General features: G+C 42.3%; 3 protein-coding genes and 1 non-coding gene across 5 annotated transcripts; 2 read left to right on the forward strand and 2 right to left on the reverse strand.

Moving 5' to 3' along the window:
* Positions 1–399: 399 nt before the first annotated feature.
* Positions 400–11,037, reverse strand: TMEM80 (transmembrane protein 80). The gene is made up of 5 exons (XM_072118199.1): positions 10,630–11,037; positions 8,559–8,575; positions 6,209–6,302; positions 4,630–4,722; positions 400–1,531 (listed from the first exon to the last, which is right to left on the reverse strand). Exons 1-5 carry the CDS (start codon positions 10,646–10,648, stop codon positions 1,326–1,328), a joined length of 429 nt encoding a protein of 142 aa, XP_071974300.1. The 5' UTR covers positions 10,649–11,037; the 3' UTR covers positions 400–1,325.
* DEAF1 (DEAF1 transcription factor) lies at positions 10,979–35,376 on the forward strand. Its single transcript, XM_072118196.1, has 12 exons — positions 10,979–11,377; positions 13,098–13,186; positions 14,565–14,694; positions 17,285–17,431; positions 18,637–18,776; positions 19,843–19,908; positions 22,102–22,228; positions 23,757–23,885; positions 28,276–28,490; positions 30,720–30,782; positions 31,768–31,857; positions 33,633–35,376. The coding sequence occupies exons 1-12, from the start codon at positions 11,224–11,226 to the stop codon at positions 33,723–33,725; spliced, it is 1,443 nt and encodes a 480-aa protein (XP_071974297.1). The 5' UTR covers positions 10,979–11,223; the 3' UTR covers positions 33,726–35,376.
* LOC140071474 (small Cajal body-specific RNA 11) lies at positions 14,816–14,950 on the forward strand. The gene has a single exon (XR_011849169.1). It is a non-coding gene; the product is annotated as a small Cajal body-specific RNA 11 (non-coding RNA).
* On the reverse strand, positions 30,699–77,836 carry DRD4 (dopamine receptor D4). Of its 2 annotated transcripts, none has more exons than XM_072118198.1 (4): positions 77,034–77,836; positions 75,441–75,553; positions 70,987–71,561; positions 30,699–31,336 (listed from the first exon to the last, which is right to left on the reverse strand). In XM_072118198.1, the coding sequence occupies exons 1-4, from the start codon at positions 77,271–77,273 to the stop codon at positions 31,227–31,229; spliced, it is 1,038 nt and encodes a 345-aa protein (XP_071974299.1). In that variant the 5' UTR covers positions 77,274–77,836; the 3' UTR covers positions 30,699–31,226. The 2 variants fall into 2 exon arrangements, with proteins under 2 accessions (XP_071974299.1, XP_071974298.1); XM_072118197.1 differs by lacking the exon at positions 30,699–31,336 and adding an exon at positions 41,036–41,994.
* Positions 77,837–144,179: the final 66,343 nt, after the last annotated feature.

A 144,179-nucleotide genomic window follows, 5' to 3' on the forward strand; every position in this document is an offset into this window, starting at 1 on the left:
AAGGGTCACATGATTGTGTTATCTAGCAACTAATCTCTAAATACAGATTACATGCGACATGAGGCATCTATATTGTTTACATTCCTGTAGACTTCTATGGGAAGGCCCGAGCCACAAACACAGCCAGGGATAGGACTTTACTACAACCTTCTCACAGATCCATGAAAAACACGTTCATGCACATTAGTCCGTTGAAGTGAATATCAGTCTGCACAGTATGTATAAAATAGTATATGGACAAAACCAGACGCCGTGTGCAGGAGACCTTACTGTTGGAATTGTTGTGGCTCCTTTACTTAAAGAAAATCTTCCATCAAAACCCATCATGATAAACCAGGGACACTTACTCATAGATCAAGGCACCGTGACTGTGCTAATCTTCTTATATTTGTTATCCACTGTCCCCTTCCTTCTAATATCAATGTTTAAAATTATGCTAATATGCCAGAAGGGATCGGAGAGAATTTCTGCTGTAGCTATGTGCTATTACTGATGTAGCTGTAGCACCGTGCTTTAGCTTCAAATTGTGCAAGAGCATGACTTACTCTACCCCTTTTCCGTTGACACTTACCCCCTCCCTCTGCCTGCTGTAATTTCACACACTGGGAGGGAGAGACATGCTCTTGCACAGTGTCACAGCCTGTAAAGCCAGAGTACGATTCAGTCATGGTACCTAGATCTATGAATAAGTGCTCCTAGTTAATCATGCTTAATGGGAACCTGTCACCAGAGGGCTCTTTTTCCCTGGGTACAAGTTCCCATAGACACTGTAAAGTATTATGTAGACATGCTTTTATCATAGCAGAACCCCTCTGTGCTGTAGATTCACAGCCTGTTATGCTGTGCAAGGAGTACTTCCACCCTCAACCTATGTGAGATTACATCAGGGAAATGCTGAGGGTGCGGGGGGGGGGGGGGGGGGGGCTGGACAGTATAACAGCCTGCAACATAGAGGGGCTTTTGTAACACCACCCAGAGCCCTTCTGGCTCATTAGCATACATTTAAAGGTTGATTGTAGAAGGAATGAGGCCATGGATAACAAATATAAGAAGATTACCACAGTCACGGTGCCTGGATCTATGAGTAAGTGTCCCTGGTTTATCATGATGGATTTTGATGGTAGATTTTCTTTAAATTAGTTGTAATATCACAGTAATCTTTGGTCACATGACAGAATCAATGTGTAGCTGCAGCTTTATTGCTGCTCAGCTTTCCAGTCTTATCCATCATTAGATTCCCAGTAAAGGCAATTTACGGATTTTGCAGGTTACATTTGACACGTCAGTTCTGTATAATATTATTCTTCCATAAAGAGTGTTTCATGTTATCGGAAGAATGCTGCAATGGTGAAGAGCTCCAGGATCACTTCCAGCCCATAGAGGGCCAATAGGATGCCATTGATAATAACATCTGCCCTGAGTATATACGTCTCCCATACAAGGAAATATACAGACAGCATGACATTGCCAGCAGTGAAGAACAGACTGAATCCTAAGGGGAGCTCCTCTTCTGTCAAGTTTCCCTTTGTTCCTGTAAGTGACACATCATCAGTATATAGAAACGTTATCATACAACTCCTGTACTGGATTGTTTTATATTCCAGTATTCATTAGCAATGCAATATTAAATATCCCTTCCCAAGCATTTTCATCTTCATTATCATCATTATTATTTTCTGCATTTCCATTTTTTACTTTGTTAAAATTTCCTTTCAAAGAGTGGTAAGGGGGCTTATTTTTTGCAGGATGAATTGTAATTTTTAATGGCAATGTACTGATACAATGTATGATCACAGCAATTCCACATTCCTGTTCACATTGTGGTTTTCTGGTGGAAAATCTGGATCAAAACCCATTGTTGGGCATTCTGTTATGGATATACACATCCCCAACATTCTGAGAAGCAGATTACACATAGCTCATTAACACTCCCCTCCATCCCCATAGATTGTAAGTTCTTGCAAGCAGGACCCTCACTCCGATTGCTCCATCTGATTATGTTATGACTATGTATGGTCTTATTTTTTAATGTATTCGTCCCCCATGATCTTCAGAATATAATGGCACTTTATAAATCAAGATTTATCATTTATTAAAGGGATCTTCCCATTTTTGTAAATAAATATTATTGTTTGTATGATGCAAAGATATACAATATTCCAATATACTTTCTGTATCAATTCCTCAGGCTTTTCTAGATCAATGCTTGCTGCTTTCATAGTTTACTTCCTGTGGATAAAGCGGTCCATGGTCAGGTGATGTCACACAGGTGCGCGGCTCATTCCATCCCTGGTCATGTGATGTCACACAGGTGCACACCTCATTATATTCCTTTTCATGTGAGGTCACACAGTGCATGGCTCACTACATCCCTGGTCATGTGAGGTCACACAGTGCATGGCTCATTACATCCCTGGTCATGTGAGGTCACACAGTGCATGGCTCATTACATCCCTGGTCATGTGAGGTCACAGAGTGCATGGCTCATTACATCCCTGGTCATGTGATGTCACACAGGAGCATGGCTCCTTATATCCCTGGTCATGTGATGTAACACAGGTGCATGGCTCATTACATCCCTGGTTATGTGATGTCACACAGGAGCATGGCTCCTTATATCCCTGGTCATGTGATGTAACACAGGTGCATGGCTCCTTATATCCCTGGTCATGTGATGTCACACAGGTGCACGGCTCCTTATATCCCTGGTCATGTGATGTAACACAGGTGCACGGCTCCTTATATCCCTGGTCATGTGATGTAACACAGGTGCACGGCTCCTTATATCCCTGGTCATGTGATGTCACACAGGTGCACGGCTCCTTATATCCCTGGTCATGTGATGTCACACAGGTGCACAGCTCGTTATATCCCTGGTCATGTGATGTCACACAGGTGTATATATCCAAATGGTAGTAAAAGGTATAGAGAGAAGATAACAAATTACTTCAGCCCTAGTCTTGTACTTATGAAGCACAAGTAATTTGTTGTCTTTTCTGTATATGTTATGGATTGTTGGTTTAGTATCACCCTGTAACATCTTTGTGCGCAATCGCTATAAAAATATTTTAAAAATTATGTTTATACTAAAAAATGATGCATCTGGCTCATCTGTGGTGTTCCCTATGTCTGCAAGATGCATCAAAGAAGCAAGGCCCATACCCGTACTTACGGCACATGCACAGTGAAGCCGGGGAATATGAAACTGGGGTGTACAATGCCGGCTTCACTAAAAGACTGAACCACTGAACCGTAACATATATATATATATATATATATATATATATATATATATATATATATATACATACACTCACCGGCCACTTTATTAGGTACACCTGTCCAACTGCTCGTTAACACTTAATTTCTAATCAGCCAATCACATGGCGGCAACATGCATTTAGGCATGTAGACATGGTCAAGACAATCTCCTGCAGTTCAAACCGAGCATCAGTATGGGGAAGAAAGGTGATTTGAGTGCCTTTGAACGTGGCATGGTTGTTGGTGCCAGAAGGGCTGGTCTGAGTATTTCAGAAACTGCTGATCTACTGGGATTCTCACGCACAACCATCTCTAGGGTTTACAGAGAATGGTCTGAAAAAGAAAAAACATCCAGTGAGCGGCAGTTCTGTGGGCGGAAATGCCTTGTTGATGCCAGAGGTCAGAGGAGAATGGGCAGACTGGTCGAGCTGATAGAAAGGCAACAGTGACTCAAATCGCCACCCGTTACAACCAAGGTAGGCAGAAGAGCATCTCTGAACGCACAGTACGTCGAACTTTGAGGCAGATGGGCTACAGCAGCAGAAGACCACACCGGATGCCACTCCTTTCAGCTAAGAACAGGAAACTGAGGCTACAATTTGCACAAGCTCATCAAAATTGGACAGTAGAAGATTGGAAAAACGTTGCCTGGTCTGATGCGTCTCGATTTCTGCTGCGACATTCGGATGGTAGGGTCAGAATTTGAAAAGCATTGGATCCGTCCTGCCTTGTATCAACGGTTCAGGCTGGTGGTGGTGGTGTCATGGTGTGGGGAATATTTTCTTGGTACTCTTTGGGCCCCTTGGTACCAATTGAGCATCGTTGCAACGCCACAGCCTACCTGATTATTGTTGCTGACCATGTCCATCCCTTTATGACCACAATGTACCCAACATCTGATGGCTACTTTCAGCAGGATAATGCGCCATGTCATAAAGCTGGAATCATCTCAGACTGGTTTCTTGAACATGACAATGAGGTCACTGTACTCAAATGGCCTCCACAGTCACCAGATCTCAATCCAATAGAGCATCTTTGGGATGTGGTGGAACGGGAGATTCGCATCATGGATGTGCAGCCGACAAATCTGCAGCAACTGTGTGAAGCCATCATGTCAATATGGACCAAAATCTCTGAGGAGCTTCCAGCACCTTGTTGAATCTATGCCACGAAGAATTGAGGCAGTTCTGAAGGCAAAAGGGGGTCCAACCCGTTACTAGCATGGTGTACCTAATGAAGTGGCCGGTGAGTGTATATTTTGGTGTCCTTAAACTCAATAAACCGCACTGAAAAGAGACACATGCCTTATTCCATAAATGAGATAGATAGATAGATGCACTATACAGTGTACAGTATGTTGCTCCTTACCAAAGTACAGTCTCGCAAATTCCACAATCGCCATTAAGAAGAGCAGACCAAGGTCTAATGCCAAGTTGGAATCTGGATAGCTGAAGACCTGACCTGTAAGGGAGATGAAATATAACAAGTAAAATAGTAAAATATGATGGATCACAAAATTGTGAAAACCAAATAAGAAAATATGTGATATCCTTGAAACTTCTCCTGTACTAAGAAAGTCAAATCTGTACTTGGTCTTTAACAATGGCTGAGCTCTAGATTTATAAAAGGGAAGAGACATCCTACAGCAGTCACTTTATTCACATCAGCACTGATCAGCCCTTCTCTATAGTGTCCTCCATGCTGCTATGGAGAGAATTTCCTGTTTTCACCATGTGCTGTCCATGGGAGACATCACAGCATATAGTCTCTATCAGATTGTTTACCAACCATGCCCCTATGTATCCTTTAATGGGCGTCACTAAACTAATTTCAGAAAAGGTTTTTCTCTAGGTTTTTCAGAGTTCCTGAGCTATCAGTATGCTGATTCGGCTTTTTACTGTCACATGGGCAGTCTTGGAGCAAACAGCATTCGACCGGCCAACAGCATAAAGCCCAATTGGCATACTGAGTGCAGAAAGTAATAGAAATGACTGATTAGGAATGGCAGGGATTGGAATCTGTGGAAAAAACATATTAAAAGCTGTAAATAGTTGGTGGACGTGGTAAATGGTTCTCTTTAAGTCTAAGGCCCCTTGCACGCGTACGTATGCTCTCCCTGGCCGCAGCCCAGGCAAGCGTACGGCCAGGTACAGGATGGGTGAATTCTCCTCACCCCTCCCCTCTCTACAGAAAGACTAGCGTCCAGTCACCATGTGGTAAACCAAAGATGTGTATGGGGGCCACAATGTGGTCACAAATTGCGTGGCTATAGCAACAGACCCCATACGTTCATGTGCAAGGGGTCTACATGTGTGCTTTTTACAGGCCGCAAACAACGGACCCGAGGCCAGTGTGTCATCGACATGTGTGGTCCGCTCACAAACTGATGACAATAAAAAGAGACTGCCCAACCCACCAACAAGGGAATGAACAGGACCTGTTCAATCATTTGCTGCTCATACACAGGACTGTAGAAGCTATGACCATGTGTATGAGCCCAAAGAAAGATCTGGGGGATGTGAGCTGTTCCCACACGTCCAAAATGCATGTTTGTGTGCATGAAGCCTAAGACATAGGGGCTAATTTACATACTCAGCCACTGGAGTTCACTGAAAGTGCATTGTTCCGACTATAATGCCCTGTGCCGCGATTCACTAAGATTGTGCGCCCAATATCCTGCATGTGTCACTTCCTCACTCAGGTCCGCCGGAGTTCACCATCTTCTTCCCGGTGCATGTAAGTGCATTGTCTTGCGACACAATTTGAATCTTAAATCCCGCGCTCAGTCCGAATCAGTCGGATCGTCCAACAGCACCCCCCCATGTTTTCTGTCACATGAAAGCCAGCGCAGCAGCGCCAAAATTCTATCGCATTTGACACAATCCCAGCACAGACACCTGTTAAATACCTGTCAAAGATGAGCAAATCCCATTGCTCTGTTACTTACTTTTATAAATGATCATTAGCAGTGTTGCTAAAAAATAAAACCCATAATACAGAATGTTGGCGTAGAGCAGGATCTGCAGCGGAACCGATGATCGCTGTTATTGAGCTGTTAAGCAAAACGGAATGGTATGAAATTTGTAAGTTTATTAAAAATAAAACACAATAGCGTAAAACAATCTGGAATTGCCTACTCCATCAGCTAAGAAGATTATAGGTGAGAAGTTGTCTGTAGTTATAAGGTACTATAATGTCACTATTTGAAGTATTACTGGTCTCATTATGGGGATTTGAATAATTTCAAGGTGTCAGTCATAAAGGGGATTATATATATTTTTTTCGTTTCCTACATTGAATCTGCAGCCATTTGTTGGAAACAGGGTCAGCTCCAGTTTTCAGTAGGCCCCTTTGCCGTGAACTCACATGACGGCATAAAAAACAGTCTCCTGTTCACTAGTTTACCATTCCAAACAGCCCCCACATGCTTATTTTATATAAGCCCCCTGACCCCCATGGATTCCTTATGTACAGCCTTATGTGGGCCCTCCCCCTCAGCAGCTCTGGGCCCCAGGTATCCACAATGCTGTTGCCACGCCTGATTGGAAACCATACATGTCAATGGTACTAGATCTCCCACGCTTAAGATTTGGTCAGGTCTGGGAGACCAGGGTTTTTTTTTGTCATAAATCAACCATATATACCATGAACACTATTTCTAAGCATTCTTTTCGACCTCTATGGTAAAATAGCTAAACAATACATAAGGACTGGCGATACTTACTCTTCATTATTGGCCGCCGTGGTGTAAGATGGGGCAATTTTTTAAAAAAAATTAGCCGTTTTGACACGCATATTCCTCCTATATTTATTGATTTTCACCAATTCCCATCAAATCTAGAGGCCTCCTTACACACCTTCAATTTTCGCTGGATTAACCCCACTAAGCCCCAATGTGTACAGGTGCTCTTGATCATATACAGGCAAGTGACAGGGCCCAGAGCCGCTAGGGCCCACATAAGGCTGTACATAATGAATCCATTGGGGGGGCATCCGAAAGAGGGGCAACCTTCCTGCTGAGAGGGCAGCACAATGCCCTTGTCTGCAGGTAACACTCCTGCTGAGAGCGTTGTGTGAATGGCGGCCATCTTTACTTTCATTAGAGAAGGTGGTGAAGCCGGAGCTCCCACCTGTACTAAATGCATTACACCCAAACAGCTGGGAACACTAGGACTGTGCCCATGGTGTGTTTGCTCCTTACACCTAGGACATATATATAGCAGCTACCAAAATCTCACCCTGCTCTCAGTACCCACCACAGTTACCGATGGGGAAGAGAACATTTTGTTATTAGACCTACAAATGTCAGAAATTTATGGATCTTTTAAGAAATAACCCACTATCCAAGCAATGCCATGTGTAATCTCTGTGTAGTCTCTGCTCCCACTCACAATAACTGCTGCAAATCCTGATGAAATAATTGAGACGTGAACTGGCCTTTATACTTAAAGGGGTTTGCCCATGAAAAAAATTCTTGGATTTCATTCCCCTAGTGTTGTTCACACAATAAAGATAATTTTTAACCCCTTACTTTACAATTTTACTCAGATTTAGCTCCTATCAGTGATGGCCAATGTAAGATTCCAGAGATGGGGTGACTTGCTAAGCACTTCAGTGCTGTGAATTGCTGTGTGCTGACAATGTGCTTAGATTATCAGGGTACAGGGTTATATTAACTTTCATGTAGCTTCTGAACATTCTACTGGTATCTGACACATAGAAACAGATAGATGAGACAGATCAGAGATGATGAGATCCATGAGATAAATATTACACATGACATTCTCAGCCCTACTACATCTCAGCCATAACATACACTGTCAGCCCTGCTGTGCCTCCCTTCCCCTCCCCTGAATAAAGACCTTATCTGTCGGTGGCTTGTAGATTTACTCTCCTCACGCTGCTGTTTGCCGGCAGGAAGTCTCAGTGTGAGCTCGTCCTAGGGGGCCACTGCAAAGAGGAGCTCAGTGCAGCGTCAGACAGGAGAATAATATATCTACCCGACCCTAACGTTAGAAGATAAATGGTCAGATCCCGGGAGACGAAATTGTGTGCAGCAGGACTGATTGAGACAGGTTGGTATTATATCTGTGAAATGTTGTATTTTTGTTAATTACAGTTTATTAGATATAGTTAGAGCAGAGTAATTAGAGTGTATTTAAGAAACTTGTTTTTGTGGGAATGTTAAGAATTTCTTCTCTCCCTACAATATAGTTCAAAGGGTTCATGGGTTTTACATATAGCTCCCTATTCATATTAGGCTTTAGTATATGCATTGTATTTCATCCAAAGGATACAACCAGCGAGCTCTTTCCTGTAAAAAAAAACAACAAAAAAAAAACACAAAAGTGATTAATCATATTCCAGATTTCATCATTTTCAATTTAGGTAATTACTTCAGGGGATGATCTTCACAGGGCGGCACAGAGCCTGAATAGCAGCCCCCATCTCTGCAGAGACACTCTGAGTGGTTTCACTTGAGTGTATTATGGGTCCCTATAGCACAACTCAGCTTCCTGGCTGGACCACACGACTATTGAGCTAAAGTGAAAGCATTAATAAGTCTACTATAGGCCCACACCGAGAAAAGAGATGACTTTCAGGATCCTGTTCTGCATTGGGGCACCCTCTGGTCGGACTCCATGCCATCCTATAGCTAGAGAGAGTGGGGGAGATCTATCAAAAGTGTCTGAGGTGAAACTGTTCTAGTTGCCCATGGAAAGCAATCATAGCTCAGGTTTAATTTTATAAACCGCTGTGGGAGAATGAAAGCTGAGTTCTGATTGGTTGTCCTGGGCAACTAGGACAGTTCTGCTCTCACACAGTTCTAAAAAAAAATCTCACCCAAAGGTCTGTATTATATGGTACAACACCTTTTATGTTAACTCCCTTCTTGAAATATCGAGTTTCATTCTATACTCTCTACTGAATTTTATCTTGCTAAGAAGATAGACAAAAACTCAGATTACAATGCGGTTTATGGAGAGGAGTGAGTAGCAAGTCGCAACCAACCAGCTTCAGTGACAATTATTAGAAATAATGCAGCCATATATACGCCCCCCCCCTACGGCCTTGTGAATGTGGCCTAAAACTGCGTTGTGTTTCAATTATGTTGCTAAATGCAACAGGGGTGGTCAACAGAAAACTGGGGGTAAGCCTTGGATTTCGGCCCTAGCTTTCCTGCAAATATACTAAGATCTATCTGACAATAATTTTTTTAAGATGTGCGCACACACTTAAAGAAAACTCACAATCAAAATCCATCATGATCAACCAGGGACACTATGGCGTTTTTAGGCCGTTTTTAGTTAGTGCGTTTTCAGATCGTAAAAACGCATGTCCGGTTTTCCGAATTTGCGCAATTAAAAAACTACAAAAATGCATGCAATCTGAAAACGCACTAACTAAAAACGGCCCCAAAACGGCCTAAAAACGCCATGTGTGACATCACCCTTACTCATAGAGCCAGGCCCTGTGACTGTGGTAATCTTCTTATATTTGTCATCCATGGACTCCTTCCTTCTAAAATCAACTTTTACTTTTATCCTAATGAGCCTGAATACCTCTGGGGGCGTTACCAGAACCCCTTAGTGCTGCAGCTTCACAGGCTGTTACACTCTGCAGGTAACTTAGGATGCGTTCACATGTGGCAGTAATACATACGTTTTGAAACGCATCAGAACAGCTGAGAAGAGATTGGCCTTATTGCATTGACGTTAACAAAACACATGCGTTAACACATGCGTTTAGTAAACGCAATGCTAACAGCAATGTAATCAGGCATATCTCCTCTGTTCAGCAGTTGTGATGTGTTTGAAAACACATGTGATACTGACACGTTCCCATTACGTTCTTTGCATCTCTGCCACTCTGAGGTAACATCAGGGAGAGGGAGGGAGGAGGGGAGTGCTGGGAGAGCAGGGGAAGACTGTGTATCAGCCTGTGAAGCTGGAGAACGGTGGTGCTATGGTAACACCCCCAGACATAATTATAAAACTTGATTTTAGAAGGAACGAGGCCATGGATAGTAAATATAAGAGGATTTCCACAGTCACGGTGCCTGGATCTATGAGTAAGTGTCTCTGGTTTATCATGATGGATTTTGATGGTAGATTTCCTTTAGAGGGGTTGTCCATGTGATGTAGAAACTCAACTGGAGGGAGAGGGGGTAAAGTTTCCTAATGACATGTGCATGGAGCTCCTCCACCTGCATAATCTGTGACTATAACATGACGCAAAGTCCTATTATCACAGCTAAAACACCAGAATCATAACATAACGCCCGGGAACACCATGAATAAAGGGGGCTCCTGGGCTAATTTGAGGGGGAAACCAACATGTTACTATGGCAACGCGTCTCTGGCTTACCTCTTCTGGTCAGCGCCATATTTCTCAGACCTTCGGGAGATCTCGGCTTTCTCCGCCAGAGCTACAAAGCCACAGATTCGGAAACAATGCCGCCATATTTGTTAAGGGCAAACCTATTTTGTTATAATACTATTAAAACGGCTTTTTACATTTACAGCAGTATAAGTTTTCAAAATTAATACATTTCTGTACAGGTCTTTGTAAGTAAATTGACACCAGAAGAGGGTTTAGATGTGTTTAGAACCCTCCGAAGAGCGCAGTCTAAAGTGCCACTTCCAAAATGGCGTCCTCATATACAGTGTCTTGATGGGAACGCCCTGTGACGGCGCGGATCGTATTGTTTCTGACATGCGCAGTAGAGGTCACGCTCGGGCGCCTTTCTTCGGCGCAGTAGCCATTTTCGGCGTGAATCGGATCTACTCGGTGGTTTCCGTGAGCGGAGCTAAATCGCATCTGGAAGTCGTGGAGTGCTCGGGAATTTCCGGAGACCCTCGGCTGTATTAATCTTCCTTCGCGTTCCGGAAAGGGTGTTCGGGTGTTGTCGAAGTCCACTTTCGTCTCTTTCCGGAATTGGGTTCGGTTGTTTCCGGATGCATGGATGAAACTCAAGCCTCCAGACTCGGCTTATCAGAAGCAGCTGCAGCAGTGGCGGCCGTAGCGGCGGCTGTCCGGGATGGACCGGAGGTCACTTCTGTCACTGTCATGACCGGGCCTGATGGGAGAAGTGCAACGGGAAACGGGTATACAGGTAAGTTCTGCTGCAGTACTGCGGAGTGACCACCAGAGGGAGCTGTGAAAATTACAGATCTTCCTTGTAATATATTATACGCCACTAGGTGGCAGTGTGGTAGTTCAGTTCATATGAGCAAAGTTTACAGCCAGCTGTTTTGAAACTACATCTCCCAGCATGCCTAGAGCCAGGACTCCAGCTGCCCAATAAATCTGAGGGGTGCTACCTTATTAAAGGGGATTTTTGCCCACAATTTATTAAGGATCTAGTCATAAAATAGTATATTGGTGATAAATATACCCTCCCATCACTTTTGCAGTTCCTTACTATCTTCAGTAGGTGATGTGTAGTATTATGTGTCACTATATAGTAGATCATGGCTCTGGTATAGGTGACAGAAGGAATGTATATTGCTATTTCTGTGTTATATATACTTGGAGGACAATCCTGGAGCTGTAACCTCTGTATATTATAGTCATCTTGTACGTTCAGGGTGGAACCTTTTCCCTTCCATAAGTTTTCTGTAAACTCCAAACAGATGTAGTCAAATATAATAGCCAAAACGGCTCTAACCGGCGCTGACAGTATATGTCTTTGCAGGGAGACGCCCTTATGTCACTAAAGGACATCTACCATCATCTTGGTACAATTGCAGAAATATAGAGGTATAAAAGTTATGATAATTACCCTGGGGCGCTCAGGCTACCTCACCCGAGCGCCTCTTTTTGGGCTCATTGGGGTATTAGCACCTTTTTCCAGCAGTTTTCCGTGTAGCAGTGATCCTGGTTTGTGCCTAATTTGTGCCTTTTTATTTCTCCTGCTTCCAGATAATATAAATAATATAATATAATACAAATAATATAAATGACCCCCTATATTTCCACCATCTTTAATAAAAGAAGTCCTGAGGAACTTTAGGACACATCTATATAAACTGATGATAGATGCCCTTTAAAGGGAACCTGTCATCAGCAATCGGCCTAATAAACCACTACCTGTATATCATCAAGCAATGTAACACCTTCTAGTTTTTGTTTCTTTCATGGCCCATGGTGGTGGCATCATCCAGAAAATATACTTTGAAGTGAGCTGTAAATTGGTTGTATAAAGTCAAGGGGGCGGAGAGTTTAACAATGATGTCAAGGTGGGGAGCTCTGAACACCTCTTCCTCTCTTATTGGATTTCAGGAGGTCTGGTTAGTGATGTCTCTGCATGAAGGACCATCAATTACAGTGAAGGGGGCTTTCTGAGGAAGAGAGAGCTTGACTTTAGTGAATAGTAACCAATTCCCCTGGCCGGGTTGTGGAGTGGTCCGAAATCATGTGTGGACACCCTGTACAATTCCGCGACAAGCCGTATGATAAACTTACTTACTTTGCTCTGTCTGCTGGTTACAGCGTTGTGCAGTTTCCCTGCCTGCAAGCTCAACCCGTATTGTCAGGGATCTCGGACCTGGGGCCACCAATCGTCGCTTCAGCGGGCCCCTGTTATGTCTCTTGTTCTTGGTGAGGCCATTGGGTCCTGTGACTACTGACACTTGTAATTTGGCTGGGAGTTCCAGGGAACAGACAATCGCCGCATGACAGAAATCAGAAGCCATCAGAGTACAATGCCCCAACTCCAATGGGGTTAACCTGAATTTTTGGAAAACCCCTTTAAATGTCATGTAGATAACCTCAGTGTCCTTTTTTCCCTTTTCTTAATCAAATTGACTTTCATTGCCTTTTTTACCTTACAGAAGTCACGGTGTCCAGCGTTGGCGCTCCTGGGGAGAATGTCTTTACCACTTCTGTGGCCAGTACGGCCTCCCTATCTGATCATGTACTTGTGAGTAATTTATAATAAAAATACTGTAATAATAGATTTTTCTATTGAGCCTTGATATTCTGCAGCGTTTTACAGATCACGGGGGACATATAAAAATAAAAGACATTACAGAGATGTCAGTAAGGCCAGCCATCCCCTTCTGGCCAGACAGGGGTTTTTCAGTGTAACATAAAAACCTCTTTAAAGGGGTTGTCCATGGGTAGGAAAACATGGCTGCTTTTTTTTTTCAGGAACAGACGCGGCTCGTGCTGGTATTACAGCTTAGCTGTATAGAAATGAATGGGGCTGAGTTGCAGTAACACACACTACCCATGGTCTGGAGAAGCGCTGATTTGGCAGAAAACAGTCATGTTTTTCAATCTCAGGACAACCCCTTTAACCTATAAATAAATGTAAAGATAGAAATCCTAAATCGTTGTTATAAGTTTGTAAACCAGTGGTGCCATGTAATGTAGAATTGTCACCTCTCCAATTCTTCTAATCTGTGTTGTTTTTCTGTCACACTTTTTGCAGACATTTCTGAATAAATTGACAATATGGAGTGACCAGTAGGGGTTGTCTGTACATAGTTGGACAACATCCAGTCACTTGTGACTGTTTTCAATCTGTGTATGGACACACCCAGTTGTCCATTCAGGAGAAATAATTCACAAAGGGAACAACTCAGAGTTAGGCCTCACACACCCCACTGTAAACAAAGGCCTTGAGGTGGCAACAAAAGCGGCAGCTACCTCACGTCCGTCATAGCGGTCCATTGGGCACGGTCATGGTGAAGTATTGCACCACGACCTGTACCTATTGAGATGGGGGGGTGTGAGTAGTGTCCCACCTCTACCCACGCGAAACACTCTTTGTGTGCATGAGGCCTTATAAGTAGAGGTGCTATAGAATTATTCCCATTGATAAAACACAGTAGTGATGGGTCGTTTGCGAACGAGCCGGCACAAAGAGCATGAACGACGTGAGTCGGCTCACCTCAGTGAACCGATGGCTCACTAAACCCCGCCCTAAACGGCTCGCCACGCCCCCTTTAACTTGATAAAATCCATTTAAAAGTGGAGTGGTGTGACTGACTGGCCTGCGGCTCCCTATTATATATTTAATAGGGAGCCGTTGAGGAACCAGAAGAGCTGGATTTCTCATCACTAAAACACAGTCACACGTGGCTTATCAGAGAGGACTTTGGGTCGAGCTGTGACCTTGGTCACAAACAGATGCTCCGATTTAGTGTCACAGACACTACGCAGTATCCACAGGGTTAATATAGTGTGTCCTTTCATGGATGTCACCAATGACGACTTGTATCTTCAGTCTGATGTTACTTTAGATGAACATTGACCTTCTGGCTGTATGACTATTATCTTTCCCTGTATTGCAGGCGGAGAGGGCTTCTCTTCAGATCGGAGATAGTCTGAGCACAGAGAAAGCCACGCTGATAGTGGTGCACACCGATGGCAGCATCATGGACACCCAGAATATTAAAGTGCCGGCAGCCGCCATGACACCAGGTGAGGGGAATGATGTTCTCCTCGTGAAGCTGAACGAATAACATTCTATACATAATAATAATCTTCTAAATTCACCAGTTGTCATCAAAAACCAGACCACTAGTTCAGAATTCAGAAATAATCGTCTGGCCTCATATCAAACGCCTCATGTCATATCTGTGATATGGGGACCCCTGGCTGGACGTACATTAACCCTGTCTGTTTAGGAGGGCTGCACACAGAAAGGCGCACTCCCTTAAAGGCTCGACAGGACAGTTAAAAAAAAAAAAGGCAAACATTTTTTTTGAGAAATTATAAGTTAAAGAGGACCTGTCACCCAAAAAAAAAGGACTAGGAGCTGCTTACTAAAGTAGCGCTACCCCATTTTTAGCAGTGATAAACTGCTAGCTTTATCAAAACCCTCCTATAAAGCTAGCAGACACTGCCGCATAGTACCTTCAGAATGCTAGACCGCCATCATAGCGGTCCGGCGTATTCATAAAGGGGGCGGTCCGAGGCGCTACTTCTTCCCATTGACCGCCCCTCCCACTCCATAGGCCGGCGCTGACTGCCAGGCTTCATGCAGCAGTCATCACCTCCTAGTCCTGCCCCCTCATGAATACGCCCGATCAATTTGAGCTCGGTCCGGCGTTCTGAAGGTACAGCGCTACAGTGTCTGCTAGAGGGTTCTGATAAAACTAGGTAGCGCTAGCAGCTGCTTACTTTAATATTCCAGTTATAGTCCAAAAATTTTCACACAGCAGTCGTTTTAAAATCATTCTCCCTTACTAGTGGCTTGCAAGTTGCACCGAATTTTATCCTATCACAAACATGGAAAATAGTTTGTGTATAGAGTACTGCTGCATTTGTATTTCTGTATTGTGAACCAAACCTTGAGAATGCTTTAGTGACACTGATGTAGAAACATATCTTGTTTAATCCCTGAACTGAGTGGTTTTGCTTAAAAAACTATTCTAAAATTATGTTTATGAGACTGTCGCTTTTGTGCCTGGCTCCAGCGTTTCTCCTCTTACCTTAACTATGCACTGCTCCAGAGAGTAATGTAATCACTATGTTGGGTCTGACAAGCAGAAGTAATCAATCGCTGCAGCTGCTGTGTATGAGTCATCCAGCTCAGGTTGATTAGTCCTGTTTGGACGATTCAGGAAGGTCTGTGTAATGTGTTTACCAGTCTGCATCCAGCTTTGCCAAGGTCCTGAATTTTATAATTGTTTTTTGAGTTCAGGGAATAAACCAGATATATTTCTGCAACAGTGTAGCTAGAGCATTCACAAGGTATGTTTGTTTCACAATGCATAAAAACAAATGGTAGATTTTCTTTAATAAGTTAGATATTGCTTATACTTTTACATTTGTGTTTTATTTCCACCAGGGGGCGCTCTAGTACTATAATATAGTTGCTCACAGCTCTGATGTTCAGTTGCGGTATTGACTTGCCACAGTTATTGGGTATTTCGATCTGGCGCATGAGGTGTTGATATATGGAGTGTATTCCTGACTTCCAACAAAAGTAACGTGTAGTTCCTAAGTTTTTCATGAACAACTGAGGAAGTAGAGCAAGAGAGGGCAAATCCATGGCAAATTTGACACGTGGACTGAAAGAGAACTTTTCATGACCACAATCTGCGAAATTCAACATTGCTTGCAAAATTAACTTTGACCACTGCAATTAAATGACCTAAGGAATCAGTGGGATGTAGAAAAGTTACAGCATGCACCCTCCTGGCTTTAATAATATTTCAGGCTTGTATATCATCATAGGCTGCCTTTAGCATCTACCATTATTCATGGAAATCTACCATTTGATTTCATGCATTATGAACCAAAAATACCTTGGGAATGCTGTAGCAACACTGATGCAGAAACATATCTTGTTTAATCCCTGAGCTGAGTGGATTTACTGAAAAAAAACTAAATTATGATAATGAGGCTCTGTTGCTCCTGTGGCTCCAGCACTTCTCCTCTTACCTTAATTATGCACTGCTCCAGAGAATGATGTAATCACTGTGTTGTGCCTGACAGGCAATCAATCGCTGCACCATCCCCCAGCTGCTGTGTATCCAGATCAGGTTGATTAGTCCTGTCTGGACAGTTCAGGAATCTTTGTGTAATGTATTTATGGATGGCAGGCTGAATGCAATCCAGCTTTCCCAAGGTCCTCAATGTTATAATTGTTTTTTCAGCTGAACTATTCACCTCAGGGATTAAACAAGATGTATTTCTGCATCAGTGTAGCTACAGCATTCTCAAGGTATGTTTGGTGCATAATGTATGAAATCAAATGGTAGATTTACCTTAAAGTCTGGAGGCGAAATACTACCTTGACCCTTCTCCGTCCCCCTGACTACTCAGGTCATTTGTCTACCACATTTAAAGCTCTTTACTCTTGTAATATTCAGAATATAGAAGGACATCATTGTGATCCTCACACTGTCCTGGATGACAGGTGAGTTGTGTGTTTGTGGCCCTAAATCCTCATTTAACTCTTCAAGTGACCACTGTCCGAAAAGGATTTGAAAATCCCAGCTTTCACTTTGTTGGTTACTTTGTTCTCTATTTTTTACTAAGAATTGTGTTTTTTTTTCTGTAGGATCAGATAGATCATCTGCTTCACCATCACCAGGTCCTGAGAAAGATGGCACTAAATACAACTGGGATCCATCAGCGTATGATAATGAATTACCTGTGAGGTGTCGTAATATCAGTGGCATACTGTACAAGAACCGTCTAGGATCAGGTACCTGTGCTATTCTCCTGGGTGATCGGAAGGGGGAGCTGTATATTAGAAGGTCAGCATGTTGCTCTTCTAATTACAATAATAATTCTTCATATAGCGCACAGAGCTGCACAGAGCTTGCCAAATTGGTCCCTGTCACCAATGGGGCTCACAATCTAATCAACCTACCAGTATGTTTTGGAGAGTGGGAGGAAACCGGAGCACCTGGAAGAAACCCACGCAAACACAGAGAGAACATACAAACTCTTTGCAGATGTTGACCTATTATGTCCATGACATTCTATATAAATCTCCACATGCGTACAAGGCGGCTGATTTCATGCATTATGAAGCAAACATACCTTGAGAATGCTGTAGCTACACTGATGCAGATTCATATCTTTTGTTAATCCTTGAGCTGAGCGTTTTTTCTATAAAAATTCAGGATAATGAGTCTCTGTTGCTCTTTTGCCTGGCTCAGCACTTCTCCTCTTGCACTGCTAAGGAGAATGATGTAATCACTGACAGGCAGAAGTAATCAATCGCTGCAACATCCCCCAGCTGCTGTGTATGAGTCATCCAGCTCAGGTTGATTAGTCCTATCTGGAACGGAGCAGGCAGCTCGTTTAATGTGTTTATGGACGGCAGGCTGAATGCAATCCAGCTTTCTCAAGGTCCTGAATGTCATAATTGTTTTTTTCAGCAACACCACTCAACTCAGGGATTAAACAAGATATGTTTATGCATCAGTAGCTACAGCCTTCTCAATGTTTGTTTGGTTCATTATGCATGAAATCAAATGGTAGATTTCCTTTAATAAGTCTCATTAAGGAGAGCACTCAACGACCCTAATCAAAGCCTATGGCTCAGCTAAACCAGTTCCCTACACTGTACTGAAGAGACACAACTATTTTGAAACAGCGCTCTCTACAGTTGGGAGTCTGTTCTTTCTGGAATAGATATACTAGTTGGACTTTAATCTCACATCATGTTATTAGGCTTTTTGAAAGTCATGCTTGATGTTAAGGGGCTGCTTTACAAGGTGGTCTAGGAAGAGTCCCCTAGTGGAGCATCAATGGCTGTAAGTCTCCACACACCTGAAAGGCAGCCTTAATTGGCAAAGTCTCCATAAGGGGAACTCATACTTCCCGATCCTCTAGAGACATAATTGTGTATAGACCTGTGATACCTAGAATGATGCTGATGTAGCCTGTATAATCCAATAGGGGGCAGAGGACGCTGTGTGAAGCATTCAGAAGGGTGGTACACTCCTACTGAGTTTGAAGCTATTGCAGGCCGAGCCAGTAGCAAAGATTGGAAGAGAAGTATTCGCTTTGCAGGAAGACCCCTGCAATGTCTCATACAGGTAAAACAATCAGACTCTTTAACCCAACTCTCCCAAGTTATTAAATGGTAGAACTGCACCAGCTTGGCAGATATACACCAGGTCCACGCCAGACACAACCACTAGGTTCTGTTTCTTTATAGAAGGAAGAGCAGCTCTGGAGCTCAAGGTTCTTCTTTAAATGATGTTATATTTCTGTTTATAGACAAATGAAATGTGTTTTTTTCTGAATTAAATTTTACTAATAAGAACCAAAATTGTATAAACCTGTACCAAAATATGAACATAGTTGCCCTTCCCTAAATTCAGCTATAGAAGCAGCGGGTTCCTGCACTTCTGTAAACTGTCAGCTCCCTCTCCCTGCAGCTCCCTCCCCTTCTTCCTCCTCCATTCTTCCTTCAGCTGACAGGCTGTAGGGGAGGTTACAAACATCCATAACCTCTGTACCACGACACCTAGAAATAAAGTTTTGGTGTCCTTTTAAAGACGAAAATATCCCCTTTAATGACACCAGGATTGTTTTTCTATCTGCCACATAATCAGAGTTATTCACATTCTCCTGGACTTGTCAACATCAAAGTAAAATGTAATGCATGGAGTCTCGTTCTTAGCTGTGTTTGGTCCATGAAATTCGTCCACTGCAGGTTGCTGGATTTATGGACTGCAGAAACCATGGTTGTGTGTCTCTGTCCTTATGGTAAGAGAAACTGTAAGGCTCTTCCGACAATGGTGCCGTGTGGTGGTGTGGGCATCTGCAGCGTGTTAAGGTAAATTGGGTCCGCCTCCAGTGCACTTACATGATGATTGGCAGATCCAATTACAGGGGGATTAGCTCTGCCTTAGTTCAGTTTAGACCATAAGGTTTAGTTCTGCTCCTATTCTAGGCTCCGCATGGCACCGGTGTTGGTTTTTGAGGCTTTCTGGGCCTGATAGACTCCATTTTAAAGTGATTTATATATATAATATTCACTGTTGGTTATGCCTGCTCTGCATTGCCTCGCATTGTATGTCTTCTAGAGGATTTTGTACAAATGGGCTTTATTTTGCTGTAAAGTAGTCTAAATCACGTGGCCTCTTGTATCTCCAGGATGGACTGCTGACCCCTCATGCTGCCTCCTGTACCTGTGCGGCCTGCTGTGATGACCTCAGTCTGGTAAGGGTTAACCATTTAGAAAATATTTATTAATTTTTATTGAGAACGAGTTAACATGTCCTTATATTTGGGTGTTTTAGTCTATAGGGCAGCAACATACAATGAGCAAATGGAGAATTAAAGGGGTTTTCTGGGAGTGATGCGATTTAGGTAGCAGCCCTGGTGATCAATGTAACCTTTGTGTGTGTGTGTGTGTAGCAGCAGGACAAAGTGAAAATGTGTTTATATTCCAGGATTGTAGCTGAACTTGGATCACTGATGTGCACTGGTGTGTCAAAACAGTACAGCTTCTCCCCCCTAAATAACTGCTGTAGTTTATGCAGAAGGGCCGAATCCAGCTACAATTCAGGAATACAAATGCATGTTTTTCACAGTCCTTCTGCTACTAACAGCAAAGGTATGATTACACAGGGCTGCTACTATACTCTTTTTGGTCAAACCTGCTCAGAAATTCCGTTTAAAGGGAATGTCTGAACAAGTTTAGGAAAGGGACTAGCTTGCTGATCAGACACTGCCTGTCTGCAAGTTTGTATGGTCAAAACTGCTGACAGGTTCCCTTTTAACAATTTCCAAAATTGCACCTACGTTTTTAAAGTATCAATCAAATAAGTTTTCCAATGGAAGTTTTCCATATCCGTCAGACCCCGTTCTTCAAGGACAAACTTGTGTACATGCCATGAGCATCTCGGACCTGAATACCCCTTTAAGAAGGTTTGTCTCCGCTGTAGAATAACCTAGGATAATCGCAACGTGTTATTTTCACAGTTAAAAAGATGTGAAGTGTCTGAACTTTTCGGTTCTCTCGTGGGATAGTGTTTTGCTGATTTGTCAAGTTTTATTTCCTTACCTTTGCGGAGCAATGTCACATCTCTGAGGCTTCTGTAGGGATTGCTGATGCTGGCACCTCGGCTTGTCATCTCCCGCACATAATTAAGGATGCAAGTGTGTGAAGGAGAACTCTATCCACAATGTCCTCTGGCAGTTTTAATTTTATGGGGGTTTTTTTGCTGTCACCTGCTGACACTCAAAATATCTTTGGCATAAAGCGATGGTGGGATAAGCCGGCACGACCTTCTAGTCACCATGGACACAGGGAAGCAGGCGCTCATACTCGCTGCTGGAATCGATGATTTTGATTTTAATCTTGCTAAAAGCAGAGCTGCTAATTCCTTAAACTTTTGACATGTCTGAAGCTTCATGTGGTAAAAGTGCAGTTGTTGAGGCTTAGACCTCAGCTGTACGGCATAGCCCCTTTTCCTCCCGGATTGATGGAAGAACACGGTGCATGCACCATCCGTGCTGGGAAGAGGTTAAAAAACTAAATGCAGCCATACTTTAATTTTATTTAAATTGGTAAGCGGTAGAGATTAGTGGGATTTCTTTTTTTTAGTTTGGGCCTGAGGTACGAGTGGGTCCTGCGCAACCTGGACATATTACAAGATGGTCATGGCGGCCAATAACAGCAATGGCTAGTAGGTGTCGTTTTGCCATATTGGCTGCACGACCACCACACCGGCACTGTGTCCGGGTCTTGTGGGGTGCACCTGAACCCTGGATCTCAACTTAAAATTTGAGTGCGCTAATTTCTGGTTATCTGTTATATAAGTGTAATTGAGGCTGAAGTGCCCCTTTGGGCTCTGGCATCGTACCCCAGTAGCACTTCTACCACACCATCTATCCCCTTTGGCTGCAGATATGACTGCATGTAGGTCACTGGCGATGCTCTGCAGAGGTTAAAGGGGTTTGTCCAGGCTTTAAAAAAAACTATATATCTGGCCAGGGACAGAGGGGGGTGTAAAACAAAAACCCCTACCCCACCTCCCTCATTGTCCGATGCTGCCACCCATCAGTGCAGTGCACCTGTCTTTTTTACAGAGGCAAGTGCTCCTGTCTGACTACTTCCACTTGCCTGATACAGCCCCCTAGGCCAGAAGTAGTGTTTTTTTTTTAAAGCCTGGACTGCCCCTTTACATTTAGCAGTAGATTTTCATTAAGCTCCCTCTAGTGGTGCCTCTGAACAAGCAATTTGAACAAATTTAACTTCTGGTCTTTGGAGGTCATGTCGAGCTCTGAGCTCCGTAAACTTACAGCATGTAAAGGAATTAAACGGCTCAGAATTTAGACTTTAAAAAGAACAAAGCTTTTACAGTAAATCCTAAAATAACATTTTTTGTATAACTATTATACCAACAGAGTGGCCCTGTCCGTCTCTTCATTCCTTACAAGCGCCGGAAAAAGGAAGGAGAGTTGTCGTCCATCTCGGTCAAAAAGGACGAAACTAAAAACATCAGTCTTCTTCCCGCCACAGCAGAAACTACGTGTGAGAACAAGAGAGGATTGGATTATGGGTGCGGGAGGGGAGCGTCATCCTAATGTAAAATTGCTAGTAGAGGCTAATCTTTTTGTTCATTTCAGTGTAGTTTTTTATTCTCCTGGAATACTATACATTATGGCTCCCTCTGTCTCACTGCAGGGCTTTTCTACTCCTCTGGGATCTGTGTGACAGCCGCTGCTATACATCTTTCTATTAAAATCCAGAAAAATTTAATTTGAAAAAGGACACACCAGCAGTAGTCTGGAAAGTGGCAAAAGTCATTGAAGGGAACCTGTCACCAGGGGCCTGTTTTTGATCTCCCCCATAGCCAATGCTTAGCATATTCCTAAACTGTTTTTAAAATTAATCAGAGTTTTTGAGATAAAGGAAAGTTATATTAACGTTTACTTGCATCTAGGAGATGTAAGTTGTTGTGCCCTAGAGGGTAGGGAATACCCTAGGGGGTAGGAGGGATGATGGAGATTGGTGTATTTTATTTTTTTTTATTGGGCTGAGGATGGAGAGGTTTCCCCAGGGTGTGTGTGTCTCAAAAACCCTGATTATTTTTAAAAACTGTTTAGGAATGTGTTAAGCATTGGCTATGGGGACATAGGGGAGACTAAAAACACCCTCCTGGTGACAGATTCCCTTTAAAATGAATACCAGCCCTCATGATCAACCATGGGAAAGATTGTGCTTTTTAGTAGATATATTGGTGCTCATTTACTAAGGGTCCAAACATCGCACTTTCGTCTGGTTTTCCGAATATTTCCGTTTTGCGCCGAATTTCCCCGGGGTTTTGGCGCACGCGATTGGATTGGGGCGCATCGGTGTCGGCTTGCACGCAACAGAAATCGGGGGGCGTGGCCGTCGGACAACCCGATGGATTCAGAAAAACCACGGAATTTTAAAAACTAATTGTGTCGCAAGATCAAGCACTCACATACACCAGGAAGAAGAAGGTGAACTCTGGAACTCGACACAGCAGCGACACATGCAGGAACTCGGGCGCACGATCTTGGTGAATCCCGGCAGACCCGAATCCTCGTCGGACAACGCACCGCGGGATTGCGACGGGACTGGGTAAGTAAATGTGCCCCATTATGTATATATGTGCATACTATTTATCTTAATTAAAGGGATAGTCCATCAAATGTCAAGGCCACACACAGGTGATTAAAAACAGATTGGGAGTGTCTGACATCCAACAGATCCGCTGTTAGATGAGGCTGCATTGTTTGGATGAGACATGTGGCTTCTTCAGTATAGATATACTAATTATATATGGATGTAATAAATACAGTATAGCAGATATAATATATCATTTAAACCAGAATGTATGTCAAAATCTAGGTGAAATGTTATGTGGCTGCTGGTACTGCTCTTATAGGATGAAACCCGGATTTTCCAGATATCATGAATATCCTATTACTTTGGATTATTGATATTGTCCTATTCTTTGCACACCGACACCCTATATCCACACACAGTTTTATGCCTTCTTATTACAGGGCGTGTCTGTTCTTTCTTGCAGTCACCGTGTCATCCTCCGGACAGATCACAGCCACAGATTCGCTGAGTTTTGAGAGAGAGACCACTGCTGAGGGGACTACCATTCTCACAGATAGTCCTACACAGGGAGATGTGTACACCGGAGCAGCAGGTGAGGGGCACATTAATTTCTGTCCATCTATTGGGCAGATGTGTAGGCAGTATATTATAGAGCAGGAGGAGCTCTACCATTTAAACAGATTGTAAATGGTATTCTATCTGCAGGCAGTATGTTGTATAACAGCAAGGGCTGAGCAGATTGTACATAGTGCCCTATCAGCAGGCAGCATATTGTAGAGCAGAAGGAGCTGAGTGGATTCTACATAGTGTATTATCTGCAGGCAGTATGTTGTATAGCAGGAAGAGCAGAACAGATTGTACATAGTGTCCTATCTGCAGGCAGCTTGTTATAGAGCAGGAGGAGCTGAGATTGTACATGTGTACTATCGGCATGGAGAATGTTATAGAGCAGAACCAAGAAAACTCGAAAAAGAGCATTTTACCAATAAAATGTGTTACAGAGTATCATATATTTTCACTATAAATACAGGCAGTCCCCGGGTTACATACAAGATAGGGTCTGGAGGTTTGTTCTTAAGTTGAATTTGTATGTAAGTCGAAACTGTATATTTTATAATGGAAGTTCTAGACAATTTTTTTTCTTTTGCCCCAGTGACAATTGGAGTTTCAAAATTTTTGGTGTAATTGGACCAAGAATTATCAATAAAGCTTCATTACAGACATCTTACAGCTGATCATTGCAGTCTGGGACTATAGTAAAGCATCCAGAGAGCTTCACCAGAGGTCACAGTGGGCAGAGGGGTCCGTCTGTAACTATGGGTTGTCTGTAAGTCGGGTGTCCTTAAGTAGGGGACCGCCTGTATTTGCAAATGTTTTCTTAGGTGTTAGTGACTACATGTATGGCAATCTAATGATCAGGCTTAGTGTGTGTGTAGTCTGATGATTTTGTACCTGCTACTGTGTCGCTTTCCCTTGTCTAGCCTCCTTTGCTGGGATAAATGTTAGCCACTGTCTTTTGTGTCAAATCTGATTTTAAAAGTGTAAATATTGGGAGGTATAAAAGAACTAGGACATGGTGTCTTCATTATTATTCCTCGGTGCAGAACAGACCTAAGGTGGTTCATACAAAAAAAATTTGAACAGCACTTATGAAGGTTGGGTTTAATACAGAGCTGAGATAGGGGCACTTGCTGAGTGATTCATGCACTGGCTCAGTGGTGACTAGATGAAAGCTTAGTATCTGCCGTGAAAATCGGGCAAGGATGTGACATCTTAAAATCACAGATGCCGCCACAATGGCCTAGACCTCCTATCGGTAAGGGAAAAATAGCAGCCATCAAATTTTGCTCCTGAGTGTCTCTCGTTGCGTACTGTCTGCTTTCTGTACATGACAAGCCTGTGGCAGCACATAACTTCGTATGGGAAACATCACTGTGCTAAATATATATACTGTATATATACTCTGTGCTTGAAGCTGTACAACCCACAGGTGCAAATTGGCATCAAATACATCAGCAAGACACAACTATAAAAAGTTTTTCTCTCCATTTCCTCAACTGCTCTCATACACAAAAACTAGAAAACGTCATTCTTATTGGGTGGCTGTCGGTAAATATTTACTTACCCCTTATTTAAGGGGGTTGTGCAGTCACAATATGTGGATATCCCCTCTCCACAGATTAGAGGATAACATGCTGATTGGTTCGGGTCCCAGTGGACCATAAATCTTTTGACTATGGTTGGATTCTTCTCATGAATAGCTTCTCTTGTCTGCACACTGCAGTGCTCTCTACCTCCTGCCCTACCCACCCCCACCCCACATTAGAAGACCGGCTCTGACACAGACACTTCCTGCCAGCAAGCAGCATCATTCAGATACTTAATCTACTGGCTACAGACAGATAGGGTCTTTGTTGCAGAGCTGACTGTGTGTTTTTTTTATTAATTAGGTGAATTTGCAGAGCTGAGCGTTTTTATTGTGTTTCTATCCATCTCGTGGATCTCATCATCTCTCTTTTTCTATGTGTCAGATACTATTGAATATCCTGAAGCTAAATAAAAGTGTAGATAAACCCTGAACTTTGATAATATAAGCACAATCTAATCTAACACGCTATCTGACACATAGAGAGATGAGACAGATCAGAGATGACGAGAGACATGAAATCGATATAAAACACAATGACACACTCTACATCTCATTTAAGCTATAACACACAGTCAGCTCTGCTATACCTCCTTCCACTGCTATAAAGATCTTATCTGTAGTTTTTAGAGTAAATCTACTTATGCTGCTGCTTGCCAACAGGAAGTGCCTGTGTCCGAGCTGGTCTTGTAATGCAGGGGGGAGGGGCAGAGGAGCACTGCAGTGTGCAGACTGGAGAAGCTTATGTGCAGACTGGAGAAGCTTATCATAGGAAAAAACTGCTCTGCCCGATCATTTGGTCGGATTCCGGGGCAACCAAAACACCAGGACTGATAGAGACAGATTGGAATTATATCTGTGAAATGCTGTATTTTTGTTAATAACAGTGAATTAGAGAATGTGTTATTTTGTTATCCTGAGTATATTTAAGAATCTTGTCTTCTTGGGAATATCCGTTTAAAGTCTGGAGTGAGATCTGTATATAAAAAGCATGTTTCTGAATGCAACTTTAACAGTGGATATCTATCGGTTCTGTGGCAGATAAAAAGCACAATATTTAAAATGACACAAGAACTGTGTTTCTAGGTGCCACTGTTCAGGAGGTATAACCTCTTGATGTAAGACACTGTCATGACGTCTATACAAGTGCTATTTGCATGTGCAAATAGGACATTTATGGCAGTAGTGAAATGGTTAAAGGGAACCTGTCACCAGTAAACTACTCAATAAACCCTAAGTAGTACAAGTATGTAATGACGTTTAAATGGGGGGTTTTTTTGCGGGTCGTCTGCGTTGCTGCATTTGTCCAAAATAGACTTTTATTATTTTGGTTTTCTAAATTTCCAGTCAAGGAGACGGGAGAGCTTTTGGATCCAGGCAAGCTCCTCCCCCTCCTCACGCAGGCTGGATCTTGACTGGAAATCTAGAAGAAAGCCATGGACTCACAGAAAACCATTTTAGACACCATTGTAGACTTATACAAGGTACTTTTTAGGGTTTATTGAGTAAGTTATAGGTGACTGTTCCTTTACTCTCTCCCTGCTGGTCTCAAATGCAGAAGAAAATGACTAAAATAATTCCAGAAAGGGATTGCTGGAGTGTTTTGGAACAAAAGGTGAGCAACAAATTATACAAGATAATACATATGCATCTCCCACCTTCTATTACAGGCTGCTTTTGTCCTTTGGGTTTTCATTGTTCAATAATTTTTTGCTCCTACTTTCTTTTACTGCTCGCCCCTTTAATATCTGACCTAAACCGAGAATGTCAAGTGGTCTTTTTATCTGTCCATGGAAGTCCTGTACTCAAAGCAGCCTTGGTTCAGTCCAGTATGAAGTCCTGTACTCACAGCAGCCCTGGCTCAGTGCAGTATGAAGTCCTGTACTCACAGCAGCCCTGACTCAGTCCAGTATGAAGTCCTGTACTCACAGCAGCCCTGGCTCAGTCCAGTATGAAGTCCTGTACTCACAGCAGCCCTGGCTCAGTCCAGTATGAAGTCCTGTACTCACAGCAGCCCTGGCTCAGTCCAGTATGAAGTCCTGTACTCACAGCAGCCCTGGCTCAGTCCAGTATGAAGTCCTGTACTCACAGCAGCCCTGGCTCAGTCCAGTATGAAGTCCTGTACTCACAGCAGCCCTGGCTCAGTCCAGTATGAAGTCCTGTACTCACAGCAGCCCTGGCTCAGTCCAGTATGAAGTCCTGTACTCACAGCAGCCCTGGCTCAGTCCAGTATGAAGTCCTGTACTCACAGCAGCCCTGGCTCAGTCCAGTAGTCCCTGCTGTGTATTACAGCTATGATCACAGGTGACCACTAATAGGGGTTGTGAAGGATAATGTGAGGGTGCAGCCTGGGGGACACAGCTTCAGCTTTTCTATACAGGCAGTCCCCGGGTTACATACAAGATGGGGTCTGTAGCTTTGTTCTTAAGTTGAGTTTGTATGTAAGTTGGAACTGTATATTTTATCATTGTAATCCCAGCCAGAACTTTTTTGGTCTCTGTGACAATTGGATTTTAAAAATGTTGGGTTGTCATAAGAATCAGGATTAACACTAAAGCTTCATTACAGACACCAGTGATAACTGTTATAGCTGTTTATTGTTGCCTAGGACTGAAATACAATAAATTACCAATATCCAGAGGTCCGTTTGTAACTAGGGGTCGTATGTAAGTCAAGTGTTCTTAAGTAGGGGACCGCCTGTACTTGAAATCTGATAACAACATATTCCTGGAATTAGTAGGAAGTAGAGGTCTACAACAAGAAACTTTGATGGAATGATTGTTGGGGTTGATGGTACCATGATGCTCACAATTTGCCATTTCCCTTTTGCATGCAGTGCTGTCCTCACTTCCAGCTTTGGCACTAGCGCCCAGCACTCCCACTAAGGAGGCTTCATCCGGAGTGGTGAATGGTTTGGAGGTATCGGAACAACAGAGACCTTGGCTGTATCTGGAAGAGATGGTGAACTCTTTGCTCAGTACTGCGCAGCAGCTGAAAGCCTATGTGGAGCAGGCCAAGAATGAGGCCGTGGCTGCTGCGGAGAGGAAGGAGGTAGGACAATATTTGGGTTTTTTTTCAAGTGAACAACAACAACCCCGGTCACAGTTGATTTTTTTCTGTCAACTTAAAAGAAATCTGCCACTGGTTTATAGCTGTACTCGCCCTAATCTGCTGGGCAGCTGCCCCTGGAGCACTTCTCTCACCTATTTGCTGCTCCCTCTGTACTCTTCCCCCCTCCCTCTGCCTGCTGTCATCTAGAAGCAGCACATACTGCCAGGAGATTGGGTGGAAGAACACAGAGTGTGCAGGGAGGAGGGAGAGATAGCCAGAGCCTTGTAGACCGGAGGGGCTCTGGTGACGCCCCCCCCAAGCCCCTCCTCTTAATTTACATAAAGATTATACTTAATTTTTAACCAAACTACAGTAGCAAAGCTAAACTTATAGTTGTATTCACTCCGCTGGGAGCTACCGAGGGTTAATACAGCTATGAACCAGTGGTAGATTTCCTTTAAGGGGCTACTGAGAATTCTGGGTATTCTTCTTACTCGCCCCATAAAATTATTCCCTCCCTCTCCTGCTGCTACATAAAAGGAATCGCATCTAAACTAAGACGTTTTGAGGTCATTGGGTTTCAGACACCCCCCTCCCCCCCCCATCCATCTGATTTTGACCTGTCCTAAGGGGTAAGTCATTGAACTTCAAAACCTGAAAGATCCTTATAATAATCAGATACATTTATTCACCCTTAACCCCCTATCTATGGGGAACATCCCTTTAACAAGGAGAATTAATGATTATCTAGGAAGAGGAATGGCACAATGTTACAAGATAATATACTCCATTATTTTAGACATGTTAGAAAAGGTCCTCCCAAAATGTGAAGATGGTATCATCTTCAGGACTAAACTCCAAATGAAAGTAAATTATATTAATTAGAAAGAGAGAATCGCATACAAGGCACATGCTGTAAATTTTAGCTTTTCCCTCTCCCGCCTCGTAATATTCTATATTTATTATTATTATTGTCTGTCTGGGTCAGAGGTTGTAGCACCTTATCCAGCGCGATGTTCACTGTGACATTACTGCCGGGCCGGCGCCATGACTATGACACAGGTCAGCGAGATGATCTGTAATTAAATCCGTAATCTTCTTATGGGACAGACAGGTCCCATTGCGGCTGAAACCTGCTCTAAATCCTTTGTGGTTGAAGAGATTGTTTCCCATACACTGTCGTCTTTCAGTGCCTGAGCTTTCCTCATTTAGCCAGTATTAGATCTTTAGTATTACGAAGTTTGTTGGCTTCGAGTCCAGTAACAATACCCATCAATACTACCCATCAATAAAGCCAAGTCCGGTTGGACATTGTACACAGTAGTAGCCAAATTCTTGCTATTAGATCAGTGCACAAGTAGAAGAAGCAACAGCATTGTCAGAGGATAGGTCAACCATATGATAAATGTATAAAGGGACAAACTACCCCTTTAATAAAGATCAGTAAAAGGTATTGGATTGATCAAAAAATATAAAAATTCTGTCTACTTTTTGCTGTTTATTTGAAGAGAAGAACTTTTGTTATCTAGTATATGGGAGATGAGATGGTTGGTGGCTCACAGAGAGATCACATTACGTGCTCCCCATATATGTTAATGAAGGGGAAAGGAGGCAGTGTAGCTATAAGCAGAAACATACAAGCATGGATGTACTACTGCAGCTAACAATGGTTTCTTTAATTTTTTAATGTTTTCTATATAAATTGCTTGTTCATAGGTTTACTTCCCATTTACTAAATTGGAGCCTGCACTGCAGATACACAATGGGAAAAGCTATCTCTGTCTCCATCCATTGTGTCTGGATGTCCTCTATATGTGTTTTACTGTTCAGCATTGCTGCATTAAGTCCCCCATGTTGCTTTTGAGTGAGGAAAAGGGAGTTAGGGAGCATGTCCAAGTGTTACCTGCGGGAGGTATAATACCAGCTATTAGTTCATTCGTAACTGAGAATTACAGAAATGGATCTTAGAATATAAAAATGCTAAAAACTGCAAAATTCAAGGCAAACAGGGATCAGAAATTGTGTAAAATCTCATTTTCACCTATAGAGCAGCTTTTTCATAAAAAAAAAAAGTGTCCTGAAATAACAAGTAGCTGTATAATTTATGGTAAACCTTGTATTATGTATATTAACATAAGGCGTAACACCTTGCAAGGTAACTGGGGCAACTATGAATGGACCATATACCCCTTTAATATTTTATTTACCCTTTGTTTTATTTCCCTGCAGTTCCCCAATCATCTCTTCCATCAAACCGAGGACATGGATGGCAAACACGAGATCTTGCTTCGGGTACGTCCAGCACTCCACCCTGATATTTCTCTGTGCCGTCCCTTTAAATCTTCTGGGTGACATGCTATTTTTCAGCAGTGCCCCTGGGTTCTCCGCTGACATATGTGCCTGATCTATATGTGAGATAATTGTGCCGTTCCTGAAGAATTTGGCACGTTTCTGAATATTAATGCAAGGTTCTATCTTTAGAGTCTGTGTGTCCTATATTTCTCATGTATGTTGGAGCAACACAAAGCATTGGAAGTGTGACAGATCTATGAATGTAACGTCACCGCGGAGTCGCACCTCCCTCCTCTCTCGCTCTGCATCTCATTACCTCTCACTATTTTAAGGAGTTTGATTTCCTCTCCTTCGCACCCTCTCCTCCTCCCTGATGTTCGTCCCTTTCAGTCCTTGAACGTCTTCACGCTCCGGCTTTCTTTGGAATAAGCAATTTGTGTTTCTTCAGACTCGTTTTATATCTGGGAAGCAGAGGTGTTGGTCTCCTCTTTCTGGGATAATTATCGTCTTCCTGGATTTCTTTTGAGTAGTTTTATTTTCACATGGATAAATATCTGTAAATAATAACATCAGTATAAAAGGGCCATCAGATATCAGAAGTCTATACTATGTGAGCCTAGAACGGGAATAGCCACCTTCCTGATCTGACTTTTCTTGGTCACTTGCTCCAACAAATATATGTTGGAACAAGTTTCAACATATATCATTTTTTCAATGTTTTAGAATATGTAAATGAAGAGTAAACGTGTACATGTGTGTAGTTTTGTTTGTTTGCTTTCTATATTGGTTGTGGGGGTGGTTCAGTGTAAGTCCTAGTCTTGTTCCTGTAGTAGAATCTCCCAGGGGGGTAGTAATGCATGGACTCCGTGACCTGAATGACACTTGTAGTCCATTAATGTCTATGTGGTTCTCGCACAATGCTGCCTAATGTTCTGTCCTGACGTGATGGCATTGTGTCTCTAACACTGCTCTGCTCTGTCCCCAGCAATCCTGTGTAAATTGCGGTAGAGAAGCTCTTAACGAATGCACCGGCTGCCACAAAGTCAATTACTGCTCCATCTTCTGCCAGCGGAAGGTAGGAAACTTCTCAAGTGCGACTCTAAGAGACTTATTACCCGACCAGACACGTTCACGTAGTATATAATGTGCTAATGATGTACTCCCAAATCAAGAACCAGCTGCCATTATGCCCCCGTCACACAGTCCTTTGTATAAAAAAGCAGATAACACATAGGCAAGCTATTGATTCTTAAAGGGGTTGTCCATTCCCATGATTTTTCTAATAAGTGCTGCTCATTATAAGTAAAAGGAGGTTCTTTACTTTGCTTACAACCCCTACAATGGTCCAAGGATGAATTGTTGACTTGATAGGACCACTGCCGCAGTGTTATATGCTAAAGTAAGTGATGTCATGTCAACATTTAAAGGGACACTTATTACCAGATTTTACCCCATTCAACTACCAGCCCCCAGAGGTCGGGTATGAAAAGTACTTTCTAGAATTCCCTCTTTTATGTGAAATCTCGCCCATTTACCTATTAAAAATCTGCACCAAAGTGATGTGACAATGAGCAGAGAAGAGTCATATTTCACCTGCGGTTAGTCACTTCAGTCACCCCTATCTCTGGTTTTATACTACCTAGTATTTTTGTGTCACATTGAAGATAAGAATCTCATCCTTCAGATAACATCAGGCTTGTGGTTCTGTGAGTTACAGAACCAGAGATATAGACTTAGTTGGAAATGGAAGCTGCAGACACAAATCCAGTTCCTGTATGTTTTCTGGTTCCATATTTAAATCACAGAACCAAAAGCATATGACAACAAAGCACATTTCTAGGCACTATAGAACCTTTAGAATACTCCAGCTGTAGCATCTAAACTTGACTCCTCTCAGGCAAAATATGACTTTTCTCTGGTCACATGACTTTGGAGGAGATTTTTTTTTTAAAGGTACACAGGTAAGATTTTGTATAAAAGAGGGAATTCTAGAAAAGGCATTTCATAGTCTACCTAAGGTAGGTAGCGTAGTAGTTACCCCACAGGGAATCGCAGTCCCCCCAGGGGATCAGGAAAACATTCACACCATAGAAACAAGGGGTTTGGCAAGATGGGCATTACTACTTGTGTTATTTTACACCATTGTCAGCCATTTATAAAAAAAAAAAAAATCATGATTTGTATAATCCCTTTAACAATCAAGATAAGGCCATGTCCTGCACGGAACTACAGATACCTGTATTCTCCATCAATACTTCTGAAACTTCTTTTCCGTATGAGGCTGGGTGATTATATTAAGTCATTCATTCAAGTCACCATTTAAAGGGGTTTTCCAGGGATCCTGGGGGCTGGGTCAGGAGTAAATAATTTTTTTTTAAAAAAGTGTCTATCCTCTGCTTTTGGCTCCTTGGTCCAGTGTTGCCAGGGTGTCCCATTCTTCTTCGCTGCTAGTTGGGCCTGCTTCTCTGGGGAGTCACGTGAGCTCAGCCAATCGGTGGCCTCAGTGGCTTCCAGGACACTCGTAAGGTCACTTATTTACAGAAGCAGGTCCCGTGACCCCCAGCGCTTGTGGCCTAGTCGGCAGTATGGAAGAACCAGAGACCGATGGGATATTGTCACCTGGAGCCAGAGCAGGGAATGTGTATACATTGTTTCTATTCCCCAGGATTTCTATTATTTCCCAGGATTGTTAGAAAACATCTCTAACACCCTCTGTGTTGCCACTTATTCATGTCCGCATACACTAGTGCCATATTTACCACCCATAGATCTGTAGTATTCCCGCCATGACATGGCTGGTGACCTTGTGCCTGCCATTTCCATTCACGTGACTCATTTTCTCTTGGACAGGACTGGAAGGACCACCAGCACCTCTGCGGCCAGGCTTCCACCATAGCAGTCCACGCCGAGGACGTCCACGTCACGGAGAAGGAGTCAGTCTGATCCTGCTTTCGTCTTCTTTTTCCTGCCCAAACCCAGGGAAATGGGAATGCTGTACAGTACATGACCCTTGTTTTTAATAATAGAGGAGGGATGAAACCTATAGGATGATCTATAGGAGAACCTGATTGTATTGGTTTGGGTTATTTATATTATGATGTGTAATTTATATAGTATTTTATAGACTCTTTAACTTAATGGTAACAAATTACCATCTTCATTGCAACGGCCGGGGTTCTCATCCCACCGCTCATCTAGTCTGAGGTCACATTGCGCTACGTCTCTGTGTCCTGCATATACATCTAACTTGATGTATAAGAGTTTATTACTTTATTTTAATATAATGTAAGTCAATGATTGATGTAAACACTCAATGTACAGGCTGCATAAATGTTGTTGTATGCCAAAGACCTCATGGGAGGCACCATGGACTAGAACGACTTCTACCCACCTCCAGGAAGAAGATTTTGACTCTTTTTAGCTAAAGACTTGCTGGGTCTTTCTATTAAAAGCCTTTTGCATCTACATTTCTTCCCATTGAGTACAACTAGGTTTGTGGTTAGATGAAAACTAACGCCGTGGACCTGGAACCTGATGATGACATTTTAATTCCCTTCACTCACTAAATACCCACTTTAAAGGGGTATTCTGCCAAAGATTCATCTTCTTTTTACCTAATGAGGGCATTTTGAGCAGGAAAGTTAGAGCGCCTACACCTCTACTACCTAGATATGAAAAGCCTGGTATGGTAGGATTACTGTTTCAGGGAACCACGAGGATAAATGTCCTATATTGTACTTCAGCTTTATTAAAGGGGTTTTCCATCAATATGGAAACGCCCCACATACCTACTCTGCTCCTTCACATGGCTGAAGTTCCAGGAAGTCACAGGACCCATTTCATCCAATCCATGGCCGCCTCATACTAGGAGAAGACACAGGAAGTGACACCCTGTGTCCAAGAAGGCCACTCATTGGCTGAAGCGGGTCTAGTGCTGCCCTTCCCCCAACACTTAGCCTAACCATGACATCCCCCTTTCCTCTTTCAAATGCAGAAATACAGGAACCAAAACCTGAAAGTACTGTAGCGGGGCAAGTATTTCTTGTGTCAGCCCCATTGGGGATGAGGGTTTTTATATATTTACAAAAAAACCCCATGGAGGATAATGAGGCTGAGCTGTAATACAACAAACAGCCTGAGGACATGTGTGGTTCAAAGAAAGCGGCCATATTTATTAGCCCCTTTAATCGGACAATATGTAATCCACCACTATAGGATAAATAAGCACTTACATTGCAGAACCACCCATCTATGGTTGATCTCGGGGTCTTCCAGCAGCGACCTTTCCTGTGACCTTTTACATTGTCTTGATATTACAGTGGATACACAATTGATATATATGTGTGTATGTATATGTATAGATCCCCCAACTTCTTACTTGCATTGGGGGTCACCGTCATATGTGGATCATATGACCCTAAGGCAATTTTATATTGCAACACTCCTTGACCTCATTAATATGGATACGTTTGTGAATCCTTCAGCTTGTATGGATGATTTATGAGAGTGTGTCAATAATTATTACATTTCCTAAAATATTAAATTGCAGAAAGCAGTTGTTTTATACCGAACGTCAATAAACTGTTGTACTGCATCACGTCCGCAGCGTGTGATTTATCTTGTGTTTGATTAATACTATTAATGTATAGAAGGCAGGAAAATGAAACCATCACCGGACTGATTATCACGGCCGTCACTTCTCACTTTACCTCCTCTTCCAGGTATTTTCCATCGTGTTAGGAAAGAACGGAGATGCTGACAGGTCAATACAGGAAAGGCCCTTGATACTGTTTTCTAGAACCCCTTCCCTTCTCAAACCTCCAGATATTCCAGAGGACAATTCTTTTGGTCACTCTAAGACCCCCTACACGTGATCCTGCGTCGAGCACACATTTTTTTACCACTTTGTGAACAAGCTGGGTGTCTGCACTGCAGAAATAATCAAAAATGTTTAATTTTCCGGAAGCGGACTACTTAAGTTTAGATGTCAGACCAGGCTTCTGCAAATCAGCACCCATTTCTTTAAATGGGGGCTAAGCTGCAGTGACTCTGTTCAGCCAGTGATCTGATGGTGGAGCTGCTCTGTGGGGTCCTGGCTTTTGGACCCCCATTAATTTGTAAATGGTCTTAATAGGCCATCAATCTGATATTGTTCTTAATAGGTCATTAATCCTTTTTTTCCTGTAAAACTCCTCGAACAAAAGACGTTATATTTTTTAAAATCGCATCCATCACCTGATTACTGGTGACAGAGTGTCCTAACTAGACTGCTCGTTCAGTCCAGGGGATGGGGGGCTGTTATTTTTTTTTTTTTAGACGCCCAAGCGCCTCTCAATTTCCCTGGGCTTTAATTTATGCATGCCTGTTGGAATAATAATACTGTATGCAACAACTACTTTTGTATGTATTACATGTATGAGCCTTTGTCTAGGGATATTGTAAATGTTAATAAAGTTAGGCTGTCAAAGAAAAAAAAAAAACCCTCTGAGACAGGAAGAGACAGCACAGACATCTTTCCATGCTTGCTGCAGATGGACTGATAGCAGTACAGACATGTTATCTTGTATGCTGAGAAATTCTGGGAGTTCTGTTCATAAATAAAGTTCCTTTTTACTATTCCACTACTGGAGAGTGATCTGAATAATCTGCTGCTAACAGGTTCTGGGCCCAGTATCCAAGTATTCCAGTATCACAGTACAATAGTAAAGTGTGAACAGTAAGAAGATAAAAGAAAGATAAGATGGCAGCCAGCAGCAATCCTGTGAAGTTCTCAGTACCAAGCCTGACAAACCAGAACTACCAATCCTGGAAATTCAAGGTGAAGATGCTTCTAATAAGAGAAGGTACGTGGAAATATACACAGGAGCCCAAGCCTTATCCTCCATCAGATGAATGGATAGAGAAGGATCAGAAAGCACAGAGCACTATCTCCCTCAGTATAGATGATGACCAGATTGTACACATATGCAAATGTAACACTGCAAAGGACATGTGGGAGGAGCTACAGAAAGTGCATGAAAGAACAAATCTCAGCAATAAGCTTTATCTAATGAGGAAACTGTATCAGTCTAAGTTAAGCAAGGGCCAGAATATGCAGGACTACATCCGTGACACCCTAGAAATAGTGGAGCGCCTGCGCGGTATAGGAGAAGACATAAAAGACTTCCATGTTGCTGCACTGTTACTCAGCGGTCTTCCTGAAAGCTATGACACGCTTGTCACCGCACTGGATGCACGGCCAGATGATGAGCTCACATTAGAGTATGTTAAAGGCAAACTTGTGGATGAGTACAAGAGAAAAACAGAGAGTGCAAGCGGCAGAGATGTGTCCAGCGCAGAATCTGCATTACAGACGCAGGACTATACAACACATAAGAGTCATATAAAGGAAACACGTGAATGTTTTGTATGCAAGAAACCCGGTCACTTAAAGGCAAACTGCAGAGTCTGGAAAGCAAAAATGAATCAGCTTAAAGGAAAAGGGAATAATCAGAAGGCCAGAAGTGTTATTAAAGAAGAAAAGGACGCTGTGTGTGTTGAATCAGCATTTAATACAAGTACAGGCAGATCAGCAAGGCATGTATGGTGTATAGACTCTGGTGCTACAAGTCATATGACAAATAACAGAAGTTTCTTTTCTAAGCTAGACCAAAGCAGATCAGAAAAAGTAATCTTAGCCAATGGTCAGTATATAACTTCAGAAGGAATAGGAGATGGCTACCTCCACTGCCAAGTCTCTCCAACAGAAACCAGAAAGATCCAAGTAAAGGATGTTCTTTATGTTCCAAGTCTTGAAAGCAACTTGTTATCAGTGAAGAAACTCACAAGAGAAGGGAATGTAGTTACTTTTAAGGATGACAACTGCATCATCACAAGAGAGGGTCATACTCTTGCAGAAGGAAAAATCAAAGATGAACTGTACCAGTTACAACACCAAGAGGCTGTTTATACTGTCAAACAAGAACAACATGAGAATTGCATCCATGTGTGGCATAGGCGTCTTGGGCACAGAGACCCAGAAGCAATAAGAAAGCTAGTTCAGGAAGAGCTTGCTAAGGGCGTTACAATTGACCAATGCAGTCAAAAGATGAAATGTACTAGCTGTCTTAAAGGTAAAATGACAAGGAAATCATTTCCTAAACACAGCACCATTACATCAGCACAGCCACTGGACTTGATTCATACAGATGTGTGTGGCCCAATGAGTACTAAAACACCTGGAAAGAAGAGATATTTTCTGACATTTATTGATGATTATTCAAGATATACAATTGTCTATTTGCTTCACAGCAAAGATGAAGTTTCAGAGAAGCTAGAAGAGTACATAGCTGAAGTATCCAACAAATTTGGAAGAATGCCAAAGATACTACGAGCTGACAATGGAACTGAATACACAAGTGGTAAGACACAAGCTATATTAAAAAGAAATGGAATCGTATTCCAGACCACCATACCATACCACCCAGAACAGAATGGTATAGCAGAGAGAAAGAACCGAACTCTTTGTGAAAGTGGAAGAAGTATGCTGTTTGATGCTGAGCTACCAACAACATATTGGGGAGAAGCAATAATGACCGCTTGCTATCTTCAAAACAGATTACCAGGGAAAGCTACAAAGAAAACTCCATATGAGCTATGGAATAATAGGAAGCCAGAACTAAAGCACATAAGAATATTTGGAAGTAAAGCATTTGTGCATGTTCCTAAGGAAAAGCGTACAAAGTGGGAAGCTCATGCAAAGGAAGGAATCCTGGTAGGCTACAGTGAAACTCAAAAAGGATACAGAATCCTGCACCCAGAGACTAACAAAGTGACAATCAGCAGAGATATAGTGATAGATGAGAACTCTGTATCACTCAAATTTCATGAAGTTACTCCAATCATTCCACTTAAGCAACAGTCACAAATTGAAGAAAACAATGAAGAAGACACTGAAGTGTGGATCGGCTCTCAAGCTACTGAAGAAGAGACTGTAATACCAGCTGAACCCTCAGTCAGGAGATCCAACAGATCAAACAAAGGTATTCCAGCTAAACGACTGTCCTACATAGTGAAGACACTTTGTGAGTCAGAGCCTCAGTCATGGGATGAGATGCAACAACTGCCACTCCATGAAAAGCAGAAATGGATAAAAGCTGCAGAAGAAGAGATGGAATCCCTTCAACAGCTTCAGACATGGAAGATTACCAAGCTACCACAGGGTAAGAAAGCAATCGGATGTAAGTGGGTTTTCAAAACCAAGTATGACTCTGATGGTAAAGTGCATAGATTTAAGGCAAGATTAGTTGCAAAAGGGTACTTACAAAAGTATGGAGAAGATTATGATGCTACATTTTCTCCAGTTGCAAAACAAACAACATTTAGAGTGTTAATGTCTGTAGCAGCTGTGCAAAACATGAAAGTAAGACATTTGGACATTAAGACGGCTTTTCTAAATGGTGACATAGAAGAAGAGGTTTATATGTCTCAACCAGAAGGTTATATTAAGAAAGGAGAAGAACACCTTGTGTGTAAACTGCAAAAATCTCTTTATGGCCTAAAACAATCGGCAAGAGCGTGGAACACTAAACTGAATGATGTTCTACTGAAAGAGGGGTTTACAAAAAGTCAAGCTGATCCGTGTTTATACACAAAATGTATAGCAGATAAGTGGATGTATGTTCTTCTGTATGTTGATGATGTTATCATAGCTCATCAAGAAGAAGCTGAAATTACAAAGGTAGGAACAATTTTGAACCAACATTTTGAAACAAAGGATCTTGGAAATGTGTCACATTATCTAGGAATCCAGATTCAGAGAGAAGATGACGGAAGTTTCCTTCTCAACCAGAAATCCAAAATTGTCTCAGTTCTCAACCAGTTTGGGATGTCAGAAGCCAAAGGCGCTTCAACACCAATGGATCCATCTTACCTGAAGTTGGAAGGAGAAGATGATTTACTACCTAGTAATGAGAGCTACAGAAAAGTAGTGGGGGCACTACTCTACATAGCCACTACTACTCGTCCTGATATCACAGCGACAATGGGCATTTTGTGCAGACGTGTAAGTAAGCCACGTCAAAGAGACTGGAATGCTGTTAAAAGAGTCCTCCAATATCTAAAGCAGACTCAAGACATGAATCTAAGGATATCTGCAAACGGTGATCTAAAGCTCACAGCCTACGTGGACGCAGACTGGGCTGGAGATTTAAGTGATCGAAAGTCAACAAGTGGTTACTTGTTCAAATTGGGAGAAAGTCCAATTTCTTGGTCAAGCAGAAAGCAGGTGTCGGTTGCTTTATCATCTACAGAGGCAGAATACATTTCGGCGGCTCATGCCAGTCAAGAAGTAATTTGGTTGAACCAACTATTAGAGGATCTCGGTGAAACTCCAACTCAACCTGTTACGATTTATGAAGACAACCAAGGATGTATTAAACTTGCCAGCAGTGAAAGGATCAATGCCAGGACCAAGCACATTGATGTAAGACATCACCACCTGCGTGATTTAGTGGAACGAGGTATCATTGACTTTGTCTACTGCGAAACAGACAAGATGATAGCGGATGCCATGACAAAGCCATTGCCAAGAACCAAGTTTGAAGATTTCAGGAACATGATGGGACTGACTGGATAAGTAATTGTTGAGTGGGGGTGTTGGAATAATAATACTGTATGCAACAACTACTTTTGTATGTATTACATGTATGAGCCTTTGTCTAGGGATATTGTAAATGTTAATAAAGTTAGGCTGTCAAAGAAAAAAAAAAACCCTCTGAGACAGGAAGAGACAGCACAGACATCTTTCCATGCTTGCTGCAGATGGACTGATAGCAGTACAGACATGTTATCTTGTATGCTGAGAAATTCTGGGAGTTCTGTTCATAAATAAAGTTCCTTTTTACTATTCCACTACTGGAGAGTGATCTGAATAATCTGCTGCTAACAATGCCCCCTCGCTACAAGCCTCCTCCTGCTCCCACCCGGTGACGTCAGAGCCGAATTGTGGGGGGTTGGCCTACATTAAAGTCCAGAGAAGCTGAGAGGGGCTCAGGCGCCGTCAGCCTAGCCACCTCCGGCACTTTTTCAAAGTTCATATTTTGTTAATAAAAAGGCCATACAAGCAGTCTAAATAGGACACTTTATCACTAGTGATCTGGTGAAAGATGTCTTTTAAGGATCGGACAGGCGCAAAAGATAAAAATGTAACCATAAGCCCCTAGAATACAATTTTGTTATATGCCCTCATAAAGAAACACACTGAAAACAGACTCTTCTTATCAAACAATCCTTTTATTGATCTATATAAAATCTTTCTTCTCCTGTGTTATAGGTTAATATTGGTTTACAACTAGAGATGAGCAGATTCCAACTTTATGTTCGTTGTCCTCCATTCTGGAGCTTCGTCTAACCAGGACATGTGGCTTGATGGGCTGCAAGGCAGCTAAACGGGCAGGCTAAGCTAGGTGGACATCTGGGGACCACACTTGTCCTAAAGTTTGGGTCTGCTCATCTCTATTTACAACCTTACATTCCTCAAGAATTGGTATGGTCCATCACAAAGCAAAGCTATTGTCCAGGCCTCCCTTGGAAATCGAATGGATTAAGTGGGTCTCCTTGGTTCTGCACAGCAGAAAGGGATGTGTCTGTAGAGAAAGCAACTTGGTACATACTTCCACTTACGGAAAGCTAATTGGAATGTGCGCATTGTTAAACCCATCAAAGATCTCCATATTGATGACATCATGGTCAACTCTTTGTAACCTCCAGAATGTGTCGATTCTTATGGCTTGACTACCCCCCTTATGTTGTTTATCTGCTGCATTCACTGATTTTAGTTGCTCTACATGTAAAATTTCCTTAATAGCTGAAGTAGTGAGATGATCTCCATTCCCTGCTAGAGCCTCCTAAGATTTATCGTGTCCGCTGCCTTGGCCCAACACAAGAACCAAGGCATATGGTCCGCATGCGATCGTTCAGAGCATCCGATTCCTCCAGTAGCAGGACACTTTCCCCTCCATCTCCATGGATCAGCAGCACATTCGAAGCACTTTACGGAAATAGTTCCTAAACTCTGTATTGAATATTGTGTAGATGACGGGGTTCAGGGCACTATTGACATATCCTAGCCACGTGACGGTGCTGAAGAGGGGTGGAGGCATGTAACAGGACTCGCACAGAGCTCGGGTGATGTGGACCACAAAGAACGGTGTCCAGCAGAAGAGGAATGCACCTAAAAAAGAGGAAATAATTACATCTAACTAAATAAAGACCTATTCACACATTCATGCCAAAAAACCCCCAATAACTGCATTTATTTCTGTTTAAATCATGGCATAATATAATAAGGGGCATCCTTCGGGGTGAATTGGCTACTGACTCTATCAGTGAAAACCGGGGTTGGGGTAAGTCTTGAGGTTACGATTGACACTATAGTATTTAGTGACCTAATTACCAATGTACTAATTCTGCTGTCCCAGTGACCAGAACTTACAGAAGACATCAGCAGGTAGAGACAACAGGCCCCACACATGACCCAAACCAAATCAGATGGGACCATGGGATGCATTGGTGTGACCCGATAAGACTTTGCATACAACATATAAAAAGACACACATGATGATTTTCTCACTCTCTGACCTGTATTCAGAATAAAACGTTCCCATTTTAGATCTATTAGAATTACCAAAGATTTTTATATTTGCCCAATACCAGAATAATGAGAGAGAGAAAAAAATTGAAAGCATTTTTATTACTTTCTCCAAAGTCAAATGTTTACACTTCATTAGTATTTGGTACCACCCACCACAGGAAGACAGATAAGTAAGACAGGTAAGTACTCTTTCCCTATCCTGCTGTAATGCCATGCAATGGGTCTACCGTCAGAAATGGCTTACTTACTTCGACCTGCAGAAGAATTGTAGGTGAGTTTCGAAAAATCTCATTTACCGTAATTGCTTTGACTATTACCCTTTATTACAGTTTTTTGCCCGTTGTTTTTCCGGTCTCCAGAGGAATATGCTCCACAATTGCGTGGTTGAAGTTCTGTGGCTTGTTTTTTTTTTACCTCTATGTGGCCATACAGTAGAGTTTTTGCAGACAGCTGCTTGGATTTTCTATGTTCCAATGTTGCAGACAACCTATACGTAAATGACCATTACCTATTTATAAAATAGGCTTAACTAAACCGGGATCCTGGGATTGAATGGAGCGATTTAGAAGCTGAATGATGTCAGCAGCTCTCACTAATCATCAGCAGAAGGCAAGGGAAGCCGAAGGCCTTACTACAGACGCCGATCCGCCAGCCATCGCCTTTCACAACGAGCTAATGTTCTACCTCGGCTTTCACACTTGTCTGCTATCTCCGCTTAGATAATGATAGACTTAATGAAAGGATTTTTACAATATTTAAAGGGCCCGTTAGCCTAACGTGCCGATTGACTTAGAAATGTGTTTCAAAAACAACAAAAATCATGTTAATAGCACAATATCATATATTCTTAGCCAATAGATCTCCTGCCGTTCCAGCACAAGCACCGTGGAGGGAGCACCAGAAGAGCTCCTGTGCTGAACCGGCAGTGCATAGAATAGGTACATGCTTTATATTATTATTTCCCAAACTTTTTTTCCTGTTTTTCATTGATTCTAGATAACCTTTCATTACTATTGATTCTAGACACCTGTTCAGTGACAAAAAGATTGTACTTTCATTATACAAAATTGACATATAGGGGGAGATTTAACATTAGTTCTATGTAGCTTCTTGGCTTGTTGCAAATTTTTGCGCAAATATAGTTTTTGCGGGGTTTTTTTGCGAGAAAAAAACGAAACTAAAGTCACGCAATGGCGGAAAAAATACACCAACACGAACGCAAATTTAATCGCAAAACTACACCACATAGGAGATGGTGTATGTGAGTCCATTGCTACTACAGGGGGGAGATTAATCTCAAACTTGCTCAATTTTGAAGTTTTTGCTCAATTTATATTTGAGGTATCTGAGAATTTCCTGTGCAAAAACATTGCAAAAAAGACAGAAATTGAACAGATGTTAAACATTTGTGCGATTGGTGCAGTCTGTTCACATAGAGCACACACAGCTGACAGTCACATCAGAAGGCATTTAACACTGCACATACACCGCACTATAAATCCGAATGCTGGAAACCTGCTAGTCTAAGGCCCCTTCCACACTTGCGTTGCAGATCACGTCAGAGTTTGATCAGGTTGCGATCAGGATTTGGTCAGTGAAAAACGCACATTTTGCATCAGAGTTCAATCAGTTTTCAGTCAGAGTTTGTTCAGTGTCTCAGTTTTTCATGCGCGTTTTTGATGCAATTTCAATGCGTTTTTCACGCATGGACTCAGGACTCAGGACTGAGCTCTATCTTTTCTATGGCAATTGATGCGTGAAAAACGCATTGCACTTGCATTGCACTTGCAAGTGTCTCAGAGTGCAATGCGTTTTTTATGCGTATCCATAGACTTGTATGGTGCGTTTTTCACGCGCGTGACTTGCAAAAGTAGAGCATGTCGAGATTTAAACGCGCTAAAAAAAAACGTGCGTGTGTCCGTGAAAAAAAATGCAAGTCTGAAAAGACCCATTGGTTACAATGGGTCAGAGTGCAATGCAAGTTCTGCGCGTGAAAAACGCAAGTGTGAAAGGGGCCTTACACACAACTGCTCAAAATCCTGCCTAATGATAAATCTCCCCCATAGGATTGATGTTTTAATATGTTAAGTTTTCTACTTCCGTATTTATGATCCGTTTTTTAATCTATCACAGAAAAGGGTCACAACTAACATTCAGATGTTTTACTCTGCAGATGCTATAAGTAGCATGCAGGGTGTACTGTGAGGAAGGGTTATGTTCCTCAACCCCCGTAGAAGAACTAAGAAAAAAAGTTTGCCCATTTTTAGAAAACCAGAGAAAGAGCAAGACTCTATTAGGTTTTTTGGTCACTTGACACTCCACAACAGAAGTATTTTGGACTTCCAGGAGGATGGAGTGTAGTCATTACTGTATGGACGTCCTACTGTGATCACCAGACTCATAACAGTGATTGTAAAGGGGCACCAAGGAAATCTGCATACCCCTCCAACCACTGATATGGGAATGGTTATGAAGAAGGCAGCTCTGGAGACAGTAACAAATGCACAGTCGCCTCTGTCTGCCGGAATCGAGCAGGACAAAGAAATTCAAAATTCAAAGTCCAGAGTCCACCACAAAATATTAATCAGAAAAATAACATTTTGTTTTAAATTTCTTAGAGAGTAACTCTAAAGTCCCCCCTTCCCCCACAAATCATTAGCTCTTGGGATGTAAAACAATTTAGCCTATTATATTTGTTACCTATATCCAGCAGTTTCTTTGCTACTCCTCATATTATCTCATTGATGCAGGAGCTGCTTCCTCTGCCTGTGCTTACAAGCCCTGAGAATCCGTATTTTGTTTTTCTGACTGCAGCTCCCTTCTCACAGAGGTCATGTGACAGAACTCTCTCTGTGTATGTAGCAGAGCTGGATGTGTCCATGACTGTGGATACAGATGTCTCCTGCACACAATAATGACAGACAGCTACATGGTGACATAATCTCTCAACACTTTGGTGCAATCCAAACTGGTTGGAGACTCTGCAGAGGTTAAAACTCCAAACCTCTAATAAGGACTAAACTGTAGACTCTTAAACATCTGTGGCTTACTCCAGAGATCCAGTTGCACCTTTAACACTGAATGTTTATATTCCGATTTTAAAGGGGTTGGCCACTTTTCCTCGCTTATTGTGTAATATGTATGTTTGGGGGGGGGGGGGGGCAGGATATTAGGTAATTTACCAATATACATTAATTAAAATTTCTGCACTGCATTTTTCATATGTAAAGTAAAGACTCCTGTCTTTTACCTTAACAGCCAGAAATGGCCACAACTGGAGGATCACCTGATCTGTCCATGAACAGTTGCCCTGCCAGGGCCTTATGAATTCATGAATATAAGATGAAGCTCCTGGCAGGATGATTGCTCACGGACAATGGACGGGAATGTCTGGCTGATGAGGTAAAAGACCGGAGGCTCCACTTTACATATCAAGAAAGCGGAACAGAACAAGCTGGCGCAACCCGGGTCTTGGTGCATGGAGAGGGCTTGCGGCAAAGACTTACTGGTAACACCCACAATCACCGGCGGCTTCAAAAGGATGGCTGTCTCATTCTAACCCATTCATTACAATGTGCATATTGTAATGAATGAGGAGGAAAACCCCCATATACTGCCATACTCTAGTATGGCAGTATATGATAGGATCGATCAGACAACCTAGGGTTAAAGTACCCTAGGGAGTCTGAAAAATAGTAAAAGTAAAAATAAAAAAAAGTTTAAAAGAAAATTATAATAAAAAAACCTAGAAATTTCAAATCACCCCCTTTCCCTAGAACTGATATAAATATTAACAAACAGTAAAAATCATAAACACATTAGATATCGCCGTGTCTGAAAATGCCAGATATATCAAAACATAATAACATTTTTTCACTGTGTTTGACCCCGTAACGGAAAATCGCGCCCAAAGTCGAAAATGGCACTTTTTTTTGCCATTTTGAAAAACATAAAAAAATCTATAAAAAGTGATCAAAAGGTCGCAGAGTCCTAAAAATGATAGCAATGAAAACTAAGTTAAAAGTCTCAAAAAATGACACAACCCACAGCTCTGTACACCAAAGTATGAAAAAGTTATTGGTGCTTTTAGAGATTTTAATTTTTGTAAATGTATGAAAACATTATAAAACCTATACAAATTTGTTATCCCTGTGATCGCACCAACCCAAAGAATAAGGTAGACCTGTCATTTGTGGCGCACAGTGAAAGCTGTAAAATCCAAGCCCACAACAAAATGGTACAAGCGGTTTTTCCCCATTTTCACTGCATTTGGAATTTTTTTCCCGCTTCCCAGCACATGGAATATTCAATACCATCACTATGAAGTGCAATTTGTTACGCAGGAAACAAGCCACCACAGAGCTCTTTATGTGGAAAAATAAAAAAAGTTATAGATTTTTGAAAAATGGAAGTGAAAAAACTAAAATGGGCCAAGTCGTTAAGGGGTTTTATCCAAAAATTAAAAGATATGCTCAACTTTTGATGGATATGGGCTCCTTTCAATTCTATAATATGGGGGCAGCCATGCGTCCAAAGCTGCTGTTACCGGTATATAGGGACACTCTTTCCTTCAGCACCATGGACATGGATCATAGACAGTGATACTCAAGAGATATTCATTGATGTGTGTGGGAAAAATGTATAGACATGATCTGTGACCTCTTCTGGGGTCATGATGCAGGGAGGGGGACTAAAGCTGTGACCATTCCCTATTGTAAGTGATGGATCCTATTATAGAGGTGTTATCCTTTGTTGTAATCCCTAAGAAAACAGATGAGTGTACGGTGTGCAGAAAACATCAGACCGTTACTAAGCTTACTAAAGACATTTAGGATTTTTTTTTTAAATTAAATGAATCATCAAAAAATCTTCAAAATATGCTTAACATACAAACCAAATCGAAACAATAGTTATCATATTTACACAGTGATTCATATTGATTTACATAAAAGAAGAAAACCCTTTAAATGTGAGTAGATCAAGTAGCCGAATTTTTAGTTATTAAAATATTTTATTCTGTTCCCTTATAAAGAATGGCTGGACCATTATACAAGCTCTTATACCTTTTGTGTCACCCCCTCATCCTCATAGACTGTAAGCTCTTGTGTCACCCCCTCATCCTCATAGACTGTAAGCTCTTGTGTCACCCCCTCATCCTCATAGACTGTAAGCTCTTCTGTCAGCCCTCATCCTCATAGACTGTAAGCTCTTGTGTCACCCACTCATCCTCATAGACTGTAAGCTCTTGTGTCACCCCTTCATCCTCATAGACTGTAAGCTCTTGTGTCACCCCCTCATCCTCATAAACTGTAAGCTCTTGTGTCACCCCTTCATCCTCATAGACTGTAAGCTCTTGTGTCACCCACTCATCCTCATAGACTATAAGCTCTTGTGTCACCCACTCATCCTCATAGACTGTAAGCTCTTGTGTCACCCCTTCATCCTCATAGACTGTAAGCACTTGTGTCACCCCCTCATCCTCATAGACTGTAAGCTCGTGTGTCACCCACTCATCCTCATAGACTGTAAGCTCTTGTGTCACCCCCTCATCCTCATAGACTGTAAGCTCTTGTGTCACCCCCTCATCCTCATAGACTGTAAGCTCTTGTGTCACCCCCTCATCCTCATAAACTGTAAGCTCTTGTGTCACACCCTCATCCTTATAGACTGTAAGCTCTTGTGTCACCCCCTCATCCTCATAAACTGTAAGGTCTTGTGTCACCCCTTCATCCTCATAGACTGTAAGCTCTTGTGTCACCCCTTCATCCTCATAGACTGTAAGCTCTTGTGTCACCCCTTCATCCTCATAGACTGTAAGCTTGTGTGTCACCCACTCATCCTCATAGACTGTAAGCTCTTGTGTCACCCCCTCATCCTCATAGACTGTAAGCTCTTGTGTCACCCCCTCATCCTCATAGACTGTAAACTCTTGTGTCATCCCCTCATCCTCATAGACTGTAAGCTCTTGTGTCACCCCCTCATCCTCATAGACTGTAAGCTCTTGTGTCATCCCTCATCCTTATAGACTGTAAGCTCTTGTGTCACCCCCTCATCCTCATAGACTGTAAGCTCTTGTGTCACCCCCTCATCCTCATAGACTGTAAGCTCTTGTGTCATCCCTCATCCTTATAGACTGTAAGCTCTTGTGTCACCCCTTCATCCTCATAGACTGTAAGCTCTTGTGTCACCCCTCATCCTCATAGACTATAAGCTCTTGTGTCACCCCTTCATCCTCATAGACTGTAAGCTCTTGTGTCACCCCTTCATCCTCATAGACTGTAAGCTCTTGTGTCACCCACTCATCCTCATAGACTGTAAGCTCTTGTGTCACCCCTTCATCCTCATAGACTGTAAGCTCTTGTGTCACCCCTTCATCCTCATAGACTGTAAGCTTGTGTCACCCACTCATCCTCATAGACTGTAAGCTCTTGTGTCACCCCCTCATCCTCATAGACTGTAAGCTCTTGTGTCACCCCCTCATCCTCATAGACTGTAAGCTCTTGTGTCATCCCTCATCCTCATAGACTGTAAGCTCTAGTGTCACTCCCTCATCCTCATAGACTGTAAGCTCTTGTGTCACCCCCTAATCCTCATAGACTGTAAGCTTTTGTGTCATCCCTCATCCTTATAGACTGTAAGCTCTTGTGTCACCCCTTCATCCTCATAGACTGTAAGCTCTTGTGTCACCCCCTCATCCTCATAAACTGTAAGCTCTTGTGTCACCCCCTCATCTTAATAGACTGTAAGCTCTTGTGTCACCCCCTCATCCTCATAGACTGTAAGCTCTTGTGTCACCCCCTCATCCTCATAGACTTTAAGCTCTTGTGTCATCCCTCATCCTTATAGACTGTAAGCTCTTGTGTCACCCCTTCATCCTCATAGACTGTAAGCTCTTGTGTCACCCCCTCATCCTCATAAACTGTAAGCTCTTGTGTCACCCCCTCATCCCCATAGACTGTAAGCTCTTGTGTCACACCCTCATCCTCATAGACTGTAATCTCTTGTGTCACCCCTTCATCCTCATAGACTGTAAGCTCTTGTGTCACCCACTCATCCTCATAGACTGTAAGCTCTTGTGTCACACCCTCATCCTCATAGACTGTAAGCTCTTGTGTCATCCCTCATCCTTATAGACTGTAAGCTCTTGTGTCACACCCTCATAGACTGTAAGCTCTTGTGTCACTCCCTCATCCTCATAGACTGTAAGCTCTTGTGTCACCCCCTCATCCTCATAGACTGTAAGCTCTTGTGTCATCCCTCATCCTTATAGACTGTAAGCTTTTGTGTCACCCCTTCATCCTCATAGACTGTAAGCTCTTGTGTCACCCCCTCATCCTCATAAACTGTAAGCTCTTGTGTCACCCCCTCATCCTAATAGACTGTAAGCTCTTGTGTCACCCTCTCATCCTCATAGACTGTAAGCTCTTGTGTCACCCCCTCATCCTCATAAACTGTAAGCTCTTGTGTCACCCCCTCATCCTCATAGACTGTAAGCTCTTGTGTCACCCTCTCATCCTCATAGACTGTAAGCTCTTGTGTCATCCCTCATCCTTATAGACTGTAAGCTCTTGTGTCACCCCTTCATCCTCATAGACTGTAAGCTCTTGTGTCACCCCCTCATCCTCATAAACTGTAAGCTCTTGTGTTACCCCCTCATCCTCATAGACTGTAAGCTCTTGTGTCACCCACTCATCCTCATAGACTGTAAGCTCTTGTGTCACCCCCTCATCCTCATAGACTGTAAGCTCTTGTGTCACCCCCTTATCCTCATAAACTGTAAGCTCTTGTGTCACCCCCTCATCCTCATAGACTGTAAGCTCTTGTGTCACCCACTCATCCTCATAGACTGTAAGCTCTTGTGTCACCCCCTCATCCTCATAGACTGTAAGCTATTGTGTCACCCACTCATCCTCATAGACTGTAAGCTCTTGTGAGCAGGGCCCTCACTCCTATTGTTCCATATGACTGTTTGGACTCTGTAATATAATTTTATATTTGTACATGTCTCCTATGATTTGTAAAGCGCTACGAAATATGATGACGCTGTATAAATAAAGATTATAACAATAATATGTAAAAAATGTAAGAGGGACAACAAGCATCTATGTGACAGTGACGTTTAATGACCCATTTCTTCACACTATTCTGACCTACGTAAGAGATGACAATATTGTTCTGTATAATAGGACCCAGATCTTCTATTTTACACGGCGTCCCAGCACAGGACATTCTCTACACTTTCAGACAGAATCTGTTTAACCACATTGTTGCTATGAAGACAATGAGAACCATTCATAAAAGTTTGACAAATTTTTTAATTATCTTCAATTTAAATCTCATGATAATGCAGGCAAAATCTCTGAGAAACGTACAAGATAGGTTCCATAGGTTTGTTCTTAAGTTGAATTTGTATGTAAGTCGAAACAAGTATATTTTGTAATTAAAACTACAAAGTATTTATTTTTCATTCCTGTGACAATAGGATTTTCATAATTTTGAGATGTCATTAGAACAAAGATTAACAATAATGCTTTATTGCAGGCACCTTTCATAACTCATGACCACTGCATCCAGAGGCTAAGATGAGTAAATTACCAGCATCTTCAGAGTTTTACCAAATGTTTCTATCTAGGGGTTGACTGTAAGATGGAAGTTCTTAAGTCTGGGACTGACTGTAACTAGTGTCGTCACAAGACAGCAGTGGGTCCGATGCAAACTTTGGATTAGGTCCCCAAATACCTAGACTCTCACTGCCACCCCGTCACACACATTACATTTAAGAATATACATACAGTATATGCTACACAGACAGACAGTGGGTATGTATCATTGCAGCCAATTGATAAGCTCAAAAAAGTTATTGTTTTGCTCATTAATGTATACTCTGAACCCCATCTTGACAAAAATGGCTAAAATATAGATATTTTTGCTAATTTATTAAACATGAAAAACTGAAATATCACATGGTCGTGAGTATTCACATTCTGTCCATTTCCTTCTGATCCTCCTAGAGATGGTTCTACTCCTTTATTTGAGTCCAGGTGTGTTTAATTAAACTGAGTAGACTTGATTAGGAAAGGCACACACCTGCCTATATAAGACCTCACACCTCATAGTGCACCTGAGAGCACATGAGAATCACGAGGTCTAAGGAACTGCCCAAGGAGCTCAGAGACAGAATTGTGGCAAGGTTTCAAAATAATTTCTACAGCACTCAAGGCCCCTAAAAGCACAGTGGCCTCCATAATCAAAATGTAAGAAATTTGTGACAACCCCAACTCTTCCTTGACCTGGCCGCCCATCCAAACTATTGTGGTAGAAAAGCCTTGGAGAGAGGTAAAGAAGAAGCCCAATATCACTGTGGCTGAGCTCCAGAGATGCAGTAGGGAGATGGGAGAAAGTTCCATAAGTCTCCTATCACTGCAGCCTCCACCAGTCTGGGTTTATGGCAGAGTCTGCTGATGGAAGCCTCTCCTTAGTGCAAGACATATGAAAGCCATATACTCCCAGACTACGTGAAATAAATGTCGATGGTCTGATGAGAAGAAGATTCTAAGCTGTGTGTGTAGATAAAACCAGGCGCTGCTCATCATCTGCCAAATAAAATCCCAACAGTGACACATGATGGTGGCAGCATCAGGCTATGGGGACAGGGACAGGACCAAGTCAGGGCTGAGAATATGACCTACCTAACTCCAACTAGCTGAAATAAGCACAAATACAACTTTTTGCAACACAGCTTTTATTTCTTTGAAAATCTGTAAGATATAAACTCTTTATTAACATACAACAGCATAAAATAAAACATTACAATCTTTACATGCAACCGTCTCTAAACCTCCTGGCAAGTGGCGAGAGCAGATGTGACAATACCAAACCATAACCAACCAACCCAGGACCTCCAAGCTCACTGCTTCCAGAGGCCTGTATATTATCTTTCATTATAAAAATACCAGACTTGACCAAACCACTTAACACCAACTTACCTAGCTTAAGAATATCTGTTGCCAAGCACCCGCTCACTGTATGATCAAACAACCTGCATCTTCCTCCTTCTAACCCCACCAGAAGAACAGAAGAGTAAACCACTTGTATTCCACCTTCCCAAAAACACACATAAGTTCACCTAATGCAAAGACCACCCATAGGGGAGGGTGGGCGATATAGTTTTGATTGGGCCACCAAAGACGGTGGACCCTTCCTACAACCTAATAATTCCCCTTTTATCTCCACCCCCTCTATCAAAACCCCTTATCACTTTTCTCTAACACTCCACCCCCAAGCAAGTTCACCATTTTCTTATCCCTCGCAGCCCAACCTGTCATGGCCACATTCCACTCAATTACAGTAGGCTCAATGCTCATAGGACAAATGGCTGCAATTGTAGAAAAAATGAAAGTAGCAATGTACAGATATCCTGGATGAAGACCTTCCAGAGTGCTCTGGACATCAGACTGGACTAAAGCTTCACCTTCCAACAAGACAATGACCATAAGCACACAGCTAAAAGGCAAAGGCTTCAGAACATCTCTGTGACCATTCCTGACTGGTGCCCATACCTAAACCCAATTGAGCTTCTCTGGAGAGACATAAAATTAGCTTCCACCAACATTCACCATCCAACCTGAGGGAACTGGAGAGGATCTGCAAGGAAGAGGCAGAGGATCCCCAAATCCAGGGGTGAAAAACTTGACTCAAGGTTGTACAAGCTCAAAAGCTGCTTTTACTCAATACTGAGCAAAGGGTCTGAATACTTAGGACTATGTGATATTTCAGTTTTTATTATTTAATAAATTATCAAAAATATCTACATTTCTTTTTTTGATGGAGTGCAGAGTGTACAATAGTTAATTTTTTGGTCTTACCAACTAGCTGCAATGAAACAAAAAACTGAAAAATTTAAAGTGGTCTCAATACTTTCCATAACCACTGTATACGGACAGCACAATATAAATATATATATATATATATATATATATATATATATATATATATATATATATATATATATATATATATATATATATATATATATATATATATATATATATATATATATATATATATATATAAACACTGTCCAGCAGCCCGCAGTGGCCTTCCCTCACACATAAAATGTCCAGCAGCCTCACCTAATTCATGAAATGTCCAGCAACCTCTGCTTATCTCCTCATTCATGAAATGTCTAGCAGCCTCCCCTCACTAATTAATAAGAGGAGGCTGCTGGACATTTATTTATTGAGGGGATGAGGGTAGGTTTCTGTACATTTCATGAATGAGGGGAGGCTGTTGAGCATTTAAAGGGAACCTACCACCACGATTCTAACTATATAGGTAGATCGGGTGGTAGGTGAATGTAAGGGACTTGAGGATAGCTCTTTTTAGAGCTAATCCTCACGTCCCCGCTAACATTTTTTGGTACACTTTATTGAACTAATATGTAAATTTCGTTATGCGGCTACTGGGGCGCGGAGTAGCCGGGCACGAAGCTACACAGCACGGCTACTCCATGCCCCAGTAGCCACATTACTCCTCCTACCCTGTTGCGTGCGGCGCGCAGCTCCTCGTAGCTGCGCGCCCTCGTCCATCATGATGGCATTAGCTCTTTTTAGAGCTAATCCTCACGTCCCCGCTAACATTTTTTGGTACACTTTATTGAACTAATATGTAAATTACGTTATGTGGCTACTGGGACGCGGCGTAGCCGGGCACGAAGCTACACAGCACGGCTACTCCATGCCCCAGTAGCCACATTACTCCTCCTACCCTGTTGCGTGCGGCGCGCAGCTCCTCGTAGCTGCGCGCCCTCGTCCATCATGATGGCATTCTGCACATGCGCAGAACACAGACCGGCGGCTGAGCAGCCCCAGCTCCGAGGCCGGAGCTACTGCGCATGCGCAGTAGCCGGCTTGTCGGACGAGGGCGAGCAGCTACGAGGGCGCGCAGCTACGAGGAGCTGTGCGCCGCACGCAACAGGGTAGGAGGAGTAACGTGGCTACTGGGGCATGGAGTAGCCGCGCTGTGTAGCCTTGTGCCCAGCTACTCCACGCCCCAGTAGCTGCATAACGAAATTTACATATTAGTTCAATAAAGTGTACTAAAAGTTAGCGGGGACGTGAGGATTAGCTCTAAAAAGAGCTATCCTCACGTCCCTCACATCCACCTACCACCCGATCTACCTTTGTAGGTAGAATCGTGGTGGTAGGTTCCCTTTAAGTAAATACCCAGCAGCCTCCTGTAACCAATTAAATGTCTAGCAGCAGATACATGGCCCCTCGTCATATTGAAAAAAAAATAAAACTCGGTAATCCTCACGGCTTGCTCTTCTCCCTCAGCTTCCAATGCAACAGCATGGGCAGATATGGGTCTGTGAGCTCTACCTAAGCACACTGCATGATGAGGCGGTGACGCCACATGATGACATCATATTGTGTGTGCAGGCAGAACTCTGTGCACATTCCTAATCAATTGTATGCATGTCCTACACACATATAAATGATTCTCTTTTTCCTTTGCCAGACATTAGACTGCGGGTCACCTTCATCCCCGGCCTGGGTCGCAGTCACTCTGAAGTTACCTCACCAAAAATAGTTTTAGCCCAGTTTTAGCTCAGCCTTTGACAACAATTCCAATAATACCTATTGTATATCATGCTGCGGACCTGAGATCCATTCTGGTATATCAGCCTTATTTATAATATAGCCCTGGGCAATAGTGGTAACAGTCTGGGTCAGACTGTGCCTCCAAAGTACAAGAGAATCCTCTGGTGGGAGGATCTAACATTTTATAATGAGCCCCAAGGATATAGTAGAAGACAACCCCATCTGAAAGTAAATAAAGTGAGATATCCTTTATGGAGATGGACCACCACCTCTGGTGGGACCATCATACCTTAGCCCAGTGGTGGCGAACCTATGGCACGGGTGCCAGAGGTGGCACTCAGTGCAATCTCTGTGGGCACCCAGGCCATCACCCCTGCACAGAGTTTCCAGACAGAACTCAAAGCCTCCTCCTGCAGTCCCTGGCCACCCAGGATGTGCTGTGATCAGTGCTATTTTAAAACTACACATGTTTAGCTGCCCAGGACTACAGGAGGAGCAAGGAGGTGTAGACAAGGCTGCTTTATTATCGGAGCTCCTGCTATGGGCACTGCAATTCTCGCTCTTCAGGGTACCATGGAAGGAAGCTACAACGATAATCTGAATTTCTCGTCTTTCTTTCAACTACATTGGTGTCCTCAGGTCGCCAATACGATTAAAAACCGTGATAAAACAGGTAGTAACATGTTACTGCTTAAATTGCCATGTTGGCACTTTAAATAAGTAGGTTTGGTTGTAGTTTGGGCACTCGTTCTCAAAAAGGTTCGCCATCACTGCCTTAGCCCAACACTGGGAAAAGGGCTTTAAGGACTTTGAGAGAAGAATGAATTATAGTGTTCTGTATATGATTATAATAGTTTATATTTAATAGTGAAGCCCATTTATTGATACATTCATAGAACATATGTAAATACATTGCATATATTACCTGATTATACAGTTATATGTAATATTTCACTATAATAAAGTATGTATTGCACTCAGAAATTCTTCAGACTTCTTCTATATTTGCATTTGCATATTTATTAAAGAAAGCTATTTTTATGGACATATTTAATCAGACTCTTGGTCTGAAATTTAGCTCTAGGGCAAATTACAGACAGACGGATGCGATATCCCCGTTATGAAGCATGGTGATGGCAGAATCATGCTGTGGGCTACTATTATTGGCCGAAAAAGGCGATCAGTCAGGGTAGAGGGAAAGTTGATCTATAGTTCTCTGGGCCAGGCAGAACATTCACTTTTCAATATGACAAAGATGTTATTTATGATATATCACTAGAACTGGGTGTATTAATCAGTATGTGACTACAGGGCTGTGTATGTACAAGCTCAACATATCTTACTGCAGTTTGTACACAAAGTACATATCTCTATAAGGCTAAGATGGTTTACAAAAAGATGCCAGCTGCCACATGATATATGTAACAGCATCATTACATCACTACTGACAATCGATGATGTCACAGCTTATCTCCTCCCCCTCCCTGTACAATGACCTCTATATAGATAACATTGACCCATCATTACATCACTACTGACAATAGATGATGTCACAGCTTATCTCCTCCCCCTCCCTGTACAATGACCTCTATATAGATAACACTGACCCATCATTACATCATTACTGACAATATATGATGTCACAGCTTATCTCCTCCACCTCCCTGTACAATGACCTTTATATAGATAATACTGACCCATCATTACATCATTACTGACAATATATGATGTCACAGCTTATCTCCTCCCCCTCCCTGTACAATGACCTCTATATAGATAACACTGACCCATCATTACATCACTACTGACAATAGATGATGTCACAGCTTATCTTCTCCCCCTCCCTGTACAATGACCTCTATATAGATAACACTGACCCATCATTACATCACTACTGACAATAGATAATGTCACAGCTTATATCCTCCCCCTCCCTGTACAATGACCTCTATAAAGATAACACTGACCCATCATTACATAATTACTGACAATATATGATGTCACAGCTTATCTCCTCCTCCTTCCTGTACAATGACCTCTATATAGATAACACTGACCCATCATTACATCACTACTGACAATAGATGATGTCACAGCTTATCTCCTCCCCCTCCCTGTACAATGACCTCTATATAGATAACACTGACCCATCATTACATCACTACTGACAATAGATAATGTCACAGCTTATATCCTCCCCCTCCCTGTACAATGACCTCTATATAGATAACACTGACCCATCATTACATAATTACTGACAATATATGATGTCACAGCTTATCTCCTCCACCTCCCTGTACAATGACCTCTATATAGATAATACTGACCCATCATTACATCATTACTGACAATATATGATGTCACAGCTTATCTCCTCCCCCTCCCTGTACAATGACCTCTATATAGATAACACTGACCCAACATTACATCACTACTGACAATAGATGATGCCTCTTATCTATCTATGCTTATCTATGCCTCTAATGCACAAATCATGCCTAGAAAACTCTCATAAAGACGTCAAATTGTCAGCTCCTGACCATGGCTGCCTAAGGCCATGAGGCTGTGAATTACCATATATACTTGAGTATAAGCATAAGTATAAGTATAATTTTTGTTCTGTAAAAGCCCCTCTTGGCTTACACTCGGATATATAAACAACCCCCGCAGGTCCTTTTCTTGATTTCTGTGCACCCGCTAGCAAAGGGTCCGCGGGTGCTGGCCCTACCCACACTATGATGTCAGCAAGAGGCTGATGACATAGTCTGTGCACCTCCAGTGTGCACGGGCTGTTTGCTGGCGGATGCACAGGAATGAAGAAGAAGACCTGCTGGGAATGTCAGAAAGGTGAGTTTTAAGTTTATTTTTTATGTGCTGGGCATACTAGGTGCAGGGGTCTGCTGGCAATATACTGGGGGCAGGGGCTGGCTATATACTGCTGGCTTTATACTGGAGAAGAGAGGGCTGGCTATATATTTACTGGGGGCAGGGAGTTGGCTATATACTAGGGGCTGCTGGGGATATACTGGGGGTAGGGGCTGAGTAGCCATATACTGGGTCTGCTTATGCTCGAGTATATATAGTATATCACTAGATGCTTTTTTAAAGAGCACAGTACATATTCATAAGGTGGATATAGGTGTATTTAAAGTAGTAGGGGGTAAGGAAAGGTGCAGTAGCAGAATGCGACTGAAACTTGTAGCTCCAAGGACCTTTTACCTGTTTCTTACAATTATAATAATTGAAGTTATTTTATAGGAAATTAATGTTCTATGTATATTTTATTAAAATGGCCTCTGTGGGCAAAATTATCCAGCAAAATTACAATGTTGTATGATGATTGGGGCTAAGGGGAAGAGGGGAGAAAGGGTGGTGAAAAATCTCATGGTTAGTCTTGGCATCTGAATAATTGGCTTCAGTGGTGTAATAGGCTCGACATATGTCTTTTTTCAACACTACTAACTGTGTAAACATTACTCTAGATGATCTCCATATCAGGCATTTATCCCTCAAATGCACTACACCATCAGGGGGACTGGTTATACACCCTCCAGTAGACCCAGACCATCAGTTCCAGGTCTAAAGAACCATAGTCGGACTGGAGTTCCTTGGGCCCACAAGATAAAATAATTCTGGAGGCCCACCCTCCATTATCCCCCAGGTGATTGAACCTAGTAGCCTCCAAATTAGGTTGTCTTCTGCTGTATCCATGGGGTCCAGTATTAAGTAACAGCCTAGTCCCACTGGAGCATCCCCTGGTACTCTGGTGGTCCAGCCCAACACTGTACTGAACTGTGTGATCCTTAGGGTCTGATATGTCCTACACAATGGGGCTCATTTACTAAGGGTCCGCGGACCGAACTATCGTCAGAATATCCGATGATTTCCCATGTGCGCCACATTTAGAAGGGGTTTTTTTGCGCATGTACTCGGATTTTGGCTTTCATGCAACAGAAATCGGGGGGCAGGCCAGCGGACGATCCAATGGATTCAGACTAAGAGTGGGATTTAACATTCAAATTTGTTTTGCAAACCGAGCACTTACATGCACCAGGAAGAAGACGGTGAACTCCGGCGGACCTGATCAGGGAGCGACACATGCAGAATATCGGGCGCACGATTTTAGTGGATCGTCGGGGAACGCACCTCGGGGATCGCGTCTTGGTCAGGTAAGTAAATGTGCCCCAATATTTTCATTCCTCAAGGGAAGCATTTCTATACAAACAAATTGTTGCGACTTCAAGAATAACGAAGCAATGAATATTAATAAACTGGAAGAATAATGTAACTACTGCGTCACACACCAACTTCATAAAACTCACAGGTCGAGACTGACTTGTAAATGGAGAATTATGATAAATAAATTTAATTACCATGAATGAAGGCCGGTCTCTCGGAGAATGACGCCAGCACCATGAATGAAAGATAGTGTCACCGTCATTAGCAGTAACAGGTGGCTGAATGGAGTACGACTCATGTGCTAAGACACATCTGGTAACGTGAAGCAGTCAGAATCACATGACGAAAACCCCCACACATTTCCCATCACCACCACACATGGTCGTAACCAGACATGTTGATGGATCTACTCCTTAATGTGACATGACTGATTCATTCAGAACACCAGACACATTACCATTTTACAGAAAGGGAATCATTTTCATGGAATGGTTTCAAACAAATCACATACTGACCATAAAAACCTCTAGTAAGTAACATAACGTTATGTCCTTTCTTACAAAAGTATCACCGAAAATAAGGAAAACATAGAAAACATAACTTTTCGTTAATATTGTATAAAACTGCTGCAGACTGTTTGCTGGTACTTATATCCAAAAGTTGGTATATTGTGGTTATAGTGGGCCCCAAGCCTGAATATCCAATGCAATTCCACAAAAACACAAGAGAACCATAAAGTAACATAAAGTGTGTAAGGGGTATCTGATAAACCTTTAATGGAAATATACCATCAAAATCCAAGCAAGAAATACTACTCAAAGATCCAGGCACCGTGACTATGGTAATATTTTTATATTTGTTATCCTTGGCCTTATTCCTTCTATAATCAACTTTTAGAATTAGGCAAATGGGCCAAAAGAGCTCTGGGGAGGATTGTTAGACCCCCCCCCCCCCAATCCCTCAGCACTCCGCCCTCCTTTTACCTGATGTAATTTTTTGACAGCAGGATAAGTTTCAGCCCACAGTGGGAGGTGGAAGTGCTCCTGCACACTGTAGCAGTCTGTGAAGCTACAGCATGAAGGGTCTCTGGAAGAGCCTCCATTGGTTAATTAAAATAAATTTAAAAGTAGATTTTAGAAGGAGGCCATTTTAGAAGATTACCAAAGTCAAGGTGTTTGGATCTATGTGTAAGTGCCCCTGGTTTATCACTATGGATTTTGATGGTAGATTTTCCTTAAATACCCCTGTACCCTATGTATTTCACCCCCAGGGGTACTCAACAAAGTCAAATACATATGGAAGTATAGTCGCGTATAGGGAGAGTAAGCTGAAACATATCTCATACACAAGCCCCCACGCTTACTAAGGGTTTTCTTCCCTTAGTACACAGCAATAAGGTAAGTAGCCACTTAGTCAGGTAATAAATATTGATATACACTGTGACAGTATGGATATGTCTTATACCATTATGTCCTAGAACAATAAGTATACAGCGCTTGCCCTGACAGTCGTTTGAGTGTTTTATGTGTAGTGGCCAGTACTTATTCAGCAAATATCAATATTTATTACCTGACTAAGTGTACTTAAGTGGCCACTTACCTTATTGCTGTTATACAGAACTGCTGGATCACACCAGGAGTGATCCAACCTGGTTACACACTGGCTTGAGAAATAAATGTTCAGCAGAATTATGACCCATGAAGAAGTAGCTTGTGGAAACATGTAGGGTCCTATGTAGTCAACGTCAGTGAGCAGGTCACCAGTGTCATTAGGATAAGAGAGGAAATAAAATAGTGTTAGGGTCAGATGATTTTCATTATACCCATGGAAACTATAAGTAGTCTGTCCATATGTGTGACTGAGATTCACCTATATCCAGTATAGCCAGCCTGATTTTTTTATATGATGCAATTGCAACACCTCTGCCAACACATGGGCTGAGGAGTAGTTGCGAATGAAACCCTCAGCCTGATAGAACCCATCTAGTGAGTGTGATTAACTCATAAAGAGGGAATTCCGTAGGACCTTGGTATTTATCAGCGGTAGATACTGCCAATTATTGTCCAATTGTATTCCTTTATGTACACTGCAGTGTGATTGGGGAGTGAGCCAACACCTGACCAGGGTTTAACAAAACCCTTGGACAGGGAGAGGCTAGGTCTCTTAGGCCAGAGCCTTGCTTCTGAGCACATGCTCTCAACACAGGAGAAGCTCTTCGGCCCCAGTTCTCCTAGGGAGCAGATCTTACAGAACATACTGAGTGTGCACAGACACACAGCTAAACCCAGGACAAGGGCTGCCGCATCCAAATCTGGACATAGCACCATCCTAGCCTGTACCTACTACCAGGCTTGTGAATCTACTCCTGAGGATCACTCTCCATGACCACTCCAGTAATCCGGAATCTCCCACAATCCGACATCTGTTCTGAGATCATTTCAGCTCGTTGCCTGCAGTTGTTCCAATAAAGAACCACAACGTTGCCTCCATCTGATCCCTGGATACAGCTGTATCACCACCAAGGGCTCCCCATCCATTACCCAGAGACATACACTCACCGGCCACTTTATTAGGTACACCATGCTAGTAACGGGTTGGACCCCCTTTTGCCTTCAGAACTGCTTCAATTCTTCATGGCATAGATTCAACAAGGTGCTGGAAGCATTCCTCAGAGATTTTGGTCCATATTGGCATGATGGCATCACACAGTTGCCGCAGATTTGTCGGCTGCACATCCATGATGCGAATCTCCCGTTCCACCACATCCCAAAGATGCTCTATTGGATTGAGATCTGGTGACTGTGGAGGCTATTTGAGTACAGTGAACTCATTGTCATGTTCAAGAAACCAGTCTGAGATGATTCCAGCTTTATGACATGGCGCATTATTCTGCTGAAAGTAGCCATCAGATGTTGGGTACATTGTGGTCATAAAGGGATGGACATGGTCAGCAACAATACTCAGGTAGGCTGTGGCGTTGCAGCGATGCTCAATTGGTACCAAGGGGCCCAAAGAGTGGCAAGAAAATATTCCCCACACCATGACACCACCACCACCAGCCTGAACCGTTGATACAAGGCAGGATGGATCCATGCTTTCATGTTGTTGACGCCAAATTCTGACCCTACCATCCGAATGTCGCAGCAGAAATCGAGACTCAGCAGACCAGGCAACGTTTTTCCAATCTTCTACTGTCCAATTTCGATGAGCTTGTGCAAATTGTAGCCTCAGTTTCCTGCTCTTAGCTGAAAGGAGTGGCACCCGATGTGGTCTTCTGCTGCTGTAGCCCATCTGCCTCAATGTTCGACGTACTGTGCGTTCAGAGATGCTCTTCTGCCTACCTTGGTTGTAACGGGTGGCGATTTGAGTCACTGTTGCCTTTCTATCAGCTCGAACCAGTCTGCCCATTCTCCTCTGATCTCTGGCATCAACAAGGCATTTCCGCCCACAGAACTGCCGCTCACTGGATGTTTTTTCTTTTTTGAACCATTCTCTGTAAACCCTAGAGATGGTTGTGCGTGAGAATCCCAGTAGATCAGCAGTTTCTGAAATACTCAGACCAGCCCTTCTGGCACCAACAACCATGCCACGTTCAAAGGCACTCAAATCACCTTTCTTCCCCATACTGATGCTCGGTTTGAACTGCAGGAGATTGTATTGACCATGTCTACATGCCTAAATGCACTGAGTTGCCGCCATGTGATTGGCTGATTAGAAATTAAGTGTTAACGAGTAGTTGGACAGGTGTACCTAATAAAGTGGCCGGTGAGTGTATATATATGGGTACTGAGCCGGACCTCCACCTGTAACACCAACAATCGGCGAGCGCTGCCATTTTGGGAGGGTCACTCTGGCAAAACTTAAAGGCATCCGATGATGGCATTCGGAGGGAACCCGGACTTGAACTTCTATTGAAGTTCAGAGTTGCATCAGGGGGATCCAAACCTACAAAGTTGTATTATGAACCTTAGCCCGTATATATTATGTGCTTTTTTAACTTGTCTGTAGTTTTTTCTTGCGTTTGGAATAACAAAAATAAAAACATTTTTGTATTTTTTTTAACACAGTTTACTCTCAGTTGTTTACCTACTTCTTTTTTTGTTACTGCGGTAGTTATAGGGGTTGCCTTGCACCTTGACCGAGTGCTCGCTAGTTGTTTATATTGTATTTGTGTTATTTATTACTAACTACAACAGGAAGTACAAATTGGGCAACCTATAGGCCCAAAAATGGGAGGAACTTGGTCAGTTATTCAAGGGCAGATTAAGACTGCCCCGGGACCTAGGCTGTGTGAATATTATATCCCATACAAGTCTGGAATTAACTTGCTACATATGGTACTAGAATCAATCTTCTTGGGGAATGGAGGAGGTGTCCCTTCTGCCTGCTTTCAATCTTCGGCTTTAGGACCTTTGGAGGACCTAAAAGGTCCTAGAATGGCTCTTTTGTAGATGTGTTTTGAGAGAAGGAACAGATGTATGAGGATTTTGTGGATGAAGGTCCTTCTCAATATAAAATTTGTTAGGTGGTTTTGGCTGTCATTCTAGGGTGGCCCAGTTGAAGGCTTGGGCCCCAATCTACCGCCTAATCCTCCTATATTATAATCCACTACTGCAGTTATCCAGTCTTCACACTTACCTCTATGAGTACTGCAGAGGTGACTGGGATATTCTACCAATAGTTAAAACAGGACTTTATCCTTTCTTTAAATTTTCCTTTCCATTAGAATACACTATATTCCACTTAAAAAAAACCTTGGGTATGTAGCCTAGAGACACACATTGCGCCTTTGTTTTTTTTTTTTGTTATAGTTGTAGATCTTGCTGCTTTTTTTTAGCTGTAGCCAAAAATGGAATCAATCAAAAAGAATGGAAAATATGAAGGGAGGACTTTTTCTCCTCTGTATTGTACCAGCAAAATTTGTACTCATAAAAGCAATAAAAACTGAATGAATGTCTATCTCTCTGTATCGTGTACATTAAAGGGTCACACTAATCTGTTTATACACAGTCATCTGGAGAGCATCATTGGCTTTAATAAGGTCTGGTGTTTCACCCTTCACTGCCATCTGGAAGGGCGCCTGTTTCCGAAAAAGCGCTCTGTGTTAAGCAGGTGTCTGTCCAAACAGCTGGCTTATAGCGGACACCACAGAATTAACTTCTTATCTCCTGATCTGGTCCAGGAACCACCTCGTACACTCCTAAGGCTGGAATATTTAATGTTTGGCTAATAGGACATTTCCCTTCTGCTGATCATAGAAGATTCACAATAGAGGAAGGCACTGACAAAAAAGCTACTTTTCCCCTTTATCACTTGGTGCGACCCAACTTGGTTTGGGCCGCATGACAGTACTGGCCTCATGATTTGTGCAGCAATAGCAATACCACTTCACTAAGAGTCTAAAGTAGGTGCTAAAAAGGACAAGTTGTACAACAAAAGTGACTTCCTGCAGTGGAAAAGTCCCTAAAGCATTCGTAGAGTGTTGGACTGAATTGTGTCACACAGTCTTACCAAGAGTTAAGACCAGGCCCCGCGCCAGCACCTGGCTAACCCGGGCAAGTGCCGGGTCCCTGGGGTACTAGAGGGGCCCACTTGGGTCCCCGGATCAGTTGTACCAGTGTCGCTTTCAGACACTGGTACAATTGATCCCCTTCCGACTGGTGTAGTTTTCTGCCTCTATGCTGCGCTTGTCACCTTTCCTTGTTCCCCCGAAGTGGCGCTCCGCACGGTATGCGACGGCTTTGAAGCCAGTGCACATGATGATGTCACCGGAACACGTGTTCAGAACCGCCGTGTATGGCAGGCACATGCTGCAGACAGACGGCAGCTGTTCCTGCGCTTCTTCGAGGGAACGAGCAAAGGGGAGATTTTTTTCTTTCATGGAGGGGGGGCAATGTGTTTACAGGGGGAGGGGGGGCAGTGTGTTTAGAGGGGGAGGGGGGGCAGTGTGTATACAGGGGGAGGGGGCAATGTGTTTACAGGGAGAGGGGGGCAGGGTGTATAGACGGGGAGGGGGGCAGTGTGTATACAGGGGGGGTGCAGTGTGTAAAGAGGGGGAGGGGGCAGTGTATATACAGGGGGAGGGGGCAGTGTGTATACAGGGGGGCAGTGTGTATACAGGGGGAGGGGGGTCAGTGTGTATACAGGAGGAGGGGGGCAGTGTGTCCACACGAGGGAGGGGGGGTAGTGTGTCCACGCGGGTGAGGGGGGGCAGTGTGGCTACACAAAGGGGCCCACTAGGGCTCTGTCACCCAGGGGCCTACTAAAACCTGTAGCCGGTCCTGGTTAAGACAACAGTTTGGGGTGCACAATGATTTCCTAAAGCAGGGGTGTCAAACTCAATAACACTAAGGGCAATGTTAGACCAATGGTATCGACCTGTTAACCAATCTTGAATTTTCCTCTTCCACAAGATCTAATGTCCAACCAAGTCCACGTTTTAGAACAACATGTCCACTTATGTGCTAGGACTATTACGGGATGTGTTGCTGGAGCATATTTGTTTTTACATACGGCAGACTTAGGTGGCTAAAGAAAATGAGGTGGTGAGTTGGATGCGGCCCACAGGCCTTGGCGTGTATCTTAGAGACACATGGGGAGATTTATTAGGAGAGCTGCAGGCAGAACTGTTCTACTTGCTGGTGTCAACCAATCAGAGCTCAGCTTTCATTTTCCTACAGTTGTTTCTAAAATTATAGCTGAGCTCTGATTGGGTGCCATGGACATTGAGAACAGTTTTACCTCAGACACTTCTGATAAATCTCCCCATACTCTTATGTTTAGCAGTCAAGCTTCATCTGACTATTTCACCCCCAGGTGAAGGATAATTTAGCCGAAAGTGTGTCGGGGCTGGAGCCATCCCAGACACTGAAACAAGCACAATATATACCATGCGCAAGAGTGCTTTCTCTTAGCTAGGGATATAGGCTGCCACTTAAAAACATGAATTGCCATCACTGGTCAGATATGATACATATATGTATTGCAATTTAGCCTGGCGTCCCAAGTCTAATATTGTTCTCTATGTGTCAGAGTGGGATGACTCCTCAGTCTGCGTATCACCACCTGGGAATTGCAGATTTTAACTAGTGTAAACATTTTTATGTATGGTAATTTAATAAAGATTTGGTATACTATTTTTAGTGTTGTTTGTGCTTTGGCTTTGTCTCCAGATATTAAATTTCGAGACATAATTCTTTGGTGTTCAATTAACTGTGAGAGGTATAATTGGGTCTTTAAGGGATTTAATACTGAAGGATATTGCTTACCTCTGTAAATGTGCCTCTATAGGCATATAACTATTTCAGCACATGTATAAGTCTCTTCTGGTTGTAGGAGCTGCTCCTATAAAAGAGTTTTTCACCATATTCACATGAGGAACTAAAGAATGGGTACTTAAAAAGGTCTACTATTGATAAGGTTAGGATAGGTCATTAAATTACATTTTTAATGTAAGGGCTGTCTTCCGGTAGCTTATATTGAGCTACTTATCCTGGCAGTTATACTGTACATGGACCTGGACTAGTTCTGGTACCATTGTGAACTGCCCATTGGTAAAGGTGCCAGGAGCAAAGCCCCTAATGTTATCGGTTACACTGTGTACTGAAACTTCCTCTGCTGCTGTGACATTACATCAGGCAGAGGGAGGGGGAAGTGCTGAGGGAGAAGGGGAGACAGTTTAACAGCTTGGGAATCTGCAGCACAGAGGGGCTATGGTAATGCTCCCAGAGCCCTTAGGTGCCATTAGCATAATATTAATAGTTTATTTTAGAAGGAAGATGGCCATGGGTAACAAATATAATAGGATTACTAGAGTCATGGGGCCTGGATCTATGAGTAAGTGTTTATTCATGCATGATTTTGGTGGTAGATTTCCTTTAAGTGCAGGAAGCTCAATGTTGGTAGAAAGTCACAGTTCTGTAGCTCTCTGTGTGTTACCATATGGTGAAGTGACTGCTACCCAATGGAGCTTATGAATCCAGACACAGTTGTATGCAAAGAGTTTGTATGTTCTCTCCATGTGTGCGTGGGTTTCCACCAGGTCCTCCGGTTTCCTCCCAACCTCCAAAAACATACTGTTAGGTTGTTTAGATTAAGAGCCCCATGGGGACAGGGACCAATTTAACAAGCTTTGAGCAGTACTGCGTAATCTGTAGGCGCTATATAAATAAACAATTATTATTATTAAGGGGGTTATTCTCATCTTGGCATTTACATTTTATTTAATTCAGCTTCTATTTATAAACATTTCTTTAATTGGATTTTCTTCAAAAATATTAATGTGTGAAGATAATTTCCCATAACTATGGACATGTTGTCCCTTTGAAACTAGAAAGCTGCCTTTGGATACAATCACCCTGCGCTCTTCCAGCAGTAACCTCACATGCGCTATTGATGTCTGCAAGAACATCGTCCCTGTCCCGCCTGCTCCGTTTGCGGCCACCTTTCTCCTGCTCTGTCCCCGGCTGCCCGGCCCACCTGTTATACCCGGGCCCTGCCTGCCTGTTCAATCCGCAGCCGCCATTCTCCTTTGGTGGCACCCAGCCCATCGCCTCCATCCCCGGCCACCTGTCTCTCTCTGCATGGTGAGTGTGTGTATATATGTATGTATATAGTATATACCGCATGGTGAGTGTGTGTATATGCATGCTGTATGAGTGTATATACTGTATATATGCTGTGTATTTGCCGTATGAATGTATATACTGTATGTGTGTGTACGCATGCTATATGAGTGTATATGGTATATATATGCTGTATATATGTGTACATGATGTATGGGTATGTATACTGTATATACTATATGTCTAAGTATATAATTTATGTTGTTAAATCATTAAGTGTATGTAAAGTGTACATACTGTATGAATTTGTATATACTCTATTTGTGAATGTATATACTCTATTTGTGAATGTATATATGAATGGATAAGTGTGTGCGTATGAGTGTATACATATATGTATGTGTATAAAAGTGTGTGTATGAGTGTAGAACTTTGTGTGTATATAAATGAGTGTACAAATATGTGAATATATATATATATATATATATATATATATATATATATATATTATATATATATATATATATATATATATATATACATATATATAAAATATAATTAAATACCACGTGTGCGTATGAAAAAGCCATAGCTATACAAAACGGGAGAACAACTCACTTTGAAGCCCAATGGGAGACTTGGACCAGTTCCCAATGCTACACTCGCCACCACAGCACCATGAGGCAAGACCACCACCACTAGAAATTACAAAGAATGTTTGTTTTCTTTCCCAATTGAAGTTGATGGACAACTTAAGGAGCCGGACTCCAGTGGTACTGACCGGCCTAAGTAAAGTCCAAGTTTTGGTTAAATGAAGAGGCACTACTTCACATGTTCTAACCTAACTAACCAGCATAATTGCTAACTAGCATAACTACTGATGTATCGGGATAGACATGTAAAATGTTTATTATATACAATTGCATGTATACTTCCTTTTTTATTTCCAATAAAATATTTCTTAAAAAAAAAAAAAAAAGTATATATATATATGGGGAAGGGGGTACCCATGCAGAAATCTGCTACGGGGCCCAGTCTCTTCTAGTTACACCACTGTCTATAACAATGTGCAGATTTGTTTTCAGCTGTGTCAGCATTTTTATTGAACAGTAATGACAACTGCAGCCTCTCAGCTTGTGTGTTGTCAATGCTGAAATATGGCAATGGGATAAACCCGGCCTAGGAGTTCATTTCAGGGTCAAATATGAGCACTATGTGATCAGCCTGAGTAATTCGGATGGACAATCTCTTTAGACAAGAACCTTGTTAGATGATGTTTCTCACGTTCTGCCCCAGGAATTTTCCATCTCAAAAATACATTTCCATGTATGTATTTTCATAATTAAAATTATTGTAAATAATATAATGTCTATAAAGTGTATAAAATTCCTTATGTGCTCTTAAAGGAAATCAACCACCAGATCAAGGTTGTAAACCAAGCACACTGAAATACAAATGTGTGCCCCCTCTGGAAGGATCTGCTCTGTTTTTTAGCTTCTTATGCCCTGGTTTTTAGGGAAAAAAGGCTTTAAAAATTATGCAAATGAGTCCTAGAGGCTCCAGGCTCCATTAACACCTATGGAACCCGGAGCCCCTCAGGCTCATTTGTATATTTTTAAAAACCTTTTTTTTGTAGAAACCAGAAGCTAAAAGAAGAGTGGATCCTGCCAGATGGAACACACACCAGTATGTCAGTGTGCTTGGTTTACAATCCTTCATCCTGGTGGTAGATATCCTTTAAGCTGAATCAGTGACAATATCTCTGCACTCTTTTTATATATATTTCTACAGCATGAATGAGTCGTTGGTAAAAAGGTCTCATTTACACGTAGCCAGGCGAGTAACGTCACTCACCCCTCCCCTCTCAATAGAAAATAGCGTGGCACGGACGGGCGTACTGGGAAAGATAGAGCATGCTCTATCTTTTTCCCATGTATGGTGCCGTATGGGTCACTATAGCCGCCGGCTGGATGTACGTCTCCACAATGGCTGTGTGAATACAGTTTACGCCTGTACCAGCCAAACGAGAGACACCACAGGTCCAGGGTCCTGGGCTCTCATCAAACAGCAGCATTACTGAATAGTGGACAGGCATAACACATTCTAATTATTATACACATTATAATTATAAAATTACCATTATTATGAAATTATAATAAAAATATTAATAAGTATAATAATATATTATGATAACATATAAATATATTGCAGTTTCCTTAGGAACCATACAGGGCTATATTTGCTATTGGGCCTTTGAGGGCCTGTGTCTAGGGCGTCCAGCTACAAAGGGGATGTAATATCATCCAGAATGACAGGGTGTCCAAAACTACAGGAAAAGCAGATCAGGAAAGGGATATGCAGGCGGTCCTCGACTTCCAGACGGACCTCTGGATGGTGGTAATTTACTGTACTTTTACCCCTGGCTGCAATGAAGAGCTGTGAACGTTATCAAAGGTCTCTGCAATAAAGCTTTCTTGTTAATCCTTGTCCCAATGACAACTCAAAATTGAGAATATCAAATTGTCACAAGCAACTAAAAATTTTGTCCAGGTTTACAAATACAAATTCAACTTAAAGGGCATCTACCACCAGGATGAAGGACTGTCAAATGAGCCTGTGGTGCTCCAGGCTCAATAGGTGTTAATGGACCCTGGTGCCCCTTAGGCTCATTTACATACAGTATTTCATCCTAGTGGTAGATGTCCTTTAAGAACAAACCTACAGAAGCTCTTGTACATAACCTGGGGACTGTCTGTATAGTATAAAGGTAATGAACACAGAGTTTAGAAGTCTTTAGGAGTAAGAGCAGTTATTTCCTGCAGTTCCCATTTCCTGAAGCTTCTCCCTAATAATACCCCCATTCCTGCGGTGCCCCTATAATTCCCTCTTATGAATGCCCACCAACTCCCTTTCCTTTGTGCTGTAAAGTCACAGCAGAGAAGAGGATAGGATATGTGGGGGAAGAGGGAAAGGTGAATATTGAATTATTTTTTCAGACTTATATCGTCGCTCCCTGTTAGGTTGGCGGTCTGGCGTTTGGGGTCCCTGCTCTACAGAATCTCAATTGATGAATAATAGATAGGTTTGCAGCGGGAGCTATAAATACAGTCTTGGGTCAGGTCAGGAGGCTATGCATTTCCTCAAGACATATACCAGGAAGGACTCAATAGATTCTCATTTAATAGATTGCATACTTTTTTATTAAAATAACCAAAATATCAACTTACCGACAACGACAGGGAGAACCCTCATAGCCTTCCTCTCTCGCCCATTGATCTTGGTGTGCTTCCTTTCTGGCTCCATGTTTGAGGAATATTTGAGGTGGGGGTATGCAACAGCCTGTATCCCGTGGCCATTATCCACATATGCTTTGGAGAATGGACAATCTGGCTGGTCATATAGATGAAGGTCATCCAGATTGCTGTCAGTAGGGCTCCGATCTATCCTATCTATCCTGTCAAATATTAGAGTTTGACTTGCAGGTTTCAGTCTTGGTGACATGTGACTCCGTAACTTGGCCTTTCTGGTCTCTTCCCATTTTCGGAGACCGTGAAACATGGCGCAATATAATACCAACATTATAGGACAGGGGATGAAGAATGAGCAAATAGAGGAGTACACTACATAATTGTTGTCTTCCAGTTTACACTCTGTGGGATCCCGATCTTTAACGTTATTTAGTCCAAAAATGACTGGAGAAGCCACAGCAAAGGCAAAAATCCAAGTGGTTGAGATCAGGAACAATTGCCGATTATCCACTTGCCGCCTGTTGTAGTTCAGCGGGATGGACACAGCTATGAACCTGCGTAATGGAGAAGAAGAAGAAATGCTGGAAATGGAACCGGCATGAATCATACTTATAGGACATGACAAATAGAATACCTGGTGGTTCGCTTTACCTCTCTGTACAATTGCTCTGTACAAGGTATTTAACAGTACTTAAAAGGGTTGTCTGAGCTTATTAAAATATCTAGAGGAAACTTGGGAGGAGGGGGTCTGTAAACAAAAATAAACATGTACTTTTTCCGGCACTCTCGGTGTTTACAGGGGCAGGCAAACATGGCTTCAACAACTTCCACCCACCTGTCCCAGCGCCTGATACTCATTGAAACTAATGCTAGGCTAGTGTGCCTGGTGAGTGGAAGTTGTCGGAGCCAAGATGATCCCTCATAGACTATAGTTGTAACCAGTGTCAGACTGGGGTTCCTTGGGACAACTAGATAAATTATGCTGGGGGCCCACCCTCCATCAGCTTCGAGAAAACAGACTCTTAGTAGCCTCCAAATTAGGTTGTATTCTGCTGTACCTCTGGGGTCCAGTACTGGGTTTGAGCCTGGACCCACCGTAGTATCCTCTGGTACTCTGATGGGCCAGTCCAACACTGGTTGTGACATGCCTGCCAGTATCTTCCTCTGTCCGCAGAATAAAGCTTAGGATTTGTTCATTTATATGTTTTTGCTTCCTATGGCTTTTTGCCATTCCTAGTCTGGGCCTTAGATTCTCCAGTTTCATATATATATATATTTATGGCTCACAGCTAGTACATCGTTGGATATATTTTCTGCTGGCTCTATTGTCTGTTATATAACAGTAGATTGTCTTTGATATTCTACTGTTCTGGTTTTGCAATTTTTCGCATTTGTTCTGAGACTATCCCTTTGTATCTGCAATTTTGTGCCTTATCTACCATCTGTGCTGAGACTCCGACCTGTGACCACACCTTATTGTGGTTGTCTTGTTTTCCCAGATGGGCCCAACGTAGTATCAATAAACTTGATGAAGTTTGAGACTTCCATAACAACAATATAAAGGGGAAAAATCCTATAAGGGAATTATGTATCTTCTTTTTGATCTGATCTGTGGCTCTTTTATAACTGTTTCTTCCAGCCTTCCATATACTGTGAAGTAAGAAAGGAACTATTGACTCTTCCCTCATTGAAGTCTCTATCACTCCTCAGTTTATCAGTCTACCTGTCTGTTGGATTCCTGAATACATGAGAAAATCCACTAATATCTTAAAAGCATCATCTTATGTTAGGAATTATATGGCTTCTAGATTTATTTGAGAAAGTACAGTAAGTACATCATCGGATTGTTCTTTTTCTATTAATCCTTTTTCATAGTTACTCAGAGATCAAAAGAGATTAAAGAAACAGCAAAAGAATTAATGGCCTTGACCCAAAGCGGAAATCAAGGGAAATGTGGCTTTTGATTCTCTATGGGAGAAACACGTATTGTACTTAAGTAAGAAGCGATGATCTAATGTCTAGTGAAAATTCCGCCTCTGTTCTGTCTACTTTTATCCGTAAAATGTTTTATCGGCATTTTATCTCCAGCAGGAGTTTACTTTGGAAGAGGTCAATGATTTTTTAGAAATGTCCCATAATAGTTTTTTTGGGGGACTATTAAGCAAGTTATTTACCTGTATATCTGCTTTAAGAGAGTCAATCATCTCTCAAATCTCCCCACTAGTAAAGTGTGTATTCACTTTCCAAGCATATCCAAGTATTTTCTAGTAATCATGGGGACGGGGGGATGTTATCATGGCTTATACAACTGGAAACATGCGTATAAGCCGTGATTTAGTCGCAATTCCTGGCGCGGAGTCAGGAATTGCAGCTACTTTGCCCTCTTTCCTAGTTGGGCAGGGAGGGGGCAGTGCCAGCAGGTTCGGACACAGGCTATAGCACAGTTCTACACCAGGCCAGAGCTAGCGCAGAACTGAGCCGGGCGCACAATGTAGCCGGCATTTGTACCCACGCCGCCAGATATTGATCAGGAGGCCATAGCATCCTGATAGATTAAGCATGTTCTGGGGTTTGGATCATACATCAGTGCATGCTGTGTCAGCCTATGATACATCCTCTCCATGGTGCACTATGGGTGGAGCTACAACTGCTTCAACCATTTTTCTTTTTCTATGGCTCATTTCTATGAGACCTGTCAGTAATTCTCCCAAGGGGAGGTGTTGTGTTGTAATGGGGAATCTGGAAAAAGGGAATGGGTGCAATGGGTCCCATCCCCGCTGCACAGAGAATTTGCATAAAGATAAAAATTTTATTTTCTAGGAAATCACAGAAGGTTGGAAAACAGGAAAGATATGACTGGAAAGTTTATATGCGTATGTGATTTTACTTGTAAGATGATTCGGGAGATGGTAGACCCCCTTTTAGTTTAAATTATCTTCCAAATGTAAATATCTATCTATCTCATATCTATCTATCTCATATCTATATATCTATGTCATATCTATCTCATAACTATCTATCTATGTCATATCTATCTATCTATCTATCTATCTCTCTATCTATCCCATATCTATATTATCTATCTATGTCATATCTATATCTATCTATCTATCTATCTATCTATCTATCTATCTATCTATCTACACATGGAAAGTTCAAGTCTGCACAGTGGAAACAACTCCTCCCAAGGAGGGGTGCAGAGCCCCCTAAAGATCTTGGCCAGGTCCTTAGGCCCCTTCCACACTAGCGAGTGTGATGCGATGAACTCGCATCACACTCGCAACGCAAGCTGCCGGGAACGCACGGCCCGAACCCTGCACCGCGGGAGTGAACTGACATGCTGAGTTCACTCCCGCGGTGCAGCGTTCGGGCCGTGCGTTCCCGGCAGCTTGCGTTGCGAGTGTGATGCGAGTTCATCGCATCACACTCGCTAGTGTGGAAGGGGCCTTACTTGTATATGAAGTGGAAATGGTAGGCAGCACTCCAGAGTTCAGATCAAATGAAGGTGATTTTTATTGGAACAAGTGGCGACGTTTCGGTGTAATACTCATTATACTCAAGCTTGAGAAAAGTGTATTACACCGAAACGTCGCCACTTGTTCCAATAAAAATCACCTTCATTTGATCTGAACTCTGGAGTGCTGCCTACCATTTCCACTTCATATCTATCTATCTATCTATCTAATATCTATCTATTTATCTATTTATCTATCTATCTATCTATCTTGATGCTTGACAAAGGCTACAGCTGAAACGTTGCATAGGATGGAATAAACACAGTTTTTTTCACTTGAATGGAGTGCTGCCGTTTTCATGTTACTATTGGACTCTTTTGGTGAGAGTGCAAGATAGCACTCAAATTTCTCTCTTTTTTTTTTTTTAAGATTGTGCTGCTGTTTTTAGACTTTTTTTTCTATCTATCTATCTATCTATCTATCTATCTATCTCATATCTATCTATCTATCTCATATCTGTCAATCTATCAAAGTACCCCAGAAATATAAGGGTATGTTGACCAACTCTCTCAGAACTTCTAGGATTTTCTCAGAAAAAAAAGTCACACTCCATAATCTTTTTCATGTGTGACAACAGAATGCTGTGTCATGGATGTGAGATGCAATGCAAGTGCAAAATGAGCAGAAAACACAACTATAAGCTTACATTTACAAGATGAATAACAGAGAAATGACATAATGTTGAGTTTTAGAATTCTCATTTTATTGGTGAAATATAGAGTCAAGTCCTCTTTAATTTTGCAATGAATATCCCATGGAATGGAGACATCGCTGAGGTATAAGAAAGGAACATCTACTAAATCAGTGACATCCAAATGACTGACAAACCCACAAGTCATAAGAACTAATAACAATGTACAAAGCATCAGACTTGTCCTTTCAGGAATATAGACATCAATTGCGTTCTAGGTCACCTACCTGTCCACACTTATTGCACAGAGGTTGAAAATGGAGGCTGTGCACAACATGACGTCCATGGTCATCAGGACATCACACAGGACAAGACTAAGAGTCCACATCCCTCCGAGAAACTGCAATGGAATTATAATGGTTAACACCGACACCAAGAAGAACTCTATAATCTATCAATTATCTATATATCTAATTATCTCCTATCAATCTTCATATTATCTATCTATCAATTATTATTTACTTATGTGATTATCTTCTAACAATCTACTTATTATCTATTTAGCTATCTATATATCTATCTAATTATCTCCTATCAATCTACATATTATCTATTATCATCTACCTATGTAATTATCTCCTATCAATCTACTTATTAACTATCTATCTATCTAACAATTATCTATATATCTATGTACTTATCTCCTATCAATCTACATATTATCTATCAATAATCTATCTCTATGTGTAATTATCTCCTATCAAAACTTATTATCTATCTATTTATCTATCTGTGACTGAAGTACCCACATTTTTACTCAACCGGTTCCTGCGTACAACGGACACTGGGTACATAGGACACTGGGTCAGTAGTGCTAGAAGATTTGCACCCATGTGTCCTTATTATTTTTCACCCTCTACACTAAAATGTTTCAGTAAACTAATTCTGTACTCATTCCCCAAAAAATCTGTAAAATCTTTCCCAAAACCTAGTATCTATCTATCTATTATTATTTGTTATCATCTTCTATCTCACATCTATCTATCCCCTATCTATCTATCTATCTATCTATCTATCTATTATTATTATTATTATTATCGTCTTCTATCTCATATCTATCATCAATCTTTATTACATATATCTATCTATCTATCTATCTATCTATCTATCTATCCATCTATCTAATATCTATCTATCTATCTATCTATCTATCCATCCATCTATCTATCTATCTAATCTATCTAATATCTGTCTATCTATCTATCTATCTATCCATCTAATATCTATCTATCTATCTATCTATCTCCTATCTATCTCATATCTATCTATCCATCTAATATCTATCTATCTATCTATCTATCTATCTATCTATCTATCTATCTATCTATCTATCTATCTATCCATCTCGTATCTACCCATATATGTCATCTAGTCTATCTCATATTTTGCTATCTATCTATCTATCTATCTATCAATCCATTATCTATCTAAAATCTGTCAATAAAGTATGCACATTGCTCCCCAAGTGCTGCCCTATATTTAGAAATAGGAGACTGGGTCAGTAGTGCTGGAGGATTTGCACCTCTGTATCCTCATTATTTACCACCCCCTACATTAGAAAAAGCTTCAGTAATAATTCTCATTGCCAAAATGTTCTGTAAACATAAAGTGTTAAAAAAGTTTGATCTATATTTTTTTGTGGTATTTTATGTTATATAACTTACTATGACATAACCTAACAACAATAGTAGGGTTATCACTTATTGCCCCCCCCCCCAACTCAGTGGCATTATAAACAAGGTTACAATGATTATAATACACAATTATGGACCTGTATGAGCAATGTGGTGTGTTGGCCATGGAAAAGAAGGTGGACTTACCTCTGTGTAGACATACAATGGCAGCACCAGTACAGCCAGGAGAAGGTCAGCCACAGCCAGGCTAACTATGAAATAGTTGGTGGTGGTTTTCAAAGCTTTCTCTGTACAGACACTAAGACACACCAATACATTTCCACAGATTATGAACACAATCAATATAAGTCCAAAGATCAAGGCCAAGAAGTTATAATGAGTGTCTTCTGAAGGCTCAGAAGTTTGGTTTGAGATGTTCTGGAGCATGGCTTCCCAGCAGAACTATACTCAATGTCCCATCAAAGCAGAAGAGTGGACACCACACAGGACTTTGGAAAGTCTCCTTTTTCCTTTCTTTTCTTGACAGAGCAGTTTTTCCCATGGAGAAGTCATCTATTCTTCTCACTTCAGTAGGGGATGTTCTCATGGGTGAGGTCATCAGTATATTGCCCTCGAATTCTTCTTCATTACTCTAATTCTTCTATCCATTCTTTTACTTCATTTTTACTACATCTAATAAGGCTTGCAGACATGGAGCTGAAGGTATCTTTGAAGGTTGACTTTAGGAAATGATGGAAGCATAATTTGGAGGAGACAAGTCCACCTGTCAAACACAGTGGAGAGCACAGAGTCTTGGAGGGTGGAGGTCCATGATGTCATCAGTGGTCTCCATTCTGATTTTGATGGAAGCAGGGGGAGAATTTTTTTTCTTTCCTTCTGAAGACCTGAATGATCCCAAGGTGATTAATTTGCAAGTGGGTCGCCTCCAGGAGAAGAAAGCCGATTAAGGTGGAGAGGGCTTGTCCAGAAGCTGCTCCAATCAGCTCAGCGATCTGGGAACTGTTCACATCCCAACACAAAGCTCAGCTTAGTTTAGCTGCAAGTGTGACATCACAGGGAGGGAGCCTGATGTGTGTCTATGGGCTCAGTCACCTGGGTTCAGCACACAGACTGCACATACAGCATGCACACTACATTAACACCTTCCCAGCACATAGTAACTACATGTAATGCAAGACACACTCAATCAACTAATAAATAGGCACAAAGACACAACTAAGGTGTTACTAAGGAAACAAACTCAATTTCCTCTCCAGCAAGATAACACTAAGGGGTTAAGGAGAATAGACGTGGGTTTATAAACATGGATATTCTGGAACTCATTCAGAAAGGGTTAATAAAAGCAGGAGTGGAAGTGCCACAGCGAATGAATGGGGTGCTAAGAAGTGAAGAGAGAGGTGTGAGGAGAGGAGCAGGGGGCTATAGACTGTTCTACACGATATTATTCTATTCTGTTCTATTCTTTTCTATATTAATTTATTCTCTCCTGTACTATTCTTATGCATACTAATTTATGCTATGCTTTGCTATTCTTTGCTGTACCATGCTAGTCTTTAGTATACATATTTTTATATTATACTCCTAAACTCTTAAATTCCTAATAATATATTGTATCGATCATATATACTGTTTGATAAATTTCTTCTTAAAACTATATGATATTTGAATATTCCAAGCTTGCAGAGCCACATCAGTATATCTATTTATCTACACACACACACACACACACATATATATATAAATATACAACTTGTTTGTTTGTTATACATCTGAAACTAGTCACATAAGAAGACACATATGATTTGACATGAAATCAAAATGAATAAACCTTTACCATTTTAAGTCAATTAGGATTACCAAAATCATTTATATTTACCAAATGCCAGAATAATGAAAGAGAGATTTTTAAAGGGAACCTCTTTTCTGGCTCAACGATGTCCCCATAGAGAATAGTGTGCACATTTCCAAAGTTTTTTTTTTATAATAAAACTGGCTTTTTTCTGATAAAAAGAAAAGCTAGATGAAAGGTTAGCTTTGTCTCTGTGCCCCATTGGGAGTGGTCTCAGTGGCCACTCCCATGGGACACTGCTCTTCAGGGAGAAAGGTAAACTTTCATCTAGCTTTTCTTTTTTTCGGACAAAGGCAGTGCCCCCCCCCCCCCACCCTCGGGAAACCACTCCTTCATGCATCTATTTCAAATAGGAGGGATATGGGCATTTTCTTTATTTTAAATAGATGCATGACAGCGCAGTTTGCTGAAGGTGGGGAGGGGAACCGCTCATCACTGACCACTCCCATGGGACATGGGATACTGCAGAGAGAAAGGTCAATTTTCATCTAACTTTTCTTTTAGAAGGCACACCGGAAACACACTGCTTATGTATGTTAGTGTCAGAACCCTCTGAATAGGATCAGGTTTCAGTGCTTACAAAAACTCCCAGGGCTGTTTTTGATTGATTGACAGCTCCCTTTAGGATTTGTTCATTGTGGAAAGCTGGGGGTGCCTTTCTGCATTCAGTTAGTGTTTAGCTTTGGATTGAGAAATGGGCATCTGGGCCAATTAGCTGTTGTGGGCGGCATTCAGGATTCCTATATATCTGCCCAATTGTAATTTCAGGGTGATGGTTAATTTTTCAGTCTTCTAACACTTGTTGTCCATGTCATTTGCTATTGCCTTTGCTATTCTGTTTATCTGACCTCTGCTAAATTTACTTGACCTTCTCCTGCTTGACTTTGCTTGTTTGTCTTCTCTGTTGTTTTGTCCCTCTGTGTCTTGTCATCTTTCCTGTGCACTCATTCACTGTGACCACTGGGGTTTACAAGGCTTGTAAGGTAGGTGGCAGGGCCTTCACTATGACAGTTACATCATGGGTTAGTCTAAAGATATCAGCAAAGATATCGGTAAGAAAAAAGTGGACTTCCACAAGTCTGGTTCATCCCTAGGTGCAATTTTCAAATACCTGAAGGTGCCTCTTTCATCTGTGCAATCACATGCAAGTACAAGAAAGATGGGACTGTCCAGCAATCATACCTCTCAGGAACGAAAGGGTTCTGTGTCCCAGAGATGAACACGCTTTGGTCTAAAATGTACATATCAACCCAAGAACAAAACCAAAAGATCTTGTGAAGAAGCTGGCTAAAGCTGGTAAGTGGCATGTCATTATCCACAAAAATCCAAATTAATGTTTGAAGACCTTAATTGATGAAGACATGTCCTGTGGTCTGACGAAACTAAAATTGAACAGTTTATCCATAATAACCATTTGTGAACAACAAATATATATATAATCAACTGCTGAAACTCTCAAGTATGCCCACATCTGATACAGATGCCAGTGGTGCACTTCAAGCATGGAATACACATCCAAAGTTAATTTTTCTACTCTCCTTTATTTTGAGGAGTCAAATTTGAAATAAAAAATAAAATTCTAACCTTTTCCCATTCCCCACAGAAGTCCTCTTCACTGTCATGGCTTTTTGTGGCTACGTAGCCTCTACAGGCAGATCTGTCCAGGGCCACCAGAAGGAATTTTGGGGACCTTGACTGGAAAAACTTGTGATAATCCTCCTACCTACAGACTAGTTTTTTTATCTTAAATTAGTGATGTGGTGTAGTAGAAGCTCCATACCTAGATAGAGGACAAGAAAAAAGCAGATATTTGGTTCTACAATTCACTAGATATATTACATGCTGGATGATAAATCTAAGGTTCTATAAGATTGTCTCCATGTTGATCACCCTTAATGGAGAAGAAAACAGAGAGCCATAGCACATAGGAGATGCTGCAGAGTTGAGAACTAACAGGTAATACTAGCACTTAGGGTAAATCAAGTGACCAACACATGATGTCTTTGACAAAAGGAGTCTCTTTAATTTTCTTCTTCTACCTGGCCACCATGTCAGCTTCTTCCAGCCACAATCCGTCTCTGCGTATTGAGTAAGTTGTAGCACTATCTAAACACAAACTTAATAACACAAACTTGCTGTTCTGCTGCTCCTGTAGCGATTGCTATAATGGTCCCCAAAGTAGCAAATATATTCTCAACTCACCCTCACAGTAGCCAATATAGTAATGTTGTTCCACAGTAGCCAATATAGTAAGTGCCCCTACAGTAGCCAACACTCACATTGTTCTCCAGAGCAGCTAAATCAGTCCCACACTATAACTAAATCACAGTGTCACCGCAGTAGCCAGTAGTCTGATTGCCATACACAGTAGCCAAGTCACAGTGTCCTCTAAAGTAGCCAATAGTCAAATTGTCATACACGGTAGCCAAGTCACAGTGCTCTCCAATGGAGCAAATAGTCACATTGTTCTCCACATTAGCAAAATATCAGTATACCCCATTCGCAGTGCCACAGCGAATGAATGGGGTGCTAAGAAGTGAAGAGAGAGGTGTGAGGAGAGGAGCAGGGGGCTATAGACTGTTCTACACGATATTATTCTATTCTGTTCTATTCTTTTCTATATTAGTTTATTCTCTCCTGTACTATTCTTATGCATACTAATTTATGCTATGCTTTGCTATTCTTTGCTGTACCATGCTAGTCTTTAGTATACATATTTTTATATTATACTCCTAAACTCTTAAATTCCTAATAATATATTGTATCGATCATATATACTGTTTGATAAATTTCTTCTTAAAACTATATGATATTTGAATATTCCAAGCTGGCAGAGCCACATCAGTATATCTATTTATCTGAACACACACACACATATATATATAAATATACAACTTGTTTGTTTGTTATACATCTGAAACTAGTCACATAAGAAGACACATATGATTTGACATGAAATCAAAATGAATAAACCTTTACCATTTTAAGTCAATTAGGATTACCAAAATCATTTATATTTACCAAATGCCAGAATAATGAAAGAGAGATTTTTAAAGGGAACCTCTTTTCTGGCTCCACGATGTCCCCATAGAGAATAGTGTGCATATTTCCAAAGTTTTTTTTATAATAAAACTGGCTTTTTTCTGATAAAAAGAAAAGCTAGATGAAAGGTTAGCTTTGTCTCTGCAGAGCAGCGTCCCGTGCCCCATTGGGAGTGGTCTCAGTGGCCACTCCCATGGGACACTGCTCTTCAGGGAGAAAGGTAAACTTTCATCTAGCTTTTCTTTTTTTCGGACAAAGGCAGTGCCCCCCCCCCCCCCCCACCCTCGGGAAACCACTCCTTCATGCATCTATTTCAAATAGGAGGGATATGGGCATTTTCTTTATTTTAAATAGATGCATGACAGCGCAGTTTGCTGAAGGTGGGGAGGGGAACCGCTCATCACTGACCACTCCCATGGGACATGGGATACTGCAGAGAGAAAGGTCAATTTTCATCTAACTTTTCTTTTAGAAGGCACACCGGAAACACACTGCTTATGTATGTTAGTGTCAGAACCCTCTGAATAGGATCAGGTTTCAGTGCTTACAAAAACTCCCAGGGCTGTTTTTGATTGATTGACAGCTCCCTTTAGGATTTGTTCATTGTGGAAAGCTGGGGGTGCCTTTCTGCATTCAGTTAGTGTTTAGCTTTGGATTGAGAAATGGGCATCTGGGCCAATTAGCTGTTGTGGGCGGCATTCAGGATTCCTATATATCTGCCCAATTGTAATTTCAGGGTGATGGTTAATTTTTCAGTCTTCTAACACTTGTTGTCCATGTCATTTGCTATTGCCTTTGCTATTCTGTTTATCTGACCTCTGCTAAATTTACTTGACCTTCTCCTGCTTGACTTTGCTTGTTTGTCTTCTCTGTTGTTTTGTCCCTCTGTGTCTTGTCATCTTTCCTGTGCACTCATTCACTGTGACCACTGGGGTTTGCAAGGCTTTTAAGGTAGGTGGCAGGGCCTTCACTATGACATCATGGGTTAGTCTAAAGATATCAGCAAAGATATCGGTAAGAAAAAACGTGGACTTCCACAAGTCTGGTTCATCCCTAGGTGCAATTTTCAAATACCTGAAGGTGCCTCTTTCATCTGTGCAATCACATGCAAGTACAAGAAAGATGGGACTGTCCAGCAATCATACCTCTCAGGAACGAAAGGGTTCTGTGTCCCAGAGATGAACACGCTTTGGTCTAAAATGTACATATCAACCCAAGAACAAAACCAAAAGATCTTGTGAAGAAGCTGGCTAAAGCTGGTAAGTGGCATGTCATTATCCACAAAAATCCAAATTAATGTTTGAAGACCTTAATTGATGAAGACATGTCCTGTGGTCTGACGAAACTAAAATTGAACAGTTTATCCATAATAACCATTTGTGAACAACAAATATATATATAATCAACTGCTGAAACTCTCAAGTATGCCCACATCTGATACAGATGCCAGTGGTGCACTTCAAGCATGGAATACACATCCAAAGTTCATTTTTCTACTCTCCTTTATTTTGAGGAGTCAAATTTGAAATAAAAAATAAAATTCTAACCTTTTCCCATTCCCCACAGAAGTCCTCTTCACTGTCATGGCTTTTTGTGGCTACGTAGCCTCTACAGGCAGATCTGTCCAGGGCCACCAGTAGGAATTTTGGGGACCTTGACTGGAAAAACTTGTGATAATCCTCCTACCTACAGACTAGTTTTTTTTATCTTAAATTAGTGATGTGGTGTAGTAGAAGCTCAATATCTAGATAGAGGACAAGAAAAAAGCAGATATTTGGTTCTACAATTCACTAGATATATTACATGCTGGATGATAAATCTAAGGTTCTATAAGATTGTCTCCATGTTGATCACCCTTAATGGAGAAGAAAACAGAGAGCCATAGCACATAGGAGATGCTGCAGAGTTGAGAACTAACAGGTAATACTAGCACTTAGGGTAAATCAAGTGACCAACACATGATGTCTTTGACAAAAGGAGTCTCTTTAATTTTCTTCTTCTACCTGGCCACCATGTCAGCTTCTTCCAGCCACAATCCGTCTCTGCGTATTGAGTAAGTTGTAGCACTATCTAAACACAAACTTAATAACACAAACTTGCTGTTCTGCTGCTCCTGTAGCGATTGCTATAATGGTCCCCAAAGTAGCAAATATATTCTCAACTCACCCTCACAGTAGCCAATATAGTAATGTTGTTCCACAGTAGCCAATATAGTAAGTGCCCCTACAGTAGCCAACACTCACATTGTTCTCCAGAGCAGCTAAATCAGTCCCACACTATAACTAAATCACAGTGTCACCGCAGTAGCCAGTAGTCTGATTGCCATACACAGTAGCCAAGTCACAGTGTCCTCTAAAGTAGCCAATAGTCAAATTGTCATACACGGTAGCCAAGTCACAGTGCTCTCCAATGGAGCAAATAGTCACATTGTTCTCCACATTAGCAAAATATCAGTATACCCCAACAGTACCCAAGTCACTGTACCCCCACCACAGTAACCAAGTTATAGTACCGCCTGTGTAACCCCCTCTCCCTCTATAGTTACAGTGTCCCTATAGTTTATGGAAATAAACAAAATAAATACTCTACTTCCTCCTTTTCCTCATCTTCTTGCTGCCTTTTCCCCTACAGAGCGATGCAGAAGCTATGGCGAAAGAGATTTTTGATGATGCATCTGCCAGTGCCTGGTTCAGCCCTGGCATTAGCAGCTGGAGCAGGGGGGTGCATCATCACACGTCAACTGCGCTGAATCTACCATCTCACTGGCTGTAGGCTGGCAGCCTGTGAGATGGATGCGGAGCAGTGGAGCAGAGGTTTGAAAGCTCCTATGCTCTGCTGCAAATTATTGAAGTACGGTAAAAAAAAGTTAAATACTTGGGCCCGGGCCATCTCTCCTGGCTGGGCCCACAACAGCAGTCCCACTATTTCTCCACTGATGTTGGCATGTGATGTGTGGCCTAGTTGAGCACCCTTCAGCAGCAGGCCCCGTTGCAGTCACTATGACCTCTTTCGACTTTTCCCCGCATACACCACCTCTCCACCTCTATGGCTAGGCGCGCATACGTTTGTGGCGCTGGAGAGAAGGAGGGGTGACTCCTCCCCTCTCCATAGAGATGCACGGCACACGGCCCTGCACATGGGGAAAGATAGGACACGTCCTATATATTCCCCTTGTACGGAGTGGTACGATACCACACATGTGTCCGTGCGCCCATTGCTGTCTATGGGGGGCGTATGCATGGCCGCAAGCGTCCCCTATACGTTCATGTAAATGCAGCCTAATACTGGCACTGCACTTGTGTGACAGAATTGAAATCAGGTGGGAGTAGAATTCAGCTATAACATTTTAGAAGAACAGTTGCAATTTTTGGGGGTTTTAAATATACTCATGCTAGGGACCAAATGCAAATAATTATTTACATTAAAATTTAGTGTATAAAGTCTAAAAATTGAGCTTGCACTGGCTGGATTTCATTGACTAAGCAAACTGTTGGGGAAGGGACTCCTTGTATCATGCTGCTTACTGGAGGAACATCAACGCCGAACTGTCATAATTTTAGGTTGGGGCTGCTGTTTCTGGAGTAAGCAGGGATTCCTTGCATCATATTTCTCTATTATACAAGGAGTCATGTCCCTGGCTCTGTGCTCGGTCCATGAAATCCAGCCAACAAACGGTCCGTTTTTCACAGACGAGCACGGTCTAGTTGTGCCCTGCTAAAAGTAGGACTATGATCCAGTCTCTTCTTGCTGTTTTATTTTATTTTTTATGTGCTAGTTCATTCTGACAGTAAATCATATTAACCATGTATGTAGATTTATGCTAACAGTATGTACTATATAACCGGATATCAGGAGTTAGGAGGATATTTCTGAATAACAGGTTACCACCCATCGTCATGGTACAGGATGGATCAGGGTTGGAGACAATTGTATGTTTGTGTTTCTTCTGTACAGCTGGTATGTTGTGAGAATGTCTTTGTGTCCTGCTGAGATATGACTGGTTGAAAATAGAAGGATTAACTGGGTTTAGCATGTGAAATATCATGTTTTTCTTACCCTGCTGTGTTAAGCTGCATTGTATTTACAGCTAGCAGAAGACCACAGACTGACTGGCAGGAGAGGAGAAATAAGCAGGGGTCCACTCCTGTAGCTAAGGAAGAGGGGGGTGATATATAAAAACATGTAAAAGGGTATGTTCTACAACCAATATACTTTTCATATAATTGCTGTAATAGTTGTGCAATAGCCAAGTCAAAATCCACACCTCAACTCCAATTTAGAAAGTTGTGTTGTGTATGGTCACTTAAAGAGGAAGACATGACATAGGAGTTAGGTGCAGATTATGACAAGAGGGGTCATGTCACATGGAAAATATCAGAATCAGACTTGCATAAATAGAGGTGGATTGTAAAGTAGATGTTTCCCCATCAAAATCCACCATGTGAACTCTCTGTAAGAGAGCTGTACATATAAACAATGCCCACAAACCTCAATGAATTGGGACAAAGAAGAATGGAACAAAATTCCCCCAGAGGGACTGATAAAGTCATATAGAGAATGATGGTTCTACAAGTTATTGATTCTTGGCTCACACTTTTTTTCACACATGGTTAATCCATTTAGACTTCAAATTTGGTAACTATATAATGCTGGAACCTATTGGGGCAGATTTACTTACCCGGTCCGTTCGCGATCCAGCGGCGCGTTCTCTGCGCTGGATTCGGGTCCGGCCGGGTTTCATCAAGGTAGTTCCTCCGCCGTCCACCAGGTGGCGCTGCTGCACTGAAAAGCATCTGAACGCGCTGGAGTTCACTGGGCCGGACCAAGTGAAGGTAAGCGCGTCCCAAGCGACACATTTCTTTTTTTAAATGCAGCGGTTTTTCCGAATCCGTCGGGTTTTCGCTCGGCCACACCCCCCGATTTCCGTTGCGTGCTTGCCGGCGCCGATGCGCCACAATCCAATCACGTGCACCAAAATCCCGGGGCAATACAGGGAAAATCGGTGCAAATCGGAAATATTCGGGTAACACGTCGGGAAAACGCAAATCTGGCCCTTAGTAAATGACCCCCTCTGTGTCTCAGTGTGCATCAATGAGTCCGCTCCATGCTGGACTGCATAGCTACAGTGCAGAGACCGAAAAACTCCACGGCACGGTCGTCACACAGAAATCCAAGATGGCAGCCCAATCCTAAGTCAAAAGTTACAGGGTCATGTCTAGGGGCAACTGAAAATGTGTACTCAAGGGGGCACTCTATGAGCCCTCTGTGGGCACGCATGTCATCACCCCAACACAGCATTTGCTAAAGAGTTATTGATTGCCGTAAGGTATGTGTGATTATGTCTCTTCTTTGCATTGTCTGTTCTGGACTTCAGATGTGGAGTACAGGAAGAGATCTGACCCATCTCCCTCAACTTGGAATGATTGAAGGTTAGTGTTCTTTTTATATTTTTCTATGGAGGCCACTATTAACTTTAAAGAGGACCTGTTAGTGCCCCCATCCAAACATACCTACTGAATCTACTCCCTGGCCCCTTTCTAATGCTGCCCATTTCAAACCCCTGGCATTAATAAAATTTCAGTAATCGGCACTTAAGAATATGACTAGTAACATAACTTGATGTCCAATTGACGGACCAGCAGTCCGGCTTATTCATTAGGGGGCCGTCCAGGCACTCCTCTTTCTTCACAGGCCGCCACTCCCCCAGGCACCAGTTCTTTTCCTATGCACTAGATGCCAGTGATCGTGGCATCCAATCCGCAAGCGCTGCCGCATCACAAGCTTACTGCGCATGCGCAAGCGTGACAATTGGAGCCAGGGGGAGTGGCGGCCTGTGAAGAAAGAGGAGTGCCTGGACGGCCCCTTAATGGATAAGCGGGACTACTGGTCCGTCAATAGGACATCATGTATGTTATGTGTAGAGATGAGCGAGCACTAAAATGCTCGAGTGCTCGTTATTCGAGACGAACTTTTCCCGATGCTCGAGTGCTCGTATCGAATAACGAGCCCCATTGAAGTCAATGGGAGACTCGAGCATTTTTCAAAGGGACCATGGTTCGGGAATAAAATGTGTTAATAAATTGAAAAAGAATGTCTTCTGATAAGTTAGCAGATGTATGCAAACATCTGCAATCTATTCTTCACTGTTCCGCGCGCGTATATTATCTCCCGACAAGTTAGCAGATGTGAAGAACAGTGAAGAATAGAATAAAAACAGTGAACACAGTGAACACAGTGAGCACAGGATCATTTAAGTGAAAAACACAGTGACGAACACAGTGAAGAATAGATTGCAGATGTTCGGCACATCTGCTTACTTGTCGGGAGATATGCGGTCCGGGATCCGCTCCTCTTCTTCCACTGAAGTCTCCCTGATCTCTCCGTGCTGCCCCATGTCTCTGTGCTGCTGCCGCTGCCCCATGTCTCCGTGCTGCTGCCGCTGCCCCATGTCTCCGTGCTGCTGCCGCTGCCCCATGTCTCCGTGCTGCTGCCGCTGCCCCATGTCTCCGTGCTGCTGCCGCTGCCCCATGTCTCCGTGCTGCTGCCCCTGCCCCATGTCTCCGTGCTGCTGCCGCTGCCCCATGTCTCCGTGCTGCTGCCGCTGCCCCATGTCTCCGTGCGGCTGCAACTGCCCCATGTCGCCGTGCTGCTGCCACTGCCCCATGTCTCCGTGCTGCTGCCGCTGCCCCATCTCTCCGTGCTGCTGCCGCTGCCCCGCGTCTCCGTGCTGCTGCCGCTGCCCCATCTCTCCGTGCTGCTGCCGCTGCCCCATGTCTCCGTGCTGCTGCCCCTGCCCCATGTCTTCGTGCTGCTGCCCCATGTCTCCGTGCTGCCGCTGCCCCATGTCTCCGTGCTGCTGCCGCTGCCCCATGTCTCCGTGCTGCTGCCGCTGCCCCATGTCTCCGTGCTGCTGCCCCTTGTCTCCGTGCTGCTGCCGCTGCCCCATGTCTCCGCGCTGCTGCCGCTGCCCCATGTCTCCGTGCTGCTGCCGCTGCCCCATGTCTCCGTGCTGCTGCCGCTGCCCCATGTCTCCGTGCTGCTGCCCCTGCCCCATGTCTCCGTGCTGCTGCCGCTGCCCCATGTCTCCGTGCTGCTGCCGCTGCCCCATGTCTCCGTGCGGCTGCAACTGCCCCATGTCTCCGTGCTGCTGCCACTGCCCCATGTCTCCGTTCTTCTGCCGCTGCCCCATCTCTCCGTGCTGCTGCCGCTGCCCCATCTCTCCGTGCTGCTGCCGCTGCCCCATGTCTCCATGCTGCTGCCCCATGTCTCCGTGCTGCCGCTGCCCCATGTCTCCGTGCCGCTGCCCCATGTCTCCGTGCTGCTGCCGCTTCCCCGGTGTCTCCATGCTGATCCCTGGTGTCTCTGTGCTGCTCCCTGGTGTCTCTGTGCTGCTCCCCGTTGTCTCTGTCCTGCTCACCGTGTTCTTCAATGTGTTCTTCACACATATATATTGTTCTTCACATACTATTTTTTTCGCACCGTTCCGCGCGTATCTTCCGACAGGTAAGCAGATGTGCCGTACATCTGTAATCTATTCTTCACTGTGTTCTTCATTGTATTTTTCACTTAAATGATCCTGTGTTCACTGTGTTCAATGTTTTTATTCTATTCTGCATTGTTCTTCACTGTGTTTTTTTTATTAAATGCTCGATCTCGAGCAGGGAAAATACTCGTCCGAGCAACGAGCCGTTTCGAGTACCTTAATACTCGGACGAGCATCAAGCTCGGACGAGTATACTCGCTCATCTCTAGTTATGTGTCATATTTTTAAGCACCAATTTCTGAAGTTTGATTAATGCCAGGCAGCATTAAAAAGGGGCCGGGGAGTAGATTCAGTAGGTATGTTTGGATGGGGGCACTAAAAGGTTAAAGTGTAACCATCATTTGAGATGATTGGGGGATGTGGTGAACATTTTTGTAATATACTTCATGAACTAATTCTGATTAGCTTGTGTTTGGTTAAACAGCTATGAAAGATCACTTTTAGCTTGGTCTTTGAAAATAATGCTCATAGCATACTACAGCCGGAGAGAGGGCACAAAAGGTTAACACTCACCGCTGTGTAACAAACAGGAGAGGAGAGAGAGGCCCCTCTTCAATCCTGTAGACAAATTCGCAATAGCAATGTAGAAATAACATTGTAACTAAGGGGAACATTTTGGTCTGTTTCTTTACAAACTAAGCAGAATTTCTTAATGAAGTATATTAGAAAAATGTTCACAACACTCCCCCCACACAAAAATCATCTGGCGGTTACTCTCTAAGAGGGGCACTATTGCTACGGGGGCAGACAGGGGGTACAAAAACTTGCCGTGAAAGGAACTATAAATACTGACACAAATAGTCTCTTTCCTTTGGCACCATTAAGTGTTTATTTCTGCACATTTTTGGCCTGGACTTGGGTCTCCGTCTGGTGGTTGGGGACTGTTGCTTTAAAGGATTTCTGCAAGACTTAAACATGCAGGAAATCCCACAGAGTATCCGAGTTCCATTTATTTCTGGTGTTCCTATAAGAATAAAGCCAAATAACCCCATGTTATTATGACAGACCCACACATTTTGGCAAGAGGTGATTACTCTCAATGGGCAGGAATTCACGCAGCATATTAAACTATTTAACCTATTGTCAGACTATGGAAGACAAGTAGGTCAAGCTGAATACAACACATGACCAAACCATTCTCCAGCTGTCAGGTTCTCGTAATTGGTTTATACCAACTATTGTTATGCAAAATCAAGTACTTATGTCTCATGATTTTGTTTTATTTTTGTATAGTTATGTTAAAAAAAACTCTATGTAGAGTTTTCTAAAAAATTGAAAAGTAGAACATCCTACAGGTAAATGCAGTATATTGTCTGTTATGAATCTTCAGAATTAGATATTAAAGTTCCATATTCTGTTCTTATTGGTTTGTGTACAGTAGGTGAGCTTGCTTTTTCTGGCCAGATAAATTATCTAATTTTTTATGTATGCAGCCACCACTAGGGGGAGCAAATTTCATATGGATTAGTATGGCTAGTAGTGAACTCATTTTCAGCTTAAGAAATCTATATGGAACATTCTGGTAGTCAACTGCTGAGACCTCTATTGATACTAGGGTAATGGAACTGTGTTCTCCATTTGAATGGACCTCAGGAAGATCATATTCATAGATTGCTGGAGACAACTGAAAACTATACATGACAAACCTACATTTTGGAATAAAGAACACCCTTTTGTGATGGTGTGATTGCCCAGAACCTCCATGGATCCTTAGTGATCTACAGGTTAAAGCTTAATTAGGGCATTTGAGGGATCCTCATTTTCCACAATAACACTTAAAATTTCACCAGTGATGTCGCAGCAAGTACACACGAAATTCAATGCTGTACATCCTACACTTTAAATAGCTGATGATGTGAGTTTGAGCATCAGGACTTCAGCTACCACCCAAATTCATTCTAATTATAATGATAATTCTTTATTTATATAGTACACACAGATTACGCAGCGTTGTACAGAGTTTGCCAAATCAGTCCCTGTCCCCAATGGAGCTCACAATCACAATCAACCTACCAGTATGGTTTAGAGTGTGGGAGGAAACCGGAGGACCCGGAGGAAACACACACAAACATGGAGAGAACATACAAAATCTTTGCAGATGTTGACCTGGTTGGGACTTGGACCCAGGTCCCCAGCACTGCAAGGCTGTAATGCTAACCACTAAGTCACCATGTTGCCCTACAATATCTATAATTTAGTATCTTCATTCCAATTTCAGGTTAAGAATCCCTCGAAAGTGTCTACCGTCAGAGCTCCAACAATTTTGCTACTACAAGTTTCTATATGTTTTCCAGGGGCGCCAAATCAAGTCGATAGGTTGGTTTTTTAGGAATCCAAATGACAGTGCGTTTTCATATCTGTATACTGTGTCTATTCTAGTGAGCCATTCCGTTATTGATGGAGGGTTTGGAGTTTTCCAGTATTTAGCAATTGTGATTCTTGTTATTGCAAAGACCTTGCATAGTAGTATTCTTTGTGTCCAGGGGAGGTTATGTAGTCCCAGGCTTAACAATGCAAGCCCAGGTGCTTTGTCTATGGTGTGTCCAGTGATTTGGTTTAGGACCGCATAGATAGCATCCCAGAAGGGGCGTATGCTGAGGCAGTCCCAGAAAATATGTATTAGTGTGCCTTTTCCTCCACATCCTCTCCAGCATAATGGGGGGATGCTAGGATAAGCTATATGTATTCTGTCCGGGGTGTAGTACCACCTCAGCGTTAGTTTGGTTGCATTTTCCATGTGTGATGTGCACTTTAGGGCTTTGTGCGTTAGGGAGGTTGCTTTACACCACTCTCTTGTTTTGATGGTCAGACCCAAGTCTCTCTCCCACAATCTGTACGCGTAGTGATTGCGAAATTGGGTGCTAGCAGTCAGGTGTGTATATAGTGTGCGTAGTCCATTTGTGGGGAGTTGAATCATTTTCCATAACAGCTTATCGTATGTAAACGTTGCTTCTCTAACTGTGCTCAGGAAATGTTTGAGCCTAAGATATGTGAACAGAGCTGCGCCTGGCAGCTTAAATGTTTTCTGTATGTCATTAAAGTCTAGTATTTGATTGCCCTCCATTACTTGGCCAATCGTTTTGACTCCTGCCTCTTTCCACCCCTGAAGGTCAATGTCGGATATGGAATATTCCACTGTCTCCAGTGGCATGTCTGATAGATAGAGATCTGATTTTTTGGTAGTTTCTGAATCGTGTGACTGTATCCAGATTTCAAGCATGTTGCGTGTTAATGGCAGAGGGAGTGTGGATGGTTGTTGCCTCCACAATCTGGCATGTAGTACAGCTTTTAAATCTGTTGTACCTAGGGCTGATGTTTCAATGTGGATCCATGGCATTTTTTTTGTGGCTTGCAACCAGCATGCCGCCTGTTGAAGTACCATGGCTCTGTAGTACCCTTTAATATCTGGGACTCCCAGTCCTCCAACCGTTTTATGTTTAGACAAGATGGCTCTTGCTAATCGTGGTCTATTCCCCTTCCATATATAAAAGGACATTGTTTTTGGGCTCTGGCGAAGGTTTCATTTATTTTTTAATAGATGGTTGCCAAGACAAATCTATGAAAATTATTTTTTCTGTCGTTCTGAAATATCGCACGCCATAGGATGATGGCAGGAGCACCGGCTTCCATTTATATATATCAATATACAGTATATGTTATCCAGCTGCGAATAGCTCCGCCACTTTCTACAATCCCATCTTGTTAAAATGGTTTCCTAGCAGGAGGAAGCAGCGGGGGAACTTATGAATATTCATGTCTACAATGCAAACTATCTGTTATTTTGGCATCTCCGTTACTTATAAATCCCACCAGTCTGAATATAGGTCATAATCTAGGTCTGCGCTCGATAGTGTGGAATATATACGTAAATACTGTATATCTATTATACGTTTTTCCTTCTGGAAGGCTGAGGCTGGAGGTTTCCTATGTTCATCATTACCATTAATGTACAGAGGTGTTAATGCTCCTCTGTTATTACAGCGCTGATGTCAGGTGATCGTGTCGGAGTGACCTGATTCCGACTTGATAAGTGGTCTTCTTTTGAAAAACCAGCATTATGAAGCAACAGGAGTACTCAGTGTGCTGATCTCTTCCAAGAATATCTTTCTTCCGGGTTTTAGAATAACAAGGTCAGTGTGACTGTATTCCACATCCATTTTAACTATGGCCATTATATACTAACAGATCAATATGGTAATGGAGGCTTCTCCGGAATTGAAATCTGCTAATGTGAACTACATGTATGATGGTGCAAGAAATAGCAGAGCAGGTTTACCATCCTTACCCTAACAGCAATAACGGAGGCCCAGCAATAGGTTTTGGCGGGTGTTACAGGAGAAGAGAGGAATCCTGATACCTCGTCCTGTATCCCTTATTCATATGCATGCTCAGCCCCAGAGTATGTATGTGCAACCCCCCTGCCAATACATAGGCAAGCTGGTAGTTGCGAATAGCGCCCTCTCCAGGTCAGGAGCTGTTAGGGGGAGTCGCGAACCCTCTATGAAGTTTTCAGAGCCTGGTCATTATGTAATTGCAGCTCTAGATTCTGCCTGGAAAGGCAATAGTTACTATAGTATAAAGTGAAGTATAGAACCCCTGTGCAGTGGGAGCACATTGTCTTAATCCAGTCTTAGCTGGTCTTTTGAGCACATGCTCTTTACCACAAGGTCTAGTCTTCAGAGACAGGGTGAACAGAGAGACAGTGTGGAGCACACCTTTAGTGCTGTGACAGAAACCAATCCCAGGAACTGAGTCTGGAGACTCTAGCCCAGAGCTGCAGCTTCCACAGCTCCATCTCAAGTATCCCAGCCTGCATCTACTACGACACTGGTTCTTTATTCCTGAGGACCCCACTCCAGTACCAGAATCTGCTGTTGACTGTTAAGACCCGTTGCCTGCTACCTGTTGTTCAATAAAGAACTGTGAGTTGATTTGCACAATGTTGCCTCCGTCTGATCCCTGGATATGGCTGTCTACCACCAGGGGCTCCCCATCTATTACCCAGGGACTCATCCTACAGACAGTCAGGGGTTGCACCAGGGAGAAACCAGTACATCAGCCTCTCCCTCCATATTTCGTGCACACATCACCTGCTGGAGACCTGCCAGGCAGCCATCCTGTCCCCATACCAAGCACCGTGACATCAGCTTGCCCTAGGCCGCAATCGCCAGCAACTCCGGTATTCTGGGCCCCGGCTGCCCCAATAAAGGGCTAGGCCTCGGTGTGGGATGTTGCATATGTGTTCTCAAAGAGAGTAAAGCCCATGAGTTGCCCATGAGTGTGTTTGGTGTGAGAAACTTGCTTCATACGCTTGAAGGATTTCCAAGAGTGAACCTTAAAGGGGTTGTCCACTTTCAGCAAATAATTGACATTGTTTGTGTAAGTAAAAAATATACAATTTTCCAATAGAATTTCTGTGTTAATTACTCAGTGGAGAGAAGTCTGTCCATGGCCATGTGATGTCACACAGGTGCACAGCTTGTTAGTATCACAGAAATTAATCAGATCTGTGTGATATAATGAGCATTGCACCCAGGATCGGCTTCAAATTTCAGTCGGCCCCTGCATTTTTTTTCACGCACACAGACGCATTTTTAAATGCGCGTTTAAATCTCGGCATGCTCTACTTTTCCAAGTCACGCGCATGAAAAACGCACCATACAAGTCTATGGAGACGCATCAAAGATGTACTGCACTCTGAGACACATGCAAGTGCAATGCGTTTTTCATGCATCAATTACCATAGAAAAGATAGACCTCAGTCCTGAGTCCTTTTCACACGTGTAATCTGCGCGTGAAAAATTCATTGAAATTGCTTTGAAAATGCATTGAAAGCGCACATGAAAAGTTATGGAATTTTGAAGGTGGAGATCGAGAAAGGAGCAAAAAAACTCTTTCTCCTTAAGGGGTTAAATGGGTTTGCCCAAAAATTCCGTCAGAAACTAGACCAACTATTTGCTGATCTAACGTAGACTCCACAGTCGTAAATTACTCAACATAAATGATCCAACAAGATTTATCTGGAGCAGAATACGAGTACCCGGGCAGGTCTATTCAACGATGGCACAGATGTATGCGAGCACAGTGCTTGATGTTGGCACCGCCCTTCATTCTGCAACAGATACATATACACAGGAGATCAAAATTAGAGAATATTCTATAATCACTTGATTTTTTTTCACAAATAACGTAATCTCCATTGATCAACATTTGAAGGATTTTTTGTATGGGGTACACCATGCCACTGGAACAGAGTTTTAGAAAGTATATCAACAAAAAACCTTTATTTTGCTAAAAACATGATGATCATAATTAGAGAACAGCAATGACTGAAGCACAGAGAAAAATTATAATTACATTTTCTGAAGGCTACAACAATCGCCAGTCAGTAGGTAAGTGAACAGGTCTTTGCTTTGAATGACTTCAGTACCGGCCACAGGACATCACTAGTCTCTCACACTGCTCTGCTGGGATTTTGATCCACTCTTCTTCCAGTCTTTTCCATGTTTCGGTGATTGTTGTGCGTTTCTTGGCCATAAATGTGTCACCAAGGATTTTCCAGATGATTTCTATTGGGTTTTAATCAGGACTCCAGGCTGGCAATTTCATTGTTTGTTTCATTGTTACAGTGTTTTCTATTTCAAGCAACTGCTCTATTTTGCTGTGTGACCGGGGGCATTGTCCTTCATGAAAATGTCTGATTGAATGAAGAAGTATGGAAGAAACCACATGTTTTTGAAGAAGGTTCTGATACACAATTGCACTAACTTTTCCATTTAGCTGTATGCAAGGACCAACTCCTTCTGCAGAAAACATTCCCCAAACCATGACACTTCCTCCAACACCTTTCACTGACTTCTTTACACACTTTGGATTCATTCTTTTTCCAGTTTTTTTATAATATTTTATTAAATAAATCATGTTTGCTTTCATCAGTAAAATGAACTGTAACCACTTCTTCTCTATCCACACAACATGTTCTCCAGCAAAGGCGAGTCCAGCTAATAAGAGGTTTGAGTCCAAATGCTCTTTAATGTTGTGATATTATATGATAAGACAGATCTTTACCCTGTGCTAAGCTGTGGAGAAATTTCCGATGCAGTATCCAGTCCTCTCTTGTATTTCTCTTTTAAGGGTGACCAGCCTTCTTGGGGCGCTTAAATGAGTTTGTGTTGTTTTAAAGATGCAAAATTCTAGAAATCATAAACGTGAAACAATCAACTTCTTTAGCTTTGTTTGATAGGGTCTCCGCTTTGGCCTTCATCTGGACAACCTGCTACTGGAGGGTTTCAGTCAATTTGAAATGGCAAAACATTTTTGCAAAGTCAGTGAAAACTGGAAAGTGAGAGAGCGTTCATATGTGGCAGTAACACATGCATTTTCAAATTCAACAGAAGAGCTGAGAAGAGAAGATTTATATGATTAGGGGCGACCTAGACCCCAGCCACTCCTTTAGAATCTGTTCAGGTTTCCGCCCGACATTATCTGTCCCTATGCACCCCGGAGCTTACATGTTATGTACCCCTCCATCCTGTCTCTCCTACCCTCCTTTCACCTGACCTCGTTCTGCATACCTCTTTCACACCTTAATCTAGAGTATTGCCGTACACCTGCACTCCTGGCCTCCTGAACCTTCATGGGCATCGTTGGACATTGCCCACTAGGTGTTCTTACTGGTGAGTAGCTGATGGTAGCATCTGGTTCATTGTGTCACTGGTCAGACAGTTTCTCTCTGTAGCTGGTTTGTTGACTGATTTTAGGCGCACTCGTGCCCGCAGCCTGCTCAGTTCTATGCCATGTCCAGCGTACAACTGCGCTATAGCCTGCACCTGGAACTGTTGTAGTCTATAGGTAGTGTGAAGGCAGGGGTGTCCCCGGGCCCCTGCTTGCCCACACCACATCAGAACCATAGCTCGTAGGCCGGTATACAGGTGTACAAGCCACAATTAATCCCTCCACATGCATAAAAGAAGACCAGGTTAAGGGGTCACCTCTAGCTGATAAAACTGACCATGTATGCACACACAAGCTCCTTTGTATAGAAAGTCAGAAAGATAAATAAGAGAAAATGACGCACCTAGAAGATGATAACCTGATTACCAGTGACCAGATGTGTTTTTAATACGATTATCAATGACAACTGGGATCACTCAGGATGGAAAAGGCAAGGACGGGGTCAGAGTTATTCCTTTTTATTCGAATATCTGGATCCATTTACATGCGCGTTACTGTGGCTGCCCCCCTAGAGCAAGTGTGCCAAAAACAAGCACTATTATAACAATATAGCAAGGCCCACATACATGTATGCACTAGTAATGTAACACAGCACAGTTCTAAATAGCTTATGTATATAGTCTCAGCCACATCTGTATACAGATTACTATATACATAAATAAAAACCCAGACACACACCTGTATGGTGATATCATAGCATGTAATATAATAAACTATTATGACATCATCAGTTCAGTCAAAAAACACAGGCAAACTATTGTGACATAACCAGGATATTGGTCTGTCCATAAATACAGGGTTGGCGCCAGCACTGGGCGTAACGGGGCAAGTGCTGGGGCCCAGAGCTGCTGGGAGGGAGGGGCCCACATAAGGTTGTACATAAGGAATCCATGGTGGTGAGGGGGACTGTGAATGAATACATAGGGGGGAGGCAGGCTTTATATAAAATAGCCTTGAGGGGGCTGTATATAAAAAACACAATGAGGGGGCTGTTTGGTTTGTTAAACTAGGAAATATTTTAGGGAACAGGAAACTGTTTCAGTTACTGCATTTTTAACGCCTCCCCTTCACTGCAAAGGGGCCCACTGAGGCTCTGTCGCCCAGGGGCCTATTGAAACCTTGAGCCGACCCTGCATAAATATATACATGATTGTAGTACAAAGCCACACATGGATTAAATCAATGTAAACAATGCACATAGGGATTTCACAGTACAGGGATAATACACACAGAGATGTCACAGTACAGATATCATACACCCAGTGATGTCACAGTACAATATGCTCAGTAATGTAACCATACAGAAAATATACTAACAATGACACCAAATGTCCCACCATAGAGATAATCTACTTCACGTTATCTTAACTCAGAAATAAATTGGAAAAAAAATCTTCCTCTGTCATAAATAACTGTATATTGGGAGAGCATTAGCCCAGTAGCTAAAATTTACACCAGCTCATAGATTTTCTGTCAGTGAAGATTTGCCTCATTTATCAATAGGTGTTCACTAGAGATGAGCGAGTATACTCGTCTGGGTATACTGCTCGGTCGAGTATTAGCATACTCGGACCGGCTCGTTACTCAGACGAGTATCTCGCCGGCTCGAGATCGAGCAGTAAATTAATAAAATAAATTGAATAAAAGTATTTTTATTGTAAAAAAAAAATATTACACATGTTTCCAGATGTTTTACTTGTAAGAACACATTGAACTAACACTATTCTTCACTTTCCAGGTGTTCGCGTGTGTCTCCCGCTAAGTTAGGAGATGTTCGGAACATCTGGAATGTGAAGAATATTGTTCTTTCAATGTGTTCTGCACTTAAATGGTCCTGTATTCACTGTTTTTAATGTTTTTATTCTATTCTTCACTGGCCTCTTAATCCATATTTATAGTATGTGTTAGTCCATATTTCATATCTATATATAGTATCTACGGCCTCCTAGTCTATATTTATATTCCATATATTAGTATAGTATCTATGGCCTCCTGGACTATATTTATATTCCATATATTAGTATAGTATCTATGGCCTCCTGGACTATATTTATATTCCATATATTAGTATAGTATCTATGGCCTCCTGGACTATATTTATATTCCATATATTAGTATAGTATCTACGGCCTCCTAGTCTACATTTATATTCCATATATTAGTATAGTATCTACAGCCTCCTGGTCTATATTTATATCCTATATATTAGTATAGTATCTATGGCCTCCTGGTCTATATTTATATTCTATATATTAGTATAGTATCTATGGCCTCCTAGTCTATATTTATATTCCATATATTAGTATAGTATCTATGGCCTCCTGGACTATATTTATATTCCATATATTAGTATAGTATCTATGGCCTCCTGGACTATATTTATATTCCATATATTAGTATAGTATCTATGGCCTCCTGGACTATATTTATATTCCATATATTAGTATAGTATCTACGGCCTCCTAGTCTACATTTATATTCCATATATTAGTATAGTATCTACAGCCTCCTGGTCTATATTTATATCCTATATATTAGTATAGTATCTATGGCCTCCTGGTCTATATTTATATTCTATATATTAGTATAGTATCTCCGGCCTCCTGGTCTATATTTATATCCTATATATTAGTATAGTATCTATGGCCTCCTGGTCTATATTTATATTCTATATATTAGTATAGTATCTATGGCCTCCGGGTCTATATTTACATTCTATATATTAGTATAGTATCTACAGCCTCCTGGTCTATATTTATATCCTATATATTAGTATAGTATCTACAGCCTCCTGGTCTATATTTATATCCTATATATTAGTATAGTATCTACAGCCTCCTGGCCTATATTTATATTCTATATATTAGTATAGTATCTATGGCCTCCTGGTCTATATTTATATTCTATATATTAGTATAGTATCTACAGCCTCCTGGTCTATATTTATATCCTATATATTAGTATAGTATCTACAGCCTCCTGGTCTATATTTACATTCTATATATTAGTATAGTATCTATGGCCTCCTGGTCTATATTTATATTCTATATATTAGTATAGTATCTATGGCCTCCGGGTCTATATTTACATTCTATATATTAGTATAGTATCTATGGCCTCCTGGTCTATATTTATATTCTATATATTAGTATAGTATCTATGGCCTCCTGGTCTATATTTATATTCTATATATTAGTATAGTATCTATGGCCTCCGGGTCTATATTTATATCCTATATATTAGTATAGTATCTATGGCCTCCTGGTCTATATTTACATTCTATATATTAGTATAGTATCTATGGCCTCCGGGTCTATATTTATATCCTATATATTAGTATAGTATCTATGGCCTCCTGGTCTATATTTACATTCTATATATTAGTATAGTATCTACAGCCTCCTGGTCTATATTTATATTCTATATATTAGTATAGTATCTACAGCCTCCTGGTCTATATTTATATTCTATATATTAGTATAGTATCTACAGCCTCCTAGTCTATATTTATATTCTATATATTAGTATAGTATCTACAGCCTCCTAGTCTATATTTATATTCCATATATTAGTATAGTATCTATGGCCTCCTGGTCTATATTTATATTCTATATATTAGTATAGTATCTATGGCCTCCGGGTCTATATTTATATTCTATATATTAGTATAGTATCTACAGCCTCCTGGTCTATATTTATATTCTATATATTAGTATAGTATCTACAGCCTCCTAGTCTATATTTATATTCCATATATTAGTATAGTATCTATGGCCTCCTGGTCTATATTTATATTCTATATACTAGTATCTATGGCCTCCGGGTCTATATTTATATTCTATATATTAGTATAGTATCTATGGCCTCCGGGTCTATATTTATATTCTATATATTAGTATAGTATCTATGGCCTCCGGGTCTATATTTATATCCTATATATTAGTATAGTACCTATGGCCTCCTGGTCTATATTTACATTCTATATATTAGTATAGTATCTACGGCCTCCTGGTCTATATTTATATTCTATATATTAGTATAGTATCTACAGCCTCCTAGTCTATATTTATATTCCATATATTAGTATAGTATCTCCGGCCTCCTGGTCTATATTTATATCCTATATATTAGTATAGTATCTATGGCCTCCTGGTCTATATTTATATTTTATATATTAGTATAGTATCTATGGCCTCCTGGTCTATTTTTATATTCCATATATTAGTATAGTATCTATGGCCTCCTAGTCTATATTTATATTCTATATATTAGTATAGTATCTACAGCCTCCGGGTCTATATTTACATTCTATATATTAGTATAGTATCTACAGCCTCCTGGTCTATATTTATATTCTATATATTAGTATAGTATCTCCGGCCTCCTGGTCTATATTTATATTCTATATATTAGTATAGTATCTCCGGCCTCCTGGTCTATATTTATATCCTATATATTAGTATAGTATCTATGGCCTCCGGGTCTATATTTATATTCTATATACTAGTATCTATGGCCTCCGGGTCTATATTTATATTCTATATATTAGTATAGTATCTATGGCCTCCGGGTCTATATTTATATTCTATATATTAGTATAGTATCTATGGCCTCCGGGTCTATATTTATATCCTATATATTAGTATAGTACCTATGGCCTCCTGGTCTATATTTACATTCTATATATTAGTATAGTATCTACGGCCTCCTGGTCTATATTTATATTCTATATATTAGTATAGTATCTACAGCCTCCTAGTCTATATTTATATTCCATATATTAGTATAGTATCTCCGGCCTCCTGGTCTATATTTATATCCTATATATTAGTATAGTATCTATGGCCTCCTGGTCTATATTTATATTTTATATATTAGTATAGTATCTATGGCCTCCTGGTCTATTTTTATATTCCATATATTAGTATAGTATCTATGGCCTCCTAGTCTATATTTATATTCTATATATTAGTATAGTATCTACAGCCTCCGGGTCTATATTTACATTCTATATATTAGTATAGTATCTACAGCCTCCTGGTCTATATTTATATTCTATATATTAGTATAGTATCTCCGGCCTCCTGGTCTATATTTATATTCTATATATTAGTATAGTATCTCCGGCCTCCTGGTCTATATTTATATCCTATATATTAGTATAGTATCTACAGCCTCCTGGTCTATATTTATATCCTATATATTAGTATAGTATCTACGGCCTCCTAGTCTACATTTATATTCCATATATTAGTATAGTATCTACGGCCTCCGGGTCTATATTTATATTCTATATATTAGTATAGTATCTACGGCCTCCTGGTCTATATTTATATTCCATATATTAGTATAGTATCTATGGCCTCCTGGTCAATATTTATATTCTATATATTAGTATAGTATCTATGGCCTCCGGGTCTATACAGGCGGTCCCCTACTTAAGGACACCCGACTTACAGACAACCCATAGTTACAGACGGACCCCTCTGCCCACTGTGACCTCTGGTGAAGCTCTCTGGATGTTTTAAAATAGTCCCAGATTGCAATAATCAGCTTAAAATTGTCTGTAATGAAGCTTTATTGATAATTCTTGGTCCTATTACAGCAAAAAAATTTGAAACTCCAATTGTCACTGGGGCAAAAAAAAAAAATTGTCGGGAACTACAATGATAAAATATACAGTTTCGACTTACATACAAATTCAACTTAAGAACAAACCTACAGTCCCTATCTTGTACGTAACCCGGGGACTGCCTGTATTTACATTCCATATATTAGTATAGTATCTATGGCCTCCTGGTCTATATTTATATTCCATATATTAGTATAGTAACTATGGCCTACTGGTCTATATTTATATTCCATATATTAGTATAGTATCTACAGCCTCCTGGTCTATATTTATATTCCATATATTAGTATAGTATCTATGGCCTCCTGGTCTATATTTATATTCCATATATTAGTATAGTATCTCCGGCCTCCTGGTCTATATTTATATCCTATATATTAGTATAGTATCTATGGCCTCCTGGTCTATATTTATATTCCATATATTAGTATAGTATCTACAGCCTCCTGGTCTATATTTATATCCTATATATTAGTATAGTATCTACAGCCTCCTGGTCTATATTTATATTTTATATATTAGTATAGTATCTATGGCCTCAGGGTCTATATTTATATTCCATATATTAGTATAGTATCTATGGCCTCCGGGTCTATATTTATATTCCATATATTAGTATAGTATCTACGGCCTCCTAGTCTATATTTATATTCTATATATTAGTATAGTATCTACAGCCTCCTGGTCTATATTTATATTCTATATATTAGTATAGTATCTATGGCCTCCTGGTCTATATTTATATTCTATATATTAGTATAGTATCTACAGCCTCCTAGTCTATATTTATATTCCATATATTAGTCTAGTATCTATGGCCTCCTGGTCTATATTTGTATTTTATATATTAGTATAGTATCTCCGGCCTCCTGGTCTATATTTATATTCTATATATTAGTGTAGTACGGTATCTACGGCCCTTTAGCATTCTTAGTCTGTCTCTTTTCATCAATACCGTTGTACACATTAGTACATTATTGATTCTTTTAGGTCAATATGTTCAGTTCCCGTAAGATCTGAACCAGTACCAGTGCAGCTGTAAAGCAGTAGAACATTGTTGGAACCTTTTGTGATTTTGCTTTGGTCATAAGTGACTTTATGTAAGATCTCCGGCCTCTGTGCGTCTTACATAATGGAGAAGCTTTCAGTACTGATAGTTCTAATTGAATTAAAGGGATTGTGAGATCCTGCGTTCAAAAGTCCTTCTGGTGTCAGTCGTCTAGTTGGCTGATGTGACCTCCGAGTGACGTCTGATGTCACAATCTTTTCTGTTAACCCCTTTATGCCTAGAATGAGACAAGCTACGTTTTCCATGATCCAGGCCTGATGCTCATACTCATTTTGTGCACGTTTGTTGTATAAGAAGGGGTCAGGATTTACACCCTGACTCGTCTACAGCAATGGAGTCCTATATGCAGAACCGTATGTTCTGATCGCTTTGTGTTGTAGCTAGTTATTACTTTTTCAACAATTTGTTCTACTGTAGCTCTTCTATGTGATATGACTGGAGAAGCTAGCCTTCACTTCCCTCATGAATCACTATGCTTTAGGTGCCTATGACCAGGGGCGTAACTTGAGGGGTGCTGAGGGTGGGTTGCAACTGGGCACAAGAGGCTTAGGGGGCCCATAAGGTAAGTGGTAAGTTGGAGCTAGAACAATTCTCTTCCCTCTCCAGCATTAAAGGGTTATTTGACTCCTTTGACCTCGACCTTGCCTTTGCCCTACATAGTTAATAAGTTTATTGGCATCAGGTGCACAAGAACTGAAAATGAAATCCCCTGCTGATCTATAAATCTCTGCAACTAGAATGTGATTTTTTTCATATTTTTGGCACTTTTCCATTTTTTAAGCCCATTCAGGACACAGCAGGTTATATATCAGCAGGCCGGGCAGCGGAGAGAAGGAAAGGTTAGCAGTGAAATAAGGCGCCAGATGGGAAGCGACAGGCCACTAATGATTTACAGTACGCCAGAAACGTTTCTTGAATAATGTCTTATGGTGACTTATGCAAACTCTAAGTTAGAAAGAAGTTTAGAAAAGCAGCCCCTGACCCTAATAAAGTGATAATGTTAGTGCAACATCCCCCACCGGGGCCTAGCCTTTTCCTGGTGGCCTTGAGGCAGCCGGGGCTCAGAATACCGGAGTGGCTGGCTAGTGCGGCCTTCGGCACGCTATGGTCATGGTGATTGATATGGGGACCGGAGGATGGGCCTAAAGCCTTGCAGGTCTCCATCAGCTGGTGTGTGCAAGAAATATGGAGGGATAGGCTGATGCAATGTTTCACAACCCCTAAATATCTGTAGGATGAATCCCTGGGTGATGGATGGGGAAGCCCGTGGTGGTAAGCAGCCGTATCCAGGGATCAGATGGAGGCAACATTGTGCAAATCAACTTACAGTTCTTTATTCAACTTTCAACTGCAGGCAATGGCCAAAAAGTAGCAGCAGATTCAGCAGGCTGGAAGAGTCATGGAGAGCTGCCATGAAGGTTACTCTTAGCCTGGTAGTAACTGCAGGCAGGGCCAGATTAAGGGTCCCAGTGGTATGGAGCACCTCATTTAGGATGGGGCCCCCCAGCTCGGCAGCCAACGTGGGGCCCCCTCCCACAACAATATATGTAAAAAGATATAACATAGTTACACAGTTCCCAAGCTCTAGAGATATTAGAAACAATGGTATCTTTAGTTTTAGATAAATTCCTACTTACTAAACCATTTCCAATTTTGTTCCATGACAAACTAAAAAATACTCCCGCCATATTATTACTGAATAATCATAAGACAAAACTGTTACCAAATAAAAGGACCATAAGACCAATATTCCAAACAATAGCGCTACAATTTACAAATGATCCCTCGAAACTGACCCATAGGAATACCACAACATGACCAGTATTACCAATAATTTACCACATATAAACTCCATTTACTGATGATCTTTACCGCCATATTGTTATAATACAAACACCACCGAGCAAAGGGTGATATCACTAATGACACCTCTGTACTAGGCCCAAATAATATCATTGCATCAGGATTATCACCACTACATAATGACTGATTAATACTGCAATACTATATGATAACCTACACACAGACCAGTATGTACCAGCATATAGTGACTATATAGTAGTATATACCAGTCCTGCACAGAGGCTGCAGTGTGATCCAATGACTTACAGGTGACGTCCCTGATGTTGTCTCCTCCCTTCTGTCTGATATTCCAGGAGACTTCTTCCATCCATGACTCTCTGCGGGTTTATAAAACAAATATGGTTGGCATCATCCTATATACACCTCACACCTGACCCTCACATACAAAACTGACCACACTGTACCCCCACATATATCATATATACCCCCCACACCACAACTGACCACACTGTGCCCCCACATATATCATATATACCCCTCACACCACAACCGACCACACTGTGCCCCCACATATCATATATACCCCTCACACCACAACTGACCACACTGTGCCCCCACATATATCATATATACTCCTCACACACCACAACTGACCACACTGTGCCCCCACATATATCATGTATACCCCTAACACAACTGACCACACTGTACCCTCACATATATGATATATACCCCTCACACCACAACTGACCACACTGTACCCCACATATATCATATATACCCCTCCCACCACAACTGACCACACTGTACCCCTCACATATATCATTTATACTCCTCACACCACAACTGACCACACTGTGCCCCCACATATATCATATATACCCCTCACACCACAACTGACCACACTGTTCCCCATATATATCATATATACCCCTCACACCACAACTGACCACACTGTACCTGCCCCACACTGTGAAACTAAAAATACCACAGTTACTCACAGTATAATGTCACCTGGATAACAGAAATATGCCCCCCCAAAATATACCCCATAATAAAACCTCTGTGTCCCCTGCATATATTACTATACTACAGACCCTGAGTAATACTGTACCCCTAATTATATGTGTCACCCACCAATTACCCAATATATGGTTCCCCCATGACTTCATTTATATATTGCCCCGTTTAATGAATTAATTTACCTATTTATGGCCCTTTCTAATATACTGGGGTGCCAAATGAATTTTAGAGGCTGGCCTCTAATATACTGTCCCCCCATTTAGTTATATGATATACTGCTCCCACCCCCACCCGACCCTATGAACTATTTTACATGCTAGGCCTCACCCCCAATAAACTTCATACACTGGATCCTCTGTAAATTATTTTGTACTCTGTAGACTTCACTCTTTGGTTCAGTATGATCACAAGGAAACTAAATTTATACAGGTTTTATTGAGTTTTAATACATTTTAAAAAATTAAAACCTCATCACGAAAAAAAAGAGGTTTTGTCTTCTTCTGACGCTAATAACTTTTTCATAGCATATATACTCGAGTATATGCCGCGTTTTTCAGCACAAAAAATGTGCTAAAAACTTCAAACTTGGCTTATACTGAAGTGAAGAGAAAAAAGAAAGTCAAAACTCACCTTTCCTGCGCCCCCGCAGGTCTTCTCTCCTTCCATCGGCAGCGGCAGATCTGTACACGTTGCCGACGGAACAAGAGAAGAACTGCGGGGGCGCAGGAAAGGTGAGTTTTGACTTTCTTTTGCTACCAGGGGCAGGAGCTGGCTATATTGAGGGTCAGGAGCTGGCTATATTGAGGGTCAGGAGCTGGCTATATTGAGGGTCAGGAGCTGGCTATATTGAGGGGCAGGAGCTGGCTATATACGGGGGCAGGAGCTGGCTATATACGGGGGCAGGAGCTGGCTTTATACGGGGGCAGGAGCTGGCTTTATACCGGGGCAGCAGCTGGCTATATACAGGGGCAGGAGCTGGCTATATACGGGGGCAAGAGCTGGCTATATACAGGGGCAGGAGCTGACTATATACAGGGGCAGCAGCTGGCTATATACAGGGGCAGCAGCTGGCTATATTCAGGGGCAGGAGCTGGCTATATTCAGGGGCAGGAGCTGGCTATATTCGGGGGCAGGAGCTGGCTATATACGGGAGCAGGAGCTGGCTATATACGGGGGCAGGAGCTGGCTATATACAGGGGCAGGAGCTGACTATATACAGGGGCAGGAGCTGGCTATATACAGGGGCAGCAGCTGGCTATATACAGGGGCAGGAGCTGGCTATATACGTGGGCATGAGCTGGCTATATACGTAGGCATGAGCTGGCTATATACAAGGGCAGGAGCTGGCTATATACAAGGGCAGGAGCTGGCTATAAACAAGGGCAGGAGCTGGCTATATACAAGGGCAGGAGCTGGCTATATACAAGGGCAGGAGCTGGCTATATACGTGGGAAGGATATATCGGGGCAGGAGCTGGCTATATACGGGGGCAGGGGTAGGCTGTATCATGGGCAGGTGCTGGGTATATTTGGGGGCTGGCTGAGGAGTTATTTTTTGGCGGGATGAGCCGATGTTTTCATTGCTGCCATTTTGAGGACTGTGAGACCTTTTGATCAGTTTTTATCACAATTTTTATGTTATGTAAAATGGTGTAAAAGTTGCATTTCGGACATTTGGGCGTTATTTTCCGTTATGTGGTTCAACACCAGCAATAACCATTTTTACATTTTGATAGATCAGATATTTTGAGATGCGGCGATACCTAATGTGTTTGTGATTTTTACTGTTTAATAAATTAGTATCAGTTCTAGGGAAAGGGGGTGATTTATTTTTTTTTACTATTTTTTTTAAAGTACTTTAACCCTAGATGGTCTGATTGTTCCTACCATATTCTGCAATACTATGGTATTGCAGTATATGGAATTTTTACACAGTTTTCATTACAATGAGCCACTGGCAAATTGTAACGAAACTGCAGATGCCATGCAGTCTTGACAAAGACCCAAGGCTGTCATGGCAACCGATCGCTGCCCCCCCCATGACGTCCTAGGGAGTGAGTAACGATCAGAACAAAGATGGCGGCGCCAATGTGCCACCGTCCTTTAAATGTTGGCGGCAGCATCAGAAGGGTTAATACCCGCGGTCGGCTTTAGCACCAATCGCAGGTATTAGTGGTGGGCGTTTGCTGCAATATGCAGCAAACCCCACCTCTGTATTAAGAGGGCTCAACTCGTGAGCCCTCTTCATACAGGCCATGCACCTCTGCTCCGTACATGTAAGCCTCAGAGCGTTGGGGAGTTAATATTGTACCCCCCAAACACACACAATTTACTATGCAGCCCCCCCATAATTAACTATTTAATATGCTGCCCCCCATAATTAACTATTTAATATGCTGCCCCCCTATGATTAACTATTAAATATGCTGCCCCCTATGATTAACTATTTAATATGCTGTCCCCCATAATTAACTATTTAATATGCTGCCCCCCCATAATTAACTATTTAATATGCTGCCCCCCATAGTTAACTATTTAATATGCTGCCCCCCTATGACTAACTATTTAATATGCTGTCCCCCATAATTAACTAATTAATTTGCTGCTCCCCCACAGTTAACTTTTTGATATGATGCCCTCTCCAATTAATTATTTTAAATATCCTGACCCCCACCATCTTTGAATGCTGTTTGATTTAAAAAAAAAACAACAACCTTATGGGGTTGTGGGGGGCCCCCAACCAATAAAGCCAATGATGATCCGGCTCTGACTGCAGGCTGGGCTGGTAGGGATGGAGCCGAGTCCAGATGGTGGATACCGTCTCTCACCAGATAGATCCTGACAAGAAGAGGGCGCTATTCGCAACAACCACCTTGCTTATGCATTGGCAGGGGTGTCTATTAGCAACAACTTTTTAATTTGCAAAACAGAGTCCTAAGGGGACACATCTTCAGTCCAAAGGACCATCACTGTAGAGGCTCTTACACTTCATGGCCCATATTTATTCAAGCCCCTGCGCCAGTTTTCTGTCGGACTTCGCATGTCCTTTTTAGTGCAAACCTTAACATTATACAGTGTCCGACAGAAGTGTGTCACGCGCTCTATGTTATAGGTACAACAAAAAAAGTTGGTGCATTCTGCCGAAGCAGTGCAGGGGGCACCAGATTCATGAAGAACTTGCACCACAATTCATGAATCTGGCGCCCCCTGCACACTACACAGGCAAACTGCACATAGCACAGACTGCACTGTTTTTTGGTAAATATGGGCCTGTACATATACGAATTTTATCCTATCTTCTGGAATTTTGGAGTTTAACCAATTCTGAGCCAGAAAAGGTCATAGCTTTATAAGCCTACTGCCTTATAGACCTTGCCTTCTTACTAACCTCATCTTTATCCTTGTAACTTTTGCTATTCTTACAGCTCTGTTATGTTGGCCACATTTAAACTATAAGCTGGTTATTTTTTGTCTATGTTTTTTTCTTTTGTGTTTTTAAATTCCTATGTTGTCCTACGTTGTTGTTAAAATATTTCAGAAAAATGTAATGAAATTAAAAATTTGGCACTGGTTTGGCAGTTGAAAATCCTTTCACACTCCCTGCAAAATCCACTAAATATCTATGGTAGAAGATTTGTATAGGAGGAGCCAATATGTGGAGACATAAGGAAATTTGTGGCCGTAAATGTGGCCGTGTTCTGACTGCTCAAATTGTGTCCATATCACGTCACAATAGAAGTCTCGATCACGATGCGGTGCACTAGATGGATGAAGCACTGGGGGGGGGGGGGGGGGTTCTCTGCGGGAATGGAGGACTAGATCTGGGGGTGGGAATTCTGGGGAAGGATGGAGGAATACACCTGAGGGGCTTGCTTTGTGAGAACTGGGGGTAGGGCGGTCTGCTGTGTGAGAAGGGGATAGCAGACATGGAGGGGGACTACCTAAATGAGGAGAAGAGACAAGACCTGGGGGGGGGGGGTAGAGCAGGTTTATAGTAGGTATATTCCTCTACGTAGGGGGCTGTATTATGGTGGATATATTCTTGTACATAGGGGTCAGTAGTATAGTAGTAATAATCCTGTACCTAGGGCAAAGTTATAGTAGTTATATTCCCAGTGGCGTACCGACCGCGGTCGCAGCGGCCGCCATTGAGACCGGGCCCATCGGACGAGGGGGCCCGGGCGACCGTCTCAATGGCAACCGCGGTCGGTACGCCACTGGCAGTCGGGCAGGGGCCTCCGTCTGTCCGGACAGGAAGCTCCTGCCCGTCACTGAATAGTGCTCAACGCGGCAGTAAGCGGCCGCTCGAGCACTATAACTGGAGCGATGTGGCCGGAAGACAACCCCGGCGCACAGCGCTCCATGAACTGGGATGCGCGGCTGCGTGATGACGTCATCACGCTGCCGCACACCCCTTCCTGTCCGCCCGCGGCAAGAAGATAGAAGACGCGGGACCCGCTGCCAGAGGTGAGTATAGGGTTTTTTTAAAAATGGGGCTTATTGTATAATTAATTAATTGTGTGTGTGGGGGGGAAGGAAATATAATAATTAATTGTGGGGGGCAGAATATGTAATAATTAATTGTGGGGGGGGGAAATATGTAATAATTCATAGTGTGGGGGGGAGAGATTGTAATAATTAATTGTGTGTGGGTGGTGGGCAGAATATGTAATAATTCATTGTGTTGGGGGGGGGGGAATATGTAATAATTCATTGTGGGGGGGGGGTAGAATATGTAATAATTCATTGGGGGGGGCAGAATATGTAATAATTCATTATGGGGGAGAGTATATTTAATAATTCATTGTGGGGGGCAGAATATGTAATAATTTATTGTGGGGGGAGAGAATATGTAATAATTGTGTGGGGGGCAGAATATGTAATAATTTATTGTGGGGGGAGAGAATATGTAATAATTGTGGGGGAGGGCAGAATATGTAATAATTGTGGGGGAGGGCAGAATATGTAATAATTCATTGTGGGGGGATAGAATATGTAATAATTCATTGTGGGGGGGGGGGTAGAATATGTAATAATTCATTGGGGGGGGCAGAATATGTAATAATTCATTATGGGGGAGAGTATATTTAATAATTCATTGTGGGGGGCAGAATATGTAATAATTTATTGTGGGGGGAGAGAATATGTAATAATTGTGGGGGGGGCAGAATATGTAATAATTTATTGTGGGGGGAGAGAATATGTAATCATTTATTGTGGGGGGAGAGAATATGTAATAATTGTGGGGGAGGGCAGAATATGTAATAATTGTGGGGGAGGGCAGAATATGTAATAATTCATTGTGGGGGGGACAGAATATGTAATAATTCATTGTGGGGGGGTAGAATATTTAATAATTCATTGTGGGGGGCAGAATATGTAATAATTCATTGTGGGGGAGAGAATATGTAATTCATTGTGGGGGAGCAGAATATGTAATTATTCATTTGGGGGGGGCAGAATATGTAATAATTGAGGGGGGGGGGAGAATATTTAATAATTCATTATGGGGGGAGAGTATATTTAATAACTCATTGTGGGGTGGGCAGAATATGTAATAATCACTGAAATATCGGTTAGCAGAAAGGGTTTTGAGGGGTTTTTTTTAGGTATAGTTGGGGAGGGGGGCCCCATTAGGAATTTTGTCCCGGGGCCCAGTGGACTCTAGTTACGCCACTGTATATTCCTGTACATAGGGGGCAGTATTATAGTAGTTATATTCTTGTACATAGGGGGCAGTATTATAGTAGTTATATTTTTGTACATAGGGGGGCAGTATTATGGTAGTTATATTCTTGTATATAGGGGGCAGTATTATAGTAGTTATATTCTTGTACATAGGGGGGCAGTATTATGGTAGTTATATTCTTGTACATAGGGGGCAGTATTATGGTAGTTATATTCTTGTACATAGGGGGCAATATTATAGTAGTTATATTCTTGTATATAGGGGGCAGTATTATAGTAGTTATATTCTTGTACATAGGGGGCAATATTATAGTAGTTATATTCTTGTACATAGGGGGCAATATTATAGTAGTTATATTCTTGTACATAGGGGAAAGTATTATAGTAGTTATATTCTTGTACATAGGGGGCAGTATTATAGTAGTTATATTCTTGTACATAGGGGGCAGTATTATAGTAGTTATATTCTTGTATATAGGGGGCAGTATTATAGTAGTTATATTCTTGTACATAGGGGGCAGTATTATAGTAGTTATATTCTTGTACATAGGGGGCAGTATTATAGTAGTTATATTCTTGTACATAGGGGAAAGTATTATAGTAGTTATATTCTTGTACATAGGGGGCAGTATTATAGTAGTTATATTCTTGTACATAGGGGGCAGTATTATAGTAGTTATATTCCTGTACATAGGGGGCAGTATTATAGTAGTTATATTCGTGTACATAGGGGACAGTATTATAGGAGTTATATTCTTGTACATAGGGGGCAGTATTATGGTAGTTATATTCTTGTACATAGGGGGCAGTATTATAGTAGTTATATTCGTGTACATAGGGGACAGTATTATAGGAGTTATATTCTTGTACATAGGGGGCAGTATTATAGATAATGGGGCAGATTTACTTACCCGGTCCATTCGCGATACAGCGGCGCGTTCTCTGCGCTGGATTCGGGTCTGGCCGGGATTTATTAAAGTAGTTCCTCCGCCGTCCACCAGGTGGCGCTGCTGCGCTGAAAAGCATCTGAACGCGCTGGAATTCACCGAGGCCGGCTGAGTGAAGGTAAGCGCGTCCCTGAGCGACACATTTTCCGTTTTTAAATGCAGCGGTTTTTCCGAATACATCTGGTTTTCGTTCGGCCATGCACCCCGATTTCCGTTGCGCGCATGCCGGCGCCGATGCGCCACAATCCGATCGCGTGCGCCAAAATCCCGGGGCAATACAGGGGAAATTGGTGCAAATAGGAAATATTCGGGTAATACGTCGTGAAAACGCGAATCAGGCCCTTAGTAAATGACCCCCAATAAGTAAGAATTAAATTCACATTTATTACCTGCTGCATGGGTTCAGACAATTTCCACCATCAGTAATATTGTCTTGTTTGTGCCCCATATTGTAGTCTGCTCTGTGGTCTATGTTACTTATGGTACAAATGCAGTATAATGCAGTAGTAGTTTCCGGGGGTATTTACTCTGTTCCGGGGGTTTTGTGCCCCTGCTTAATACTTATAAGGAACCAATGATCTTCCTGTTATGTAACAATGTCGCCACCTTCTGCTCAATGAGTGGAATTATTGAAGTTTGTTCCTTTGCAGACAAGGCAAAGTGCATAATAAATAACATAAAGTAAATAAGAAAAAAAGATTATTAGAATGTATATCAGATATAGAATATATTTGTTTTCCTCTTTTCTCTATCAATTGTTATGACCTATCTTTAAGATGCATAGTGTTCCCTAAGGTTTCATAATTACTATCTATAAAGATGATATAGGCACTGGCCTCATTGATTTATATTTTAGTTATGTCACCACAATGATGGATTGTAGTAGACATTTGGCTTGTCTATAACTACTACAGAGTTAAGTCTGTCGCCAGTTATATACTTTGCCCTCTTTCTTACACATTTCCCCTATTCCAAACTCAAGGAAAACAAGTGTTTTAAAGTTTTTAAAAATATTTAATTTTCTTAACAATTCATATTAAAAATGACACAACAATAAATAAATATAATTATAGAATTTATTCTTCTAGCAATACATGTAAATGTCTCAACAACCAAACCAATGAACTGCCACTATATATATAATACCATAACATTATACTTCTACCAGGAGAGGAGTGGTTACATTTCCGCAAAAAAAACTATGACCAAGCATTTTCCTATAGACTTACTTAAAATCCTTATAATATTCCATGACAGCAAGTTTCTAAAGTGTACACAACTTTCCAGACAGCACCTGTCATTCTGAAGGTGAGGCTCTTTGCTTTTCTATTTTGCAGAAGAAAAACTATGTCTACTATAGCTGGAAATTGACTAACTTCTCTTTAGTGGCTACTGGGGCATGGAGTAGCCGCGCCATGTAGCTTCAGCTACGGCTACCCAGTAGTCTCTTTCACAAATTTACATATCCGGTTAATAAAACCTTTCCAAACTCAGCGGCCACTCAAGGATTAGCCCTAAAAAGGGCTACGATGGTATTTATTAGCTGAAACTGCCACCGGATCTACCTTAATGGTAGGTTTCCTTTAACAATGGTGGTAGCTGAAGTGTCAATAGCTAAAAAAAATTCATAGAAGAGATGGAGAAATACATAAAAAGGATATAAGGCACATGAAAAATGAAACATAAAATATAAAACAATAATATAACTGTAGGAACCATGTATAAATATGTATTCCTTTATTTGTAGCATGCAGAGGTAGCTTAAAAATTCTAAAAATAGCTAAAGACTAGTAGATAAATACTTTGGACATTAGCTAAAAATTATAAAGGCTGCTATAAGAATAACTAAATTGGACAATAAATAAAATCAATAAATTCATATACCGACCCTAAATCCGTCAGTCCGGGGGTTGGACCAGTCTATGTGATAATTACATTGTCAGAGGGACTCAGTAGGAGAAAGATCTACATGTTTATTATGTCCTTGGCTTTGGTCTATAGATTAGGGTTGTGAATAGAGATGAGCGAACACTAAAATGCTCGGGTACTCGTTATTCGAGACGAACTTTTCCCGATGCTCGAGTGCTCGTCTCGAATAACGAACCCCATTGAAGTCAATGGGAGACTCGAGCATTTTTCAAGGGGACCAAGGCTCTGCACAGGGAAGCTTGGCCAAACACCTGGGAACCTCAGAAAAGGATGGAAACACCACGGAAATGGACAGGAAACAGCAGGGGCAGCATGCATGGATGCCTCTGAGGCTGCTTAAACGCACCATTATGCCAAAATTATGGGCAACAGCATGGCCATGACAGAGTGACAGAATGAAGCTAGATAGTATCTAAAACATGCAATAATTGACCCTGACACTATAGGGGACGGCATGCAGAGGCAGCGGCAGCAGGCTAGAGAGTGTCATGGCGACATACCCTAAATGGACTCAGGCTTCAAACCAATGGGTGGCAGAGAGGAACCAAAGGAGGTGAGCAAGAAGTGCTCAAATAATATCGGTACATGATAAAAGTTTGCCAGTATATTTTGTGGATTACACAGCAGGGTGGCGACAAAGTTAACATGGAAGCCATGAAAACAACCCAAAATTCTGCCTGACACAGCTCGTTTGATAAGGGGACCATGTATGGAGGCAGTGAACTAGTAGTAGATTAAAGGTGCTGCAGTTAAAACTATGTTAGTTGGATCTTGTGATGGAGCTGGCGCTCCGCTGCCAGGCGAGCTTTCGCCAATCCAAGCCCCTGTCTCTAGGCTACTCCCCAAACAGCACTTTTGTATAAGATCAAGTGTAGTAGCGTTCTTATAAGTTTAGGATATGCCGGGTGAGGGGAATGTAAACAGATGCGCAAGAAGCGCATGATGCGCATGGAGCTGGCGCTCCGCTGCCAGGCGAGCTTTCGCAAATCCAAGCCCCTGTCTCTAGGCTACTCCCCAAACAGCACTTTTGTATAAGATCAAGTGTAGTAGCGTTCTTATAAGTTTAGGATATGGCGGGTGAGGGGAATGTAAACAGATGCGCAAGAAGCGCTGAAATAATATCCCTAAATGGTAAAAGTTTGCAAGTATATTTTGTGGATTACACAGCAGGGTGGCGACAAAGTTAACAACTTTGATGTGGAATGCCCTGTAATAGCTCTTGGGCGGTGTGCCTTTTATCGCCTAGGCTCAGCAGTTTCAGCACCGCCTGCTGTCGCTTAGCGACGGCACTGCTGCTGTGCCTAGAGCTACCGACTGATGGCGCCATGCCCACGGATGGTAATTCGGAGGAGGAGGAGGTGGAGGAGGGGTGGGAGGAGGTATAGTAGGCCTTTGAGACCTGGACCGAGGTAGGCCCCGCAATTCTCTGCGTCGGCAGTATATGACCAGCCCCAGGGTCAGACTCGGTCCCAGCCTGCACCAAGTTAAGTGTAGTAGCGTTCTTATAAGTTTGGGATATGGCGGGTTAGGGGAATGTAAACAGATGCGCAAGAAGCGCATGATGCGCATGGAGCTGGCGTTCCGCTGCCAGGCGAGCTTTCGCCAATCCAAGCCCCTGTCTCTAGGCTACTCCCCAAACAGCACTTCTAAGAACCTTTTGTATAAGATCAAGTGTAGTAGCGTTCTTATAAGTTTAGGATATGCCGGGTGAGGGGAATGTAAACAGATGCGCAAGAAGCGCTGAAATAATATCCCTAAATGGTAAAAGTTTGCCAGTATATTTTGTGGATAACACAGCAGGGTGGCGACAAAGTTAACAACTTTGATGTGGAATCCATGAAAACAACCCAAATTTCTGCCTGACACACCTCGTTTGATAAAGGGACGATGTATGGAGGCAGCTATATGGACGACTTTTGGAGGTAGCAATGGAGACAACGTGTGGAGGCTGCTATGGAGACAATTTAATTTGGATAGTGCCTGTATGTGGCAGTCCCAAACATTTTTCAAACCAGAGGAGCAGGTAGGTGGCCCTCCAGTAAAATGGAATAGATTGAGTGCCTGTATGTGGCAGTCCCAAAAATTCTTCAAACCAGAGGAGCAGGTAGGTGGCCCTCCAGTAAAATGGAATAGATTGAGTGCCTGTATGTGGCAGTCCCAAAAATTGTTCAAACCAGAGGAGCAGGTAGGTGGCCCTCCAGTAAAATGGAATAGATTGAGTGCCTGTATGTGGCAGTCCCAAAAATTCTTCAAACCAGAGGAGCAGGTAGGTGGCCCTCCAGTAAAATGGAATAGATTGAGTGCCTGTATGTGGCAGTCCCAAAAATTGTTCAAACCAGAGGAGCAGGTAGGTGGCCCTCCAGTAAAATGGAATAGATTGAGTGCCTGTATGTGGCAGTCCCAAAAATTGTTCAAACCAGAGGAGCAGGTAGGTGGCCCTCCAGTAAAATGGAATAGATTGAGTGCCTGTATGTGGCAGTCCCAAAAATTCTTCAAACCAGAGGAGCAGGTAGGTGGCCCTCCAGTAAAATGGAATAGATTGAGTGCCTGTATGTGGCAGTCCCAAAAATTCTTCAAACCAGAGGAGCAGGTAGGTGGCCCTCCAGTAAAATGGAATAGATTGAGTGCCTGTATGTGGCAGTCCCAAAAATTGTTCAAACCAGAGGACCGGGTAGGTGGCCCTCCAGAAAAATGGAATAGATTGAGTGCCTATATGTGGCACTCACAAAAATTGTTTCAAACAGAGGACCGGGTAGGTGGCCCTCCAGAAAAATTAAATGCATGAAGTATAGCAAGAGCCAGTGGGCCCTGTCAAAAAATAGCCATTTTCCTCTGCTTTACTGTACAAAGAGGAGGAGAAGGAGGAAAATGAGGAGGAGGAGGAGGAGTGGATCAATTATTCAGGTTGAGCTTCCTTCACCTGGTGGAGATTGGAAATTCTGAGAAATCCAGCCTTTATTCATTTTAATAAGCGTCAGCCTGTCAGCGCTGTCAGTCGACAGGCGTGTACGCTTATCGGTGATGATGCCACCAGCTGCACTGAAAACCCGCTCGGACAAGACGCTAGCGGCAGGGCAGGCAAGAACCTCCAAGGCGTACAGCGCCAGTTCGTGCCACATGTCCAGCTTTGAAACCCAGTAGTTGTAGGGAGCTGTGTGATCATTTAGGACGATGGTATGGTCAGCTACGTACTCCCTCACCATCTTTCTGTAAAGATCAGCCCTACTCTGCCGAGACTGGGGACAGGTGACAGTGTCTTGCTGGGGTGACATAAAGCTGGCAAAAGCCTTGTAAAGCGTACCCTTGCCAGTGCTGGACAAGCTGCCTGCTCGCCTACTCTCCCTCGCTACTTGTCCCGCAGAACTACGCACTCTGCCGCTAGCGCTGTCAGAAGGGAAATACTGTTTCAGCTTGTGCACCAGGGCCTGCTGGTATTCATGCATTCTCACACTCCTTTCCTCTGCAGGGATGAGAGTGGCAAGATTTTGCTTGTACCGTGGGTCCAGGAGAGTGAACACCCAGTAATCGGTGCTGGAATAAATTCTTTGAACGCGAGGGTCACGGGATAGGCAGCCTAGCATGAAATCTGCCATATGCGCCAGAGTACCAACGCGTAAGAATTCACTCCCCTCACTGGCCTGACTGTCCATTTCCTCCTCCTCCAACTCCTCCAACTCCTCTTCTTCTGCCCATACACGCTGAACAGTGAAGGACTCAACAATGGTCCCCTCTTGTGTCTCGCCAACATTCTCCTCCTCTTCCTCCTCATCCTCCTCCACCTCCACCTCCTCCGATATGCGCTGAGAAACAGACCTCAGGGTGCTTTGGCTATCAACAAGGGAATATTCTTCCCCCGTCTCTTGTGACGAGCGCAAAGCTTCCGACTTCATGCTGACCAGAGAGTTTTTCAACAGGCCAAGCAGCGGGATGGTGAGGCTGATGATGGCGGCATCGCCACTGACCATCTGTGTTGACTCCTCAAAGTTACTCAGCACCTGACAGATATCAGACATCCACGTCCACTCCTCATTGTAGACTTGAGGAAGCTGACTGACCTGACTACCAGTTCTGGTGGAAGTTGACATCTGGCAGTCTACAATCGCTCTGCGCTGCTGGTAAACTCTGGATAACATGGTCAGTGTTGAATTCCACCTCGTGGGCACGTCGCACAACAGTCGGTGAGCGGGCAGTTGGAGGCGGCGCTGCGCTGCCCTGAGAGTGGCAGCATCTGGGCTGGACTTCCTGAAATGCGCACAGATGCGGCGCACCTTCGTGAGCAAATCAGACAGATTGGGGTATGTCTTGAGGAAACGCTGCACTATCAGATTTAACACATGGGCCAGGCATGGCACATGTGTCAGTCTGCCGAGTTGCAGAGCCGCCACCAGGTTACGGCCGTTGTCACACACAACCATTCCCGGCTTGAGGTTCAGCGGTGCCAGCCACAGATCAGTCTGCGCCGTGATGCCCTGTAATAGCTCTTGGGCGGTGTGCCTTTTGTCGCCTAGGCTCAGCAGTTTGAGCACCGCCTGCTGTCGCTTAGCGACGGCACTGCTGCTGTGCCTAGAGCTACCGACTGATGGCGCCGTGCCCACGGATGGTAGTTCGGAGGAGGAGGTGGAGGAGGGGTGGGAGGAGGAGGAGGCATAGTAGGCCTGAAACACCTGGACCGAGGTAGGCCCCGCAATCCTCGGCGTCGGCAGTATATGAGCAGCCCCAGGGTCAGACTCGGTCCCAGCCTCCACCAAGTTAACCCAATGTGCCGTCAGCGATATATAGTGGCCCTGCCCGGCAGCACTCGTCCACGTGTCCGTGGTCAGGTGGACCTTGTCAGAAACGGCGTTGGTCAGGGCACGGATGATGTTGTCTGACACGTGCTGGTGCAGGGCTGGGACGGCACATCGGGAAAAGTAGTGGCGGCTGGGGACCGAATACCGAGGGGCGGCCGCCGCCATGAGGTTGCGAAAGGCCTCGGTCTCTACTAGCCTATAGGGCAGCATCTCCAGGCTAAGCAATCTGGAGATGTGCACATTAAGGGCTTGGGCGTGCGGGTGGGTTGCACTATATTTGCGTTTCCGCTCCAGCGTCTGGGGTATGGAGAGCTGAACGCTGGTGGATGCTGTGGAGGATCGTGGAGGCGACGATGGGGTTTTTGTGGCAGGGTCCTGGGCAGGGGGCTGACTAGCAGCTGACACAGGGGAAGGAGCAGTGGTGTGCACGGCCGGAGGTGAACGGGCTTGTTGCCACTGAGTGGGGTGCTTAGCATTCATATGCCTGCGCATACTGGTGGTAGTTAAGCTAGTAGTGGTGGAACCCCTGCTGAGCCTGGTTTGGCAAATGTTGCACACCACAGTCCGTCGGTCATCCGGTGTTTCCTTAAAGAACCTCCACACTTCTGAAGATCTAGCCCTCGCCGCAAGAGCCCTCACCACGGGAGCTTCACTAGTTGACAGTGGCGCTGATGCACCAGCTCTGGCCCTGCCTCTCCGTCTGGCCCCACCACTGCCTCTTCCAACCTGTTCAGGTCGAGGACTCTCCTCCGTCTCAGAAGCACTGTGTTCACCCGGCCTCTCAACCCAGCTTGGGTCTGTCACCTCATCATCCTCCGATCCCTCAGTCTGCTCCCCCCTCGGACTTCCTGCCCTGACAACAACTTCCCCACTGTCTGACAACCGTGTCTCCTCATCGTCGGACACCTCTTTACACACTTCCACTACGTCAAGAAGGTCATCATCACCCACAGACTGTGACTGGTGGAAAACCTGGGCATCGGAAAATTGCTCAGCAGCAACCGGACAAGTGGTTTGTGACTGTGGGAAGGGTCCAGAAAACAGTTCCTCAGAGTATGCCGGTTCAAATGGCAAATTTTCCTGGGAGGGGGCAGACTGGGGGGGAGGAGGCTGAGGTGCAGGAGCTGGAGGAGTGGGGATTTCGGTGACATGGGTGGACTGCGTGGAAGACTGACTGGTGGTGGACAAATTGCTCGAAGCATTGTCAGCAATCCACGACATCACCTGTTCGCACTGTTCTGGCCTCAACAGTGCTCTACCACGAGTCCCAGTAACTTCAGACATGAACCTAGGGAGTGTAGCTCTGCGGCGTTCCCCTGCTCCCTCATCAGCAGGTGGTGTCTCACCCCGCCCAGGACCACGGCCTCTGACCCCTGCAGTAGTTGGACGCCCACGTCCCCGCCCTCGTCCTCTACCCCTAGCCCTGGGGTTAAACATTTTTAAAATGAGAGTTATAACTTTTTTTTTTTTTTTTACTTTTTTTTGTTTTTTTTTGTGTTTTTTTGTGTTTTTTGTTTTTTTTGTTTTTTTTTGAGTTTTTAGAACCAAACAATCCTATCCTATTGCTATGGCTATTTTCTAGCCAAGTATCAAAGGAAGCACACTACTATGCCAGATGAGATGACACTGAGTTAGTGCCTAATAGAAATCCAACCCCTACTGAATTTTCCCACTTCAGCCTTTGCTATGGATATGTGCGCCACTAAGCGCAGAACACAGCGGTCGCAAGTCTCACTACAAATTGCTCAGAATTGGCAAGTACATGCACTGCAGAAACTACAGCCACCAGCAGATCAACCAGAAATCAAATATATAGAACGCTACTGTAGGCTTCAAGAAGCTATTTGTATTCTCCTATGGCTATTTTCTAGCCAAGTATCAAAGGAAGCACACTACTATGCCAGATGAGATGACACTGAGTTAGTGCCTAATAGAAATCCAACCCCTACTGAATTTTCCCACTTCAGCCTTTGCTATGGATATGTGCGCCACTAAGCGCAGAACACAGCGGTCGCAAGTCTCACTACAAATTGCTCAGAATTGGCAAGTACATGCACTGCAGAAACTAAAGCCACCAGCAGATCAACCAGAAATCAAATATATAGAACGCTACTGTAGGCTTCAAGAAGCTGTTTGTATTCTCCTATGGCTATTTTCTAGCCAAGTATCAAAGGAAGCACACTACTATGCCAGATGAGATGACACTGAGTTATTGCCTAATAGAAATCCAACCCCTACTGAATTTTGCCACTTCAGCCTTTGCTATGGATATGTGCGCCACTAAGCGCAGAACACAGCGGTCGCAAGTCTCACTACAAATTGCTCAGAATTGGCAAGTACATGCACTGCAGAAACTAAAGCCACCAGCAGATCAACCAGAAATCAAATATATAGAACGCTACTGTAGGCTTCAAGAAGCTGTTTGTATTCTCCTATGGCTATTTTCTAGCCAAGTATCAAAGGAAGCACACTACTATGCCAGATGAGATGACACTGAGTTATTGCCTAATAGAAATCCAACCCCTACTGAATTTTCCCACTTCGGTCTTTGCTATGGATATGTGTGCCACTAAGAGCTAAACACAACGGTAGCAAGTCCCCCTGCTAATTCCTCACAAAATGGTAAAAGATGCAAATTAAAATAAAAAAAGTAGAACGTTATTGTAGCCCTAAGAAGGGCTGTTGGGTTCTTTGAGAATCACTCCTGCCTAACAGTAAGCTAATAGAACACCCTAACGCTTTCCCTGACCAGCAGCAGCTCTCTCCCTAGCGGCATCCAGAGACAGAATGATCCGAGCAGCGCGGCCAGCGGCTAGTCTATCCCAGGGTCACCTGATCTGGCCAGCCAACCACTGCTATCGACGTGTAAGGGTACCACGTCATGCTGGGTGGAGTGCAGAGTCTCCTGGCTTGTGATTGGCTCTGTTTCTGGCCGCCAAAAAGCAAAACGGCGGGAGCTGCCATTTTCTCGAGCGGGCGAAGTATTCGTCCGAGCAACGAGCAGTTTCGAGTACCCTAATGCTCGACCGAGCATCAAGCTCGGACGAGCATGTTCGCTCATCTCTAGTTGTGAAAAAACTACCAGGTAGATCCGAACCAGGTGCCAGTCTGTATAGGGATCGAGACCTAGGGAGACACAATGGGGAATGTGTAAAATGTTCGGGGCCTTGCCCCTGTGATGGAGATTAGTAGGGGCTAGCAGACTTTTTTTTGTAGGGGCTATTCTGAAGGTGACCTTTAGTCTCGGAGACAAGATTTTCGGAAGGTGGGGATTTTTAAGAAGAATGGGCCATTGTTTGGATAGAACGGATATAATTGTTCCGTGATCAGATGTATAAGTCGTGATAAAATTCAGACATTTCTATCTCCGCTGTGCTTTTAGGTGCTAGGCAATCTTTCTGGGATAGTCGTTTTGTTTTCTGATAGGCGTCTTTCAAGATGTTCTTTGGATAGACTTTTTCACAAAACTGTTTGTATAAAGACTTGTGATTGTTTCTGAAAAATGGAATCTTCGGAGCAGTTTTTTCTTATCCTCTTGAACTGGCTGTAGGGCACATGACTCCATCAGCTCTTATAATATTCACTGTTGAAATCCAGGAAGCTGTTTAAATCTACTGACCTAAAGAAAGTGCTGGTGGAAAGACCATTGTCAATGCTAACTGATATAAGCAGTTCCAGGTTGTGCGACACATTTATCATGCCAGTCTGACCGAAATGAGTTGCACGCCCTACGTTAAAGGTGCACCAAAAAATGTTGAAAATGGCAGAGCAGTGCAGGGGCACCAGATTCACGCAGAACGTGTGCCAGAAATCCTAAATCACTGGAAAACTGCATGTAGTTCAGTTTCCACTGTTTTAGATAAATGTGATCATCATTTATTACTAATGTGGTTTAGTGCAGTTTTCCCCACTTTCCTGCAGAGTGCGCCAAATTCATAAAAAACAGAGCCTGGTCTTCATATAACGTTTATTTAATGAACAACTCCATGATGCTAAATTTTTTTAGGAATCTTTACACTAGATGTATATGTATTGCTTTTTCCGAAATGTTAATATTCCTTGGCACACATTTATTAATAGTGCTGCACAATCCTGCATACTGTGCCAGATTCATGAAGACAGGAGCACGGTCTTCGTGAATCTGGTGCCCTCTGTGCAAATCAGATTAAGGGGCTTGCGACACATTTATGTTGAATTTACAACATAAATGTGGTGATATCTCAAATCATCAGTCTTTATGTGGTTGATGTAATAATAACATGTCAGGAACATAGTGCCTCTCTTTTACACAATAATTGGTGTCCCACATAGGAAGAAGGCATAAAAACAGTGATACAGTATATAAGATTTAGTTAGAACACTCATCATAGTATCATAGTATCATAGTATATAAGGCTGGAAGAAGACGCAAGTCCATCAAGTCCAACCTTCAAGAATTAAATAAATGTTTTATCCACATAACCTGTGATATTTTTTCTCTCCAGAAAGTCATCCAGGCCTCTCTTGAACATGTACATAGAGTCCGCCATAACAACCTCCTGCGGCAGAGAGTTCCATAGTCTCACTGCTCTTACAGTAAAGAACCTTTGTCTATGTTGATGGTAGAATCGCCTCTCCTCTAGGCGTAGAGGATAACCCCTTGTCCTGGTCACAGGCCTAGGTATAAAAAGATCTTTGGAGAGATCCTTGTACTGTCCGTTCAGGTATTTGTACATTGTAATGAGGTCTCCCCTCAGTCGTCTTTTTTCTAAACTGAATAATCCCAAATTTTGTAATCTGTCATTGTATTCTAGTCCCCCCATTCCCCTAATAATCCTGGTTGCTCTCCTCTGCACCCGTTCCAGCTCTACTATATCCTTTTTATATACTGGTGCCCAAAACTGTACACAATATTCCATGTGTGGTCTGACCAGGGATTTGTATAAGGGCAGAACTATGTCTTTATCATGAGAATCTATTCCTCTCTTGATACATGGACCAAGCAAGATTTGAGAGGGGAAAATAATGCAATAGACAAATAACACATCCAAATAATGATACTTTAGAAAAGAGAGGGAAAGCGGATGTGCAAACAAGATAAATTTTATTATTTCATCAATATACAAAGATAAAAACATTTAAAAACCCAAAAAAAATGGGAAAAAGAACACAATGGTCTCTCCTCAGAGAAATATTTCATATATGTACAACCAACAATGGATAACAAGGCTGCTAAATATAAAGGTGTAAAAATATGCACAAAATCACATGTAATAAGGTGCAAAGTGCCTAGGCTGAATACATACAAAGGTTCTTGGACTATGTGCTGTGTGGTGTACAAGACAAGTAGAGACAGTGTCTCAATGCAAGGTGTTTACATATTATAAGATCAAAAAACAAAACATAGATAAAGTGCTGCGTGCAAAAAAATAGCAGCTAGTGGTGTAGATACACAATTCAAGTAGATACAATAAAGCAGTACATCACATTATATTACCTAATGTAGAGCATGAAGAGGAGAGACCACAAACGCCCCACGCGTATCGCCCGTCTGGCGGGCTTCCTCAGGGGATAAGGAAAGGGAAATCAACCCAGCTATTTAAATCATCCAGTCCCGCCCCCCAGCGGTGTATGGATGTCCTACCATACCGCCCCTTTTAGTGTTAAAACACATCAAAGTATGATTCATAGTTCATGGTGAGTCTAAAAAGGTACTGTATCAGAGGGTTTCCCCTGCCGATTTGTAAGTTTGTTAAGTTAATCTGATGTGTGAGCCAGGTGCGGCATAAACTACTTCCGGGTCAAGGAGGTCAGAGATCCTGAGTCAAGTATGCATGTGTTGCCAAGCAACGGGGACAGACCCCGTGCTAAGTTTGAAGGTCCGATCCGTACAACAGAAAAAAGGAAAAGACGGTGAGGTATATGCAAGCCATCACTGTGGCAGATATAACTCAGATGGAGTTGTAACGATCGAACAGAGTGTGTATATAAATGAACTATAGACGCATGATCGTAGCAAAGTCTAACACTTGCGCTGTCTAGAAGATACCAAGGCAGCGTAATGCATATAATGCCAAACTGTATGTATAATCTGGAGTACAAAGATGACGGCGAGAGATCCAGATATGTGTCAATTGCGGCGGCGCACAGAGCTCTGGCAATCAACTGGGCGACACAATGTCCGCAATATCAAATTATGAATACATGCAATCTGTAAACAAAAAATGTAAACAAGAAATGTAAACAAAAAATGTAAACAAAAAATGTAAACCAAAAAAAAAATAAATTAAAAAAAAAAAAAAAAAAAAATTGAGCATGTGTCAATTTATAAATGCGAAAGTAAATTGAAGCGGCGCATAATACAAACAGAAAATAAGGAAATGTAAAAATGAAACGGCGCACAGTGCATATACATATGGTACGGCGCAAGATTCATATACATGTAATGCGGCGCAAATACAAATATGAATGATGCAAAGAAGGCAAAAATTGGCATACGTAAGAACACAATTATCGATATCTATCTAGTAAGTAGAGTGCAGACTGCAAATGCGGCATATCGCCTATTGGACTAATCTTTGCATGTATCTATATATACAATCAAAATGGTGTAAAAGAACCCAGTATTGGATGTCTGTCCATTAATTAAGGTACAGATTGGAATTGCGACATGTCGCCGATTAGACCTGTCGTTGTAGATAACTGCGTATGGAGTCCAAATAGTACGCGCTGGAAATACATCATCTGAGAATCATCGAAGTAGCATCGTGTATAAAGTATACCGCTATCCATACAGTCCTTAGATATATATACATGAATATATGATGCAAGTCACTAAGGACAAACCAAGCAGCGCTACACAGTATATAGAAAGTAAGTAATCTAGTACAAGAACTATAGTGTGGGCAGTAGCAGGACCTAAAGGTAAGTATCACTAGTCTCAGGACGCTATCCTGGTAGGGGGCGGTATGGCAAGGACATCCACCACAAGGTGGAGTGAGGGGGAGAAGGAGAGTGGAAAAATATTCAACAATTATCAGCTAGTAATATAGTACACAATTATCAATTTTTATCCTTATTATATATCAAGGTCACCAAATGGATGAATATAGGCAGCAAGAGATGGTAGCGGGCAGGAATGATGCATAACAGACTGTTATATGCAGCAGTACATTGATATAAGGGCTAAAGAAGAATGGGAGTCCAACTTGTGGGAGTATACAGACATTGATTAGAGCGAAGGGATCGGATCCAATAGCACCTGTGGGTGCATCGATAGCATATCTTGAAAGAGTATTGGTTATGGTCCCTCTATTAGAGCAGCAGACTGAATCTGAGAGTTAGGCAGATAAAAGTGATCTCATCATGCGTGCTGTGAAAGAAGGTTAACACCTATATAAAAAAAAAAAAAAGGAAAAAAAAGCAAAACGCAAATTAGTGATACAATGCAAGTGAGAGTATTAGGGGGCCCAAATACAAACTAGACTTTAAGGGGTCCAGGACAGTGACCAAACCAGTGAGAGACTGGATAAAGAGCTAGAAATAGCTGAGTGAAATACACCAAAAAGGTGAAGAAATAAGGAATGCTGTGTCCAACTGATAAAAGAAGGGATAACCAAACAAGATAGAAATAAAGTGATAGAAAAGGCATATAGAAAATGGATTGGTGTTCCAACTATTTTTTATAATGACCTGTAAACAGTAGTTCTTCGTTCAGGCCTTGTGGAGCAACAGTATCCAAGATATAGATCCATCTTGATTCGCTTCGGAGAAGTTGTGGCACTAGGCTTCCACCTCGAACATGTTGTGAGATTTTTTCAAGACCCAAGACACGCAGATCCTGTGTTCGACATCTATGAAAATGGAGAAAATGGGCCGCTACTGAAGTGAGGGTCTTTCCTTTTTGTAGATCGGAGGCCGCTGTATTGATGGTGGACAGATGTTGTTGGCATCTCCTACGCAATTCTTGTGTGGTTTGACCCACATAGAGTTTTGGACAGGGACAGAGTAGTACATAGACCACTCCCTTGGTTTTACAATGTATGTAATCCCGAATTTTAAAGTTTCCATGATGCGTGGGGTCCTGAAATACAGAGGTTTGTATTATGTGTGGACATATCGAGCAGCCCCCGCATGGAGATGATCCTGTGAAACGGACTCCCCTCCCCAATGTGGTAGTGGGGCGCTGGAAATGACTGTTTGTGAGAGTGTCCCTCAAGTTGCGAGCACGTCGAGCCGTAAGTATCGGTTTGTCCGTGAGGAATGGGGCCAATCTCACGTCACTTTTTAAAATCCCCCAGTTTTTGTTCAGGATGTCATACAGGTCACCCCATTGATTGTTGAATGTAGTGACTAACCTTGGTCTAGAGTCCATTGTCCGAGACTTGGTTTGAAGGAGGTCCTTTCGCTCACTCAATTTAGCTCTGGTAAAGGCTCCGGAGATTATTTTCCGAGGATATCCGCGTTCTTGGAATCTGTGGGTCAACTCCCGTGCGTGCCTCCTGAAATCTGATTGGTCGCTGCAGTTTCGCTTGAGTCTAAGAAATTGTCCCGTGGGGATTCCGTTCTTGAGGTGTCGAGGATGGAAGCTAGAAAAATGCAACAAGTTGTTAGTCGCAGTTTGTTTGCGAAAGAGGGAGGTAGTCAGAGTCGGATGGTTATAGGAAATGGAGATATCTAAGAAGTCGACTGTCGTTGTGGAAAGGGTGGACGTTAACTTGATGTTCCAGGGGTTGTTGTTTAATTCTGATATAAATCCAACACAATCCTCGACGACATTCTCCTCCTTTGGACCGGCTCCTCAGAGGATTGTGTTGGATTTATATCAGAATTAAACAACAACCCCTGGAACATCAAGTTAACGTCCACCCTTTCCACAACGACAGTCGACTTCTTAGATATCTCCATTTCCTATAACCATCCGACTCTGACTACCTCCCTCTTTCGCAAACAAACTGCGACTAACAACTTGTTGCATTTTTCTAGCTTCCATCCTCGACACCTCAAGAACGGAATCCCCACGGGACAATTTCTTAGACTCAAGCGAAACTGCAGCGACCAATCAGATTTCAGGAGGCACGCACGGGAGTTGACCCACAGATTCCAAGAACGCGGATATCCTCGGAAAATAATCTCCGGAGCCTTTACCAGAGCTAAATTGAGTGAGCGAAAGGACCTCCTTCAAACCAAGTCTCGGACAATGGACTCTAGACCAAGGTTAGTCACTACATACAACAATCAATGGGGTGACCTGTATGACATCCTGAACAAAAACTGGGGGATTTTAAAAAGTGACGTGAGATTGGCCCCATTCCTCACGGACAAACCGATACTTACGGCTCGACGTGCTCGCAACTTGAGGGACACTCTCACAAACAGTCATTTCCAGCGCCCCACTACCACATTGGGGAGGGGAGTCCGTTTCACAGGATCATCTCCATGCGGGGGCTGCTCGATATGTCCACACATAATACAAACCTCTGTATTTCAGGACCCCACGCATCATGGAAACTTTAAAATTCGGGATTACATACATTGTAAAACCAAGGGAGTGGTCTATGTACTACTCTGTCCCTGTCCAAAACTCTATGTGGGTCAAACCACACAAGAATTGCGTAGGAGATGCCAACAACATCTGTCCACCATCAATACAGCGGCCTCCGATCTACAAAAAGGAAAGACCCTCACTTCAGTAGCGGCCCATTTTCTCCATTTTCATAGATGTCGAACACAGGATCTGCGTGTCTTGGGTCTTGAAAAAATCTCACAAAATGTTCGAGGTGGAAGCCTAGTGCCACAACTTCTCCGAAGCGAATCAAGATGGATCTATATCTTGGATACTGTTGCTCCACAAGGCCTGAACGAAGAACTACTGTTTACAGGTCATTATAAAAAATAGTTGGAACACCAATCCATTTTCTATATGCCTTTTCTATCACTTTATTTCTATCTTGTTTGGTTATCCCTTCTTTTATCAGTTGGACACAGCATTCCTTATTTCTTCACCTTTTTGGTGTATTTCACTCAGCTATTTCTAGCTCTTTATCCAGTCTCTCACTGGTTTGGTCACTGTCCTGGACCCCTTAAAGTCTAGTTTGTATTTGGGCCCCCTAATACTCTCACTTGCATTGTATCACTAATTTGCGTTTTGCTTTTTTTTCCTTTTTTTTTTTTTTTTTATATAGGTGTTAACCTTCTTTCACAGCACGCATGATGAGATCACTTTTATCTGCCTAACTCTCAGATTCAGTCTGCTGCTCTAATAGAGGGACCATAACCAATACTCTTTCAAGATATGCTATCGATGCACCCACAGGTGCTATTGGATCCGATCCCTTCGCTCTAATCAATGTCTGTATACTCCCACAAGTTGGACTCCCATTCTTCTTTAGCCCTTATATCAATGTACTGCTGCATATAACAGTCTGTTATGCATCATTCCTGCCCGCTACCATCTCTTGCTGCCTATATTCATCCATTTGGTGACCTTGATATATAATAAGGATAAAAATTGATAATTGTGTACTATATTACTAGCTGATAATTGTTGAATATTTTTCCACTCTCCTTCTCCCCCTCACTCCACCTTGTGGTGGATGTCCTTGCCATACCGCCCCCTACCAGGATAGCGTCCTGAGACTAGTGATACTTACCTTTAGGTCCTGCTACTGCCCACACTATAGTTCTTGTACTAGATTACTTACTTTCTATATACTGTGTAGCGCTGCTTGGTTTGTCCTTAGTGACTTGCATCATATATTCATGTATATATATCTAAGGACTGTATGGATAGCGGTATACTTTATACACGATGCTACTTCGATGATTCTCAGATGATGTATTTCCAGCGCGTACTATTTGGACTCCATACGCAGTTATCTACAACGACAGGTCTAATCGGCGACATGTCGCAATTCCAATCTGTACCTTAATTAATGGACAGACATCCAATACTGGGTTCTTTTACACCATTTTGATTGTATATATAGATACATGCAAAGATTAGTCCAATAGGCGATATGCCGCATTTGCAGTCTGCACTCTACTTACTAGATAGATATCGATAATTGTGTTCTTACGTATGCCAATTTTTGCCTTCTTTGCATCATTCATATTTGTATTTGCGCCGCATTACATGTATATGAATCTTGCGCCGTACCATATGTATATGCACTGTGCGCCGTTTCATTTTTACATTTCCTTATTTTCTGTTTGTATTATGCGCCGCTTCAATTTACTTTCGCATTTATAAATTGACACATGCTCAATTTTTTTTTTTTTTTTTTTTTTAATTTTTTTTTTTTTTGGTTTACATTTTTTGTTTACATTTTTTGTTTACATTTCTTGTTTACATTTTTTGTTTACAGATTGCATGTATTCATAATTTGATATTGCGGACATTGTGTCGCCCAGTTGATTGCCAGAGCTCTGTGCGCCGCCGCAATTGACACATATCTGGATCTCTCGCCGTCATCTTTGTACTCCAGATTATACATACAGTTTGGCATTATATGCATTACGCTGCCTTGGTATCTTCTAGACAGCGCAAGTGTTAGACTTTGCTACGATCATGCGTCTATAGTTCATTTATATACACACTCTGTTCGATCGTTACAACTCCATCTGAGTTATATCTGCCACAGTGATGGCTTGCATATACCTCACCGTCTTTTCCTTTTTTCTGTTGTACGGATCGGACCTTCAAACTTAGCACGGGGTCTGTCCCCGTTGCTTGGCAACACATGCATACTTGACTCAGGATCTCTGACCTCCTTGACCCGGAAGTAGTTTATGCCGCACCTGGCTCACACATCAGATTAACTTAACAAACTTACAAATCGGCAGGGGAAACCCTCTGATACAGTACCTTTTTAGACTCACCATGAACTATGAATCATACTTTGATGTGTTTTAACACTAAAAGGGGCGGTATGGTAGGACATCCATACACCGCTGGGGGGCGGGACTGGATGATTTAAATAGCTGGGTTGATTTCCCTTTCCTTATCCCCTGAGGAAGCCCGCCAGACGGGCGATACGCGTGGGGCGTTTGTGGTCTCTCCTCTTCATGCTCTACATTAGGTAATATAATGTGATGTACTGCTTTATTGTATCTACTTGAATTGTGTATCTACACCACTAGCTGCTATTTTTTTGCACGCAGCACTTTATCTATGTTTTGTTTTTTGATCTTATAATATGTAAACACCTTGCATTGAGACACTGTCTCTACTTGTCTTGTACACCACACAGCACATAGTCCAAGAACCTTTGTATGTATTCAGCCTAGGCACTTTGCACCTTATTACATGTGATTTTGTGCATATTTTTACACCTTTATATTTAGCAGCCTTGTTATCCATTGTTGGTTGTACATATATGAAATATTTCTCTGAGGAGAGACCATTGTGTTCTTTTTCCCATTTTTTTTGGGTTTTTAAATGTTTTTATCTTTGTATATTGATGAAATAATAAAATTTATCTTGTTTGCACATCCGCTTTCCCTCTCTTTTCTAAACTCTCTTGATACATCCCATTATTTTATTTGCTTTAGCAGCAGCCGCCTGGCTCTGGTCACTAAAATTAAGTTTACCATCCACCAATACGCCCAAGTCCTTTTCAGCTTCAGTTTTACTAAGTAATTGACCGTTTAGAACATAATTATACTTTTTGTTTCCATGGCCCAAGTGCATAACTTTACATTTATCTACATTAAACCTCATCAACCATTTCTCTGCCCATCCCTCAAGCTTCCACAAATCCCTCTGTAATGCTAAACTATCGACCTCAGTATTTATTACTTTACACAGCTTAGTATCATCTGCAAATATTGAAACTTGACTGTGTAAACCCACTACAAGGTCATTAATAAAAATATTAAAAAGAAGTGGCCCCAATACTGACCCCTGTGGCACTCCACTGGTAACATCAACCCAATCTGAGAATGTGCCATTAATGACCACCCTCTGTTTTCTATCACTAAGCCAATTACTTACCCAGATACACAGATTTTCTCCTACTCCCAGCAGTCTCATTTTATATACCAACCTTTTATGTGGCACGGTGTCAAATGCCTTTGAAAAGTCCAGATATACAACATCCACAGCGTCCCCCAGATCCAGTCTTGAACTTACCTCCTCGTAGAAACCAATCAGATTAGTCTGACAGGACCGATCTCTCATAAACCCATGCTGACGCTGGGTTATAAGGTTGTGCACAGTGAGATACTCCAGGATAGCATCTCTAATAAACCCCTCAAATATTTTCCCCACCACAGCAGTTAGACTTACGGGTCTGTAGTTTCCAGGATCGCTATTTGATCCTTTTTTGTATATTGGTACCACATTTGCTATGCGCCATTCCTGTGGAACATAACCAGTCCTCAGTGAATCTTCAAATATTAAAAATAACGGTCTGTCTATCACCGTACATAATTCATGCAGAACCCGGGGGTGTATGCCATCTGGCCCAGGTGATTTATCTATCTTAGTGGATGCGAGGCGGCGCCGTACCTCTTCCTGGGTTAAACTGTTGACATTATAAAAAGAATTTACATTATTCCTCATTGTGTCTTCCACCAGGGGATTTTCCTGGGTAAAAACAGTTGAGAAGGCGACATTCAGTAGATTGGCCCTTTCCTCATCTCCTTCCACCATGACCCCCATGTTATTTCTAAGGGGACCCACACTCTCTGTTTTTAGTTTCTTATCATTTATATACTTGGAAAATAATTTGGGATTATTTTTGCTCTCCCTGGCAATATTTCTCTCAGTCTCTATTTTTGCGGCCTTTATCTGCTTTTTACAGGATTTATTTTTCTCTCTATAATCCTGTAATGCCTCATCGCTACCTTCACGTTTTAGCACCTTAAACGCTTTATCTTTCTCGCTTATTGCTTTCCTTACAAGACTAGTTAGCCACATAGGCTTTTTCTTGTTCCTTTTATGCTTTTTCCCATAAGGTATGTGTTTCTCACAGGACTTTTTCAGAATATATGAGAAAAAGTCCCATTTTTGGGGGGGGCTTTTGTCTTTGAGAGCATTATCCCAGTCTATGCCTTTAAGGTCTTCCCTTAGTTGATGAAAATTTGCCCTCCTGAAGTTTAGAGTGTTGGTTGCCCATGTGATGGTACTTCACCCCAACGGGATTTCACAAAATCCCCCCCCCCCCCCCCGGGATACTGGAGGATGTGTGGTCAGAGGAGGCCTTTAACGACACACCCAGTAAAGCTCTCACCATAACTGCTTATGCTCTAATGGCTGTGAATCACTAGACACTGGAAGGAGGTATCTTGCCTTAAAATACAAGAGGTAGTTGCGCAAATCAACACCAACTATGTTTATGAAAAAGCTGCCTCCCTTCAAATAGGTAGCCGTGAAGAAACAATGGGGCTTTCAAGAAACTATGGGAATTATGGTCACAAAGTGTACATTTCCATGAGTAATGTACATCCCTGAAACCGGATTATAGACCCTTGGTTAATGTTTATTGTTTTGTTACACTTCTAATGCTCTTTTATATTTTTGTCGTCTATTATATACCAGGATTCGGATACCAACCAACCTCCCACATTCCCATGATCACAGGCCCTGCTGGTTTAGAACTAAAACAGATGGAAGTGGATTGATAATCTGAACTTCTATAAGTAAATGTACGGATAGTCTAGGAGTTATCCGTGAGATGCCACATTGCTTTAGTTGTTACTTATATCAAGGTCGGCTCCAGGTTTCAGTAGGCCCCTGGGCGGCAGAGCCTCAGTTGGCCCTTTTGCAGTGAACTCATGTGGCAGCATTAAAAATTAAGAAACTAAAACATTCCCTAGTTTATCATCCCAAACAACCCCCCTGACATCCTATGGAGTCATTAGTTATAGCCCCCTTCACCCCCATGGACTCTTTATGTACAGCCATATGTGCCCCCCCCCCCCCAGCAGCACTGGGCCCCGGCACATGCCCAGTGCTGGCACCGGTCCTGACCTATGTGCATTTGCTGACTGTAAGTCATAAGGAAGCTTTTGTAGGCTTCCTACAACTGTTTTCAATCATTTTGTTTTGTAATAAATAAAACATTTTTGAAAATATGTTTAAAAAAAAAATGAAAAGAAACAGTGATATAGTGTAAGGATTCAGCAAAGAAAGAAGGGATGGTGCAAAACCCCAATCCAGATATATCAAAGTATTCACACCACTGAAATATAGTTAAAATTCAACCAAGTTTATTTAATTTCACAAAAAATTCTAAGGAGTGACACGTTGACAAGATAAAACAGGATATCATTCTTTATCTTGTCAACTTGTGACTCGTTGGAATTTTTAATGAAATTAAATAAACTTTAAAAAGTGTTTTAATTATACTTCAATGGTGCAGGATAAGTTTACTTATTTATTCAGGAGCACGTTGGTCCACGTGGAAGCCACAGAACACTGCGTATAATAGTCCAAAGGAATTGGTGACCTGGTTGCTTTCTCATATTTCACACCATTATTATCACCATAAAGTGACCATATTATAGTAGATACTGCTTCTACTTACAGGCAGTCCCCTGGGTTACGTACAAGATAGGTTCTAAAGGTTTGTTCTTAAGTTGAATTTGTATGTAAGCCGGAACTGTATATTTTATCATTGTAACCCCAGTCAAATCTTTTTGGTCTCTGTGAAAATTGGATTTTAAAAATGTTGGGTTCTCATAAGAACCAGAATTAGCAATAAAGCTTAATTGCAGACCCCTCTAACTGTTATAGCTGTTTATTATAGCCTAAGGCTAAAGTACAGTAACTTACCAACATCCAGAGGTCCGTTTGTAACTAGGGGTCGTCAGCCAGCTTTCCAGGGTCCTGAATGTTATTATAGTTTTTTTCAGCAAAACCTCACATCAGGGATTAAACAAGATATGGTTCTGCATCAGTGTAGCAACAGCATTATTAAGGTATGTTTGGTTCACAATGCATGAAATCAAATAGTAGATTTCCTTTAACCTCTTGATGCTCAGCGTCCGATATATAGGACTCTGAGTGTGGTGACTCAAGATCTGAGCCGAACCGGCATCGGGAAACTATAACTAATAGCCGGCACCCCAGTGTAACACCAGCGGTCGGAGTGGGCTTGAATCGTGGGAATTTAACCCATTAAATGCCGCGGTCAGCGCGACCGCGGCATCTAACATGCCTCTTGGGTGTCTTTCCCCCATGATCGCCCCCCGAACCGTTTTCGGGGGGCGCCGATCATTACTATGGCATCTCTGGGGTCCGATCGGGACCCCAGAGATGCCTGCAGTCACTGCCAGTAAGATGGCGTCAGTGACATCATCTTACAGGCAGAGTGTCAGCCTATGCATGTGCACAGGCTGACACTGCTAATACCCTGCAATACATCAGTATTGCAGATTATTATCATGAACAAGCAATCAGATGATTGCTTGTTCATGTCCCATGGTGGAAAAAGTAAAAAAGGCAAAAAAAAGGGTTATTCAATAAAAAATAAAGTAATAAATCAACAAAAATGCCCATAAGCCCCATAACATATAAAGAGACATATAACCCAAAAAAAAAGTCTAAATCATAACACAACCCCCACATAGTATCAGCTCTGTAGCCACAAAAGTTAAAATGTTATGCCACTTGGAAGATGGCAATGCAAAAATTATAGATTTTTCCCACATTAGTGTTTTATTTGGCAAATTTAGTAAAATGTAAGAAAAAATATTCATGTATGGTATTGACCCATAGAATAAAGATAATATGATAATTAGGCTTTTCGGTGAACACGAAAAAAAAAAAGGGAAAAAATCCAGTACAGAATTAATTATTTTCTACTCCTGCCCTAAAAAAAAAAGTTCTACATTTTCAACAATAGGGGATAACGACCCCAAAATGGTAACACTGGGAAAATCATCTCATCCCGCAAAAAAAATAAAAAAAGGCCGTCACATGGCCCCAATAACGAAAAATCATAAAATTACAGCCTACAAAAGGGGCCAATGAGGAAACTAAAATCCTGGCAGCAGCAGGTCCCTCCTTCCCTTCTGCACCTCGCTGTGCACCCATAAAACAAGAAACGACCACATGTGGGGGGTCTCTGCATTCGGGAGAAATTGCAGAACAAATTGTATGGTGGGTTTTCTCTTTTTATCTTTTGGAAATGTGTAAATTTTAGGGCTAAATAAACGTATAACCGGCACAATTTGACCATTCTAAATTTCACCTCCATTTTGATTCAATTACAATGAAGATCTCAAGGGGTTAACAATCTTCCTAAAATCTGTTTCTGATAGTTTGAGGGGTGCAGATTTGAAAACGGGTTGGCTATATAAGAGGTCTTGATGCTAAATATGTAAAATTTCATTCACAACAGTATTTAGCCCCAAAATAGTCAATTCTGCAAATACAGAAAATCGCTATTCGATTTGTATGCCGCGTGACGTCAAAATTAAAGGAAACCTACCACTTGTAGTGGCAGGTTTCTGATGGAAATACCGGGCACCAGCTCAGGGTGAGCTGGTGCCGGAGCTTACTTTCGTTAGTGTTTTAAACCGCGGTATCGCGGTTTAAAACACTTTTTAAACTTTATAGCCGGCGCAGGCAGGTACGCACTCGGCGCTTACCATGCGCGCGGCTACATAGGAAGTGAATGAGAGCCGCGCGCATGGTAAGCGCCGAGCGCGTACCTCCCTGCGCCGGCTATAAAGTTTAAAAAGTGTTTTAAACCGCGATACCGCGGTTTAAAACACTAACAAAAATAAGCTCCGGCACCAGCTCACCCTGAGCTGGTGCCCGGTATTTCCATCGGAAACCTGCCACTACAAGTGGTAGGTTTCCTTTAAATATCCAGACATTTCAAAAATTATGAAAATGTAAAGTAGACAAATGGGAAATGTTATTCAGCTACTTATTTAGGTGGCAAATCTATCTGCCTGAAAAACACAAAAATTCAGCATTTTTTCTTTTTTTTGTAAATAAAACGCAAAACTTATCAGCCAAAATTTACCACTAAAATGAAGTACAACATGTGGGGAATCGCTCAGAACAGTGTTCAAAAGTGTAACCATGTAGAGCAATGCAAGTCAGAATCCAAAAAATTGGGCTGAGCCTTAAGCTTTAAACTGGCTGCATCCTTAAGGGATTAAGCAAATTACAGTTAACTGTATGGATGGCGCCATACTAACAGCAGCATCTGTGATCTTCTCTGTATATCTGGATGGCACACAGTGCAGGTAGAAGGCATAGAATCGATAATGTATTTAGGGGTATCAGCAACAGAAGTGGGGGCTGCAAAACCCACTCTAGTGGCCCCCAATACAGATATTGTAATATCATAGAGAAAGGCAAAGTATCCCGCAATACTGAAATATAATTAAAATTCACTCAAGTTCATTTCAAATTCCAATCAGTCACATGTAGACACGATAAAGCAGGATATCCTTCTTATCTTGCGTTCATGTGACTTGTTGGAATTTTTTTATGGAATTATATAAATTTGGATGATTTTTCACTATACTTCAGAGGTGCCGGATACTTTGCCATTGTCTGATCAGAAGCACGTTGGTCCACGTAGAATCACCAGAACATTGTGTACAAGAGTCCAAAGGAATCGGTGAGCTGATATTTCTTTCTCATGTTTTCTACCAATATTTACTGTGACCAAACAATAATACTGTGTGACCTTGAAATTGATATTTTTTCCTAAAGACGCACTAGGTCTTATTTTTTAGGGGATGTCTTATTTTTCCATGAACAAAAATTCACATTTATTGTTGAACAAAACGTCAACATTTTTTAATATTCTGTAGTTGTTTTATCAGAAACATCAGCATAACCATCTAAAATCCATCTAGATAGTCTTGTGACTCTTTTTCCATGTAATTCCATTTACCAATCCTGGTATTTATGAACAAAAAGCAACATTTTTTATTAAAGGACCATCATGTCACCAACTTCTCTAACATCCTTATAACTCTCCAATCTCTGAATTTCATTCTATCGGAAACATTAACACCAATCTCTTATGTTTAGCACTTTCCTTCAATGACCCATTCTTGTCCAGGTAACTGCTTGTAGCACAACAGTCAGTGATTTCATCCAATGAACTCCTCACCCCTGTCATAACTTGATCTATGATCTACTAATAGTAATGTAAGGTGTGGGGGAGCTGTAGCAATGACTGCCGCTAGGTCTTATTTTCAGGGGAGGCCTTATATTTCTAAGATTGAAAAAAAGTAACTAGGTCTTATTTGGGGGGAGGGGGGGGGTCTTATTTTTGGTGAAACAAGGTAGATAGTATTTCTATTTAGGACTCAGCACATAATCTCAAAATATTTAAATGCATGACAAATCTGACTTCATGTCTGTATATTGTATTTGTAAAGTTTGCAGGACATATTTGGTGACATTTTTGAATGTAGGAAGGGCTGGCTATATACTAGGGGCAGGGGCTGATGACTGTATACTAGGGGCAGGGGCTGATGACTGTATACTGAGAGAAGGAGCTGGCTGGCTATATACTATGGGGCATGGGCTAGCTGACTATATACTGGGGGGCATTGGCTGTCTGTCTATATACTGGGGACATGGGCTGGCTGACTATAGACTGGGGGCATGAGTTGGCTGGCTATATACTGGAGGGGCACGGGCTGGCAGTATACTAGGGGGCTTGGGCTGGCCGGCTGCCTGTCTACTAGGGGGTGTGGGCTGGCTTCCGGTCTACAGGGGAGCATGGGCTGGCTGCTTGTCTACTGGGGAGGCATGGGCTGGCTGTATATTAGGAGACGTGGGCTGGGTGGCTGTATACTAGGGGGCATGAGCTGGCTGGCTATGTACTAGGGGGCATGGGCTGGTTGGCTATATACTGGGGGACAGGGGGCTGGCTAGCTATATACTAGAGGGCATGATCTGGATGGCTATACTGTATACTGGGGGAATGTGCAGGCTGACTATATACTGGGGGCTGGCTGTCCATATACTGGGTGGAGGCTGTGACTAATGCTAATTTCCCACAATATGAGTCAATAGGTGTTCCCAGTTTTTTTGTGCTTAATTTTAGGTATCTTGGCTTAAACTCAATTATATACGATAAACTACTGAAACATTACTGTATCTAGAAGCTTGTAATGAGAAAAATGTGTACTTTTGCTGTCTACAAATTTCAGATCTTTATGGACTAATGTGCATTTGTTGAGCCAGCAGATAGAATAAAATACAACCTCCATGACCAGTCATTAGTTATACCCGCATAATATAGTTCATTATAATTCTGAGAGTAATAGTAGGGCAACAGCGGGAGGGCTGGTGGATGCTGTTGCTGGGTGGCTGTTCTTTCTCTAGAGAAAATGTAGTTTGCAGATCTTACATTCTTGCAAATTCTGCTTTTCTCTATGGGAGACCCAGCAACAGCTAATATGTAGATAAGCACGAACTGGGCATCAGATACTGGAGACTTTATTCAGCAACTTCAGTACTGATCTATACTAGTCACTAGGACTTGAGTTTTAGTTAGGGAATAGAGATGAGCGAACACTAAAATGCTCGGGTACTCGTTATTCGAGACGAACTTTTCCCGATGCTCGAGTGCTCGTCTCGAATAACGAACCCCATTGAAGTCAATGGGAGACTCGAGCATTTTTCAAGGGGACCAAGGCTCTGCACAGGGAAGCTTGGCCAAACACCTGGGAACCTCAGAAAAGGATGGAAACACCACGGAAATGGACAGGAAACAGCAGGGGCAGCATGCATGGATGCCTCTGAGGCTGCATAATCGCAACATTATGCCAAAATTATGGGCAACAGCATGGCCATGACAGAGTGACAGAATGAAGCTAGATAGCATCTAAAACATCCAATAATTGACCCTGACACTATAGGGGACGGCATGCAGAGGCAGCGGCAGCAGGCTAGAGAGTGTCATGGCGACATACCCTAAATGGACTCAGGCTTCAAACCAATGGGTGGCAGAGAGGAACCAAAGGAGGTGAGCAAGAAGGGCTCAAATAATATCGGTACATGATAAAAGTTTGCCAGTATATTTTGTGGATTACACAGCAGGGTGGCGACAAAGTTAACATGGAAGCCATGAAAACAACCCAAAATTCTGCCTGACACAGCTCGTTTGATAAGGGGACCATGTATGGAGGCAGTGAACTAGTAGTAGATTAAAGGTGCTGCAGTTAAAACTATGTTAGTTGGATCTTGGCATGGAGCTGGCGCTCCGCTGCCAGGCGAGCTTTTGCCAATCCAAGCCCCTGTCTATAGGCTACTCCCCAAACAGCGCTTCTAAGAACCTTTTGTATAAGATCAAGTGTAGTAGCGTTCTTATAAGTTTAGGATATGGCGGGTGAGGGGAATGTAAACAGCTGCGCAAGAAGCGCTGAAATAATATCGGTAAATGATAAAAGTTTGCCAGTATTTTTTGTGGATTACACAGCAGGGTGGCGACAAAGTTAACAAGTTTGTTGTGGAAGCCATGAAAACAACCCAAAATTCTGCCTGACACAGCTCGTTTGATAAGGGGACCATGTATGCTTACAGTTCATGCCAGTCGCTGCACTGGCTGCCAGTCTCCTTTCGAATACAGTTTAAAATAATAATAACCCTCATCCATAAAGCTCTGTATAATGCTGCACCCCCCTACCTCTCCTCTCTTATCTCAGTCTATCGCCCAACCCGTGCTCTTAGATCCGCCAGTGATCTTAGATTAACCTCTACCCTAGTGCGGACCTCCCACTCGCGTCTCCAAGACTTCTCTAGAGCTGCACCAATTCTATGGAATGCTCTGCCCCGGACTATCAGACTAATACCTAACCTCCAAAGTTTCAAACGTGGTCTTAAAACCCATTTCTTTAGGCAAGCCTATAACACTCATTAACTGCATGAAGTTTTAACTCTTCTACTAACCCGTCCTGTGTCGTCCTCCCATCTGTTATCCAGCAACCAACAGGCACCAGACTTCTCTGCAGTCCCATTCACCCTGGACCTGGTATATAAGATGACGGCTGAGTGGTTCAAGCGACAGCAATTCCATTTATTATATTTTGTTCTATTCCCTAAGAAGAATGGCTTGACCATTAAATATTCTTTTACCTCGTGTTACCCCATCATCTTCATAAACCGTAAGCTCTGGCGATCAGGGACCTCACTCCTGTTGTTCCATACAAATGTTGTGCTCTGTTACATTACATTTGTATTTGTTTCCTATGATTTGTAAAGCGCTACAGAATATGATGACGCTATATAAATAAAGATTATTATTATTATTATTATTATGGAGGCAGTGAACTAGTAGTAGATTAAAGGTGCTGCAGTTAAAACTATGTTAGTTGGATCTTGGGATGGAGCTGGCGCTCTGCAGCCAGGCGAGCTTTCGCCAATCCAAGCCCCTGTCTCTAGGCTACTCCCCAAACAGCACTTCTAAGAACCTTTTGTATAAGATCAAGTGTAGTAGCGTTCTTATAAGTTTGGGATATGGCGGGTGAGGGGAATGTAAACAGCTGCGCAAGAAGCGCTGAAATAATATCGGTTAATCATAAAAGTTTGCCAGTATATTTTGTGGATAACACAGCAGGGTGGCGACAAAGTTAACAACTTTGATGTGGAATCCATGAAAACAACCCAAATTTCTGCCTGACACACCTCGTTTGATAAGGGGAGGATGTATGGAGGCAGCTATATGGACGACTTTTGGAGGTAGCAATGGAGACAACGTGTGGAGGCTGCTATGGAGACAATTTAATTTGGATAGTGCCTGTATGTGGCAGTCCCAAAAAGTTTTCAAACCAGAGGAGCAGGTAGGTGGCCCTCCAGAAAAATGGAATAGATTGAGTGCCTGTATGTGGCAGTCCCAAAAAGTTTTCAAACCAGAGGAGCAGGTAGGTGTCCCTCCAGAAAAATGGAATAGATTGAGTGCCTGTATGTGGCAGTCCCAAAAATGTTTCAAACCAGAGGAGCAGGTAGGTGTCCCTCCAGAAAAATGGAATAGATTGAGTGCCTGTATGTGGCAGTCCCAAAAAGTTTTCAAACCAGAGGAGCAGGTAGGTGTCCCTCCAGAAAAATGGAATAGATTGAGTGCCTGTATGTGGCAGTCCCAAAAATGTTTCAAACCAGAGGAGCAGGTAGGTGGCCCTCCAGTAAAATGGAATAGATTGAGTGCCTGTATGTGGCAGTCCCAAAAATGTTTCAAACCAGAGGAGCAGGTAGGTGTCCCTCCAGAAAAATGGAATAGATTGAGTGCCTGTATGTGGCAGTCCCAAAAATGTTTCAAACCAGAGGAGCAGGTAGGTGGCCCTCCAGAAAAATGGAATAGATTGAGTGCCTGTATGTGGCAGTCCCAAAAAGTTTTCAAACCAGAGGAGCAGGTAGGTGTCCCTCCAGAAAAATGGAATAGATTGAGTGCCTGTATGTGGCAGTCCCAAAAATGTTTCAAACCAGAGGAGCAGGTAGGTGTCCCTCCAGAAAAATGGAATAGATTGAGTGCCTGTATGTGGCAGTCCCAAAAATGTTTCAAACCAGAGGAGCAGGTAGGTGGCCCTCCAGTAAAATGGAATAGATTGAGTGCCTGTATGTGGCAGTCCCAAAAAGTTTTCAAACCAGAGGAGCAGGTAGGTGTCCCTCCAGAAAAATGGAATAGATTGAGTGCCTGTATGTGGCAGTCCCAAAAATGTTTCAAACCAGAGGAGCAGGTAGGTGGCCCTCCAGAAAAATGGAATAGATTGAGTGCCTGTATGTGGCAGTCCCAAAAATTGTTTCAAACAGAGGACCGGGTAGGTGGCCCTCCAGAAAAATTAAATGCATAAAGTACTATAGCAAGAGCCAGTGGGCCCTGTCAAAAAATAGCCAGTTTCCTCTGCTTTACTGTACAAAGAGGAGGAGAAGGAGGAAAATGAGGAGGAGGAGGAGTGGATCAATTATTCAGGTTGAGCTTCCTTCACCTGGTGGAGATTGGAAATTCTGAGAAATCCAGCCTTTATTCATTTTAATAAGCGTCAGCCTGTCAGTCGACAGGCGTGTACGCTTATCTGTGATGATGCCACCAGCAGCACTGAAAACCCGCTCGGACAAGACGCTAGCGGCAGGGCAGGCAAGAACCTCCAAGGCGTACAGCGCCAGTTCGTGCCACATGTCCAGCTTTGAAACCCAGTAGTTGTAGGGAGCTGTGTGATCATTTAGGACGATGGTATGGTCAGCTACGTACTCCCTCACCATCTTTCTGTAAAGATCAGCCCTACTCTGCCGAGACTGGGGACAGGTGACAGTGTCTTGCTGGGGTGACATAAAGCTGGCAAAAGCCTTGTAAAGCGTACCCTTGCCAGTGCTGGACAAGCTG

Source organism: Engystomops pustulosus, chromosome 7 (genome assembly GCF_040894005.1).
Source record: "Engystomops pustulosus chromosome 7, aEngPut4.maternal, whole genome shotgun sequence".
In the NCBI taxonomy this organism is placed as follows: domain Eukaryota; kingdom Metazoa; phylum Chordata; class Amphibia; order Anura; family Leptodactylidae; genus Engystomops; species Engystomops pustulosus.

Coding starts and splice junctions, on each gene's coding strand:
- TMEM80 (XM_072118199.1), bottom strand. Junction 4,723..6,208: donor GCTAATGATCATTTATAAAA/GTAAGTAACAGA, acceptor TCTCCCTTACAG/GTCAGGTCTTCAGCTATCCA. Junction 1,532..4,629: donor ATTTGCGAGACTGTACTTTG/GTAAGGAGCAAC, acceptor TGTCACTTACAG/GAACAAAGGGAAACTTGACA.
- DEAF1 (XM_072118196.1), top strand. CDS start 11,224: ATGGATGAAACTCAAGCCTCCAGACTCGGCTTATCAGAAGCAGCTGCA. Junction 13,187..14,564: donor CCCTATCTGATCATGTACTT/GTGAGTAATTTA, acceptor CCTGTATTGCAG/GCGGAGAGGGCTTCTCTTCA. Junction 30,783..31,767: donor AACACGAGATCTTGCTTCGG/GTACGTCCAGCA, acceptor CTCTGTCCCCAG/CAATCCTGTGTAAATTGCGG.
- DRD4 (XM_072118197.1), bottom strand. CDS start 77,273: ATGCTCCAGAACATCTCAAACCAAACTTCTGAGCCTTCAGAAGACACT. Junction 75,554..77,033: donor CATTGTATGTCTACACAGAG/GTAAGTCCACCT, acceptor ATTCCATTGCAG/TTTCTCGGAGGGATGTGGAC. Junction 41,995..70,986: donor GGTTCTCCCTGTCGTTGTCG/GTAAGTTGATAT, acceptor CCTCTTTTTTAG/GTGCATTCCTCTTCTGCTGG.